Source organism: Papio anubis, chromosome 20 (genome assembly GCF_008728515.1).
Source record: "Papio anubis isolate 15944 chromosome 20, Panubis1.0, whole genome shotgun sequence".
Classification (NCBI taxonomy): Eukaryota; Metazoa; Chordata; class Mammalia; order Primates; family Cercopithecidae; genus Papio; species Papio anubis.
In genome coordinates, this window is record NC_044995.1 from 45,868,913 (window position 1) to 46,006,384 (window position 137,472).

The 137,472-nt window shown below is 51.3% G+C and overlaps 6 protein-coding genes, 3 long non-coding RNA genes and 1 pseudogene across 32 annotated transcripts in view; 6 read left to right on the forward strand and 4 right to left on the reverse strand.

The window, feature by feature from the left end:
- LONP1 (lon peptidase 1, mitochondrial) overlaps window positions 1-12,669 on the forward strand; it is a 23,189-nt gene extending 10,520 nt beyond the window's left edge. Inside the window, exons 6-18 of the mRNA XM_031660086.1 lie at window positions 104-233; window positions 785-868; window positions 1,931-2,151; window positions 3,643-3,781; window positions 5,377-5,555; window positions 7,795-7,882; window positions 8,206-8,328; window positions 8,406-8,522; window positions 9,721-9,861; window positions 10,051-10,216; window positions 10,824-11,041; window positions 11,122-11,286; window positions 12,285-12,669. Of these exons, the coding sequence (XP_031515946.1) occupies window positions 104-233; window positions 785-868; window positions 1,931-2,151; window positions 3,643-3,781; window positions 5,377-5,555; window positions 7,795-7,882; window positions 8,206-8,328; window positions 8,406-8,522; window positions 9,721-9,861; window positions 10,051-10,216; window positions 10,824-11,041; window positions 11,122-11,286; window positions 12,285-12,467 (1,954 nt within the window). The 3' untranslated portion in view covers window positions 12,468-12,669. The remainder of the gene's footprint in view (window positions 1-103; window positions 234-784; window positions 869-1,930; window positions 2,152-3,642; window positions 3,782-5,376; window positions 5,556-7,794; window positions 7,883-8,205; window positions 8,329-8,405; window positions 8,523-9,720; window positions 9,862-10,050; window positions 10,217-10,823; window positions 11,042-11,121; window positions 11,287-12,284) is intronic.
- A 151-nt stretch (window positions 12,670-12,820) lies between these two features.
- RPL36 (ribosomal protein L36) lies at window positions 12,821-14,075 on the reverse strand. The gene is made up of 4 exons (XM_003914727.4): window positions 13,958-14,075; window positions 13,675-13,769; window positions 13,035-13,169; window positions 12,821-12,956 (listed from the first exon to the last, which is right to left on the reverse strand). The coding sequence occupies exons 2-4, from the start codon at window positions 13,765-13,767 to the stop codon at window positions 12,867-12,869; spliced, it is 318 nt and encodes a 105-aa protein (XP_003914776.1). The 5' UTR covers window positions 13,768-13,769; window positions 13,958-14,075; the 3' UTR covers window positions 12,821-12,866.
- A 297-nt stretch (window positions 14,076-14,372) lies between these two features.
- Window positions 14,373-22,716, reverse strand: HSD11B1L (hydroxysteroid 11-beta dehydrogenase 1 like). 16 transcript variants are annotated; one of them, XM_003914725.3, is made up of 8 exons: window positions 22,472-22,716; window positions 19,395-19,481; window positions 19,181-19,311; window positions 17,749-17,860; window positions 17,285-17,376; window positions 16,922-17,015; window positions 16,629-16,794; window positions 15,764-16,537 (listed from the first exon to the last, which is right to left on the reverse strand). In XM_003914725.3, the coding sequence occupies exons 2-8, from the start codon at window positions 19,465-19,467 to the stop codon at window positions 16,342-16,344; spliced, it is 864 nt and encodes a 287-aa protein (XP_003914774.1). In that variant the 5' UTR covers window positions 19,468-19,481; window positions 22,472-22,716; the 3' UTR covers window positions 15,764-16,341. The 16 variants fall into 16 exon arrangements, with proteins under 16 accessions (XP_009191531.1, XP_009191530.1, XP_003914774.1 ...); XM_009193262.4 differs by having other exon boundaries at window positions 16,629-16,758; window positions 16,868-17,015; window positions 22,472-22,571; XM_009193256.4 differs by having other exon boundaries at window positions 16,629-16,758; window positions 16,868-17,054; window positions 22,472-22,559.
- A 130-nt stretch (window positions 22,717-22,846) lies between these two features.
- MICOS13 (mitochondrial contact site and cristae organizing system subunit 13) lies at window positions 22,847-26,273 on the forward strand. Of its 3 annotated transcripts, none has more exons than XM_003914726.5 (4): window positions 22,847-23,290; window positions 23,977-24,154; window positions 24,344-24,395; window positions 26,045-26,273. In XM_003914726.5, exons 1-4 carry the CDS (start codon window positions 23,262-23,264, stop codon window positions 26,140-26,142), a joined length of 357 nt encoding a protein of 118 aa, XP_003914775.1. In that variant the 5' UTR covers window positions 22,847-23,261; the 3' UTR covers window positions 26,143-26,273. The 3 variants fall into 3 exon arrangements, with proteins under 3 accessions (XP_003914775.1, XP_017807604.1, XP_009191537.1); XM_017952115.3 differs by lacking the exon at window positions 22,847-23,290 and adding an exon at window positions 23,359-23,605; XM_009193273.3 differs by lacking the exon at window positions 22,847-23,290 and adding an exon at window positions 23,635-23,877.
- A 9,898-nt stretch (window positions 26,274-36,171) lies between these two features.
- Window positions 36,172-82,426, reverse strand: SAFB (scaffold attachment factor B). Of its 5 annotated transcripts, none has more exons than XM_003914720.5 (21): window positions 82,072-82,426; window positions 78,980-79,064; window positions 64,247-64,311; window positions 63,959-64,165; window positions 60,487-60,549; window positions 57,920-57,947; window positions 56,465-56,975; window positions 55,990-56,039; window positions 54,909-55,003; window positions 52,739-52,888; window positions 52,578-52,660; window positions 52,106-52,245; window positions 51,852-51,940; window positions 47,108-47,214; window positions 43,238-43,525; window positions 40,547-40,684; window positions 40,265-40,307; window positions 37,524-37,642; window positions 37,211-37,308; window positions 36,771-36,837; window positions 36,172-36,495 (listed from the first exon to the last, which is right to left on the reverse strand). In XM_003914720.5, exons 1-21 carry the CDS (start codon window positions 82,258-82,260, stop codon window positions 36,366-36,368), a joined length of 2,745 nt encoding a protein of 914 aa, XP_003914769.1. In that variant the 5' UTR covers window positions 82,261-82,426; the 3' UTR covers window positions 36,172-36,365. The 5 variants fall into 5 exon arrangements, with proteins under 5 accessions (XP_003914769.1, XP_009191517.1, XP_009191518.1 ...); XM_009193253.4 differs by having other exon boundaries at window positions 37,211-37,314; XM_009193254.4 differs by having other exon boundaries at window positions 43,238-43,528.
- LOC116271704 lies at window positions 48,406-48,576 on the forward strand (annotated as a pseudogene).
- Window positions 56,975-57,568, forward strand: LOC110741880. Its single transcript, XR_002518862.2, has 2 exons — window positions 56,975-57,161; window positions 57,369-57,568. It is a non-coding gene; the product is annotated as an uncharacterized LOC110741880 (long non-coding RNA).
- A 36-nt stretch (window positions 82,427-82,462) lies between the features above and the next one.
- Window positions 82,463-119,798, forward strand: SAFB2 (scaffold attachment factor B2). Of its 3 annotated transcripts, XM_003914714.4 has the most exons (21): window positions 82,463-82,935; window positions 84,063-84,150; window positions 89,370-89,434; window positions 89,521-89,724; window positions 92,311-92,373; window positions 93,287-93,314; window positions 94,220-94,730; window positions 95,160-95,209; window positions 95,747-95,847; window positions 101,519-101,668; window positions 101,762-101,874; window positions 106,363-106,493; window positions 107,743-107,834; window positions 111,143-111,279; window positions 112,469-112,756; window positions 113,765-113,905; window positions 114,989-115,034; window positions 116,358-116,488; window positions 118,821-118,933; window positions 119,034-119,100; window positions 119,400-119,798. In XM_003914714.4, the coding sequence occupies exons 1-21, from the start codon at window positions 82,750-82,752 to the stop codon at window positions 119,554-119,556; spliced, it is 2,862 nt and encodes a 953-aa protein (XP_003914763.1). In that variant the 5' UTR covers window positions 82,463-82,749; the 3' UTR covers window positions 119,557-119,798. The 3 variants fall into 3 exon arrangements, 2 of the variants coding, with proteins under 2 accessions (XP_003914763.1, XP_031515947.1); XR_002518861.2 differs by lacking the exon at window positions 116,358-116,488; XM_031660087.1 differs by lacking the exon at window positions 89,370-89,434 and having other exon boundaries at window positions 82,694-82,935.
- On the reverse strand, window positions 91,145-92,210 carry LOC103879904. The gene is made up of 2 exons (XR_001897591.3): window positions 91,928-92,210; window positions 91,145-91,426 (listed from the first exon to the last, which is right to left on the reverse strand). It is a non-coding gene; the product is annotated as an uncharacterized LOC103879904 (long non-coding RNA).
- Window positions 119,799-136,438: 16,640 nt separating the features above from the next.
- Window positions 136,439-137,472, forward strand: part of LOC101019399 — a 10,776-nt gene continuing 9,742 nt past the window's right edge. The window contains exon 1 of the long non-coding RNA XR_004180415.1: window positions 136,439-137,096. This is a non-coding gene — a long non-coding RNA (uncharacterized LOC101019399). The remainder of the gene's footprint in view (window positions 137,097-137,472) is intronic.

Here is a 137,472-nt window from a genome sequence, read left to right on the forward strand (position 1 = left end):
GCTACAGGGGACAAGGACCCTGAGGACTGGGTCCCCGTCAGGGGGCTGCAGTGCAGCAGAGCGCAAGGCCGTGGACACCGAGGCGGCTCCCTTTGTCCCCCAGGGAGTCGGTGCTGCAGATGATGCAGGCTGGCCAGCGGGTGGTGGACAACCCCATCTACCTGAGCGACATGGGCGCTGCGCTCACCGGGGCCGAGTCCCACGAGCTGCAGGATGTCCTGGAAGAGACCAACGTGAGTACCCCACACTCCACAGCCCCCGACACCCGGCTGCACCCACCTCCACTGTGCTCCGCCCACGCCCAGCTGCCCTCACTCCTCCTCGGCTCCCCTGTGCCTGCCTGCCCTCGCCCCTCCACCGTGCGCCATCCACCCCTAGCCGTGTGTCCCTGGCTCTGTTTTTGAGATGATTTCCCGCTGTGTACCTTGATCCACATCCGTCCGCCTTTGAGCGGCAACATAGCCTTCAGCTGGGAGTTACTGTTGCGGGTTCAGTGGGATCCTCTGGGCCGCGTACCCGGGGCATCGCCAGTCTTTTGCTGTTGTGAGCGGCATTCCTGAGAGCGTCCCCATGCACGCAGCTGGAGGGCCTGCGGAGGTATCCATAGGATGCGTTTCCAGCACAGGATTTCTCAGGGCGGAGGGCACGCTCGCCTCTGTGCTGGGTGTGGCGTGGCCAGGCGCTCCTGGCAGCATCTCGCAGGGTGCGCCTTTTCCCCCACCTCGGCCCTACATGCACAGATACCGACTTCTGCTCATCCTTTCCGCCCTCCCTGTCTCGGCAGATTCCCAAGCGGCTGTACAAGGCCCTCTCCCTGCTGAAGAAGGAATTTGAACTGAGCAAGCTGCAGCAGCGTCTGGGGCGGGAGGTGAGCCCGAGCCTGAGGCGCAGCCACTCTTGGGGGCCTTCCCGTCAGGCCACGTGACATCAGTCAGGCTCTGGAGCACACGGAGGGACCAGTGGCATCGACCAGGGCAAGCCCAGAAGGCCTGTCTGGGTTTTGAGGGCTTCGTGCCATCATCTGCTCTGTCGTCCTGGGCTGTGGAACTCTCTGCATTGAACAGGAAAGCTTAAAGCTGTCCCAGTGTAATGAGCCCAGGGTGGAGCAGTCTCAGGACCGTCCCACATCAAGGGAAGAATTCCTCTGCCTTTGTAATCTTGAGGACAGTGTTGGAAATTGGGAAGCGGCCTGGGAAAAGTCTAGATGCTGTTTCTTAAGACCCAGCCATTGAGGCTCACTGTCCTGATACTCGGCAGATCACAGCCTGCCTGATGCTCAGTCACTTCACAGTTGTAGCATTTTCTGGAATTTTTTAAGACAGGGTCTCAGTCGGCCGCCTAGGCTGGAGTGCAGTGGCACAATCTCAGCTCACGACAGCCTCCACCTTCAGGGCTCAAGCGGTCCTCCCACCTCAGCTTCCCGAGTAGCTGGGATTACAGGCGTGTGACACCACACCGGCTAGTTTTTGTCTTTCAGTAGAGAAGGGTTTCACCATGTTGGCCAGGCTGGTCTTGAACTCCTGGCCTCAGGTGATCTGCCTGCTTTGGCCTCCCAAAGTGCTGAGATTACAGGCGTGAGCCACGGTGCCTGGCCCCGTCTCTATAAACAATTTTAAAATTAGAGCCAGGCGTGGTGGCAGGTGCCTGTGGTCCCAGCTACCCAGGAGTCTAAGGCAGGAGGATCGCTTGAGTCCAGCAAGGTGGAGGCTATGGTGAGCTATCATGGTGCCTTTGCACTCTAGCCTGGGCAACAGAGGAAGACCCTGTTTCAAAAAAAAAAAACAAAAGATGGAAGGAACCAAAGGCTTCCTGCCCTGGGTTTCGTTTCTTTTTTCTGAGTCCTGGGGGAGCAGAGGGTCTCCACTCGTGCGGGGACGCACACACCCACCTTCCCAGACCCAGGGCCTGATGGCAGCGCCTCACCCCACAGGTGGAGGAGAAGATCAAGCAGACCCACCGCAAGTACCTGCTGCAGGAGCAGCTGAAGATCATCAAGAAGGAGCTGGGCCTGGAGAAGGACGACAAGGACGCCATCGAGGAGAAGTTCCGGGAGCGCCTCAAGGAGCTCGTGGTCCCCAAGCATGTCATGGATGTTGTGGACGAGGAGCTGAGCAAGCTGGGCCTGCTGGACAACCACTCCTCGGAATTCAAGTGAGCGCCAGGCCTGCAGCCCAGCCCTCGGGCAACCCCTCCTCAGCCCCTGTCTTGGGCAGGCCAGGGGACCCAGCAGGAGAGCCCTGTGGCACCTTCTTGCTGTGGTAGGTGCTTGGTGGTGGGCTAGGAGGTACCCAGTGAGCATCAGTCCTGTTCCTGAGCAGGACACGTCATCACCATCTCCATTCTACGAGGAAATCGAGGCTCAGGGCTGTGGAATTAGTGGTCAAGGCCTATGAGCTGGTAGGTGGTGCCAGGGATTTGAACCCAGGGACACCTGGCTCTACACCAGGGCTGGTTTTTTTTTTTTTTTTTTTTTGAGATGGAGTCTCGCTCAGTTGTCCAGGCTGGAGTGCAGTGGTGCAATCTTGGCTCACTACAACTTCCGCTTCCCAGGTTCAAGCAATTCTGCTTCAATCCCTCAGGTAGCTGGGACTACAGCCATGCACCCCATGCTCCGCTCATTTTTTGTATTTTTAGGAGACATGTGGTTTCACCGTGTTGTTCAGGCTGGTCTTGAACTCCTGACCTCAAATAATCCACCTGCGTTGACCTCCCAAAGCGCTGGGATTACAGACATGAGCCACCGTGCCTGGCTTTTTTTTTTTTTTTTTTTTTTTTTAAGAGTCTTGCTCTGTCGTCCAGGCTGAAGTACAGTGGTGCAGTTTTGGTTCACTGCAACCTCCACCTCCCAGGTTGAAACGATTCTACTACCTCAACTTCCTGAGTAGCTGGGATTACAGGCATGCGCCACCACGCCCAGCTAATTTTTAGTATTCCTAGTAGAGATGGGGTTTTGCCGTGTTGGCCAGGTTGGTCTCAAAACTCCTGACCTCTAGTGATCGCCCACCTTGCCCTCCCAAAGTGCTGGGATTACAGGCATGAGCCACCTCATGCTATCTCAGCTCTCCTGACAAGAGTCAGCAGTGGACCTCCAGCAGTCCCCTCCTTCCTGCGCTAGGTGCCTTGGACAGGGCAGTTTGTAAATTTTTTTTTGTTTGAGATGGAGTCTTGCTCTGTCGCCCAGGCAGGAGTGCAGTGTCTCGTCTCACTGCAAGCTCCACCTCCTGGGTTCACGCCATTCTCCTGCCTCAGCCTCCGGAGCAGCTGGCACTACAGGCACCCACCACCACGCCCAGCTAATTTTTTGTAGTTTTAGTAGAGACAGCTTTTCACTGTGCTAGCCAGGATGGTCTCGATCTCCTGACCTTGTGATCCGCCTGGCTTGGCCTCCCAAAGTTCTGGGATTACAGGCGTGAGCCACTGTACCCGGCCCATAAACTGTTTCATAGAGACGGGGTCTCGCTGAGTTGCCCAGGCTGGTCTTGAACTCCTGGGCTCCAGCGATCCTCCCACCTGGGCCTCCCAAAGAGCTGGGATTACAAACATGAGCTGCTGTGCTTGGCCCCACACATGGTTTCAAGCCCCGGGCAACCACACGGCCAGCTCGTGAGCTCCGCTAAGCATCTCTCATCTTTCCCCTGGCAGTGTCACCCGCAACTACCTAGACTGGCTCACGTCCATCCCTTGGGGCAAGTACAGCAACGAGAACCTGGACCTGGTGCGGGCACAGGCAGTGCTGGAGGAAGACCACTACGGCATGGAGGACGTCAAGAAACGCATCCTGGTGAGCCCAGTGTCTGGCCTGCTGTGGATTTGCATGTGGGCAGTGGGCCCAGGGCCAGGACTCTGTGCTGTGGGTTGAGATTTCATAGGAGCCCCCTGGTGAATTCGTAGGCCTGGGGGTGCTGGTCGGGGGGATCCTGATGGAGGGAGCATCCTGCCCTGCCCCCGGGGGCTCGAGGATTTCCCAGATGGACTGAAGTCATGCCTGATAGGCCGAGCATGGTGGGGCTGCTTGTCCCAGCTACTCAGGAGGCTTAGGCAGGAGGATCACTTGAGCCCAGGAAGCTGAGGCTGTGGTGAGCTGTGATCGTACCACTGCACATCAGGTTGGGTGACAGAGGGAGACCCCCATCTCTACAAAAAATTTTAAAATTTGGGCCGGGTGTAGTGGCTCAAGCCTGTAATCCCAGCACTTTGGGAGGCTGAGGCAGGCAGATCACGAGGTCAGGAGATCGAGACCATCCTGGCGAACACAGTGAAACCCCGTCTCTACTAAAAATACAAAAAATTAGCCGGGCGCGGTGGCAGGTGCCTGTAGTCCCAGCTACTTGGGAGGCTGAGGCAGTAGAATGGCTTGAACCCGGGAGGCAGAGCTTGCAGTGAGCGGAGATTGCGCCACTGCACTCCAGCCTGGGTAACAGAGTGAGACTCCGTCTCAAAAAAAGAAAATTAGTCTGGTGTGGTGGTGTGCGTCTGTAGTCCCAGCTACTTGGGAGGCTGAAGTGGGAGGATTGCTTGAACCCAGGAGGTGGAGGCTTCAGTGAGCTGTGATGGCGCCACTACACTCCAGCCTGGGCAACAGAGCAAGACCTTGTCTGAAAATTAATTAATTTTAAATTAATTTTTAAAATACCACTCCTGAGACATTAGAAACCAGGCAGGCAAGTGGGAGTCAGAGGCTAAAAACAGGAGTCAGAGCCCGGGCGCAGTGGCTCACGCCTTTAATCCCAGCACTTTGGGAGGCCGAGGTGGGCCGAGGCTTACAAGGTCAGGAGTTCAAGACCAGCCTGACCAACATGGTGAAACCCCGCTTCTACTAAAAATACAAAAAAAGTAGCGGGGCATGGTAACTTGTGCCTGTAATCCCAGCTAGTAGAGAGACTGAGGCAGGAGAATTGCTTGAACGCCGGAGACAGAGGTTGCAGTGAGCTGAGATTGCACCAGTGTACTCCAGCCTGGGCCACAGAGCAAGACTCCAACTCAAAAAAAAAAAAAAAAAGGAGCCAGAGGCATTGGTGGAGGCGGAGAGTGGGCTGCCTCTCTGGGTCGGGCTGGAGAGAGTGGGGCATTGGTGGTGTTCGGGGTCCCGGGGAAGGGACCCGTTAGGAGGTGGGGAACTGCTGAACGGGCCTGGCACTGCCGGGCGGCCGCAGTCTCCTGGCATCTAGTTGTCCTGTTGGTGTTAATGGAGCTCTTGTCACGGGCTGCCCCTCCCTGTGGCCAGTGGCAGTATTGATCTGCTCAGCCTCCCGGACAATCCTGGTCCCTTTCCGAAGCCCTCAGGCGTCTGAAAGGCAGTGTGCAGGTGGCGAGAGTCATGCCCAGGCCCCCGGCTTACCCAGCCCACGCGCCCACTGAGCCTGCCTCTGTCCGTAGGAATTCATTGCCGTCAGCCAGCTCCGTGGCTCCACCCAGGGCAAGATCCTCTGCTTCTACGGCCCCCCTGGCGTGGGCAAGACCAGCATTGCCCGCTCCATCGCCCGCGCCCTGAACCGAGAGTACTTCCGCTTCAGCGTCGGGGGCATGACTGACGTGGCTGAGATCAAGGGCCACAGGTAGGCCTGGCTCCGGCAGCTCTCCCCACGGGCTCCCCTCAGCGGTGCTGCCGGGCTTCGTCTTCTCCAGTCACCGTTAACATTTGGTAGAGCAATCTGGGTCGTGGGCAGCCAGTTCCACTCATGCTAGAGTAACTGAAAAGTCTAGCCATGTGGCGGACCTCAGGCCTGGCTGATTCCAGGCGCTCAAACAGCGCTGGCAGGAATCTCCATGGCCTGACCCCTGGGAGAGAGACATCTCGGCCGGCCCTCAGTAGACGCCCTCAGTAGTTCCAGCTCAGGTCCTGCAGTGCCCCGGCCAGAGCTGCAGGGCCAGCATTTGCCATGCACACGCTGGTTTATGTGGGCTGTGGCTGATGCCCCAGGACTCAGGGTGAGGTCGGCCCCACCCCCCACCCTGAAGTCTGTGGGCTGGAGTCAGGAGAGACGGTCTCCGGTGAGGACCGGGCTGCGCACACCAGAGAAACCTCGGCGCCTCTGTGGGCTCACTCCTCCCAGCTGGCCTCAGGCCCAGAGCAAGGGCCATGGCCCTCAGCGTTCAGCGCCTTCCCACCTGGCCCTTCGGGTGGGCAGCCAGGCGCGGCTTCTGCGGCTTCCCTCCTCGCCAAGCTCTGTAGACCACGGTTGTTTGGAAACCGTAGCCCTAGTGAAAGCCGAGCATGAGGCATCTGCTAAGTCCACCACCTGTTTCCATTCTGCACGGCGTTCACTTGAGTCCGGGTTTGAAGTGAACATTTCTGGCTCCTCTAAAAACATGCCCAGCTCTGGAACCCCCAGGCTCAGGCCTTCTCAGCCTGCCCGCTGCAAGGGTGACAGCACGCTGGCCCGCGCCGTGTCCGGTCCGCAGGGCGCGGCCACTCTCACCAGCCTGGAGTTGGGAGGAGCTGGAGGAGGTGGGGCCAGTGCAGTTTTGGGGGTCCCAGATTGACCAGGGGGGTGGGGGTCTGAGTGGGAGGACAGGGGACCTGTTTTGCAGGCCCTTGGATGGGGTGGGGGTGTGAGCAGGAAGGAGCAGCTGGGTGAAGGTGGAGGGGCGGGTGTGGGGGCACCCACTCCTTCCTGGGCACGCGGTTTGAGGTGGTCCTGAAGCCTCTTGGGCCCTGGTTCAGGGATGGCTAGAGGTGCAGACAAGGCCCACTCACTGCCGGAGGAGAGACCCTGGCGGGGTCTGAACGAGCCTGAGCCGCCTCCGGCCTTGGGAGGGAGTCACCAGGGAGCCGGGCTGCAGGGAGGGCAGGCATCTGTGCTGACGTCTCTCGGGGTTCCTGAGACAAGGACAAGGACAGGAGACTGGCTGCGGGGAGATGGATCACTGTTGATAACAGCAGCAGAACCCTCCTGCCCACAGGACTCTGCATGACCTGCCCCACCCCTCCCTCTCCTCTCCTCTTTCTCCCCTCCTTCTACCCCCTTCTCTCTCCATCTCCTCCCTTCCCCTCTCCCCCTCCTCCCTCTCCCCCTCCTCCCTCTGCCTAAGCCTTACGGCCTCCTCGCTGTTCTTCCAACACACCAGGCGTGGTCCTGTCTCAGGGCCTTTGTACGGGCTGTGTCCTGGGCCTGGAAGACCCCCACGTGACTCCCTCCTCACCTGCATTGCTCGGGCCTCTCCCTAAGACGCTCCTTACACCCGCACACTTAAAGTGGCACACACAGCCCAGTGGCGTCTCAGTCCCTCTGTCCCTGCCCCCGTGTCTTCATCCCGGAGACAGAGCCTTCCTCACTGCCTCTCGTGGGGCCTGTGACTCTTCTGTCTGTCCGTGCCACGTGCCGGGCCCCTGTGCTGGGGCAGAGCTTGCAGGAAGCCCTCCTGAGAGCCAGTGCTGGCCATGACCGGTGTCACCCGAGCCTGAGGGCTGCGGCGTGCCTGGCGTCCCTCAGTGAGGAGTGGGGGCCTTCTGCTGCCAGCACCTGGCTGGCTTTCACCGTGGGTAGGAGGGGCCAGCTGAGTGACGGAACTGAGGGAGATCTAGCTTTGAATCGGTGACCCCAGAATCTGAGCTGGGGGGATGTCCCTGTGCTCCCCAGCTCCCATGAGCACAGGGCGAATCGGGGCAAGTGACCAGCATGCCTGCAAGTGCCACATATCCGGTGGCTACCAGCAGGTCCCCCTACCCCCCCATTGCGGCCACGTCTCCTGGGTGTCCAGGTGGCCTCTCCCCCATGGCCCTGGAGGGTGCACGGCATCGTCGTGGCCAAGCCAGGCTACCGAGTGGCCTCTGACCCTGCTGTGCGCCCGCAGGCGGACCTACGTGGGCGCCATGCCCGGGAAAATCATCCAGTGTCTGAAGAAGACCAAGACGGAGAATCCCCTGATCCTCATCGACGAGGTGCGTGCCGAGAGGCCCTGAGCCTTCCTAACCCAGAGTCCCAGGCAGCCCTGACCAGGCAAGGCTGTGTGCAAGACGAAGCCCAGAGCCCTCCAGGCCCCAGGATCCCTAGGTCAACTGAGGTGCCGTCGCCATGACGCTGGACCTGATGGCACGGACGGCTCCCTCCCACCCACAGCCGTGCCCAGCAGGCTGCCCATCCAAGGCAGGGTGTGGGTGCTGCTCTCACGCAGGGCGTCCCCAGCCCCGACTCCAGGGTCTCCCCACTGGGCGGGCTGGCCAGGGACATGGCGAGAGCCACCACCTGCTGTCTGCTGCCCCAGGTGGACAAGATCGGCCGGGGCTACCAGGGGGACCCCTCGTCGGCGCTGCTGGAGCTGCTGGACCCAGAGCAGAACGCCAACTTCCTGGACCACTACCTGGACGTGCCCGTGGACTTGTCCAAGGTGGGGGGCCCATCCGGGGCCTGGGCTCGGGGGGAGGGTGAGCGGCCAGTCCCCCAGCACCTTGCCGCCTCCCCCAGGTGCTGTTCATCTGCACGGCCAACGTCACGGACACCATCCCGGAGCCGCTCCGAGACCGCATGGAGATGATCAATGTGTCGGGCTACGTGGCCCAGGAGAAGCTGGCCATCGCAGAGGTAAGCCCGGGCCCTCCCCACCAGTCTTCGTCCCCGGAGCAGGGGGTGTCCCCCAGAGCCTGCAGAGGCCGTGCCGCTGGGAGTTCCCGGACCCGGGAGAGACAGGTGGGACCTGTAGCCCAGAGGAGCAGATGCGGCCGTGAGAGACACACCAGACGCTTGTGAGCAGCTGTGGGGTGGCACGAGTGGGCACGGGGTTTAGGGCCCGGGACTGTCCAAACCACCGCCCACCACCATCAGGCCACACGGCCGTCAGCTGTCAGTGCACACACGCTCCGTCTCCCGGGCGGGGCCTCCAGGCTGCCCCAGGGCCGGGCCCCCACTTGAGCCAGAGTGTAGGGAAGGTTTCTAGCAGCCCGGAAGCAGCGGGGCCTGTGGTCCCCCCAGAATGAGGCTTGAAGGAGGAGTGGTTTCAGTGAGGAGCATGCGGGGTCTGTTTCTGCGGGGGAGGTGGGGGTCCCGTATTCCTGATGTGTTTTCTCTCCGGAAAGTGCGTTTCTCCCCTAGGAGCGCTTTGACAGCCAGTGGTGGGCACTGGTCCCTGCCCCTGAGGCCTTCCCAGCATCCTCGTGTCCCCTGGGGGCTTCAATGCCCACTGCTGGGTCCAGCTCCCAGCCTGACTTCCCCAGGGGGCGGGCCTGTAGTTCCTTGGGACAGGACCAGGGGGGATGGGGACCCCTCAGGGCATCAGGAATGCCCCCCAGTATCAGTGGCAAATGTAGAGTGGCCTGCATGGCTCTGTCTGTCTCACAGATGCCCTCCCCGCATGCCGTTAGAGCTCAGAACTATGGCAAGAATTGTGGGGGGCTGTTGCTGACCCTGGAGCCCATGACCCAGTCCCCCTTCTCATGTGGTGAGGGGAACAGCCACGTAACCAGTCAGCTACCCTACAGGCCCTGGGTCTGTGTATGGGGTCAGCCCAGAGACAACCAGGAGGCCTTCCTGGAGGAAGTGGTATCTAAGATGCCATTGGGGAATAGAAAGTGGATCCAAGCAGAGGACGCAGCACAGGCAAAGGCCTCAGACCTCTGGGCATGGCGGGTGGCAGGGCCGTATGTCCAGGTCCTGGTTTCACCATCAGGGACCTCGTTTCCAGGCCAGGGTCTGGGGGCCATGGAAAAGGCACTGGCTCCCAGGTTCTGGACTGAGCTGGTGGGCAAGGTCCCTCCAGACCCAACCCTGACGGCCGCCCTTGCAGCGCTACCTGGTGCCCCAGGCCCGCGCCCTGTGTGGCCTGGATGAGAGCAAGGCCAAGCTGTCGTCGGACGTGCTGACGCTGCTCATCAAGCAGTACTGCCGCGAGAGCGGCGTCCGCAACCTGCAGAAGCAAGTGGAGAAGGTGAGCGGCCGCCCCGCCCTCCTGGCACCTGTTGCCCACCCCACCATCCCGCGCTCATCACCCCACCTTCCCGCGCTCATCACCCCACCATCCCGCGCTCATCACCCCACCATCCCGCGCTCATCACCCCACCATCCCGCGCTCATCACCCCACCACCCCATCCCCATCGTGCTGCCTTGACTGCCCAGGTGTTGCGGAAATCGGCCTACAAGATCGTCAGCGGCGAGGCCGAGTCCGTGGAGGTGACGCCCGAGAACCTCCAGGACTTCGTGGGGAAGCCCGTGTTCACTGTGGAGCGCATGTACGACGTGACGCCGCCCGGCGTGGTCATGGGGCTGGCCTGGACCGCCATGGGTGAGTAGTGGCGGGAGGAGATCCCAAGCCATTCCCTTTTCTACCCAAGAACAAGCAGGTCCCACCTTTCACACCTGTGCAGTTGGCCGCTGGGGGCGGTGTGGGCAGCCCAGGGCGTCTGGGGCTGACCGAGGGGAAGGCTGTGAGCACACGGTGGTGGCAGCACACCATGGGCCTTACGGATTTGGGTGACACTTTGATAGGCTTACAGGTGGGGACAAGGGGTCCCTCAGCATGAGCTCATCCAGACGGGCCTTGGGGCCACCACACAGAAAGGAGGCGAGAGGGCAAAGGGGGCGGTGCGGGAGGGGCTGGAGAGGGGCTTGTGTCTCTGGGCAGGGCAGCAGTAGCTGGGGTCCTTGTAGCCCTGGGGGTATCCTCTGTGGCTGGCAGCTGTTGGGGGCTGCCCTGGGGGGCGTAGAGGGCCAGGAACCTGCAGCGCAGCAAAGGTGGAGGCCGGGGTTGGCTCCTAATGGGACACAGCCCCTGCCCGGGGCACCAAGATGCTGAGCTGGGGCAGGAGTGGTCAGGGTGGCCCCGAGGGGTGGAGTGAGCGCCAGCCCGGGCTCTGAGGCCTCCCGTGTTCACAGCTCCACACCCATTCCAGGAGGCTCCACACTGTTTGTGGAGACATCCCTGAGGCGGCCACAGGACAAGGACGCCAAGGGTGACAAGGACGGCAGCCTGGAGGTGACAGGCCAGCTGGGGGAGGTGATGAAGGAGAGCGCCCGCATAGCCTACACCTTCGCCAGGGCCTTCCTCATGCAGCACGCCCCCGCCAACAACTACCTGGTGACCTCACACATCCATCTGCATGTGCCCGAGGTAACCGCGTCACCCGCTCCCGCCCCGCCTCTGGGCCGCTGGCCACCTACTCACCCGCTTTCCCCACACCCCCCCCACAGGGCGCCACCCCCAAGGACGGCCCGAGCGCAGGCTGCACCATCGTCACGGCGCTGCTGTCCCTGGCCATGGGCAGGCCCGTCCGGCAGAACCTGGCCATGACTGGCGAGGTCTCCCTCACGGGCAAGATCCTGCCTGTTGGCGGCATCAAGGAGAAGACCATTGCGGTGAGTGTCCTTGTGCCCGCCCCACAGCACTGGCAGGGCCCACACCACCACGGGACAGGCCCAGTTCCCACCACGCAGCCTCTGTGTGGGCCAGGAAAGAGGGAAGCCCTGGGCTTTGGACTCAGGTTTCTCTGGCTTGGAGCTGGCCTTAAGCTGACCGCCCCAGCTGCCTTCTCCACAGCGAGTCGTGTGGGTTCCATTCTAGCGCCTCCACTGGCTGCCCCAGTAGAGGGCCGGGGGCGTGGCTCCTGCTTCCTTTCCCAGGCAGCCCAAGCAAGCGGGAGGCTGGAGATGGGGACAAGGTTTAGGCATTGCTGGTGTAGGGAGTGTTTGGAGCTCCCGGCCCAGGGGCTGGCCTCTTCTTAGGGTGCTGAGCAGGTTGGAGTGCCACTGTCCCCGCTCTTCTCTCCTAGCCCTGCCTGTCCCCAGACTGGACCACACCTGCCGTGTGTGCAGGAAGCCTGGTGGAGTCAGCCAGGATATGCCACTATGAGGGAGGCGTGGTCAAGTGGCCATGACCACCTCGACCTGGACACCAGGCACAAACTCCCTAGATCAGTGGTGGGGCAAATTGGGAGGCTTACTGTGTCCCTGGAGGCAGTGTGCAGTGACAGTGCAAACTGCTGTCCTTTTAAGGGGCTGTGCCTGGCAGACCTGTGTAGCCTCCGGAGCTGGGGAGGGGTGCTGCAGGGCCTGGGGGCAGAGCAGGCCGGGCTCAGATGCTCACAGGCCCGTGTTCAGGCCCCAGACACTGTGCCTGACCCCTGGAGGTGAGGCCGTGGGGGTGTGGCTCATCCAGAGCCCTAAGACTGCTCCCATGGGTGGGGAGGCCCTGGCTCCTGCTCTCAGGCTGTCGGAGCCAAGGCCAATGGTTTGCCTTGAGCTTGTTTACCCCCCGGGATGGGGATCCGGCTTAGAAGCCCTTTCCTTCCTGGAGGACAGCACACCTGCTGTCCTCCCACAGGCCCAGGAGGGGCTGACCATGACTCTGCCCCCAGGCCAAGCGCGCAGGGGTGACGTGCATTGTCCTGCCAGCTGAGAACAAGAAGGACTTCTACGACCTGGCAGCCTTCATCACCGAGGGCCTGGAGGTGCACTTCGTGGAGCACTACCGGGAGATCTTCGACATCGCCTTCCCGGACGAGCAGGCAGAGGCAGAGGCGCTGGCTGTGGAGCGGTGACGGCTGCCCCGGGACTGTAGGAAGCGGATGTCAGGCCCTGTGTGGGCTGGAACTGAGCGCTGCGGGGATTGCACCCGGGCCTGGCAGCGGAGCCACCGATCGAGCAGCTCGGTCCAGTGACCCAGATCCCAGGGACCTCAATCGGCTTAATCAGTGTCTGGCACAGAAACTATCTATTTAATGATTAAAGTCATTTCCAGTACGGCGGCGGCCTCATCTGCCCCAGGAAGGGTGGGTGGGCCAGGGCTTTTGATTCGCGGCCAGGCAGCACCCACAGAGGGTGTGGCTCCGGGCGGGCCCCAGAGGGGACGGCGGACAACCCCCCCCCCCACGGACAGCAGCAGAGCCAGGGCTTCGGTCAAGCTGTTCTTTATTTCACGGAGAAGCCGGGGGAGGGGCTCAGTCTTTCTTGGCAGCAGCTTTCCTCATAGCGGCCAATACGTTGCTCAGCTCCTCCCGCTTCCTCTTGGCGCGGATGTGCGTCCCCACCTGCCAGGGACGAGGCCGCCGTCAGCCCGGCCCCAACTCCCATCCCATCCCGCCCCTCGGCCAGCAGCGCCCACCTACCCTTTTCTTGATAAACTTGAGGGCCCGTTTGTCCTTGGAGACCTTCAGTAACTCCATGGCACGCCGCTCGTACGGGGCAAAGCCACACACCTCCCGAATCATGTCCCGCACGAACTTGGTGTGTTTCGTCAGACGCTGGGGGGAAAGGGGCGGCCGTCAGGGTAGGGGGAACCCTGCATTCTACTTAAGCAGCTTCTCGCGCTGCCACGATTCCCCTGGCTACTTCCTCCCCTCTGTAGGGAGCTGTGAGAACCAAGGTATTAACCCCTAGCGCTTTTCACCGCGCCCGGAGCAGCTCCCATCCTCCCCAAGTCCCAGTCTCCGCAACACTCGCAGGACGCGCCTGGAGTCCAGGCTGAATAAAGGAGCCCGGTACACTGACACACCTGAAATCCCCCAACCTCACACACCGCAACCTCGGGCCAGCTCCATCAGCGAACTCCTACTCATACGTCAGAACCCCAAACCCGCTGCCCCGCGCCGCTCTCAAGGTGCTCCCTCTGCCCCAGCGTGGATTGCCGCCGCCCCCTTTAGTTCCGCACCCCAACGCGCATTCTTTCAGGTCGAGAGCCTTTGCCCAAGCCGTGCCCTCCACCCTCCAAGAAACCCCCGACAACTTCCGCGCGGCCCCCGCACTCACCCCGCGGCGGCGGCTGTGTCTGGGCTTGCTCACGTTCTTGGTCACCTTGTGGCCCTTGTTGAGGCCCACGGCCATAGGGTAGCGTAGAGCCATGGCTGCGGACAGCGGAGGGGAGAAGGGACGGAGGTGAGTACAGGCTCGGTTCCCGAGGCCCAGAGACCCGCGTCCCGGCTTCTTCAGCCTCGCTTGCCACAACCAACCATCCTCCAACCCGCACAGAGGACCCGGGAGTCTGGATGGCGGCAGATGGCGGCGGATCCCGGCAGTGCGGGAAAGCACTTACCTACTGCTCTCCAGTGGCGGCCCCGGCGGAAGGGCTGGCGGCGAGCGGAACTCTGGGATATCTACTCGGCTCAGGAGGCGCATGCCAGAGAGGCAAGAACGGCGCGCGCTCCCCCTGGCGGCTGGAGTCTTCCCCCCGCGGTCTCACTGAGCATGCGCGACCGAGCTCCCTGAGCATGCGCGTTTACTCCTGCGAGCCCGAGCGCTGGAGTCGGAACCAGTGGAGGTGACTGTGGCTGCCTTCCTCCCTCTGCTTGTGACATGAGTTGGAAAGCCAACTCCGCCGATTTCTGGCCGACCCTGCATCGACGACGTCATCCCCCAGAATTTCTTCAATTGTAGAACGAGAATAATAATAAACTGTTTGAACTGTTAAAACGCCCATTAGGCCGGGTGCGGTGGCTCACGCCTGTAATCTCAACACTTTGGGAGGCCAAGGCTTGTGGATCACGAGGTCAGGAGCTCGAGACCAGCCTAACACGGTGAAACCCCGTCTCTACGAAAAATACAAAAAATTAGTCAGGCCTGGTGGCAGGCGCCTGTAGTCCCAGCTACTCAGGAGGCTGAGGCAGCAGAATTGCTTGAACACCAGAGGCAGAGGTTGCAGTGAGCCGAGATCGCGCCACTGCAGTCCAGCCTCCCAGGTTCACGCCATTCTCCTGCCTCAGCCTCCCGAGTAGCTGGGAGTACAGGCGCCCGCCACCTCGCCCGGCTAATTTTTTTTGTATTTTAGTACAGACGGGGTTTCACTGTGTTAGCCAGGATGGTCTCGATCTCCTGAACTCATGATCCACCCGTCTCGGCCTCCCAAAGTGCTGGGATTACAGGCTTGAGCCACCGCGCCCGGCCTGGTTTCATTATCTATCAATTGGTCAAGCTCTGGACTCGGTCCGAATACAGCAACGTGTAATAGTGCCCCTTGGGGACATCTGATGTAATTTTCGGTGGTGCAGGGACGGGAAGTAAATAACTGAATCACGTGGCGGAAACACACAAGTTTCCAATTTTTCTCCTTTAATGCTACTAATATACGAGACGGAGTCTCGATTTAGGGCTGCTCTAATTGGGGTTAGCGCTTTCATGTTTTTTCCAGACAGGGTCTTGCTCTGTCACGCAGGCTAGAGAGTGCAGTGCTGTAATCATAACTTATTGCAGCCTTGACTTCCAGGGCTCAAGTGATCCTCCTGCCTTAGCCTCCTTAGCTGGGACCACAGGCACATGCCACCACGCCTGGCTAATTTTTTAATTAAAATATTTGCAGCTGGGTACAGTGGCTGACACCTGTAATTCCAGCACTTGAGGGGCCGAGACTGGGGGATCACCTAAGGCTAGGAGTTCGAGACCAGCCTGGCCAACATGGTAAAACCCCATCTCTACTAAAAAAAAAACAAAAAGGTGTGGTGACCTGCACCTATAATCCCAAGTATTCGGGAGCCTGAGGCACAAGAATCGCTTGAACCCCGGAGGTGGAGGTTGCAGTGAGCCTAGATCGTACCACTGCACTCCAGCCTGGGCGACAGAGTGAGACTCCGTCTCAAAAATAAATACATTAATTAAAAAGTAAAGACAGGGTTTCATCATGTTGGCCAGGCTGGTCTCAAACTCCTGACCTCAAGTGATCTGCCCACCTTGGCCTCCCAAAGTGCTGGGATTATAGGCGTGAGCCACGGCTCCTGGCCCTCTCAGCCTCCATTTCTCCACCTGTGAAATGGGATTGAGAGTCAAGGATCCTGATACATACACCCCACTCCCTCTGCCCACCAGCTGCTAGCAAATTGGAATTACCAAGGAATTTGAACAACATATATGCAAGAGAAGAAGAGTTTTTATTCACAAACAGGAGGCTGGGTCCAGCCCAGAACACACTCTTTCCCTTCTCCTCCCCCTCAGACCCTGCCACCAGCTAGACGAACAGTGTAGACGTCCCTGCAGGTGTGAAGAGTACCAGAGACCCCAGCTGGGGGAAGCTGGCAGGGGTTGGGGGAGATAATCCCAGATGCAATGAGTGGAAAAAATAAATCAGGGACTTAGAAACACAGACAGGAGATGGAGAGGGGTCCATGGGTGGCTCAAGGGTGGCGTGACCTCTCTGAGCCTCAGTTTCCTCATCTGCAAAATGGAAGCAGTCATGTCATCAATAAAGGCCAAACAGGTGAGGCCTTGCAGGTCCCGGACAAAGGCACCTAACAAGGGGCACCTGCACCTCCAAAGCTGTAACTGGTTCCAGGTGCCCGTCGTTTTTCTCGGTTTTGCTTTTCTGTCTTGATGACTTCATCTTGGGCTATGGCCACCCTCTCAGGGGTGTCTCTGTGAGTGTTCTGGCTCCAGGGACAGTTGGAGAGAGGAGCGTTCCCGTCTGGGACGTTAAGGGGCACCCCCCAGTGCTCAGGCTGCAGCAGCGGCGGTGACGTTGAGATCCTGGCGGATAAACCAGGCCCGCGGGCGCGGCAGCCAGCGCCGGAGCAAGCACAGCAGGTGGAAACGCCACGGGTAGAAGACGCCAGCTGCGCGCGTGGCACCGCCGCGGATCACGGCCAGGGCTGCCTTGGGCCCCGGGGCCGCCTTGACCCTCGTGACTCCCCTGGGGACGGGAGGGCGCGGTGGGGACTGCGGCTGGGGCTGGGCGGCCGCCCATGGGCCCCAGCCCAACCCCAGACTCGCCCGGGCCTCACCTGACTGCCTCAGCGGCGGAGGCGCGATCTCGGAGGCCCAGGACACACATGGTGATTGCCACGTTCACGTCCTGCACGTCCAGTTCCCGCCGCAGGGAGCCGAAGAAGCTGTCCAGCGCGAACTTGGCCGCTGAGTAGGGAGTGGAGAACGACGTGGGCACGCGGCCTGGGAGCGCGGACAGCAGCGGCTGAGTGGCTCCCCGTAGTCCGGGAAGCCTGCCCAGACCCTCCAGGCTCACCCGCATCGAGCTTCCCACTCCCCGTCCCGCAGAGCCGGGGCCGAGTGCACGCACCGAGCAGCGAGGACACCACCACCAGGGAGCCCTTGCTGTCCGTCAGGCTGGGCAGCGCCCGCGACGTCAGTTGCACGTAGCTCAGAAAGTTTACCTGCAGGTGGCACTCGCGAGTCACCGGCAGAGGCGGAGCCTAGGGGCAGGGCGGGGCCAGAACCGGGTCCGAGGCGGGGCCAGAAACCCGGAAGGCCGGCCCGGGGGCGGGGTCAAGGCCGGGGCGGGGCCTTGGGCTAGGAGGGGCGTGGCCGGGGCGGGAAAGGTGGAGAGCCGGCTCAGGAGTTGGCAGAGCCCCGGCCGCGAAGGAAGCGGACCATCGGTCCCTGAGATCGAGGGGCGGGCTGGGGCCACGGAGGAGCGGAGCACCTGCATGAGCCAGCGCGTCGCCTGGGGGGTGCGGGCTCGCGTGCCGGCCGGGACGCCGCCGATGTGGTTCAGCACGAGATAGTCCAGCCCTCCTGGCCCAGAAACGCCGGTCAGCCCCGAGGCCCCTCCCCAAGACAACGATCAAACCCCGCCCCCGATCTTAGCTCCACCCAGAGCGCTGATCCAGTGAACTCCGCCCCAGGTAACTCCCCCTACGATCAAAGACACCCAGCCCTGGCCTTACTCCCTGGATCTAGCAAGGTTTCGTCCCCATTCAGTGAGGTCCCGTTCAGAGCTCTTTCCCCAAGATGCAATGAGACTCTGCCCCGACCACGCCTCCAGTCCGCATACGTCTCCGCCCTGACACACCTGTTACTGTAGCCACACCCACAGCCCAATTCCGGTCCTGTCCCTAAGGCCTAGGCCAAGGTCCTGGACTCCAGGCTTCAGGCCCAGCCCCTCACCCAGCTTGTCCAGCGCAAACTGCACCACACTCTCGGGCGCCTCAGGGGAGGCCATGTCCGCAGCGATGTAGAAGACCTTGGGGGCGCCCAGCTTCCGGCAGTTCCCTACCACCTGGAGGGGGCCAGAGCTGCCCGTGGGCCTCTCCTCTACAGCAGCGCCCCCCCCCCCCCCGCACCTGCCAGCCATAGGGAGGCCCCCGCCTGGAACCCCCCCCGTCACTCTGAGCCTCGAGCCCCATTCGACACCATTCCCAAAAATGTACCACTGCTGGGGGCACAAAGTGGAGCCTGCGGGCCAGAATGCTGGCCAATTTGGTGGTTAGTCAATCACCAACATCTAAAACAGGACATTTCACCTACAATTTCCAGATTGCTAGCTTCTCTTGAAAAACTGAAAGGTTTGAGCCCAAGAGCTATACCCTTCCTTGAAGTAGCAATGGGCTGTTTGTTGCTAGGAAGTGGCCATCCTTCCCTTGGAGTTTGAGAACCCTGGCTATCAGCACAGGCATGGACACTCAATACTCTCATTTGCTGAGAAACACTGCACTTTCCAGTCACCGCCTCACTGCACTGGCACAACATCTTAACCCATGAGAAGGTGGGGTTTTTGTTTGTTTGTTTGAGACGGAGTCTCACTTTGTTGCCCAGGCTGGAGTGCAGTAGTGCAATCTCAGCTCACTGCAACCTCCACCTCCAGGGTTCAAGTGATTCTCCTGACTCAGCCTCCCACGTAGCTGGGACTACATGCTCGTGCCACCATGCCCTGCTAATTTTGTTTTTCTTTGTTTTGAGACAGAGTCTCTCTCTGTCACCCAGGCTGGAGTGCAGTGGTGTGATCTCAGCTCATTGCAACTTCCACCTCCTGGGTTCCAGCAATTCTCCTGCCTCAGCCACCTCAGTAGCTGGGATTACAGGTGCCTGCCACCATGCCGGTGGTTTTTTTTGTTTTGTTTTGTTTGTTTTTGTTTTTGTTTTTTGTTTTTTGTTTTTGTATTTTTAGTAGAGACGGGGTTTCACCATGTTGGCCAGGCTGGTTTTGAACTCCTGACCTCAAGTGATCTGCCCGCCTTGGCCTCCCAAAGTGCTAGGATTACAGGCGTGAGCCCACCGTGCCTGGCCTAATTTTTGTATTTTTAGTAGAGACGGGGTTTCACCATGTTGGCCAGGCTGGTCTTGAACTCTTGACCTCAGGTGATCCACTTGCCTCAGCCTCCCAAAGTGCTGGGACCACAGGCGTGAGCCACCGTGTCTGGCCAGAAAATGGTTTTATTGTCCCCGTTTTGCAAATGAGGAAACTGAGAGGCTCAGAGAGGTTAGGCGACTTGCCCAAGGTCACACAGGAAGCCTGGATCATTGCAGGGATTCAAACCTAGGCTCTCTTCCCTCCCGCCATGAGCACCCCCACCATTCATCTAGACATGGGGTGGCTCACCTTCTGCAGGAGGGCCTCAGTGTGGGCAGTGAGCACCAGGTGGGAGCCCAGACGCGCGTAGTGATAGGCCAGCTCCTCACCGACACCAGCGCTGGCCCCTGTCAGCAGTACTCGTGCTCCCTGGAGGCTGGCTGGCCATAGCCAGGGTGGTCACTCTGGGCGGAGGACAGGACGGCTGGCCCGGTTTCTCCCTCCCTCAACCCCAGGTGCTCACCTGGGTCGAAGTTGTCATCCCAATAATAGGCGAAGAACAGGGCCCCCAGCCCTGTGAGGAGAAGCACCTTCATGGTCCTCTGTGGGCCTGCAGAGGGACAGGGGACAGAGGTGGCCGGCACAGGCCTGGCCCACAGCCACCGCGTTTGGTGGGTGTTTGGTGATGCCACCGCCTTGGATCCACGCCCTCCTCTCCACAGCCACCACCTGTCCAGGCCACCACGGTGGCTCCACCGCACCTGCACCCTCTCCCTCCACCCTTCTCAGCCCTCTCCATCCACACACCTTGCCTCCCCTGGACTGAAAATCCTTCCTGTTCCAGTTAGAATAAAAACCAGACTCCTTGGTGGCCACAAGCGCCCTGCGCGGACCTGTCCTCCTTGCTCACTCTGCTCCACTAAAACAGACCCTTTGCTGTTCCTGGAAACCAGCTGGCCAGGCGCGGTGGCTCACGCCTGTAATCCCAGCACTTTGGGAGGCCCAGGCGGGTGGATCATGAGATCAGGAGATCGAGACCATCCTGGCTAATACAGTGAAACCCCATCTCTACTAAAAGTACAAAAAATTAGCCAGGCGTGGTGGTGGGCGCCTGTAGACCCAGCTACGCGGGAGGCTGAGGCAGGAGAATGGTGTGAACCCGGGAGATGGAGCTTGCAGTGAGTTGAGAAGATTGTGCCACTGCCCTCCAGCCTGGGCAACACAGCGAGACTCCGTCTCAAAAAAACAAACAAAAAAAGCCAGTCACCATCCTGCCTCAGGGCCTTCGCATAGGCTATTTCTACTGCCTAGAATGCTGTTCCCAGATATAATCAAATGGCTTGCTCTCTCACTTCTTTCAAGTCTCAGTGCAAAAGTGACCTCCTTGGGCTGGGTGTGGTGGCTCACGCCTGGAATCCCAGCACATTGGGAGGCTGAGGCAGGCAGATCACTTGAGGTCAGGAGTTTGAGACCAGCCTGGCCAACATGGTGAAACCCCACCTCTCCTAAAAATACAAAAATTAGCCAGGCGTGGTGGCAGGTGCCTGTAATCCCAGCTACTCAGGGGGCTGAGGCACACACATGCCTGTAATCCCAGATACTTGGGAGGCTGAGGCAGGAGAATTGCTTGAACCTGGGAGATGCAGGTTGCAGTGAACTGAGATTTGCCATTGCACTCCAGCCTGGGCAACAAGAGCAAAACTCCATACCAAAAAAAAAAAAAAAAGGCTGGGCGTGGCGGCTCACACCTGTAATCCCAGCACTTTGGGAGGCCAAGGCGGGCCAAGAGGTCAGGAGATCGAGACCACGGTGAAACCCCATCTCTACTAAAAAATACAAAAAATACTAGCCGGGGGAGGTGGCGGGCGCCTGTAGTCCCAGCTACTCGGGAGGCTGAGGCAGGAGAATGGCGTGAACCCGGGAGGCGGAGCTTGCAGTGAGCTGAGATCCGGCCACTGCACTCTAGCCTGGGCGACAGAGCGAGACTCCGTCTCAAAAAAAAGAAAAAGTCAGTGGGACAAGGGGAAGAGGACTTCCAGAACCATGAAGATGAGACAAACCAGACGGAGGGGATCACTGAGGAGTCCCGAAATGTCCCATCTGTAGGTCCAGCCCTAGGTTCTTTGCCTCTGCTGTCCTCTGGGTGTCTCCTCTTGACAACCTCCAGGCCCCTTAGAGCCAGCAGGACCCAATCTAGGCTCAGCATGTCACCCCACACCTGCTTCTCTTCCCGGCTCACCAACACAGTAATAGCCCCACTGTCCCCTGTCCCTAAATGGGAGACCCAGGCATTGTCCTCACCTCCTTCTATCCTTTCACCCCCATGAGCTCATGGTTTTCAGGTCTTATCCATTCTCCGTCTCCAATCTCTCCCCAGCTGTCCCTTCCTCTCTCTCTCCAGGGCTCCCAGATTGTTACCTCCCTCCTAGACCCTACTCCTGGCCTGACCACCCCCATTTTTCCTCTGGCCTCCCTTCCATCTCCCACTTGGTCTGCCCACCTCCCCACTGGCTTCCCCATGTCCACACTCACTCCCTCCCTGCCTCTCCTGTCCATGCAGCCAAAGGCATCTGTGTCAAAAGCAACATGGCCACGGCCCTGCCTGCTCCAAACCCTCTCAGGGGTCCCCACTGCAACTGGTGGAAACCAGGCTCCTCACTGCACCCCATGAGGCCCTGCAGGTGTAGCCCCTGACTACCTGTCTCTCCTCCTCTCCCACGGCCCCATCAATGAATCGTTCAGTTCTCAAAATAGTGAACTCCTCGCCTTCCCCAAACACACCAGGCATGCCCACAGCAAGAAACGAGCTTCCACCTTTTTCCCTGCCAGGGACAGCTCATGAAGCCCCTCTGCTCATCCCTCTTTCCACCCCCAGCTCCATACTGACTGCAGCAGCCCGGCAGGGGGAAGTGGGACCAGATGGACAGAGGGGTGGACAGATGGGTGGATGGATGGATGGATGGACAAATGCATGTATGGATGCACAGATGCAAGGATGGATGGGTGGGTGGATGACCAGATGAATAGACGGATGGGTGGATGGATGGATGATGGACGGACAGATGCATGGATGGATAGATAGATGAGTGGATGGATGGATGGATGAATGGATAAACGGGGGGGAACATATAAATGGATGGAAGGACGGATGTATGGACGGACAGATGCATGGATGTATTTATGGATGTATGGACGGATGGATGAGCGGATGGCCAAATAAATAGATGAATGGGTGGACAGATGGATGGGTGGAAGGATGGGGGAGCAGATGGATGAATGGATGGGTGGGTGGATGGGCGGACAGATGGATGAACGGATGGGTGGATGGATGGGGATTCAGATGGATGAGCGGAAGTGTGGATGGATAGATGGAAGGATGGATGGGTGGATGGACAGATGGATGGATGGAAGGATGGACGTATGGACAGAGGGATGGGCAGATGAATGGTTAAAGCAGCCCGGCCGAAATGCGGGAGAAATGGGGGGGAGCCAAATCTCTGCAGAACTTACCGGCCCCTTCTTGACCTCGGCGGTCCTTAGCTTCCCCTCTGAACAAAGCGGGCGTGTGACCCGCTGCGCACCCCTAAACCGTGCACTCACCCACTCAGGCCTCAGTTTCCCCCACTGTCCAGCAGGGCTGGGGTCCCAGCCTGGGAGCCACGCGAACGCCCCCACAGTCCTCTCTTCTCCGCAGCCTCCTGCCGGGTACCCGACCGCGCCCCCTCCCGTAGGGCCCGGGTCACGTGACTCGAAGCCCACCTTCTCCCGGGGAGGAGCCAGGCCGCGGGGACCCAGCGCCGGAGCGTCGCCGGGCAACAGTCCCCGCCTGGTCTCCACCTCCCAGCAGGGGCCCGGCACCGCCCCCTGGGCGGACGCCCCGCCTCCGAATCGATCACGTGAGGGGGCCGCCGCTCTCGAACAATCCCGCCCTCGCGTTGCCGTGACAACCGCCTTCTAGGCACACTCTTCCTAGGTCCGGGCCCTTGGTTCCCCGCGCGGGCGCGGGTGGATCTCTTGGGTTCCGACTTCTTCTCGAGTCACCTTCAGGCTTCAGCCAGGCACCTAACGCCTCTTTCCCCTCACGCTGCCAGGACCGGGCGGGGCCGAACTACATTTCCCAGGAGGCTCCGCGGGCAGGTACAACTAGCGGCGTGCTGACTACATTTCCCAGACAGCCTTGCGGCGGCCCGGGCCTTAAAGCGTCCATTTCCCAGCGGCCCCTCGCTGCGGGACCGCAGCCTTTCGTTGGAGTCTCAGAGCCGTAAGAGACTACGACTCCCAGAGGACCTTGCGTCGGGCAAGAAAGACTACACCTCCCAGAGGCCTCTGCGGGGCCGCGACAGGAAGCGGCGGGCGAGTCGAGTGTCCTTGCGCGTGGATCCGAGCGACCATGGTGGCCCGGGTGTGGTCGCTGATGAGGTGCGTGAGGGAGCCGGAGGGGACCCGAGTCCCCGAAAAAGTCCCTTTTTGTGGGCACCCCTGTCTCCAGTCTGGTCCCGATCTGCTCTTCGCTTTCCGTAGGGTCACCTCCCCTTCGTCCCCCGCCTATGGGCTAGATAGGGAAACTGAGGCTCCAGCGGGGTGAGGCTTCCCGAGGTCGCCAGTCTCCTCCCTCCTGCCTCCCAGCGAGCCCTTGGCGTTCCACTCGCGGTGTCAGCCTCCGCCTCCGAGCCTCAGTTGTCTTCTCTGTGAAGTGGGAATGCCGGTGAATCCTGCCGCTGGCGTGGATGGGAGGTGAATGCGTGCTCGGAGTGACAGCGGGCAGGAGGCGCCCAGGAACACTTGGTTTCTCCAGGGCTGGAAGGCTTCTAGAATGTCAAGGATCTTACGTCTTCACTGCCCTCGCTCACTGTGGGACCTTGAGTGACCCACTCTCCCCCTCCGGGTTTCAGTTTATCAGTTGAAGTGGCGTCCAGCCGCCCTGCCTTGCACATTGTAAATTGAGTGCTGTGTATAATGGGAGTCTGGGTCGACGGTGCTACACTACAGAGTGTCACCTGTGGACGGTGAGCCCCCAGGAGGGTCTCACTGTCTCCGTGGGCCTTTACCTCCTGAGCGTGGCGGTCAGTGTCCGCTGAGCTTGCTCCTCCCGTCCCTGCCCGCAGGTTCCTCATCAAGGGAAGTGTGGCTGGGGGCGCCGTCTACCTGGTGTACGACCAGGAGCTGCTGGGGCCCAGCGACAAGAGCCAGGCAGCCCTACAGAAGGCTGGAGAGGTGGTTCCCCCCGCCGTGTACCAGTTCAGCCAGTACGTGTGTCAGCAGACGGGCCTGCAGATACCCCAGGTACTCCGGGCTGGGAGCGAGGCCAGGGCTTGGCGGGTGGTGAGCTCTTGGGGGGTTCCTCCAGCCCTGCATGATATTGTTCTCCATATTTATGCTGGCCTGATTCTCAGGCCTGTCCTCCTCCCTCCGCTTCTGGGGATGGGCTGCTGAGCCTTTTCACCACTTCTTTCTGCTCATCTCTTTTCCCAGCTCCCAGCCCCTCCAAAGATTTACTTTCCCGTCCGTGACTCCTGGAATGCAGGTAAGGCAACCAGTTTCTTTACTTGGGAGGTTGCTGCAGACACCCCAGTCTAGCCCCTCTCCCCACTTCCTGGCCATTCCTTTCTGTCCATCCCCCTTCCTGCCCAACATGTGTCTCTTAGGGATCTAAAAGGGAAAGGAGGCCTAGCATGGTGGCTCACCCCTGTAATCCCAGCACTTTGGGAGGCCGAGGTGGGTGGATCATCTGAAGTCAGGAGTTCGAGACCATTCCGGCCAACATGGTGAAACCCCGTCTCTACTACAAATACAAAAATTAGATGGGTGTGGTGGCGCATGCCTGTAGTCCCAACTGCTCGCGAGGCTGAGGCAGGAGAATCGCTTGAACCCAGGAGGTGGAGATTGCAGTGAGCAGAGGTGCCGCCACTGCACTCCAGCCTCGGTGACAGAGCAAGACTCTGTCTCAAAAATAAATAAATAAATAAATACAAGGGAAAAGAGTGGAGATTCTAGCGAAGGGGATTGGGGGGAGCCTTTGAGGGCTGAGTTGTACAACGCCTGGTAGAATGAGAGGCAGGAGGCCTGGGCCCACGTCGGAGCTTGTCCTATGAGCTTGGACAAGGCAAGGCCCTGCCCCACCTCTGCCTCAGTTTCTGCTGGAAGTTGTTCTAAAAAAATTTTGCTTGCTGGGTGTGGTGGCTCATGGCTACCAGCACTTTTGGAATCCAAGGCAGAAGGATTGCTTGAAGCCAGGAGTTTGAGAACAGCCTGGGCAATATAATGAGACCCTCTCTCTACCAAAAAAAAAAAAAAGAAAAAAAAGTCTTTTTAAATTAGCTGGGCATGGTGGTGTGTGCCTGTAATCTCAGCTACTTGGGAGGTTTAGGCAGGAGGATGGCTTGAGCCCTGGAGTTCAAGGCTGCAGTGAGCTATGATCACACCACCGTACTCCAGCTTGGGCAACAGAGGGAAACCCTGTCTCTAAAAAACAAAACAAAGCCAGGTGCGGTGACTCACGCCTGTAGTCCTAGAACTTTGGGAGGCTGAGGCAGGCAGATCACAAGGTCAGAAGTTCAAGACCAGCCTGGCCAACATAGTGAAACCCCATCTCTACTAAAAATACAAAAATTAGGCTGGGTGCAGTGGCTCACGCCTGTAATCCCAGCACTTTGGGAGGCCGAGGCGGGCAGATCATCTGAAGTCAGGAGTTCAAGACCAGCCTGGGCAACATGGTGAAACCCCATCTCTACTAAAAATACAAAAATTAGCCAGGCTTGGTGGTGCGCGCCTGTAATCCCAGCTGCTACTTGGGAGGCTGAGGCAGCAGAATTGCTTGAACTCAGGAGGCGGAGGTTGCAGTAAGCCGAGGTTGCACCACTGCACTCCAGCCTGGGTGACAAGGTAAGACTCCATCTCCAAAAAAAAAAAAAAAAAATTAGCCCGGTATGGTGGTGCACTTGTAGTCCCAGCTACTTGGGAGGCTGAGGCAGGAGAATCACTTGAACCCGGGAGGTGAAGGTTGCAGTGAGCCAAGATCGCACTACTGCACTCCAGCCTGGGCGACAGAGTGAGACTCTGTCCCCTGTCCCCCTGCCCACCACCCAAAAAAAAAACCTCTTAGAGTTTCCCAGGGGTTGGAGGCTGGGTGAGGCTGGGAGGGGAACATCACCAGTGGCCGTCCCTTTCCCACAGGCATCATGACGGTGATGTCAGCTCTGTCGGTGGCCCCCTCCAAGGCCCGCGAGTACTCCAAGGAGGGCTGGGAGTATGTGAAGGCACGCACCAAGTAGCGAGTCAGCAGGGGCCGCCTGCCCGGGCCAGAATGGGCAGGGCTGCCACTGACCTGAAGACTCCAGACTGGGACCCCACTGCGAGGGCAGCTCCTGGCCTTGCTGGCCCAATAAAGGACTTCGGAAGTGTTCCCTGACCCGTGTGCTGGCCCCAAGGGGCACAGGGTCGGCCTGGTGGTGCCCAGAGCACCAAAGCCTGGGCTTCTGGCTCTTGATGGCTTGTCAGGGCTTGATCTTGACCACAGGCCATAGGTCTCCCCTTTGCCGTCTGCTCTGGTGCAGGGAGTTAGAGGTCACAGCGGTTGCTCTCGGTGCTCCCCAGGCCATGCTCTGGGGCCAGGAAAGTGCTTTGGCTAAGCCTGGGTTGTGGGGGGTCTTGGTTTTGGAGGGCTGAGACCACGGTAGGACAGTGGAAGAGCCAGAGTGGACAGAAGTGGGGTCTGCTTCCCTGCAGGACACAGGGCAGGAGCCCCCGGGGCCACTGGTTCCCGCCCTCCTCAGCTCCTATCCGCAGTCCTGTCCCGGCCCTTTGTTGGCTGGACTCCACCCTCATTCCACCCTCTCCTCGACAACCCTATAGGGATTCCTGGCCGTTGAAGGAAATCCAGGTGTTTGTTGCCATTCAGAGGGTCTCCCGGACATCCCCTCTCTCCTGGGACGCCTTCCCTGACACCCCTGCCACACGCTGGCCGAGCTACCTGGCAGCCTGCACAGGTCCCCCGCATCAGGCATGAGCCCTGGGAAGCTGGGCCTGTCGAGGGGCTCCCTGAGAGGCTCCCAGCATCCAGCCACAGAGGGCGGTCCACAGGGTTGGTGATGGCAAGAGGCCTGGGCCCAGAAACCAGTCTGGTGGCTCCAGGCAGATGGGGGTGTGGCGGTGGGGGGCTTGGGTGGGGCCGGAGGCCTCCATAGGATGCTGCCCTGAGGGCAGGGAGCAGACAGGTGATGCTCACTAAGGTGGAACAGGGTCCCCGTTCCCACAAGTTCAGGGGTTTATGTTGCTTGGTGTAGGGGACTGAGCTCAGGAGGGGACAGCTGTTACAGAGGAGAAGAGCAGAGACTAGAGGCCGGGGCATCTCCCCCGCTGTCCCACTCAGAGAGGAGAAGCCCCTGGCCTGAGCAGGGCATAGGGGTGTGGCTGGGATCAGCGGCCTAATCTGGTAGAAGGGGAGCCCACAGGGCCTACCCACCCCCTTCCCCTGAGGAGCATGGTCCCGGGGCAGGTCCGCCACATCCACTGTACCCCTGCCCTTACTGGGCCTTAGCAGTGGTCGGGGCAGGTCTAGGGTGAGGGAGGGATGAGCAGGGCAGGGGAGCATCCCTGACCCTCGGTGCTGCAGGAGGAAGCCGGTGCTCACCGTCCTGGCCAGCAGCACCCACGCACCCACCGCCTCCTGCCACCGTCCACCAAGCCCTTCCTGAAGCCCCAGGAAGGAGCAGGCTTCAGGCCCATTTTACAGATGAAGAAACTTGCACCGACAGTTCTGTCTGCCCAGCCTGTCTGGAGCGCAGGCTGTTCACAAACCCTCACTGGGGATGCAGAGTTTCCAGTCGCCTCGCACCCAGGCACGCAGCCCCAGCCTGTGAGGACAGGCGGGGTTTGCTGTCAGTGCTGTGATGCCGTGGCTGGGCCAGGGGGTGTCCGCCCACTCCAGGAGGCCTCTGCAGCCTCACACCTGTTACCAGCGCTGTTAGAGGGGAAGGACTGGACAATGCCAGTGAGCAGCTGCCTTCTGGGCCGCTCACCTCCATCCAGGCGGCTGGGTCCTGCAGCTCCACGAATGTGACTTAGTTCTTCCCTGGGGTCACTCATGGGCTTTATCCCATGAGTCCGTCCTCGCCCATCCACTGGCACCTGTGTGCAAGAATGTGTCTGGGGTCAGGGGAGTTGGGGGGCCATGGAAGCGGAGCTCCGGAGAGCAGAGGTCTGCAGGTGACTTTGGGAAAGTGGGAAGGGGCTGGGAAAACACCCGACCAAACCCACAGCCAAGACCACAGAGCAAGGCAAGGCTGGGGTGTGGCACATTGCCATTTGACAGCTGGGGTCACTTGATAGCTGGAAGCAGGATGGGCTAGGAACGGAGTCCAGGGAAAGCTAGCCTGTCGCGATGTGGGATGGGCAGAGCTAGAAGAGAGAGCGGGGGAGTCCATAGACGGAGTTCAGCTGGGGCTGGGGCATGGGGGACGCCGAGTGGCTGACATCAGTAACTGCCCTTCCTTTCACCTGTCACCACAGCTGCCCATGGTCCCGCTCCAGCCTTGAGTGCACCTTGCCCAGCCCTGGCCTGGAGTGAGTGCTAACTGGGCATCCCAAGGGGTGGTGGGTGCAGCAGAAGTGGAGGTGATCAGCTGGGTGCGGTGGCACATGCCTGTAGCCCCGGCTGAGGCAGGAGGATCACTGGGACATTGAGGCTACGGTGAGCCATGACTCTACCACCACACTCCAGCCTGGGTGAAATACTGAGACCCTACCTCTTAAAAAAAAAAAAAAAAGAAAAAAAAAAAAGCCAAGGTAACCAGGAACAACAAGAGTCCTGAGGGTCCCCAATCCTGGCTGGGGGGATGCTGGGCTCAGGGTCTCCGTGGCACCAGCCCAGAGCACGTTCAGCCCACTTTTGGCCCCATCCATCCGGTGCCATATGGGCCAGCAGCAACCTGGGTTCTTCCCTTGTGGGCTGAGGGCTGAGCAGCCAGTTTTAATTAAATCCGAAAGGACAAGGTGACAACCGAAGCAGCTGACAGCCACGCGTCTTCCCATCTCACGTGGTCCTGGAAATGAGTTTGCTGTCAGTAGAGATGCAGGATGTTTCTTCTCAGTCATTTTGCAAGCCAGGGACCTCCAGCCGGCAACACCTAGCCTGGGCCTCGCTTGGCCATGCTGGCATGCCCCAGTCGCCTGTGTTATAGCTTGTACCTGCATTCCGTGGTTCCCAAGCAATTGTACTGCGCCCGAGAAGAACGAGGATACGCTGGACATTGAAGGCTGAGGAGGGAGGAGAAGAATTTTACTGAGCGACTGAACAGCTTTCAGCGGAGAGAGGATGCGGGGTCTGGTTTTTTCCTCCTCGCGTAGCTGGGTCCAGGACATTTTATAGGCTCAGAATTGCGGGGGCGGGGGGAGGCCATAGGTAGTATTGGAAAGGGCAACATTCGATTGGTTAAAAGGCATTGTTCAGAAAGAATCAACCAGGAAAGGGGGGACAAACGGGAACAGAAGTTCTCACTCTGGGTGGTGGGTTTCCTCCAGGACCAGCAGTCTGATCTTTCAGCTTTCGGGCTGTTTTTGGCTTGAAGGTGGGGTTTCCCTGGGACCTGCCCCTTTCTGCCTAGACACTTGGCTGCCTCATGTCACTTTCAGTAGTGATCCCAGTGAACTTGGACTCGGGAGCTGCTCTATGCCTTGGTAGAATTCGGTTTTTGGAGCTGGAGGGAGAGGGAATGCAGTCCTGCGATGACACCCTTCACCCCGCAATCCTCAGAGCAGCTCAGTAGCCTCATTTTACAGGTCAGCAAATGGAAGCTCAGAAAGCTGCAGGAACTTATCTAGGAGGCAGGCGATGGCAGAGGCAACAGTGGAAGCCCCACGCTCCCACCCCTCTGCTGGCCTCTGGCAGCACTGAGGCCACGGGAGGGCTGGCGTCCTTCATCCCCAGGGGTGGTCTCTGGAAGAAGGAAGAGGCAGGCCAAGAGGAGGGGTGGTTTCCTTGAGGCTGAGGCTGGGAGAGAACTTCCAGGCCTTAACCCCCACACCACGTCTGCATTCCAGGGGCGCCAGGTCCCTACACACCCTGCCTCATCTCACCTTGCAGGAGAGTAAGACCCCTCTGCCCCTCATCCTGGCAGACTCCTCTCCTACACGCAGGGTCACCATGCCCCTGTCCTGAGGCAGAGTTCAGCACCTTTTCTTCTCCGTGGGCACCGCAGTTTGCTTTTGTGTGACTTAGCTCAACAGGATGCAAGCTCCCTGAGGGAAGGGACCATGTGTTAATAGTAGGCGTGGCCCCAAACCCCAGTGTAGAGCCTGGGGTATAGAAGATGATTAGTAAGCATGGGCTGGGCGGGTGGCCCACGCCTGCAATCCCAGCACTTTGGGAGGCCGAGATGAGTGGATCACCTGAGGTCAGGAGTTCAAGACCAGCCTGCCCAACATGGCAGAACCCCGTCTCTACTAAAAAAAAAATACAAAAATTAGCCGGGCGTGGTGGCACATGCCTGCAGTCCCAGCTACTCGGGAGGCTGAAGCAAGAGAATCACTTGAACCCGGGAGGCGGAGGTTGCAGTGAGCCGAGATTGCGCCACTGCACTCCAGCCTGGGTGACAGAGCGAGACTTCGTCTCAAAAATGAATAATATTAATAATTAAGAGGCCGGGCGCAGTGGCTCACACCTGTAATCCCAGCGCTTTGGAAGGCTGAAGTGGATGGATCACAAGGTCAGGAAATCAAGACCATCCTGGCTAACACGGTGAAACCCCGTCTCTACTATAAAAAAAAAAAATACGAAAAGTTAGCTGGGCATGGTGGCGGGTGCCTGTAGTCCCAGCTACTCGGAAGGCTGAGGCAGGAGAATGGTGTGAACCCAGGAGGCGGGGGTTACAGTGAGCCAAGATCAGGCCACTGCACTCCAGCCTGGGCAACAGAATGAGACTGTGTCTCAAAAATAAATAAATAAATAAATAAATAGAAGATGATTAGTAAGCATGAATGAATTAATGGATGAGTACAGTCAATGGCTTGATGGATTAATGAGTGGATGGGATGAGTGGTTGGATGGGTAGATGCATGCATGGGTGAATGGGTAGATGGATGATGGGGTAGATGGGTGGGTGGATGATGAATGGATGGGTTGGATTGGGTGGATAGGTGGATGAATGGATGGGTGGATGGATGACTGGGTGGGTGGACGAATGGATGGATAGATAGGTGGATGAATGGGATAGATGGATGGGGTGGGTGAGTGGATGGATGATGAATGGATGGGTGTGTGGATGGATGAATGGATGGATGGATCGATAGGTAGATAGATGGATGTATGGGTTAGATGGAGGATGGATGGGTGAATGGGTTGGTGGATGGATGTATGAGGACTCGTTAGTCTACTCCACTTACCCACAAAGCACTGCTCCATCTTGGTTCAGAGTCTTGCCAGTGAAGGCCTGCTGTTGGAGCCTGGCATTGTTGGACTGGCTGCCACTAGAGGCATGGCCAACTCTGAAGACGTTTCCGTGGCTGAGGTGCAGGCCGAAGTGGACACTCACGTGCGTCGCCGTGCTGAAACCAAGGGCAGGGTCTGTCCCTCTGGGACCTGGGCTTCAGCTGCTTCCTGGAGACATGTGTAAGGATGGGGACCATGATTTGGAAGGAAAAGGCTCCTCTTACTCTATAGAACAACCTCAAGAGACCACCAAGTAGCCCATGGCCAGAGACTTCACTCCCAGAGTGTCAAAAATACATGGCGCTGTCCCGTGGCCATTCCCCTCTTCCCCCAAAGCCTTCTGGCAGTTTCTCCCACAAGCTTGCTCCTGTTGGCCTCGGAGCCTTCACAGTGTGCTCCCCCATCCAGGAAATGTGCTCCCCCATCCAGGAAATGCCTCCATTCCTTCTGTGGCCAGGGTAACCTGTACCATCAAGCTGCACTTCCTTTTTTCTGAGATGGAGTCTTGCTCTTCTCCCCCAGGCTGGAGTGCAATGGCGCGATCTTGGCTCACTGCAACCTCCACCTCCTGGGTTCAAGCGATTCTCCTGCCTCAGCCTCCTGAGTATCTGGGATTACAGGCGTGCGTCACCAATCCCGGCTAATTTTTGTATTTTTAGTAGAGACGGGGTTTTACCATGTTGGCCAGGCTGGTCTCAACCTCCTGACCTCAAGTGATCTGCCTGCCTCAGCCTCCCAAAGTGCTGGGATTACAGGCATGAGCCACTGCACCTGGCCTTTTTTATTTTTTCAAGATGGAGTTTTGCTCTGTTGCCCAGGCTGGAGTGTAGTGGCACAATCTCGGCTCACTGCAACTTCCGCCTCCTGGGTTCAAGCGATTCTCCTGCCTCAGCCTCCTGAGTAGCTGGGATTACAGGTGCACACCACCGCACCTGGCTAATTTTTTCTATTTTTAGTAGAAGCGGGGTTTCACCATATTGGCCAGGGTGGTCTCGAACTCCTGACCTTGTGATCCGCCTGCCTCAGCCTCCTAAAGTGCTGGGATTACAGGCGTGAGCCACCGCACCTGGCCTAAGCTGCACTTCATAAGCTCACCATGTGCATGTGTGCCCACCTTGAGGGCAGGCACCGATTGGGTCTGTTGTGTGAACACATCTGGTCCGTGCCGGGGACCCTGCTTGAGAGGGGGGTCTCTGGAAATGGGAATTGAATGAATGGGTGGTTCGAAGCTTGGATCTTTTCCATTGCCAGGTTGTCCTCACTCGTCAGTTCACCCTGCTAGGCCTCAGTTTTTCTGTCTGCAAAATGGGGTTGTACAGCCTCCTAGGGTTACATTGAGGACAGTGGGGAAGGGCAGGTACAGCTCAGTGCCTGGCTGACAGCAGGGCCGAATCCCTGTCCTTCCCTGTGTAGCAGAAGGACGACAAAGGGTGCTGCCTGGGTTTAAGAAGTAGAGCGTCCCATGCAAATGACTCAAGACTGTGGCCAGGGAGAAGCACTCCGAGGCATCTCTCCTGCCTAGGAGACTGGGCTGCCTGCGTTGCCTCGTGCCTGGAATCCTAGCACTTTGGGAGGTCAAGGCGAGTGGATCGCTTGAGCCCAGGAATTCAAGACCAGCCTGAGCGTGATGAAACCCCATCTCTACAAAAGATACAAAAATTAGCCAGATGTGGTATCACCCATCTGTAGTCCCAGCCACTGGGCAGGCTGAGGTGGGAGGATCGCTTGAGCCCAGGAAATGGAGACTGCAGTGAGCTATGATTGCACCACTGCACTCCAACCGGGGTGACAGGAGACTGTCACACACACAAAAAGCTTGTAGCAATTTGTTACCTTGGCCCTAGAGAACTGGCATAACGGCCATGGATTCTGACTTTGTAGATCCATGTAGGTTACACAATTGGGGTTTACAATTATTGCTGTGGGCATTTGGTTCTTACAGGTAGTGTCCAATCTGTGCCCTCAGTTTTCTCTTCTGCTAACTGGGGCTAATAATGACACCTGGGAGGAAGGTATAAGGCCACGTAAAGCAGAGTTAAAAGGGAGTCTGGGCCAGGCGCGGTGGCTCACGCCTGTAATCCCAGCACTTTGGGAGGCCGAGGTGGGCGGATCACGAGGTCAGGAGATCGAGACCATCCTGGCTAACAGTGAAACCCCGTCTCTACTAAAAATACAAAAAAACTTAGCCGGGTGTGGTGGCGGGCACCTGTAGTCCCAGCTACTCGGGAAGCTGAAGCAGAATGACGTGAACCTGGGAGGCGGAGCTTGCAATGAGCCGAGATCGTGCCACTGAACTCCAGTCTGGGCGACAGAGCGAGACTCCATCTCAAAAAAAAAAAAAAAAAAAAGGAGTCTGTGGGGACATGCCCCAGATATTCACAGACCTCATCTCTCTCAGCTAGTGGAATCTGTTCTTTCTTTCTTTCTTTTTTTTTTTTTTTGAGACTAAGTCTTGCTCTGTTGCCCAGGCTGGAGTGTGGTGGTGCAATCTTGGCTCACTGCAAACTCCACCTCCTGGGTTCAAGTGATTATTCTGCCTCAGCCTCCTGAGTAGCTGGGACTAGAGGCGTGCACCACCACACCCAGCTAATTTTTGTGTTTTTAGTAGAGTCAGTGTTTCGCCATGTTGGCCAGGTTGGTCTCAAAATCCTGACCTCAGATGATCCACCCACCTCGGCCTCCCAAAGTGCTGGGATTACAGGCGCCACCGCACACGGTCTGTCATTTATTTAAAAAAATACCCCCTAAAACCCATCAAAGAAATGGGGTCTTGCTCTACTGTCCAGGCTGGACGTGAACTCTTGGCCTTAAACAATCTTCCTGCCTTGACCTTCCAAGTAGCTGGGATTGATTACTGGTATGCACAACTGCATATGGCTCAAAAAAATGGAACCGAGTGCGGTGGCTCACACCTGTAATCCCAGCACCTTGGGAGGCCGAGGTGGGCAGATCACCTGAGGTCAGGAGTTTGAGACCAGCCTGCTCAATGTGGTGAAAACCTGTCTCTACTAAAAACGCAAAACTTAGCCGGGTGTGGTGGCAGGCGCCTGTAGTCCCAGCTACTCAGGAGGCTGAGGTAGGAGAATTGCTTGAACCCAGGAGACAGAGGTTGCAGCGAGCCGAGATTGCACCACTGCACTCCAGCCTGGGAGACAGAGGGAGACTCCATCTCAAAAAACAAAAACAAAAACAAAAACAAAACAAAAAAAGTACAAACAATGTGAACTGCTTGTGTTAAAAAAAAAAAGGTATGAGGGGAAGGCTGAGAACATGGCTCCTGGGGGTTACGACTGGGTTCCTTCCTGGATGTCACTTTCCTTCTGAAAGGAAACATTCCGTCTTCGCCAGGGACAGGTCACAAGAAAGGCGAGCACGGGACCGAGTTCCGGCTGAGGAGCCTCAGGGGTGAGTTTGCCAAGAGGCCTGTGAGTGCAAGTCCCTGTTCCTGCCCTTCCTTGTCCTGCTGGATAGGCCCCGATGATACCCACACTGTGGGTGGATAGGATTGTTGGAGCTTTCAGCCATCCATCATCCATGAGCCCCAAAATCCTCAGAGACACAGAGCCTGAGGTGGGCTGCAGTGAATCCCGGGAACTGACTACCTGCAGACTTCCCGTTAAGGCAGGGAAGGGCCCCCCTTTATCATCTAAGCCACCACTGGTATTGGTCGGGCCACCTGTCCTTTACAGCTGAAGGGACCAAAGAGCGTCACCAGGGCTCCGCCGTCTTCCTGTCTGCTGGACGCTGCTTCCTCCTCACTTTCCACTAGTGAGGCTTATAAAATGTGGGAGGCACCCGCCTCACAGTTTGAGGTATGTCCCAAGTCTGGTCTGGCTTCCTGGATTAGGACAGGTGCTGGATCCCAGGTGCCGTGGCTCCAGCCTGCTATTGGTACGTGGAGGGTTGGCGTTGAGCTTGTCCCTTCCGGCCGACACGGAGGCCAGCCCTGGGCTGGTCAGAGCCCCCATCCTGGCACGAGGGGGCTGCGCCCATGCACAAGCACACCGCAGGCCTGAGATGCTGCTGAGGACCTTCAGCCTTCACTGCTTCCACCCTCGACTCTGCCGTGAAAACAGTTTGTCCTGAGTAAAAAGGTAATGCGGAAGCATCCACATGATGATGGTGACTGGGCTCTGGCAAGTCAGCGTGGAAAGTGGCAGCTGGAAATCTTCACAGGCTTGGTTTGAGTGTGATCCGTGGGGGAAGCATCTGCCAGTGTCCATCAACAGGGTGTGAGACCCCCACACCCTGACAGGGATGTCACCCAGCACCCAAGAGCAGAGCAGCCCCGTCTGTGCTAACATTAAAGGAGCGGACAGCTCGCTGACCTGAGAAGCCAGGCAAAACCTGCACCGCACAGGCCCATTACGCGAAAATCATCGTCTCACTGGAAAGCCTCTCCCACACCCGGATGCCTTCCTGGAGGTTTTCTATCACATGCGTTTCATACACATTTAGAAATAAACAGAGTTGGCCAGGCACGGTGGCTCATGCCTGTAATCCCACCACTTTGAGAGGTCGAGGCGGGCAGGTCACGAGGGTCAGGAGTTCAAGACCAGCCTGACCAATATGACAAAACCCCACTCTACTAAAAATACAAAAATTAGCCGGGCGTGGTGGCAGGTGCCTGTAGTCCCAGCTAGTCAGGAGGCCGAGGCAGGAGAATCACTTGAACCCGGGAGGCGGAGTTTGCAGTGAGCCGAGATTGTGCCGCTGCACTCCAGGCCTGGGTGGCAAAGCGAGACTCCATCTCAAAAAAAAAAAAAGAAAAAAATAATAAAAGGAACAGTCAATGTATATCAATACAACTAAAAGGCACTCAAGTATAATTTCGTTTCATTTAAAGAGGCGGAAATAAAGAAATGACACTTTAAAATAAAGGGTATGTGAACGGAAACACATTTATTACAAAAAAAAAAAAACAACCCCCAAAACGAAAAACAAAATTCACATTGTATTGAGCTACAATATGGCAGCAGATTAAAAAAAAAATATTTTTACACAGTTTAAGGTAACTCCTAACAGAACATAGCCTTGTTGCCACGTGACAGGACACAGGATTCCAAGTACTCAGTAGCGGCGAGTGAAGCGGGCGTCGCTGGGCCTGCTCCCTCGGCTCTGGCCTCCGAACCCGCCTTGCATGCCACCGTGTGGGATGGGGTGGCCCCGGGAGGCCCCGCCTGGGGCAAAGCTGCCGCGCCTAGGAACAAATTCACATTGGTTTGACTGTGAAATCATCCTGCTCCCCTGGCCCATCCCAGCCTGCACAGCTTCCCTGGACATTGCCTGCAGGCAAGGCCCCTTCCTGATGCCTTCCCCTCCTGAGTGGTGGCAGGCTCCACAGTACCCCATGCCTGGCCTCATGTCACACTTGGGGGAGGGGGCGTTAGCTGGAAGGACCGGTTGTTAAGCGTCCTCCAAGGTAGGCCAATATGCAAAGCAGGGGAAAGGGGAGCCGCCCCTGGCATGCCTTACCCTGACATCCCTCCTCGGTTCATCATGTGGCCAGGCCCCGAGTGACCGGACATGCTTCTCTCACCACCTAGAAGACAGACGTGCTTTCACACAGGGAACCTGCACACACAGCGTGGAACCCACGGCACATTTAGCCCACTGCACTCCCTTTGGTGAGGCCCCCAGGTACCCGGAACTAGCAGGTCCCAGAAGGACACCTCGGCACAGTAACCACAGACGTCCAGTGTCCTCCCAGCAGAGAGGACTCGGGAACGCCCACTGTCCAACTCCTGGGCCAGACCACCAGAGAGTAGGTGGTGTCTGAAGTGCTTTTCACTCCTCATTCCAGCACCGAGGGCAGAGCACCTCCTGTGCTCACCTGAGGAGTGAGAGAAGGCGTGGCCTCCATCTTTCCATCACTTCCCAGCATGCCCTGGTCCCAGCCCAGAGCTGCTCCTCACCTTGCCACCTCTTGTGATCCCTGTCCATCATGCCACCGTCAGCCGTGCCCTGCCATGCCCGGTCATCCTCTCTTCGGCCATGGTCCCCCCAGTCACGTCTGCCCCTTGAAAGAGAGACATCTCTGATTTGGATTGCCCCCATCTCTGGCTCTCGTGCTAATAAATGTGGTGGCTTCTGGAGGGTGAATCCCTGTGTTTTTCCCACCCTGTGCCCACATCCCAGAGACTTGGGGGCCCCTTGGTGGGACAGACCTATCCGGTCAGCTGACTCTGTGAGGCCAGGGACAGGTACTGTGGGGTGTGGGACACAAACCTGGGGGGAGGAGGCAGCCCCCGGCCCTCACTCATCCTCTTGTCGGAGCCATAGCCCCCCCAGCCATCGCGGGAGTCCCGGCCGTGGCGCTCTGGTCCTCCATGGCGTTCTGGGTAATGCTGGAAATCACAGGGCCAGGAGGAAAAAAACCTTCAGTGTCAGCCCCCAGACCCCAAGGCTTTTCAGGCAACACGCTAACGATGACAACGACAGTCACTCTGGACAGAAGTGCTGGCAGGCCATACTGGTTCACATGACATAGCTGCCTCCCTGAAATCTGCAGGCCAGAGGCCCTGTGCTCTAGGCTCATAGCCTGGTACACAAAAGGTACTAGTACCAAGGAATCTCCAAGGCAGGTACCCACAGCGCCACCAGAGCCGGAAGGGCCACCAGGGGTCACACTAAAGATGATGCTTGCGAGAGAGATTCCCTGGGTCCCACAGCTCAAATGGTTAGTGCCCAGAGCCAACAGTACTCTTATTAAGTGTCTTCTACTAAGGGAAGGTCAGGTTTATAAACCTTTAATGTGTGCATATTCCGGAAATAATTTTTACAAATTTCTTCCTTCCACAGTGAAGGAAGTATCAAACAGAGCCCCCTCATCCAACCAATTGCTAGGCAAGCAAGCATCCTTCCTCACAGTCAAGTTTCTCAGAAGTTTCTGCTGGGTGCCTGGTCTAGGACCTTACGTCTTGCTCTGCTCAGGACACAGGACACAGGACACTAAGAGATAAAATGGCTGGTCATCCACTTGGCCAGTCCCACTATTCCCTCCTCTGTGTCACTGTTTTTGTAAACCACATGGCTAACACAGACCTGGAGTTCTTGACCCTGCTATTTCAGGGAAGACTAAGAGAGGGCGAGTCACACTCTATGCCTACTTTTTTGCTGGCCAAGGTTAATATTTACACCCACAGCCTGTTTCTGTGGCTGGAAGCACTTTCCAGCCTGACTTTCACAAAAGCTAGTGAGGGAGTTTTGGCTCCACAGTCCTGTTCTTTCTCTTTCCACAAATACGTATGTGGCCTCTGGGGCTTCTGCCCCATGACCATATTGTAGGTGAAAGGAAACTAGAAAAGAGTCCTGGTAAGGAAACCTCCTTGATGCAGCCTGGTCATCGTACATGTCCAAGTTCACCTCCCCATTCAATGGAGAGAGAGCTGTGCCAGGGTGAAGGCAAAGATGGCAGCATGCTCCACCATATGCAAGATGTCCCACATTACCACTGCCTGCTTCCCTGGTCGATTCTTCCCAGCGTGTGCTCTGACACCTCCCCTCAACAAAGTAAAAAAAGGGCCTCCTGAAATAAGCTCTCCTTAGTATTTGAAAATTGAACCAACATTTTTCTGTCCAACCAACCCAGGTTAACAGTTCAACAAGGCCCATAAGTTCTGTGCTAGTTTTCTCTGTAGGGAGAGATCATCATTGGCCTTTGGGGTAACTGTGATGACTCATTTATGACTGTGTGAGGAGAAAGGATCAAACTGCCTTCCACTATTAGGAGAGCGTATCTGACACCTGCATGAAAGTAGCTGGTGGCCAGGCATGCTAGCTTACATGTGTAATCCTAGCACTTTGGGAGACCGAGGCAGGAGGATCACTTGAGCTCAGGAGTTCAAAACTGGCCTGGGCAACACAGTGAGATCCGTCTCTATTAAAAAAAAAAAAAAAAAGTAGCTGGCAATGATAAACACGTTTGTACCGACATGCGCCCACCTCATGTAAACTCCCCACCACCCCAACCTCTGTAGGAGGAATATTACCCTCATTTCACTGCTGGGGAGACAGGCTAGGCAGGAAGGGGTGACACCAAGGTGTGACCCCAGTTCTGTCTGATTGTGGAGCCTGGACATGGAACCACTGGTGTATGCTCCTCCACCAGAGAAAATCCACAGGACTAGTTCTAGGTTTTGCTGCATATAATTTGCCTCCAGGAGCAGGGAAAAAGGAACCCCATGAGGCTGATGGAATTCCTAAGGATCCCAAGACAGAACTGAGTACTTGGCTATGCTCAGCCACATTAAGGAACCAAGGGGGACAGAAATGGGAAGCTTATGCTGGAGTCCAAAAATGCTGGCAAGAGGAGAAAGGGCTCATGAATGGAGTCCTCAGAGAGGAGGCATCTTCCACACAGCAACGTACTGCCCCCCAGTTTATAGGGAAAGCCACTAGAGGTCCAAGGCTCTCCTGGAAAGTCTCAGTCTCAACGTAAGATGGAAAGAGAAAATGAAGCTTATTGTTCTAACGTGCTAGCCCCCCAAGGAGAACGAGCACAGATCAGAGACCTAGTTGTTTTCCAAGGCTAAGCGGGGCCCTGGGGTGATGAAGGATGTCCTTAGTTTCCAAAGAGGGCAGGCACTCGAGGACAGACACAGTAACCACAGCCTTCCCAGATGCACCTGTCTGAGTCAGCTGTGCGGCTCACTAGACACTTCCCAGCAGAGCCAGGTCACACCGCAAGGTTCCCTGGCACTTCTGCACGTGTGTGGTCAGTGTGGGACACAGAACCCCGGGGTCAAGGCTAATAACAGCTTCAGAGTAACTGTTCAGACTGACAGCCAAGACTAACCCCAAATAATCCCAAATTTTCATCCCACACACCTAGACTTTTCTAGTGCTATATTTTTCTCTTTCTTCATTTTGTCTCTCACTCAAGGAAAAGGCAGGAAGAAGGCACGCTGAAGGGAAAAGAACCCATTCTACGGGAAATTCCGTGGCTACCACTGTAGCTTTGGACTTACCTGTCCTTCTCGTTCTCCCATCATTGACCTTGAACCTTCTCTCCTGAAAAGGTAATTTAAATCAAACCGTAAGGGGAGGAACAAGCTTCTTCACAAAGAAAGGACCATCAGGCCCCCAGTGAAAAGCATCACTTCCCCAACTGGAGGCAGGAGAGCTGCGGGCCTGACTCAGCACACACCTGATGAATGGAGTGGGCTCTGAGAGCCCAGGAGTCCTTGTTCTCAGTCAGAGAATGAGCCAGGAAAAAGAAAACCTGCACGCCCAGCAGGGGCCCAACTGACCTGTCCACCGAGTGGTCGGGGTAGCGACCGCGGTCCCTGTGGTCAAAGTCGTGGAAGCGGTCCTGGCGGTTAAAGTCAGAATGGTAGCGCTCATCCAGGGCGGCCCGCTTGGCTTCTGGCCAATAGGCATCATCTCGCCTGTGAGGGGACAAGAGACAGAGATAGAGGGATCCTCTACCCCGTATGTATCTATCACCTTTGTGGGAGCTGGCCCCTATCACTTCACAGAGCCAGGATGACTTTCACCAAGATTGTTCTCTGCTATAGAAGGCAAGATCTGATTTGACCCCAGTGACTGCACAGCTGTTTTCTTTTGTCCCACACACCCACCTCCCCTGATCAAAGCGGCCTTGGTTTTCTAAAGGGGCAGCCATTAGTTAACTGCCATTTAGTTAAGCAGTCAGTCCTATGGTCTGCCTGCAGATGGCTTCTGGAGCCCTACACAGCCACCTCCGCTCAGGAAGCCACGTGAGCCTCCACCCTGAGGGGCTCTGTCAAGTGTACTTGCCATCTCTTGTGCCCCACCTCCTGTCCTGCCAGCAGCCCCGGCCATGTACTGCTGCAACACACAGATGACTATAATGAACTCTCATCAGAAGGCTTTCGTACCAAGGCATAATAGATCCGAGAAGAGTTTACAAGGCCCTTTACAGAAGTTGCACTGTGTATGATCTAGGCTCCTCTTCAACCCATGCAATAGAAAGAAACAACAAACAGCGATTTTTGCCAGGTTGCAGTGCACGTGTAAAGCCTGACACAACCACTGCTGGAATTATGCACCTGACTCCTGACAGCAGCTGTGCTCAGCATTTTGTGTTCCTATCTCCTCCTCAGTATGTTTGGGAAATTAAAATTAATCTTACTGCCGGGCATGGTGGCTCATGCCTGTAATCCCAGCACTTTGGGAGGCCAAGGCGGGTGGATCACCTGAGGTCAGGAGTTGGACAGCCTGGCCAATATGGTGAAACCTTGTCTCTACTAAAAATACAAAAAATTAGCCAGGTGTGGTGGCACATGCCTGTAATCCCAGCTACTTAGGAGGCTGAAGCAGGAGAACTGCTTGAACCCAGGAGGTGGAGGTTGCAGAGAGCCGAGATCGTGCCATTGCACTCCAGCCTGGGAAACGAGCAAAATTCTGTCTCAAAAGTTTTTTTTTTTAAATTCTTTATTTCCAGAATAAGCAAAAACAAATTACAATTGATTAAAAAAGCCGGGACAAGGCCAGGCACGGTGGCTTATGCCTGTAATCCCAGCACTTTGGGAGTCTGAGGTAGGTGGATCACCTGAGGTCAGGAGTTCGAGACCAGCCTGACCAACATGGTGAAACCCCATCTCTACTAAAAAAACAAAAATTAGCCGGGTGTGGTGGTAGGTGCCTGTAATCCCAACTACTTGGGAGGCTGAGGCAGGAGAATCGCTTGAACCCAGGAGATGGAGGTTGCAGTGAGCTGAGATCGTGCCATTGCACTCCAGCCTGGGTGACACAGCAAGACTCTGTCTAAAAAAAAAAGGCGGGCGGGCACGGTGGCTCAAGCCTGTAATCCCAGCACTTTGGGAGGCCGAGACGGGCGGATCATGAGGTCAGGAGATTGAGACCATCCTGGCTAACACGGTGAAACCCCGTCTCTACTAAAAAATACAAAAAACTAGCCGGGCGAGGTGGCGGGTGCCTGTAGTCCCAGCTACTCGGGAGGCTGAGGCAGGAGAATGGCGTAAACCCGGGAGGCGGAGCTTCCAGTGAGCTAAGATCCGGCCACTGCACTCCAGCCTGGGCAACAGAGCGAGACTCTGTCTCAAAAAAAAAAAAATTAAAAAAAAAAAATAAATAAAAAAATAAAAAAGCCAGGGAAGAGTCTTAAAGGAGATGCAATTGACAGCCCCTCCTCTGGGCACTTGTGACATGACGCTCCGCCTGCCCTAGCTTTCCTCCTCAGAAGGTCTGTGCCATCCTTGAACCCGATTAGTTAACCAGCACTACTTTATCCAGTCTCCTGTCTCTAATTTCTTTTTTCGAGACGGAGTCTCACCCTGTTGCCCAGGCTGGAGTGCAGTGGCGCGATCTTGGCTTACTGCAACCTATGCCTTCTGGGTACAAGCGACTTTCCTGACTCAATCTCCCAAATAGCTGGGATTACAGGCGCCTGTCACCACAACCAATTTTTTGTGTTTTAGTAGAGACGGGGTTCTGCCATGTTGGCCAGGCTGGTCTCGAACTCCTGAGCTCAGGCAATCCGCCCACCTTGGCCTCCCAAAATGTTACCATTACAGGCTTAGCGAGTGTGCCCGGCCTATGCTTCCTTTGAATGAAAGATCTCAAGCTGGACGGGTGCCGTGGCTCACACCTGTAATCCCAGCACTTTGGTAGGCTGAGGCGGGTGGATCACGAGGTCAGGAGATCGAGACTATCCTGGCTCACACAGTGAATCCCCGTCTCCATTGAAAATACAAAAAAATCAGCCAGGCATGGTGGCGGGCGCCTTTAGTCCCAGCTACTTGGGAGGCTGAGGCAGGAGACTGGCGTGAACACAGGTGGCGGAACTTGGAGTGAGTCGAGATTGAGCCACTGCACTCCAGCCTGGGCGACAAAGAGAGACTCCCATCTCAAAAAAAAAAAAGTCAAGTTAACTCAACTGTGAGGTCCCTAACACGATTCTGAACGCCACGTGTTAAGGGCAGCGCAGATCTGCTTACCGGTCCAGGTCGTAGGGCCGCCGCACCGCAGGCCGCCGCTCCTGCTCGTAGCGCAGTTCCTGCTGGCGCCGCAGCTCCTCGCGCTCACGGTGGATGCGCTCCTGCTCGCGCCTGCGCTCATGCTCCACGTGCATGCGCTCGCGCTCCAGCCGCTCTCGCTCCATGCGCTCACGCTCCAGCCGCTGGCGCTGGAAGGCCAGCCTCTCTCGGGCAATCTCCAGCCGCTCACGCTCCTCGCGCTCCCACTGCGCCTGCATGCGTTGTTCGCGTTCACTGCGCTCACGTACCCTGCTGCACAACAGTAGAGCTGCAGAAGGGGACCTAGACACCCCCAGCCAGGTCCCAGGGCTGACTTTAGGACGCTGGGTTGTGCAGACTCCAGGGCTGTGCCTCCACTACGTGGTCTGCAGAACCATACACTCCAGCGGGGAGAAGGCCTCTCCGGCCCACGGGAGGAGTCCAGGAAAATCCCAGGAATGAGGCCCAGGCTGTGTGTGTGTGTGATCAGGTAATAACGTGAACTGGGCCTCATTTATCCAACATTTCCTGGAGCTTGACAAGTGATTTCAGGAAACAGTCAGTCAAAAATAAGCAACAGGCCAGGCATGGTGGCTCACGCCTTAATGCCAGCACTTTGGGAAGCTGAGGCGGGTGGATCATGAGATCAAGAGATCGAGACCACCTTGGCCAACATGGTGAAACTCTGTCTCCACTAAAAATACAAAAATTAACTGAGTGTGGTGGCATGCACCTGTAGTCCCAGCTACTAGAGAGGCTGAGGCAGGAAGATCACTTGAGCCCATGAGGCAGAGGTTGCAGTGAGCCACTGCACTCCAGTCTGGCAACAGAGCAAGACTCTTTCTCAAAAAAAAAAAAAAAAAAAGCAACAGAGTATCAGAGTATATGCTTCATAGTGAGTGAGTGTGAACTGGAACCCTCACTCCCTAGACCACAGGATTAAATGAGTCCTTGTGAAGTGGGGCTGGCAGGCCCCCCAGGTGTGAGGACATTACCAGTTGTACCTTTTGGCAGGGATACAGATGACATTTTAGTGTGTTCCTCCAGTCTTTGTATATAAAACACAAAAGACAGGAGCCAGACGGTCTCTTTTTTTTTTTTTGGTAGAGACGGTTGCCCAGGCTGTTCTTGAACTCCTGAGCTCAAAATAATCCGCCCGCCTCCACCTCCCAAAGTGCTGGGATTACAGGTGTGAGCCACTGTGCCCAGGCTCAGATTTCCTACTTTTGATCCTTTACCTACACAGTTATTAGATATACAGCCTGGGCAATATAGTGAGACCCCGTCTCCACAAAAAATAGTATTAGCCAGGCGTGGTAGCTACTTGGAGGCAGAGGTGGGAGGATCAATCACTTGAAACCAGGAGGTAGAGGCTGCAATGAACTATGATTGTACCACTTAACTTCAGCCTGGGTGAAAGAGTGAGACCCTGTCTCAAAACAAAACAAAACAAAACAAAAGGGTGTGTGCAGGGAGCTACTAAAAAAAAAAAAAAAAAAGCACCTCGGTGCAGTATACCAACTACTGACAGAGCATTTTCATTGTATCAGAAGTTATCTAGAAGTGATTTAAAGTGTACAGGAGGATGTACATGGGTTATATGCAGAAATATCACACCGTTTTATATCAGAAACTTGATCCTCTGCAAATTTTGGTATCCGTAGGGGTCCTGAGGTCAATTATCTCTGGGACAACTGTGTTTCTGTCCCAGCAGAAATGTATAATCTTGCCTCATTGTGTTCTGGACCCAAATGACTGCAAGTTCCTCAGTTCACCCAGCATGTCTTGGATCCTCCCACGCCTGCCTCTGTGGATCTCAGCACTTTCTGGAGGACACCCTAGTATGAAAGGGCTGCGGTTTACCGGAACTTTTCAGTTGTGTCCAAATGCTCACAACCTGACGGGACACCCAAGCCCAACACTTCCTTGTTTATAGGTTCCTCTAGGGCAGACACGGACAGGGGTCAAGGGTCTGGAACACTCTAGCGTTTAGCATTGCAGGCTCCTGCGGGTGCCCCCCAGGCTGTCCGTGTTCATTACTCCCCCAGCAGAAATGCCATCTGCCAATGTCTGCATTCACAGGACTATGTGAGATTTTTTTTTTTTCTTTTTAAAGGAATTTTTCTTTTTAAAGGAATAAAAGGGTGATTACTTTATAGGCAGAGCAGTGCCCTCTCCCCCTCCTTTTAAACTAATGGTCCTTATTTTTTATTTGAGATGGACTTTTGCTCTTGTTGCCCAGGCTGGAGTGCAATGGCGGGATCTTGGCTCACTGCAACCTCCACCTCGTGGGTTCATGCGATTCTCCTGTCTCAGCCTAAGTATATGAGATTACAGACATGCACTACCACGCCCAGCGAATTTTGTATTTTTAGTAGAGATGGCATTTCACTATGTTGGTCAGGCTGGTCTTGAACTCCTGACCTCAGGTAATCTGCCAGTCTCGGCCTCCCAAAGGGCTGGGATTACCAGTGTGAGACACTGCGCCCAGGGGTCCTTACTTTTAAAACTAAAGTTAACGAAGTATTTCTTCATAGAAAAGATAAATTAGCTGTAATTCGCCAATAACATTTGTGTTTAGTTCTTTCTTATTTAAGAACAAGGCCCTGTCAGGCCTGGAGCAGTGGCTCACGCCTGTAATCCCAGCACTTTGGGAGGCCGAGGCAGGCAGATCACTTGAGGTCAGGAGTTCGAAACCAGCCTGGCCAACATGGCCAAACCCCACCTCTACTGAAAATACAAAAATTAGCTGAGGGTGGTGGCTTGTGCCTGTAGTCCCAGCTACTTGGGAGGCTGAGGCAGGAGAACTGCTTGAACAGGGAAGGTGGAGGCTGCGGTGAGCTGAGATCATGCCACTGCACTCCACCCTGGGTGACACAGAGACTCCATCTCAAAAAAAGGGAAGCCCTCTCAGTGCCCTTGCTGGATCTACCTCACTGTCTTCCCGCTTTCACATCTTCTGGAGCAAATTTGGTATTTTTTGTTGACATGCACTATTGATGCTGGAAGGCATTCCATCTCCCTGCCTTTACTACCTTCTACAATCTTTGGGAAGAGACTTATTTGAAAAGAGCCATAGGTAGGCTGGGCACAGTGGCTCACATCTATAATCCTGGCACTCTGGGAGGTCAAGGCGGGTGGATCACCTGAGGTCAGGACTTTCAGACCAGCCTGGCCAACATGGTGAAACCCTGTCTCTACTAAAAATACAAAAATTAGCCAGGCGTGCTGGCGCATGCCTGTAGTCCCAGCTACTCGGGAGGCTGAGGCAGGAGAATTGCTTGGAGGTGGAGGCTGCAGTGAGCTGAGGTCACGCCACTGTACTCCAGCCTGGGCGACACAGCAAGACTCTGTCTCCACAAAAAAAAAAAAAAAAAAAAAAGGGCTGGGCGCAGTGGCTCAAGCCTGTAATCCCAGCACCTTGGGAGGCCGAGACGGGCGGATCACCAGGTCAGGAGATTGAGACCATCCTGGCTAACATGGTGAAACCCCGTCTCTACTAAAAAATACAAAAAACTAGCCGGGCGACATGGCGGGCGCCTGTAGTCCCAGCTACTCGGGAGGCTGAGGCAGGAGAATGGCATAAAGCGGAGCTTGCAGTCAGCTGAGATCCGGCCACTGCACTCCAGCCTGGGTGGCAGAGCGAGACTCTGTCTCAAAAAAAAAAAAAAAAAAAAAGAAAAGAGCTGTAGGATGAAAGTTAAAACATAGCAAGTCTATGAACTGAAAGCTGAAGGAGCAAAAAGGCTGACAGCTCTATCCTACCCCAGGGAACTCTGCAAATGTCCTTCAGGACACAGTCATGACCACATTCTAGGAAAAACACCAAACCGTTTCTGGATCCCGACTCACCTATGGGACTCTGAGTCTCTCGACTTCCGAGGCTCCTTGACCTTATCAAAGGACACGACGGACCGCTTCTCTCTGCTGGCTGATTTGCGATCCTGGCTTTTGGAAGCCTAGTTCACCAAAGAACATTAAAAAGGTTAAAGCAGAGGCCGGGCACGGTGGCTCATGCCTATAATTCCAGCACTTTCAAAGTTCAAGGCAGGTGGATCATTTGAGATTGGGAATTTGAGACCAGCCTGGCTAACACGGTGAAATCTTGACTCTACTAAAAATATAAAAATTGCTGGGCACGGTGGCTCAAGCCTGTAATCCCAGCACTTTGGGAGGCCGAGACGGGCGGATCACGAGGTCAGGAGATCGAGACCATCCTGGCGAACACGGTGAAACCCCGTCTCTACTAAAAAATACAAAAAACTAGCTGGGCGAGGTGGCGGGCGCCTGTGGTCCCAGCTACTCGGGAGGCTGAGGCAGGAGAATGGCGTAAGCCCGGGAGGCGGAGCTTGCAGTGAGCCGAGATCTGGCCACTGCACTCCAGCCTGGGCGACAGAGCGAGACCCCGTCTCAAAAAAAAAAAAAAAAAAAATTGCTGGGCACAGTGGCTCATGCCTATAATCCCAGCACTTTGGGAGGCTAAGATGGGCGGATCACGAGGTCCAGAGATTGAGACCATCCTGGCTAACATGGTGAAACCCCATCTCTAATAAATAAAAATACCAAAAAATTAGCCGGGCGTAGTGGCGGGCGCCTGTAGTCCTAGCTACTCGGAAGGCTGAGGCAGGAGAATGGTGTGAACCCGGCAGGCAGAGCTAGGAGTAAGCTAAGATCACGCCACTGCACTCCAGCCTGGGCGACTGAGCAAGACTCTGTTTCAAAAAATAAATAAATAAATACATAAAAATAAAATAAAAAATAAAAATTAGCTGGGCATGGTGGCGCATGCTTGTAATCTCAGCTACTTTGGAGGCTGAGGTGGAAGGATCCCTTGAACCTGGGAGGCGGAGGTTGCGGTGAACCAAGGATGCGCCACTACACTCCAGTCTGGGTGACAGAGCAAGACTTCGACTAAAAAAAAAAAATTGCTGGCGCAGTGGCTCACATGAAGTCAGGAGTTTGAGACCAACCTGGTCAACGTGGTGAAATCCCGTCTCTACTAAAAATACAAAAATTAGCCAGGCATGGTGGCAGGTGTCTGTAGTCCCAGCTACTCAGGAGGATGAGACAGGAGAATCACTTAAAAACCCCCGGGGAGGATCGTTGAAGGACACCAGCTGTGGAATTTGTGGCTTTGGCAGACTGAAATCATGGCAGGTCCAGAAAGTGATACGCAATACCAGTTCACTGGTATTAAAATATATTTCAACTCTTACACTCTCACAGAGAATGAATTGTGTACTGGCCGCATATGGAAGCTTTGCTTTGTCTTATATTTCAAGTTAAGGTCCAAAAAAACTCCAGCTGTGAAAGCAACATAAATGGATTTTAAACTGTCTATGGTTCTTTTTTTTTTTGAGACGGAGTCTCGCTCTGTCACCCAAGCTGGAGTGCAGTGGCGCGATCCTGGCTCACTGCAAGCTCCGCCTCCTGGGTTCACGCCATTCTCCTGCCTCAGCCTCCCGAGTAGCTGGAACTACAGGCGCCCGCCACTGCGCCCGGCTTATTTTTTGTATTTTTAGTAGAGACGGGGTTTCACCATGGTCTCGATCTCCTGACCTTGTGATCCGCCCGCCTCGGCCTCCCAAAGTGCTGGGATTACAGGCGTGAGCCACCGCGCCCGGCCCCTGTCTATGGTTCTTAACCTCATCTATTAAGTTCCCATGCCTGGAGAAGCTAATGTCAACTCATCATGTGATAATTCAATTTGTACAATAAATTATGAACCTGGAAAAAACAACAACAACAACAAAAAAAACCCGGGGGGTGGAGGTTGCAGTGAGCCGAGATCGTGCCACCGTACTCCAGCCTGGGCCACAGAGCGAGACCGTCTTGGGAAAAAAAAAAAAAAAAAAACATAAAAAATAAATAATAAAATAAAAAAATGAAAAAAGTTCAAGCCAGGCGTGGTGGCTCAAGCCTGTAATCCCAGCACTTTGGGAGGCCGAGAAGGGCGGATCACGAGGTCAGGAAATCGAGACCATCCTGGCTAACACGGTAAAACCGTCTCTACTAAAAAATACAAAAAAAACTAGCCGGGTGAGGTGGCGGGCACCTGTAGTCCCAGCTACTCGGGAGGCTGAGGCAGGAGAATGGTGTGAACCCGGGAGGTGGAGCTTGCAGTGAGCGTGAGCTGAGATCCGGCCACTGCACTCCAGCCTGGGCGACAGAGCGAGACTCCGTCTCAAAAAAAAAAAAAGAAAAAAGTTCAAGTAGGTGTGACAGGGGAACAGGAAGAATCAGGTATATATATCCATGCCTAACCATGAGATATGGAAGTCCTACGTGATTAATAACTTTCAGTGAAAAGCAGATAATGAGCTGTTTAATCCAAAGAAGCCCTACATTTTGCTTATCATAATTAAAAGACACAGAATTTCATCAACATTCAATGCTAAAATGTGATCTAACAGTACATTTAATATAGAAAAAATGGAAATGAGTATTGCCCCCAAAAACTTCATATAAGATCAAAAAACCGGCCGGGCGCGGTGGCTCAAGCCTGTAATCCCAGCACTTTGGGAGGCCGAGACGGGCGGATCGCGAGGTCAGAAGATCGAGACCATCCTGCTAACACAGTGAAACCCTGTCTCTACTAAAAAATACAAAAAAAAAAAAACTAGCCGGGCGAGGTGGCGGGCGCCTGTAGTCCCAGCTACTCGGGAGGCTGTGGCAGGAGAATGGCGTACACCCAGGAGGCGGAGCTTGCAGTGAGCTGAGATCGCGCCACTGCACTCCAGCCTGGGCGACAGAGCGAGACTCCGTCTCAAAAAAAAAAAAAAAAAAAGATCAAAATACCACTTTTTTATGTCTTTTGCTTCAAAAATAAATTCCTTAATTTTGCTTTTTCCTTCATAATTAAACACATAATGAGTTCCCAAATGAAGCACTTCTGATACACTTGACAAGTACCTTATTTGTGCCGACTACATTTTTAAGATACCTACTCATTTTATCCCCAGAACCCACACTTTCCTTTCTCCATTTTCCAAAAGTGTTTTATAGAACAAGGATAAAAGGCTATGACATATTACAATACTGGCACACAGAGACTGAAAGCTCCCAAGTAATCCGCTCCATTCACCAAACTGAAATGGTTCCTCCTCCATGCAGCTGAGGGTTGACCCGGCAGGTCCAAGGTCCCTCCCCTTCCTTAAGGAGGGGCTGCTGGCAAGACTTGTCCTTGGCTGGCAACTGGGAAGTTGGCTCTCAGAGTGTCCCCAGTTGACAGTTAACCAGTAAGGGTGGCTTGGTGTGCACAGACCATGCAAATAATAGGTGTTTTTTTTTTTTGAGATGAGGTCTCACTCTCTCCCAAGTTAGGATGCAGTGGAATGAACGCGGCCTTGACCTCCCAGGTTTAAGTGGCATTCTCCCACCTCAGCCTTCTGAGTAGCTGGGACCACAGATGCATACCATCAAGCCTGCCTAATTTTTAAATTTCTTGTGAAGATGGGGTCTCACTAGGTTGCCAAAACTGGTCTCCAACTCCTGGGCTTAAGTGATCCTCCCAGCTCAGCCTACCAAACTGCTGGGATTACAGGCATGAGCCACCATGCCCAACTCACACTGCAGCCCAGCAAGAAGACAAGAGTACAGGAAGGGGTCAAGGAGGCTGGAGACGGGCCAGGTCACCATGGCATGCCCCACACTGCTGGGTGTAGGAATGCATCATGGGGAGGTGACGACACTTTCGGGGTAGACAGGGAACATGGAATGCCACACAGGGAAAAGCCAACTGCTCCCATATGTGAATTTTAAAGTTAGTTTTAGAAAATAAGTAACAGTTATTAGAGCAAAAGTAAGGATAAAGTAAGGATAAACGAAAATTTTCTGCATTTCTTAAAATAATTTGAGGCCAGGCGCAGTGGCTCATGCCTGTAATCCCAGCACTTTGGGAGGCCAAGGCGGATGGATCACCTGAGGTGAGGAGTTCGAGGCCAGCCTGGACAACATGTCGAAACTTTGTTTCTACTAAAAAAAAAAAAAAAAAAAAAAAAAAAGGCGTGCGCTTGTAATCTCAGCTACTCCGGAGGATGAGGCAGGAGAATCGCTTGAGCCCGGGAGGTGGAGGTTGGAGTGAGCCAAGATCGCACCACTGCACTCTAGTCTGGGCAACAGAGCAAGACTCTATCTCAAAAAAAATAGTTTGAGGCCGGGCGCGGTGGCTCACGCCTGTAATCCCTGCACTTTGGGAGGCCGAGGTGGGCGGATCACGAGGTCAGGAGATCGAGACCATCCTGGCTAACACGGTGAAACCCCGTCTCTACTAAAACACAAAAAATTAGCCGGGCGCGGTGGCGGGCGCCTGTAGTCCCAGCTACTTGGGAGGCTGAGGCAGGAGAATGGCGCGGACCCGGGAGGCGGAGCTTGCAGTGAGCCGAGATCGCGCCACTGCACTCCAGCCTGGGCGACAGAGTGAAGACTCCGCCTCAAAAAAAAAAAAAAAAAAAAAAAAAAAAAAAAGTTTGAGATCTCTACATTTTTGAAACAGCAGATAAAAGCTTTTTTCAGATGAAGCTTAGTAATTCCCTAAGATGCACACAAATACAAACTGAAAAGAACAAAACAGCTTAGTTAGAAAATTAATACTCACTCTCTCTTTGGACCCAGATGTTTTTACACTAATCACAGGCACCCCTTTGGATTTATCCATTACTACAGTCCGCTCGGTCCCTCGACTTCCTACGGAAAAGACAGGGAAAGTGTAAGTGGAAGACCATGAACACCCAGATGAGAAAAACCCTCCGCAACATGAATCCAGTTTGGGTTGCCAGCTAATGACAGCAGAATAACAAACCCCACCAGGCACAGAAACAAGACAGAATCCTGGGCTCATCAGCTGCCCACCTGACTTTGTGGCTCGAGATCGCTCTGAGGGGCCAGGTTTCTGATCATCTTGGTCCTTACTCTTTTCTCCACTTCCGTCTTCACCCTTCTTAGCATCATCTTTTCTGTCACATTTATCGTCCCTCTTAAGGTTTGCAGATCTATAAAAAACAGACGTGTTAGCTGGGCGTGGTGGCTCATGTCTGTATTCCCAGCACTTTGTGGGGATGAGGCGGGAGGATCACATGAGACCAGGAGTTCCAGACCAGCCTGGCCAACATGGCAAAACCCCGTCTCTACTAAAACTGCAAAAATTAGATGGGCGTGGCTATAATCCCATCAAATCAGGAGGCTGAGGCACGAGAATCCGTTGAGCCAGGGAGGCGGAGGTTCAGTAAGCGGAGATCTTCCCACTGCACACCAGCCTGGGCGACAGAGCGAGATTCTGTGTAAAACACCCTGCCCCTTTAATGTAGCCAGGGAGGAGAGGTACCTGTCACTGTTGCTCGACTTCTCCTTTTTCCCGTCACTGTCTCTTTTGTCAGAGGTTTTCTTTCCCACAGGTTCATTTTTGGCCTGAAAACGACAACCAAGTGCAAGTATTACCTCGTTTCCTAATGTGGGCTATATCCTGGGAAGAAAACGGCCACTCACTTTCTCCACGGAGATCATCTTTCCGTGGAGCTCCGTCTTGTGCAGGTGGTTAATGCATTTTGTGGCCTCTTCTGCTGTAGACATCGTGACAAAACCGTAACAACGAGCTCCAGGACTCCGGGCATTTGTCACAACCTTGGCGCCCACCACCTCAAAGGAAAGCAGGCAAATACGACTCAGACACGAGGCCCACTGAGCGGGGCATGGGGATATGAACAGCCCACAGAGAAGTCTGCTCATTGGGAGTCCAAGAAGTGTTAGACTGGGGACGACAATGCTACTAATGCTTCTGTTTCGCTGTTGTTCCTCCAAGGACCTCTGGCCAGTTCTAATCGCTCGTCTAGTTCCTCAAGGGGACCAGGAGGGCAGTGTAGGGGAACAGACGAAAGGGAAATGAAACAGGGTTCTGCCAGTGTTCCTTTAATATGGTCTAAAACTTGTGAAGAAATGTTCCAAATATACAGTCACGCGACATAGGTGGTAAATTATGAAGTGATGTAATGTGGGCAAAAGGAAAAAAAAAAAACAAAAAAACCCTTCGGCACAGACTGATGCAAGGAAAGGTTTGTGTGTGAGCCATGCTCTGGAACTCAGATCCGCCCTACCACTGACTGTAACAAAACTCAGTGACGTGTTTCAGATCCTGTAGACGCATCCTTTCCAGTGTACTTGGTTCCTCAACCACAGCAGGCGGCAGTTACGGTCGCCCTTTGACGGCAGAAGACACCATGGCTCATGAAAGCCCCGCAGGAGCCAGTGGCCATGGCTGGTAATCACGCTCATCATGCCACATGGAATCCTAGTCCCAGGGAACATTCTCAGAGGGGCCTGGTCCTTGACTTAACCCACATCAGGCCTGCTGCGCTCAAGACACTGTAGTCTCCAGGGCGACACCTCCCCACTGAGCATACCCACCCGCTGGGGCCGCCATGGAGTCAGGAAAGGGGGTCTAGCAGAGGAGACTTGCCGCAGGTGTTGCCAGCCACACACCTTGTATCACTGAGGCCCAGAAAGCCCTTAGTTATGTCTGTAATAATGACATATTTAGTGTTTTTTTTTTTTGAGATGGAGTCTTGCTCTGTCCCAGGCTAGAGTGCAGTGGTGCGATCTTGAGTCACCGCAACCTCCACCTCCAGGGTTCAAGCTATTATCCTGCCTCAGCATCCTGAGTAGCTGGGATTACAGGCATGCGCCACCACACCCGGCTAATTTTTGTATTTTTAGTAGAGATGGGTTTCAGCATACTGGCCAGGCTGGTCTCGAACTCCTGACTTTGTGATCCACCCACCCCGGCCTCCCAAAGTGCTGGAATTACAGGTGTGAGCCACCGCGCCCAGTCTGTTTTATCCTCTTTTAAGTTCTTCGAAGCCAGTATCAGGGAAAACACTTGCTTTTCTGTATTGCAATGTGTTGAACCCTCACTGTGTAACATAAAGGATTGGACTCCTTCCTTTGGCTGTCCCCGAAACTGACTCTGAGAGAGACAAGGAGCCCTGGATGCATGAGGCTGTTTGGGAGGCGGGTCTGGGAAGCATCAGGGAGGAGGGGAGTGAGAAAGCACAGGGAGGAGGGCCAGGCGGCTGCGCTGGGCACTGTGGGTAGGGGGCTGGTGCCATCAGCCCCACCTTCATGGGCTCAGGAAAGGCAGGTGCTATAGACAAGAGGCAGCTAGAATTGCCCCCAGTGGTGAACTGAGGCAGCAACTTTGAGAGCCCCCAGCTGCTGAGGTGAGGTTCAGTCAATGGACACAACACACCCATGCTCAGGACCCCCATCATCAGACTCCAGGGTCCCTGTTCTGAGTTCCAGCATCATGAACTCTGTTCTAAGAACACTGCTGCCTCCCAGACATGCTGACCAGCACCCCTGCCGGCCAACCCTGGCAGCCCACGTGAGTGCGACGTCCTGAGAACACAGAAATGGATCCACAAGTCATTACAGGGAAGGGGACAAGCTTGGAGAGAAGGGGGGAAATACAGCAGTGATCTGGGCTTTGGAAGCTTCCACATCACTTTCACCTCTATCCATGGAGGGGAGACCCTCCCCAACCATCAGCAAGTATAAGCTCCTAGTATCTCTCAAAGAACTCACTGAGGGGAGAGGACCTGCATGTAAAGGCCACCCAACGCTGGTTTCAAAGTATCTTCTCCAGAAAAACTCTGGTACTTACCTTCCCATATTTGCTGAAAAGATTCTTCAAATCTGTAGCTCTGGTTGTAGAAGAGAGTCCACTAACCCAGAAATTTCTACCACAACTGCTGCGACCTATTTCAAAAGAAAGTTATAGTAAAAACCCAAATACCCACAAGATCTTGAGTCTTAGAGACAACCTTTCCAAACCAGACATGGTTTCCACTTTTCCTGAGGCAGTGGCAGCACTAAAAGTCACATGGGGCCGTGGGCCTGACCACTGTCCTCACCAAGACCCTCTAGTGCAACACCAGGCCCAGCAGCACTGCCACAGGGCCTATCACAATACTGAGTGGGGCTGTCGGGACCACCTGAGGTTTCCTAAGAAAGTTAGCAATTGCGGGCCGGGCGTGGTGGCTCACGCCTGTAATCCCAGCACTTTGAGAGACCAAGGTGGCGGAATCACGAGGTCAAGAGTTCGAGACCAGCCTGGCCAACATGGTGAAACCCCGTGTCTACTAAAAATACAAAAAATTATCTGGGTGTGGTGGCAAGCGCCAATAATCCCAGCTACTTGGGAGGCTGAGGTGGGAGAATCTCTTGAACCCAGGAGTCAGAGGTTGCAGTGAGCCCAGATCATGCCACTGCACTCCAGCCTGGGCAACAGAACGAGACTCTGTCTCAACAACAACAACAACAACAACAACAACAAAGTGAGCAATCGCTTAATTACAGAAAGTGCAGTGTGCAGTGGCCGTGTAGCAAAACAGCCACACTTGGTGTCAACAATGCACTGTTTCTCTTTCCACCTATAGCTTTGTATCTATCCCATGTTTTCACTCCTGTAGAACACTGATTAAGAAAAAATTTGGCAGGGTAAAATTATTTCTCAGTTAATGAATTAAACGAAGGTTACAGGATGAATGTGCTCCCAACACAAGGATCTGCACCAAATCAGCCTAACTCTTAGGACCTGGTATGCTTCCTACAACCCAGGACCTATAGAGGTAACAGCAGAGGAGGAGAAAGACTGCACAAAAGTCTCAGGAACCACAATCAAATACCCGCCACTGCCCAGGCCATACATGCTCCAAGGGACTGGTGTCGCTGAGGTGACCTACCCTTTTCCTCTTTGGAAAGCCTTTTTGTATCCGAGTCATCTTCGGGAGAACTAGAGACAAAGGACAATGTCACTCCGCAAGGAAGCAGCATGGAGGAAACAAACTCAAAACCATAAAATTCGTGCTGAGGTTGCATACCTACCCGAAATTTAGCTCTGAAAAAATGATACCCCGACAAACTTGTATTGCAAATCTGACCTAACCATAAGATTTCAGACCCACAGGAGTTAATTAATTCTGCTGGGCTAAAGGTAATTAGGAAGAATTAAAGAACACAACCATGACAGGTTGAGAAAAGAAAAAAGATTATGTAATCAGTGTAAAATACACAAAGAGAAACAAAACATTCTTTAGAAGCAAAACTACAATTTCGTCAGTCTGGCTGGCCAATTGCAGAAAAAAATAGCTTATGTGTGTCATTAAATGACCAATGAAAAGGAGATAGCGTCTGGTCTAAAACTGAGAAAAAACAAACCTCATTTTCTGATCAGCGCCCTCACTGGTTGAGGACTCTTTAGGAGCCGGAGGGACTTCATTACAAGCTTCAAAATCAAACTTCCTCCCGTCTTCTTTGCTATCTCTGGCTTCTGGGCTTGCGGCTTCCGTGGCTGCTTCCGCGAGCTCCTCGCTAGAGGCCTCCGCGAGCTCGGAGGCCGCACTACTCTGCTCAACTGCCGGCTCTAGCCCTACAGGCTCACAGTCCGTCCTCTCGCCATCGCCTGGCTGCTCCGCGGGCTCCCTTTTCACTACCGCTAACAGGCTGTCTGCCTTGCTCGACTGAGCGTGTGCTGTTGACTCGCTGGCCAAATCTAAATCACCCTCTTCCGGATGGGCGCTGTCAAATAGGTCCTCTTCCTCCGCAAGCTTTCTGTCTGGCCCCACGCTACTTGTGTCCTGTGCAAATGGCTGCTCCAGCTCGGAACTTTCTTCTTTTACTGGCTCAGATTTACAAGTTTCCCCCAAAATGTCGAGTATTTTCTCATTTTCTACGGATTTAACAGGAATAGAATGGCACAAGGTTTAATTACCAGGGAAATAAAGCAATCACAAATGTGGAACTGGCACGGCTGCCACACTAACACGAAGAGAACTGCTAGCTACACAGAGATTGGAAAACCCGCGGGTACACAAAGTTATACTGGTTACACTACCTGCGCTGTGACCGCCTCTAGGTAAGCCTCTACGCTACACGGAAGAGAAAAGCATCCCAGAGATTTAACCCCCAAAACCTTCTGGCTGATTCTTGACAGTCTTCATTCTGTCGTCGTTTAGATATGACTCTTCCAAATTTAGCTTCCAAAGTCCAAGTTGCTTAACTGAATGTATCACCATTCACTGAACAGCTCAATTTCCAAATTTCTTTGAATTTCTTTTAACAGAACAGTCCAACATGAAAACCAGAATCTCTTCCATCCGTGCTCTGAGATATTTGCAGTCCAGAAAGTGAACAGTGTTTGGAATTCTCATGAAGACACTCCTTCCTCTTCTGGAATCCAGTTATGTCTCAAATTTATGTTTTAAAATGTATCTCCCTACCACTGCCTGAGCTGCCTCAATTAAAAACCACAAAATTAAGCTACTGCCCAATATCACAAGATCTGTTTTGTGGGTGCAGAGGTATTAGCTCTCAAGAGAGGCATCCGGAACTCTTTCTATGTATGCTTCAATGCTGTTGACATTCAAAAAAGCATGAGATACTTTCATCTCACCAATACATTTTGTAAAATGAGAAGTGAGCCACTTTCACAGATCTGGTGATATGGCTGGGTTTCCAATCTCTATGATCCTGGTAGGTTTTGGATTGTAAACCTTTAGAACAATGTATACTATAGGAAGGCAACTTTTAAAAAATCAAAGAATTCAAATTAGAGAAGGTGGAAAACTAGAATGGTTCCAAACCCCCGCTGGTAAGTTTTTCATTTAACAGTACCTGGCTCCAGGGATGGCTCTTCAATTTCCTGCAAGAAAAAACATAAATAAGACTGTGCCAGATGAATGACACCTACAGTTTATTCAAATGAAAACCCAGAATAACTAAAGAGGGAATTTAAAAATACACGGAGGAAAACTCACAAATGCAAGAGGTGGAGAACCTGCTTGTTCTAGGAATGGCTCCACTTCACTCAGCCCACCCTCCGTTCATTCTCCAGGGGCCTGGCACTGGTCTCACTTTGTGGTGAGGCACTCATCACAAGTGTGCCTGACCCTCTAGATTGAACTCTCAAATTCAAGGAGTAATGTTTTCATTTTTCTACTGTTAGCATCTAGAGGAATGCATGGCACATTAACAGTCACTTTTTCACTCAATGAAGCTATGATAACTTTCTGATATTCAAAAGACTGAGAGAATATGGGCCTAGATGGTATGACGCCTGCTCTTACTTGGCATGGTGGTGCCAGCGTGAACACCTCTGTAAATACACTTCCTCCTTCATCTCCTCTTCCAATCAATGTCCCCACCAGGCCAGCTCTAGAAGTCATTCAGACTCTTCCCAGGAAGCGCTGCCCACTCAGGCTGGTGCTATCCTTGCCTATTGTGGCATCTGGCTGTACTACCCCCATTCCATCTCTCTGCATCTTGTGTCCACAGTAAGCACATGTCCCTCTGTGGCCTTCAGCCTTCAGCCAATGAATCCCTATGCCACCTCCCTCCCTGACAGGTCCAGTCCTCCCCTGCCCCATCCAGCCAAGTCATCCACATCCCTCAGTATCCAGCTCAGTGGCATCTCCTTTCAGGAAGGCTTTCCCTATTTCCCTCTAACCCAACTCCAGCTATGCCCACTAAGCAAAGGAGTTTTTCCCACATGATGTGATCCCCCAGCCTTTATGTTTCCTGTGCACACAAGGTACACTCCTCTGGAATTCCAGTTAACACTGATGAGCACTGATTAGGTTCCAGGCACAAATATAAGCACCTTACATACACACAGACTCGTCATTGGTCACAGGAGGTCGGTCCTAATGGTAGCACTCTTCTTTTTACAGAGTAATAGACTGTGACCAGACAGACTAACTTGCCCAAGGACACACAACAGGTGGGAAGCAGAGACAGACTCTGAGCAAAGGCCATATGAGTGTGAGTCTGCACTGTTAACCATCAGGCCAGGCCCTACGAGCATGGGGAGCATCCTTCGTTCTCATTCATCTGCGTAATGCTGGTAGTTAATGCCACATCTGACACATCACAGGGGCTTCACATATACCCAATAAATAGATGTGACTGAATTAGAACTTCCCCTGGGAACTGCCCTGCCATTCCAGGATGCTCTGTGAAACTGTACACTTTCCTCATGGTTTCACGTATTTTTAATCAGTATTTTCCCCACGTACCCTACCCCACGCTGGGAATTCAGACCATACGACTGAAGCAAATGATCAATGTTGGCAGAATAATTCTCTCTCATTTTCTCTAAAGAGAAGCAAATACATTCCTATTTGTTTAGGAGAGCTGTAGGTTTCCCATTTTAATATAGGAGACTGTGACCAAGAAAGACCCACGGGAAAAAGTGACAAGATCTGGCTCCTCCTCTCCTTTCTGAGTCGGGAATGGCTGTGTCAATTCGCAGGTGGAGAGACAGCAGCTCTGAAAGCGAACTGGGTTTCACCACGTTTTCTTGAGATTTGCGCCCTCCTCAAGGCTGGAGCTCTGGCTTTCCAATATCTCCCTTGCCCTTGCTTGGCAGAAGCAAATGGAGATCTTTTCCAAAAGGTGATTTCTAATTACAATAGCATAGATGACATTTAAAAAGAAGAGGCAGGGGAAAAAAAAGGCCAGGCAAAACCTAGCTCAATCTTCATTTCTCCACAAAAAGTTCTCCTAAGAATTAGACAGCTACCTAAGTGTGTTCTAACAACTTATATCTATGTAGGCTGGGGAAAAAAAGAAACTCAAGACCCACAAATATAAAAATCATACCTAGAAATTCTCAACTCATCTGTTCTAAGATTTAATATTTACATAGATGCTATTGAAACAGGTAGGATGATACAGTCATTAAAAGAAATCTGGGCAATTTCAGAAAAAAAAAAACTTCCCAAAGACAAGACCAGAACCCCTGAGACCCCACCTTCCCCAGCAGGGCTCTGTCAACCCTCAATCCCCATCTGGGCCCTATTCATCTTTCCCAGGCAGCCATTCCCTCTTGCTGTCTCATCAGATTGTCTTTCTGCAGGGGATGCCACCCAGAGTAGATGAGACAGGCTGCCTTTCACCTCCAGCAATGAAATTAACAAGAATGCCACAAAACACGTCTTTTATCACTGCTGGTAAGCCACAGCGCTTGGAGGCCACTCGTCGAAGCCTAGAGTTAAGTCCCTGGCAATGTGTACATTATATTTGGAGGAAAGCAGAAAGCAAACATCCGCTAACAATCCTGACAAAGGAAACAACCTTTGTGGTGATGATTAGCCGGAATTGGCATATGGTGTCTGAAATGGTTTCCAGAAATTGTGGTCTGACTTTTCATTCTAAAATTACTGAGACATACAACAGTTTACCTGTAATATAGTGAAGTCAGATGATGAAGTATCTAAATTGTTTATAGTTTCTTTGTCCTCTATCTGTAAAATAAATGGAGAAAATACAGTTCATCACACCAGCAATAACGTAACATAATGGTACATCTGTACAATGAAAAGTGAACAGCTATGAAAATAATTTACAACAAAATTTTAAACCCAGGGCAGAAATCAAAACACCATTATAGTATAATTGTAGCTAAAGAAATGTTGTATGTAAATGTCCACCTGCACATAGACTATGAAATCTACTAATACTAATGGTATCTGTGTAGGTTTTAAAGATGCAAACCAAAGAAAAAAGTCTAAATCAAGCAGAAAAGAGATGAAAATGAGTGCATACTCTCTCTACGTGGATCTGAGCACAGGGTGAGGGCTGTTCTTCCAGGAGCAATGGCTAGAGTCCTGCTGAAGTGGAGCCTTCAGCCACTGCTGCTCCCCCAACCTGGATGCTGATGATGTGGGGCCTGCTGCCCCTGGGGTAGGTACCTCCCTCAGTGGAACAGTATCTCTCAGCATGAGGGTGGGGATAGGAGCTCGGGACTGGCAATGTCCTATGCCCTACTTGCAGGGGAAGAATAGCTTTTACTCTAAGAAGCAGGCTCTGCCCAATAAGGCAAAGGATTCCCCAAACAAAGAAAGGGGGTTCAGGTAATTTGTGACTGAAACCAATTTTGGCCATCTGCTCTAAAGCCATGAAGTTTGAGATATACTTAGGGGGAGACTTTTTCAGATATTTTATAATCAGCATGTTCTTTTTATCACTTTTACTTCACTAGGAAAGACATACACATGATCAAAAGATGCAAAAGGTACAAAAGCCCATTCACTGAAAACCACTCTCCACTACTCTTTTCTTCCTGCCATGCAGCTGTCATCACATATGCTACACATGTGTTTAAGCGCCAAAGACCATCTCCCCTCTGACATCTGCACGAGGGCCAGCACATCATTCTGAACCCTCCCCAAGCGTCACTTCTCTTTTGGAGATCTTTGAGTTCACACAGATGTGCTTAGTTCATTTTGATGGTTACACAGCAGTAAGAACTCTATTTGTGGTGGTACATTTCATAATTAACTATATGGTGCTTTTTAGACGCTGGGCATTGCACTAGGCCAGGGAAACAGTTTGTTGGAGCTGCATCGTAAATTCTTCAGGAACTACAGAACAGATGAGTCAAGACTCTCTGACACTAAAGCACAAAAGCAGCCATAGACAACAGTATCAATAGGTGTGGTTGTGTTCTCAGAAAACTTCATTTACACGATGAGACCCTGTCTTGAAAAAAAGCAAAACAAAAACAAAACCCAAAACAAAAACAAAACAAAACAAAAAAACCCCAAGTGACAGCCAACTTGACGACTTCTGCTTTAAGTGTATGATAAACATCCATCCATTGAATCCTCTGAAAACCTCTTGCAAGGGAGGAGCAGAGGTTAAGGAGTTTGTCCAGGGACACACAGAAATTGATCCATCTCCAAAAATCTATCTCATCTGAACTTTTTTTTTTTTTAAACAGTCTCACTCTGCCACCCAGGCTGGAATACAGTGGCATAATCCTGGCTCACTTCAACCTCCGCCTCCCTGGTTCAAATGATTCTCCTGCCTCAGCCTCCTGAGTAGCTGGGATTACAGGCGTGAGCCACCGTGCCCAGCCAAGCCACTGCACCTGGCCTCAACTCTTAAAACTATACTGCTTCCAGGCATTTAGGATGTTTCCAGCTTTTGTTACAAAATGTATTATTTTCTACTTAGGAGGGAAAAAAACAGCCTTAAGATGCAGCCATTTAGGAAGGGCGAGTAACTCCTGCTGCTGTGCAAGTGTTTCTGCTACTCCTTTTTAGAAGCTGGTGAATGGGACTCACCAAAAATTGCACACCCTACTTGTATCAGAATAACTGTCAGCCACTTCTCAGACTCAAATCCTCCATTTAAATATGACAATCTGCTACCTCTAAGGATACTTGGAATCAGTTCCAAGAGGAAATGTAAAAGCATTCTGAGGAAATGCAAAAGTGGACTGACTGGCATACAACAAGGCTTCCGTCCCCCAAGACTGCTTCAGAAGTGCTCACTGTGGAAGACCTGAGGACCAGGACAAGAACAGGGCCCCCCACCAGTCAACACATAAAGGGCTCCACAGAGACACTCCACGGCTTCTCATATGCATCACCTTTTCTATCTGAAAAATATTAATCATCAGGTAAATGAAATTAGTATCAATAATGGCACCAAGACAATGTCATACATGAGTTAAGTACATGGCCTCTGGAATTAGCCTGATCTTAGTTCTTATTCTGTTACGAGCTGTGTGTCATCTGGAGATTTTTTAGTCCTTGCCTTCCCAATTTCCTCAACTGAAAATGGGGACAACAGTACCTCATGTTGCTATTAGAAGAATTAAAAGGCACAAGCTGGGCTTGGTGGCTCACGCCTATAATCTCAGCACTTTGGGAGTCTGAGGCAGGCGGATCACCTGAGGTCAAGAGTTCAAGACCAGCCTGGCCAACATGGAGAAAACAGTCTCTACTAAAAACACAAGAAAATTAGTTGGGCTTGGTGGTGGGCGCCTATAATCCCAGCTACTCACTCGGGAGGTGAATCACTTGAACCCAGGGAGCAGAAGTTGCAGTGAGCGGAGATCGCGCCACTGTACTCCACCCTGGGCAACAAGAGCAAAACTCTGTCAAAAAAAAAGAAAGAAAGAAAGAGAAAAAGAGAAAAAGAGAGAGAGAGAGAAAGAGAGAAGGAAAGAGCATAATGCCAATGCCTGGCAGGTAGTATTCAGGAAATATTACCCACTATAATCTTACTATCCATCTGATATGTTTTTAACAGGAAAAAAGCTTAGGTTTAAAAACAATATCAAGGTTAATATTAGAGGTTAACTCTTAAGATAGGTATCAATTGGTGGTGGTTGTTCTTTTTTTTTTTTTTTAAAAGCAAGAAATAGGCTTCTGTCAGACTCTGCCACCCAGGCTGGAGTTCAACTGCGCAATCATAGCTTAGTACAGCCTTGAACCCCTGGGCTGCTCCTTCTGCCTCAGTTTTCTGAGTCACTGAATTACAGGAATGCATCAAGGCACCCAGCTCAACAACTGCTTCTTAACAGGAAAACACCAACTTCTAACCTCTTCCTATTTCAGTGTTTTCAAGGTACCTAGGCCATTACACCACAGACCAAGTCCTGCAACAGGAAGGGTAGGAATGGTTATCCTCAAAACGTCTCATACTGTATGCCGCAAATGGATGGCAAGTACGTGTGTATGTTGTAAGACATTACTCTTCAACAAAACAAATTGGTTCAGAATCATCTGAACCAACTGACCCTTATTCTACTGAACTGGCATTACAGAACAACTTACTTCCCAATATGAAATGGATCATCTCTTTTTAATTGTGGAACTGATACATTCAGGGTACATTCTAGAGACACTGCCGGTTACCTACAGCATGTTCCTGAAGCTGCTCCGGAAGCTCTTTCATTTCCCCCTCGACTAGCTCTCTACTATCCGACAGGGACTCCTGGAGGTTATCAGCATCATCGTCTTCGACACAATCTGCAACGCTTCCATTATCAATCTCTGCTTCATCCAATACACTGATATCCATGATGTCGATGTCCTGCAAGTTCTCCAGACTGGTCTCAACATCCTCCTGTGACACAACCAGACCGAACCATCATGTGACTGCCACTGGTCCATCTACCACGCTACTCACTCGCAAGGCTGCACATACCTGTCCATCCCCAGAGTTTTCCTCCAGCCCGTTATCTTCCACACCCTCTTCTTCTGGTTTGCGCCCTGAAGACAGAATCATTTACAGCATGAGATCAAATGATACGCACTTTACAGAAGTAACAATGCCCTGAGCACTACACAAGCGGTCACTTTATAAACATCTGAGACACTTTGCTACTTAGGGATACTTCCTAATCCAGGAATGAGGCCATTCTGGACAAGACAGCCCTGCCCCACCCCCAAGCAGAAGAGGTTCTGTTCTTGTCTGAGCTGTGGAAGTGCAGAAAACAGGTTCCTAGTAAGGTTGAACAGGATCAGACCTGTCCTCAGCTCTGCCCTTCTTCCCATCTCAAGTGTCCCTGTTTGAGGGAAAAAGCATTTGTTGCAAGTGTGCTGCCTTTTAGTTAAGGAACATGTTTTCCCACAGAAACTGCGCATGCCCGAGTATGCACATCTTTAATACTTAAAAAGAAAAAAGAAAGGCCAGGTGCGGTGGCTCATGCTGCTAATCCCAGGACTTTGGGAGGCCATGGCGGGCAGATCACCTGAGGTCAGGAGTTCGAGACAAGTCTGGAAAACATGGTGAAACCCCACCTCTACTAAAAATACAAAAAATTAGCTGGGCGTGGTGGCAAGCGCCTGTAATCACAGCTACTTGGGAGGCGGAGGTTGCACTGAGCCGAGACTGTCCCATCGCACTCCAGCCTGGGGAACAAGAGCGAAACGCCGTCTTTTTTTTTTTTTTTTTTTTTTTTATTTTTTTTTTTTTTTTTGTTTCCCTTGCTGGAGTGCAGTGGCCGGATCTCAGCTCACTGCAAGCTCTACCTCCCGGGTTCACGCCATTCTCCTGCCTCAGCCTCCCGAGTAGCTGGGACTACAGGCGCCTGCCACCTCGCCCGGCTAAGTTTTTGTATTTTTAGTAGAGACGGGGTTTCACTGTGTTAGCCAGGATGGTCTCGATCTCCTGACCTCGTGATCCGCCCGTCTCGGCCTCCCAAAGTGCTGGGATTACAGGCTTGAGACACCGCGCCCGGCCAAAAACTCCGTCTTAAAAAAAAAGAGAGAAAAACAAAAAACCCACATACTATCAAGATACTCCAGAGGGGCTGGGAGCAGCGGCTCATGTCTGTAATTCCACCACTTTGGGAGGCTGAGACAGGTGGATCACTTGAGGTCAGGAGTTTGAGACCAGCCTGGCCGACATGACGAAACTCTATCTCAACTAAAAATATAAAAAACTAGCTGGTTGTGGTGGCAGATGCCAGTAATCACAGCTACTCGGGAGGCGGAGGCAGGAGAATCACTTGAACTCTGGAAATGTAGGCTGCAGTGAGCCGATATCGCGCCACTGCACTCTGGCCTGGGTGACAGAGGAAGACTCTGTCTCAAACCAAACAAAACAAAAAGAAAAGAAAAAAAAATTGCAGAGGAAAGTTTTTTAAACTTATACATTTCCATCAACAGTGAATTAAAAAGTGCCAATCTCGTGCGCCTGTAGTCCCAGCTACTCGGGAGGCTGAGGCAGGAGAACTGCTTGAACCCCGGAGGCGGAGGCTGCGGTAAGCCGAGATCACGCCATTGCACGCCAGCCTGGGCAACAGGGCGAGACTCTGTCTCAAAAGAAAAAAAAAAAAGAAATGCCAATCTTTCTTGAATCTGTTAAAAATTTGCTGTTTTTCTTCATCTTTGCCAATATGCTAGGTAAGAAAAGGAATACTGTTTTGACACAAATTTATCTCCTGACTACTCAAACTGCTTTGAGTCATTTGCTTTTTGTTGTTGATTACCTGTACTTTTCTAAAAATTTCTGATTTACACCCCCCAACCCCACTATTTAAAAACTTCAGCTCTGGCCAGGCATGGTGACTCACGCCTGTAATCCCAGCACTTTGGGAGGCCGAGGTGGGCAGATCACGAGGTCAGGAGTTCAAGACCAGTCTGACCAACATGGTGAAACCCCGTCTTTACAAAAAAATACAAAAATTAGCCAGGCCTGGTGGTGCACGCCTGTAATCCCAGCCACTCGGGAGGCTGAGGTAATCCCTTGAACTGGGAGGTGGAGGTTGCAGTGAGCTGAGATCACACCAATGCACTCCAGCAGGAATAAGAGTGAGGCTCCCTCTTAAAAAAAACTTCGGCTCTATCCCCCCATCATTTGAAGTTTATATATCATATGTACAAAACATATTTTCCCAGTTCTTTACCAGTCTTTCAATTTTGTTTACAGGTTTTGAGTACACTTCACTGTTTTTTGTTTTTTTTTTTTTTGGGGGGGGGATGGAGTCTAGCTCTGTCATCCAGGCTGGAGTGCGGTGGTGTGATTTCAGCTCACTGCAACCTCTGCCTCCTGGGTTCAAGCAATTCTCCCGCCTCAGCCTCCTGAGTAGCTGGGATTACAGGCACTTGCCACCAGACCCAGTTAATTTTTGTATTTTTAGTAGAGAAGGGGTTTCGCCATGTTGGCCAGGCTGGTCTCAAACTCCTGACCTCAGGTGATCCACCTGCCTCAGTCTTCCAAAGCGCTGGGATTACCCTCGTGAGCCACTGCACCTGGCCCATTTCACTCTTATGTGGCCAAAGTTTTTAAAATGTAAATGGTTTGGCTGGGCGCGGTGGCTCACGCCTGTAATCCCAGCATTTTGGGAGGCTGAGGCGGGTGGATCACCAGGGCAAGAGATAGAGACCATCCTGGCTAACATGGTGAAACTCCGTCTCTACTAAAATTCCAAAAAAAAAAAAAAAGCCGGACATGGTGGTGGGCACCTGTAGTCCTACTAGGGAGGCTGAGGCAGAAGAATGGCGTGAACCTGGGAGGCGGAGCTTGCGGTGAGCCGAGATTGCACCACTGCACTCCAGCCTGGGCGACAGAGCAAGACTCCGTCTAAAATGGGGGGAAAAAAATAGTAAATGGTTTATACCTTCATGCTTGGATGTCCTCTTCCACACTGAAGGCTAAATAATATACCTGTATTTAGTTCTTTTGAGGTTTTAAACATTTATTCTCTCAGTTTCATGTTGAGTGAGACTATTCTCCCAATAGTTGTCCCATTTGGAAACTGATTTCCCAGCACCACTGACTAAATAGTACTTGACCCCGACACCAATTTGAAATGTTGGCTTCCTCAATATTATATTTGTATTTATGTCTGGGATTACTTGTTTCCATTCTCTTCCACTGATGTTATTCTTGTTCTAGTTTTAGATATGTGGCATTACCATGTTTTTCTAAACAGAAGATACTTGCCGGGCGTGGTGGCTCATGTCTATAATCCCACCACTCTGGGAGGCCGAGGTGGGTGGATCACCTGAGGTCAAGAGAAGAGTTTGAGATCATCCTGGCCAACATGGCAAAACCCCGTCTCTACTAAAAATACAAAAAATTAGCCGGGCGTGGTGGCAGACACCTCTAATCCCAGCTTGAGCTGAGGCGGAGAATCGCTTGAACCTGGGAGGTGGAGATTGCAATGAGGTGAGAACACACTATTGCACTCCAGCCTGGGCGACAGAGCAAGACAGACTGTCTTTAAAAAAAAAAAAGGAATAAAGAAAAAAGAAAAAGAAAAGACTAAGATTAACTATAAGAAAAAGAAACTAAAGACGATTGGAAGGTATGGCTTAACTCCAGGTTTTTCTTCAAGAGTTTAGTAATTTTAGGCCGGGTGTGGTGGCTCACACCTATAATCTCAGCACTTTCGGAGGTCGAGGTGGGCGCGTCACCTGAGGTTAGGAGTTTGAGACCAGCCTGGCCAACATGGTGAAACCCCATCTCTACCAAAAATACAAAAATTAGAAGGACATGGAGGCAGGTGCCTGTAATCCCAGCTACTCGGGGGGTTGAGGCAGGAGAATCACTTGAACCCAAGAGGTGGAGGTTGCAGTGAGATGAGATTGTACCACTGCATTCTGGTGTGGGTGACAGAGAGAGACTCCATCTCAAAATAAATACAATAAAAAGAGTTTAGTAATTTTAAAAAAATGTGGAAAACATCAAAAGGCTGCATACTTTCTTAGGTTCCTATTTCTCCTGTCAGCCAACAATACTAAAAACAGGGAAGTCATTTCCCGCAACTGTCCTTGTGCAACCTCCCAATTTTTCTTACTAATCGATGACTTATAACATTTGCAACAGTTCACAAGGGCAGGCATGCTGGCACCTTCATCCAAACAGCAGTATTAATATGGTCATTTGCTTTTTCATACAAATGATAAAATGAGTAGAGAACAGAAAAATGTAAACGATGATACTAGAAATAACAGAACTGAAGCAAAAATGGAAGTCCTTAGGCATGGCAAAAATGAAATTTCTGGTGTCAAGAATAGGCGAGCTCAAATTAAACTCTTTGACTATCTTCCATGTGAAGAACAAAATCACAGGGATGAGATCCATGAAATAGACTCTGGAAGACCACATCTCAAAGGCAAGGCATAACGTAGCATCGTTTCGTGTTTTAGAGCTACTGCCAGCATAGCTTCCTAGCATCCTTATGGAAGGCAGTGCTCAGCTTTTTGAAGAACGTAGGAGAAAAGTCGATCAGCCACACAGCCCTGGGAAAACTACTTCCTGCCAGGCTTCCTTCCCAACGTGAAGAATAGTCTCTTTTCACTTTATTTTCTTTCTTTCTTGTTTTTTTGAGACAGGGTCTGACTCCATCACCAAGGCTGGAGTGCAGTGGTGTGTCTTGGTTCACTGCAGCCGCTGCCTGGCTACTTGGGAGACTGAGACAGGAAAATCATTTGAACCCAGGAGGCGGAGGTTGCGGTGAGCTGAGATTGTGCCACTGCACTCCAGCCTGGGTGACAGAGTCAGACCCTGTCTCAAAGGGGGAAAAAAAAAAAAGTGGACAAGACAATAATTTGTTTATACTAGAAACTATTCTTGTAACTGGATAAGTATGTAACATACTGAGGGGAGAAAAAAAGAAAAGTCAAAGACAAAAATCCCAACCCTAATTATTTGTATTGTAATTGAGGCTTAAAATATTCTAATTCCATTCATATTTGTAGAATTACTTTATTTACAAAGATAGGGGACTATCAAACTAATAACAGAATTCAATACATGATGTTTTGGTCAGCTGGCTGGGAAATCCATCCCCATTTTATACCATTATTTCTTTGGCAAAACATGCCTCAAGGTATAAAAAAGTTGGAACTCAACCCAGTGGTCTCTGTAAATATGTTGGGAAGAGATACCAGAGCACTACCACAGAATGATTATATTTGATAAAGTTGATACAATTCTATGATACATACTTTGGTTTCTGTCCAATTCTATTCCAGGTACTAGGAAAAATGTACGTTAACTCATCAGACACTTGCTGCCCTTCATAAGGTGTTTCTCTCTTCCTCAGGGGGGTACTAGATTTTCATCAAACAGAATCAGGGTTTTCTACTTCTATGACCACTTTTCTCCCAAGCAGTATGTACAGGTACACTGCAGCCAAATCCTTCTTAGGAGAAGACTCCCCCAAAGTAAAAAGTGACTGGAAACATCTGGAGAACACGCAATCTTCAAAATGTTTAATCTTCAAAGTATAAAGCACATCCCTGACTGGAATGTTTATTAATCATCACTACTTGAGGAAAGACACTATCCTCCAGAGAAGAAAAACAACATGTCTAAAAAAGTGAATGCAAATAGGAAAAGTATAACTCTCTAGCAAAATCTAAAGAGCCATTGAGCCCCTCCAATCCTTCTACCTCAGCTCTTCACCCTAGTTTGTAGTCTCAGCTATAGGCATGACCGTCGTGGCCTCTATCGCCTGCTTGTAGCTCCCTGCCTGGGATTCCGTCTCTTCCGTTCTGTTAAGCTTCTGCCTCAGAGACTGTCTTACCTCATCGCTGACTCTGCTGCCCTGGACTTCTGCTGAGATGCTCCCACAGTACCCAGGGCCACATGTGGGTGGTTCATTACTTTTTGATTTGATTACACAAACACACTTCCCTAATTATGCAAATATACCCATTAAACTTTACTGCAGTAACAGAAGATTCATCCTCCTAAGTACAGGAAGTATAAAGCTATTCATACCTTCCCCTTTCCCCACTCTCCTCGTAAGAGGCTCCATGCTATGGCAATTCCCCATGTTAGCTGCCTTCTCAAAAAGGCTGTAGCAATTTATTGTCTCCAACACCTACACCTTCCCCAATACCCTTGCCAATGTGGGAGAACAGGAACTGTGTAAAAGAAAATTTTTTTGAGACAGAGTTTTCGCTCTTGTTGCCCAGGCTAGAGTGCAGTGGTGTAATCTCGGCTCACCGGAACCTCCGCCTCCCGGGTTCAAGCGATTCTCCTGCCTCAGCCTCCCAAGTAGCTGGGAGTACAGGCACACGCCACCATGCCCGGCTAATTATATATTTTTTTGTAGAGATAAGGTTTCTCCATGTTGGCCAGGTTGGTCTCACTTTACCTCAAGTGACCCGCCCACCTCAGCTTCCCAAAGTGCTGGGATTACAGGTGTGAGCCACCGCACCTGGCGGAACTGTGTACATTTTTACCAGTTTGATAGGCAAAAATCTTACATCATTACAAAATTCACTTTTCTCCAATTACCAGCAATGGAATCTTTTGGTCTCTAGGCCACGTCTACTTTTTCATTTATCTGTGAATTGCTTGTGTATAGTCTCTGTTCCTTGTTGACTGAGTTGCCTGTTTTCCTTACTGATTTGTCAGAATATTCAATGCTTTCTGGATTATTAGTCTCTTCTTTATTCTGTGCTATAATATTTTTTTCCCAGACTGTTGCATACCTTATGGATATCTTTTCTTGACAGAGGCTTAAAACTTTTATGTAGCGAAATTTCTCTTCCTTTGTTGTTTCTCAGTTTTATTCTTACTTCAGGTCTTCCTTATTACTATATTATAAAAAGTACTAAACTAGCTGGAATTTCTATCTTACACAAGAAAAGATAAGATTAGAGCTTTCCCCCACCACCAAATGAACAAACCCTCAAACTTTCTATTGTTCGCAATATCCTATCATCAGAATTGAGGAAATCCCTGTATTTTCCCCCCAGACTTTTAGTTTCTCTTGTGCATTTTCTTTTTAGACTATTATAGAACACATAACATTTTCTTTTTTTTTTTGAGACGGAGTCTTTGCTCTGTAGCCCGGGCTGGAGTGCAGTGGCCGGATCTCAGCTCACTGCAAGCTCCGCCTCCCGGGTTTGTGCCATTCTCCTGCCTCAGCCTCCCGAGTAGCTGGGACTACAGGCGCCCGCCACCTCGCCCGGCTAGTTTTTTGTATTTTTAGTAGAGACGGGGTTTCACCGTGTTAGCCAGGATGGTCTCGATCTCCTGACCTCGTGATCTCCCCGTCTCGGCCTCCCAAAGTGCTGGGATTACAGGCTTGAGCCACCGCGCCCGGCCAACATTTTCTTTTAGGTTACTCTGGAGAAAACTGACAATTTTCTGATAAAAAGTAATCACATCTAGGAAAATTTTCTCAAATTAGTCATTTCGCAGGACTTGAAAATTTCCTGTTAGTTGTATTTACTATTTAAGAATGTTATGTACATTTCAATGTCAATCTGGCAACATGCTTAATTCTTTGATTCACTGATGATATAACTGTCACCTCAAAAATCCTGGAGAATCAAGTGATTAATTGTAATCAGCTAGCAAGTTTGGCAAACTGTTCACGAGGGCTTTGTCACCTTTCTTAAGTTGTCTTTGGCTTGCTTCGGATTGATTTAATGGTACTTAATTTCATGAGGTACAGTCAGCCTGGTAGATCTCACAAACCAAGCACTGGCCCAGGAGCTGACATCCTAGCAGCAAAAGTACATCCAAGTTCCACGACCCTGATTTCTAATAGCGCTCCTCAAAAGGGCCCAGGGCACTTGGAAGAAATGGCTGATCCCGGGGATAGGGCAGCAAAAGCGTAAGATGAGACTCAAGTACCCTCCCATTCCAGAAGGTAAAAAACTGTTCAAAGAATGACACAGACATGTGGAAATGACAGGGAAGCCTGCCAGACAGGGCTTCCAACGGAATGTTTTGCACATTGTAGTAAATAAACATAAAGGCTTTCAACCTATGGAATAAAATAAGTTCACACAGATAAATGAGGGAGAAGGGCAAGCTATTCCTTATGGCAGTAAACCAAGTAATAAAAAAACAATAACAAAATTAAAAAATCACCATTTGGCAACCACCAGAATAAATGAATGGAGAGGAATTGGCGGTTGCTGAAACTAATGGAGGATTAGCAGGATATTTACACAGTCTCAAAGTATCTTCCCCACAAATATAACTATGAAAAGGAAGACAGTAACTTTCCAGTGGAGAAACCTGGCCAATAGCATTTAAAGTCAGTTAACATGGCCAGTAATGGCTCAAACTAACAGCATGTGCCTCTGGATAGCACACTCTGATGACAATATAGGCTGGGCGTGGTGGCTCATGTCTGTAATCCCAACTCTTTGGTAGGCCAAGGTGGGAGGACCGCTTGAGCACAGAAATTCAGGGTTGCAGTGACCTACGACTGCACAACTGCACTCCGGCCTGGGCAACAGGGCAAGATCTGGTTTCAAAACAAAACAAAACAAAAAACAGGAATACAACATGTCTGGTGTATTTCTGACAAGCGTATAACTTGATCCTCATTATGGGGCGGGGAGAACCCAAAACAATTCAAATAGAAAAACAAGCTACAAAATAAGTGTAAGTGTTCAAGATTAAAAGCTACAAAATAAGTGTAAGTGTTCAAGATTAAAGAAAACTAAGGAAACATGATGACTTAATGCAATGCATGACTGGACATTTTTTGTCTGAGTTACAGAGAACACTATCAGAACAAACTACTGAATCTAAATGAGGACTAAGACGAGATGGCAGTATTATGGCAGTATTGTATCAATGCTAATTCCTTGATCTGGACATCTACAGTTAGGTAATATCCTTGGCTTTACCGCAGTATGTAGGGCAAAGGGGCATATGCGCCTTGCAACTTGCCAAGCGGCATAGTAAAAATATACATACAAGGAGAGAAAAGGATAAGGCAAATGTAGTCAGATGGCAACATTTGGGGACTCTGGGTAAAGGGTTTTTGGGAATTCCTTGCATTATTCTTGCAACTTAATTAAGTGTGAAATTGCCAGAATGAACAAAAACGAAACAAAACAAGCCAGCAGCACAGGACTGGGTAATACTTAACCAAGCAAACAGGCCAACTTTGCATCTCCAGTTACAAAACATTCTCAAACACCATAAGACATCCTATTAATTTGTACTTTGTGATAATGTCACTACAAATAAATTCAGTTTCCTGGTAATTATTTTATTTTTTTGAGACAGGGTCTTGCCCTGTTACCAAGGTTGGAGAGCAATCACAGCCCAATCATGGTTCACTGCAACCTCAAATTCCTGGACTCAAGCGATCCTCCAACCTTAGTCTCATGAGTAGCTGGGACTACAGGTGCACGCCATCACACCTGACTAATTTTTCTAATTTTCTGTAGAGATGGGGTCTCACTATGTCACCCAGGTTGCTCTCCAACTCCTGGGCTCAAGTGATCCTTCTGCTTCGGCGTCCCAAACTGTTGGGCTTATAGACGAGAGCCATCTCGCACAGCCCCTAATAATTATTTCAAGAGTCTGCTAAACACATCAGTTGTGGAGGAGTACTGAGATTACTTGAGATACGCGTTCTGTAATTTTAAAGCATTTTGAATTCATACATTACAGCGGTCACTCTATTTTCAGTTAAAATCTTGATAAAACCTACCGATAGGTTTATCATAGTTGAAAGTAGTTGAAAATAATTAAGAAAACTTATAGACCTGCCTTATTAGATATCAAAATGTACTGTAAATTTCTAGAATAAAACTGATTACAAGAAGCAAAACAAAACAACAAATGAGACACAAAAGAGCTAGTATTGCTAGTATTTTACATGAAGTTCTAGAACGGATAAAACTAATAGTGAAAGTAATCACAACAGCGACTTTTATTTTTGCAGGGGAGGGGAGATGCACTGGGAGGGGCAGAAGTGATCTTTCTGATGACAAATGTTTCTTTTCTTTTTTCTTTGAGACAGAGTCTTGCACTGTTGCCCAGGCTGGAGTAAACTGGCATAATCTCAACTTACTGCAACATCGGCCTCCCAGGCTCAAGCGATTCTCCTGCCTCAGTCTCCCAGTAACTGGGATTACAGGCACCCGCCACCATGCCCAGCTAATTTTTGTATTTTTAGTAGAAACGGGATTTCACCATGTTGGCCAGACTGGTCTTGAACTCCTGAGCTCAGGTGATCTGCCCACCTCAGCCTCCCAAAGAGCTGGGATTACAGGTGTAAGCCACTGCACCCAGGCTAAATGTTTCATATTTTGATCCCTACTACCTCACACCACATGCAAAATACATTCTAAATGAATTAAACCTCCAAATGTAAAATGTAAAAATAAAACCATAAATCTTATTCTTTCTATATATAACATAGTATAATATATATATATATATTTTAGACGGAGTTTCATTCGTTGCCCAGGCTGGAGTGCAACAGCGTGATCGTGACTCACTGCAACCTCTGCCTCCTGGGTTCAGGTGATTGTCCTGCCTCAGCCTCCCAAGTAGCTAGGATTACAGGTGCCGGCCACCACACCCAGACAATTTTTTTATTTTTAGTAGAGATGGGGTTTCACCATGTTGACCAGGCTGGTGCTGAACTCCTGACCTCAGGTGACCCACCCGCCTTGGCCTCCCAAAGTGCTGGGATTACAGGCATGAGCCACCGCACCTGGCCTTAGAGTCCTATTTTTTATAATTTAAAAGCAAAGAAGTCCTTTTAAAGCACAACATAAAATCTAGAAGTCTAGTGATCAAAATACCACAAGTCGAATCAAATGACAGATTAAAACAATAGGAACATTTTATATAGAGTCCTTTTAACTCATTAAGACAAACAACCCAGCACAGAAATCGGCAAAGGGCATGAAAAGGCCATTCAGACAACACAAATGTCCAATTATCAGAAGCAGAAGCAGTATAATCTGTGAAGAAATGCAAATGAAAGTCTCACCTGCAGAAAAATGCAGATAAATACAATGAAATACTTTTCTTCTATTTAACAGGCAAACAAGGTAAGTTTGATGTTGAGTTGAGTGAAATAGGCACTCTCACCCACTGTTGGGACAGTTTTTTGGTTTTTTTTTTTTTTTTTTTGAGACAGCCTCACTCTGTTGCCCAGGCTGGAGCACAGTGGCACTATCTCGGCTCAATGCAACCTCAGCCTCCCAGGTTCAAGCTATCCTCTTGCCTTAGCCACCTGAGTAGCTGGGATTATAGGCGCCCACCACCACACCTGGCGAATTTCTGTATTTTTAGTAGAGACGGGGTTTCACCATGTTGGCCAGGCTGATCTTTTGATCCGCCCACCTCAGCCTCCCAAAGTGCTGGGATTACAGGCGTGAGCCACTGAGCTTGGCTGGGACAGCTATTTGTAAACTAGCTATGTGAAAATAAAAGGCCATACCCTTGGACTCTAGAATTTTCCTTTCACTGAGTTATCAAAAATTATATTACTTTGACCACACAAAGGTATTTATCTCTGGTTTGTGCAAACACTGAACACTGGAAGTACCAAGTGCTAATTGGAAACAAAGATCTCCAAACGTCTAGTAATAAAAAACTGATGGGCTAAATTGCCTTATATTTACTCATACAGAAGATTATTAGCCTGTTACAGCAGGCTATTATGAGATTTTGTACAGCAAGATCAGGGGTTTTTTAATGAGAAAAATATATGCATACAGGTGTGTGTATATACCCTTATCTTTACTTTTTTCCTTTCTCACTCTGTGCCCAAGCTGGAGCGTAGAAGCACACTCACAACTCACTGCAGCCTTGACCTCTTGGGCTTAAGCAATCCTCCCACCTTGGCCTCCCTAGCAGCTAGGACTACAGGTGTGTGCCACCATGCCCGGCTCACTGACTTTTAATTGTTTTTCTAGACACAGGGTCTTGCTCTGTAACCCAGACCTAAGTTTACTTTTAAACATTATACATACACACAAAGTCTGGAGAAGTATGCCTAACTTTTAGTAGTGGGCTGTTCCCTGACTGTGAAGAAACTTCTGCTTTTTACTCCCATGCATGTATTTTAAAACCTGGCAGGCACAGTGGCTCACACCTGAAATCTAAACGCTTTAGGGGACTGAGGTGAAAGCACTGCTTGAGCCCAGGAGTTAAAGGCTGCAGTGAACCATGACTGCGCCACTACACTCCATCTGAGGGACAGAGTGAGAACCCATCTCAAAAACAAAACAAAAAGAGCAACAAAAGCCTGTAGTACAAGTACTTGCGTTTATCAGAAGAAAAAGGAAAACAAAAGAGATCCACAGGCTCTATTTTTTCCTATTACGATTTCTTTCCCCATTGATTTTCTAGGACTCTTTCCCTTGGCAAAGTTTACTTGAGTAAAGGCAAAAACATGCAATATTATCATGAGCCACAGAAGTGACTTCGTTCTGCTGTTCTCCAGCGCTTACCCCAAACGCTGTGGCTGACACTGGGGCCCGCCTCTCAGATATTTAAACTCAATACTTCACCACCAAGTATTAGTTATGATCCCATTTAGTTTTGGGCCCTAAGAACCAGGCCTTCAATTACAGGTTGGGCATCCCTATCTGAAACTCTGAAATCTTCTGAGCACTGACGTATCGCCACAAATAGCAAATTCCACACCTGATGTGCGGTGGGTTGCAGTCAAAACGTTAGCGAAAGCTTTGTTTCATGCACAAAATTATAAAAAATATGGTATAAAATTATCTTCCAGTATAGAAGAAACAAATTTTTTGTTTAGATTTGGGTCCCAATCCCAAAATTATCTCATTATGCGTATGAAAATACTGCACAAAATCCAAAAAACGAAACCCTTCTGGTCACAAGCATTTCAGATAGGGAAAACTCTACATGAACCAAGAGAACATTCGGTCCACAAGCCCAACTTCAGCTGATTCTTTTTTTTGTGGGGATGAAGTCTTGCTGTCCCCCAGGCTGGAGTGCACTGGCATGATCTGGGCTCACTGCAACCTCCGCCTCCCGGGTTCAAGCAATTCTCCTGCCTCAGCCTCCCGAGTAGCTGGGGTAAATTACAGGTGCCCGCCACCATGCCCAGCTAATTTTTATATTTTTAGTAGAGACGAGGTTTCATCATGTTGGCCAGGCTGGTCTCGAACTCCTGATCTCAGGTGATCAGCCCGCCTCAGCCTCCCAAAGTGCTGGGATTACAGGCGTGAGCCATGGCGCCCTACCTTGGCTGATTCTTAAGCCATTAGTTGAGTGTTACCAAGTTAAACCATTGGAGGGGAAAGAAACATAAACAAGATACAGCCCTAGTCCTCAACAATCTGGTCTTGACAGAAAGCAAGATGACATAAATATTAAACCAAGGTATAAGGAACTATGCCACGGGAAGACAGAGAACCCAAGGAGACGAGCTGCTATTGGTGGGATGGATCAGTTGTCTTTTGAGGAACTAGGTCTCTAAGGCAGACAGATGGGGAAGGGTGGGCAGAGCGATGTCACAGAGAACCAGGAGAGTAAATCATTTGTTTGGGGCCTGACACACAAAGCACAGGGTGTGGGGGATGGGCGAGAGAGATCTGGGTAAGATGGTGAGAGTCATGTCACGTGAAATGTAACTTTTACTGTATAAGCAGTTTTTAAAAGAAATGTTAAAGTGACAGTTCTGTTTGAGCCAAGTGATATTTAAAAGGAATGTTATTTTCTACAAGTCCAAGTAATAGAAGGCTCGGGCAGTCCTAAATACTTCGTGGACTCCAGGTTGGAGTTCAGTGGTGCCATAACAGCTCAGTGCAGCCTTGAACTCCTGGGTTCAAATGATCCTCCCGCCTCAGCCTCCCAAGTAGCTAGGAAAACAGGCGTGTCTCGATGCCTACTTTTTTTTGGCGGTGGATAGAGGCAGGCCAGGCTAGTCTCAAACTCCTAGATTGAAACTATTCTCCTGCCTTGGGTTCCCAAAGTGTTGGGATTACAGGTGTGAGCCACTGTGCCCAGCATTTTTTTTTTTTTTTTTTTTTAAAGAGACTGGGTCTTGCTCTGTCACTCAGGCTGGAGTGCAGTGGTGCAATCATAGGTCACTGCAGGCTTGAGCTCCTGGGCTCAAGTGATCCCCCTCCTGAAACTCCCAAGTACCTGGGACCACAGGTGCATGCCATCATGCCTGGTTAATTTCTTTTTGGTGGAGATGGGGGTCTCCCTGTGTTGCCCAAGTTGATCTCAACCTCCTGGGGGTCAGGTAATCCTCCCGGCTCAGCCTCCCAAGCAGCTGGGACCACAGATGCATGCCACCACACCTGGCCTTTTAAAAGTTTTTTTGTAGAGTTGGGTTTTGCTATGTTGCCCAGGCTGGTCTTGAACTCCCAGGCTCATGTGATCCTCCGACCACAGCCCCGAGTCGCCTGGGATTACAGGCACACGCCACTGTGACTGACTCCTGAAAGACTCCTTACTTAAGGACTGCTGACAATCTACAGAGGAAAATGAATAAAGGGCAAATACTCCTTCCATCCTGTTGTAATTCCCAGATACCAAGGAAACAAAACACAGTAGAGAGATCTTTAAAGAAAATGCAAAGCTTCGCTGAAGGCTCCCAGTTCAGAGTGGTTCACAAGGCCAATGCACAGACAAGTACATGAGGCACATTAGCAATGAATTTGTTTTGAAGAAAGCACTTAACATGAAACTTGCTTATGAAATCCCCCATACCTTTGCTGGACCTCTTCGATGTTTTCTTGTTTCCGTCGGAGGTAATTTCAATTTCGTCAGGATTACCACCTTCATCTTCAATTGCCTAAAAAGAAGGGAAAAGTAAAGTTGATCCAAAAAGCCAGCACACACACTGCTTTCAGAGAGCCTTCAGGTGACAAGGAAACTGTATTTTTAAGATCAAAAAGCTGCTGCCGCCCTCACCGCCCAGGGCCTGTGGCCCATCCACTCATCTGTTATCTTGCTCTACACTGGAGACCGACTGACGCCACCAGTTCTTAGCTGGGTGGTCCCAGGCGGGTTTACTTAGGTGCTCAGTTTTTGCTTCTTCCTCCGGAACATGCGGCTAATAATAATATAGTACTTACCCTGGAAGACTGTTGTGAGGATTCTATTAGCCATGAAAAGGAAGCACTCAACAAACAGTAGGCTTATCTGGTTCATCTTCTTCCTAAGCCCAGAAGAACTCAAAAAGGGAAAGGCACACTCTCCAATTTCTTCTGACTTTACTCACAAAATACTCTTTAACCCTCCAGAGACTCCCTCCACGCCGTGCCTGTACTCAGTACTGTGTGGATGGAATACTAACACTCACTGGTTGGGATCCTACTGTGTGTTACACACGAGATCAGTCACGACATGCATGACCTTATCCGATCCCCGTCAGGTACATTCACGACTGACTCCAATACCTCATTCTCAACCACTACGTGATTGTGCCTCATCAGATATTAACAATTTCTTGGCACGCCCAGCCTCCCACCCCAGGACGCTGTCATTCACTTCAACAATGCCCATCCTCAGCACAGTGCCTGGCATCAACTAAGCCATCAGTACAGAACACGTCAATCATGATGACATTGCTAGAAACTTAGCTTCAGGTTAAGTTTTACTGATAACTTTTCCAGTCTTTACTCTCCTGTCCCATGAGCACAAGTTTTGTTCACATAATTTCATGTACTGTTTTATTTGCAGAGGTTTGGAACCCTCGAAGTTTCCCAGGTGGGTAAGTCTGAATTGAGATAGGGCCTGGGGATTCCACAACTCATCTTTACCAGCAGCAACAAAAATCTCTCCTCTCAGAAGCCAGAAAAGGGACTGAAGTTCTTTCCTGGGATTAAGGAAAAGTACAATCACCAAGTCCCTCATCCTTTTCCCGGGGACAGGCAATTCTGAAACACCACTAGGAAAAGAGAAGCAATGCCCTAGGCAGGTGTTTCGTTTCCCCCTTTTGCTCTTTTGCCCTTCCTGGAAAAATAAACCAAGAAAGGGACAACAACAGGATGACAGAAACGGGAAGAGAACGAGATCAGAAAACTCCAGACTGGCTTGGGTGAGTAGCAGACAGGGATATGGGCTGGCAGTATTCGTGTTTTGGGACCACATCTTGAAGAAAATGAAAAGGAGAAGGAAGAAGGAACAAATCTGTGCTCTCAGAGATGACAGTGAGTGATGGGAAGTCTCAGTCACCAGCTTGACAGGAAGGTTCAGTGCCATCACAGCAGCTTTTCAGGCCTATGGACCGTCCGGGGAGAAAAAAAGGATAAAGCCTCTTAATTTGGCTTAGCTGATGGGAGGCCGCCAATCTCCACTGTCTGCGTTTTCTCTGGGTAAATATGTAGATCAATGAACTTCCTGCCTTGTCTGAGTAAAGAGAGAATCCACAGTGAAAAGAAACCCAAGTTTGAGCTTTTAAAAGGCCCATGTGACTCTGGCCAAGACAACTATCCACTCGAGCCCAGGGTTTCTCATCAGGAAAAAAAAAAAAAAAAAAAAAAAAAAAAAAAAAAAAATCCCTACTTCTCATCACCAATTAATAATAAAGCCCTGCGATCTCCGTAGTTCCGGAGCCAGGATGGTGGAATGTCGTCACCAGCCCCACTGCCTGCAGGGCCTGGGAGGGTGGGCGGCCAGGCGGAGCGACTACAGGGGCGAGAGGTCCCAGAGGAGCCAGGTGGAAGAAATGCAGAGAAAGAAGCCGCCAGGAATAAGGAAACCGCAGGCGGCTAACCTTTACTTGACTCTCTGCTTTTCCAAGGGATCCCTTTGAATCCCCCAAGGTAGGCGTTAGAGCCCCCGATCTGCAAATGAGGACTCGTGGTGGCACAGAGAGGAGAAGGGAATCGTGATGGCAACCACACACCGAAGTGTTTACATGCGCCAGGCAGCACGCCAAGCCTGCTCCACGCAACCTTATTTAATCCCCAAACCAAAGCCCTATTGCTTTTTTTCTTCTTACAGAGAGAGAGAAAAAAATAAATAAATAAAATAAAAAGGACTCAGAAGGGGTTCAAGGTCTTCTATGCCCAAGATCAGGCCACGGAGAGCTGGCAGGGTTCCCAAGTCCAGAGAGACTGATGGACCAGGGGAAGCCCAGGCTCTGCCCGCCTCCCGGGCAGTTCTGAGGCTGGTTTTAAAGTCCACCCCGGGTCTCCCCTCATTTCACATTTCGGGTCGCTATCGTCAATCCCACTTTTCCTTCCTGCCCTGTTACTTCACCGGGCGAGTACCGGCAAAACGGGAAAACGGGGTTGTGGCCGTTTTTCCTATTTTTCGCTTTGAGTATGTCCTACGGGTGTCTCCTTTGAAAATCTGCCCCGATTCAGGCTGGTCGGTCCCCCGTGGCTCACAAAATCTCTTCCCTGGGGAAACCAAGCAGCAGGCCCAGGAATCCCACGGCCTGGGTTCAAATCCCGACGCCGCCCGTCCTCGGCCGTGTGACCTTGGCCGAGTCCCTTCCCCTCGCCTAGGAAGTGAACGTTTCAGGGTCTCCCCTCCAGGTACGGAGGCGGGGACGAGACGAGGGGAGAACCCTCCTCTCGGGGGACGATGTCACCCGTCACCGCTTCTCCTGCACGCGCGCCGTTTTTCTGGTTCTCCCGGCCCCAATGCGGCGTTACTATTTGAACCCAGGCCCAGCCGGCCAAGGAACTCTCGCCGGGGCCTGGGAAGAGCCGGGGGACGCGAGAACACCAGGTCCGGGGAGGCCGCGAACGGGGCCGGGGGCGGACGCCAGGGCCCGCGAGCCACCGTCGCGGCCAAGAGGATCCCAAACCCACCCTGTGCCCCCCCCCTCGGGGCCCCAAATCCACCTTCTTCAGCCGCTCCATCAAAACGCTCTTGTTGCCGCTCGAGTCCACATTCCGTTTCCTCAGCTCCGCCCGCAGATCGATCACTCGCAGGTCGCTGAGGCGCCGCGTTCCGGTCTCTGACGAGGCGGAGCTCAGAGCCGCCGCGCCCGCCGCTCCAGAATCTCCTAGGCCTGACAGAGTCTCCGCCATTCCAGGGACCCTGGCTCCGCCGCCCACTTTCCACAGAACCGGGCCGGTTTTATCAGGCTCCTAGCACAAAATGGCGCCGCCTGCGAGGGAACCGCTCCAGTCGCCCCGGCGCGCCTCGCTTCTGCGCAGGCGCACCAAGCGCAAGCTGGACTATCCCGGTTGCAACTGCACATGCGCAGTGAGAACAACGCGGGGATGTGCGCAGTCGCGTTGCGTCTCTCCAGCCTCCCGCCGGGAACTGCCGGGACGCATGCGAGCTGCAGATTCGGCGCCTGCGCGTGGTGCCGGTGAACGCGCGGTTGGTCGACGCGCGAGCGTCTTTGCTGCTAAGTGCGCTCGTGAGGCGGTGCGCGTGCGCGTGCGCGGCCGCAAAGCGGGGCGGGAGGAAACGAGTGCGTTTTCCTCTTAGGCGGCGCCATTTTGTGTTCAGAGCCGCTCCAGCTGCCGGCGGTGTGCGGCTGAGTCGGTGGTGGAGACGGGAACGTGACGATGGCGGAGACTCTGCCCGGGTCGGGCGACTCGGGCCCTGGCACAGCTGCTCTCGGCCCGGGCGTTGCGGAGACTGGGACGAGGCGACTCAGCGAGCTGCGGGTGATCGATCTGCGGGCGGAGCTGAAGAAGCGGAACCTAGACACGGGCGGCAACAAGAGCGTCCTGATGGAGCGGCTCAAGAAGGTGAGGCGGCGCGGGGCTCGGGGGTGGCGCAGGAGGCTTGGGCACGCCCCCGCCAGTGCCTGTCACCGCGGCTCCCGGACCCGGGGCGCCCCGGGCCCGACCCGCGTCTTGGCCGACCCCGACTCGAGGTGTCGGGCACCCAGGGGGCCGGCTGTGTGACCTTGGCCCGTTACCGCCCCTCTCTGTGCCTTCCTTCCTATTCTCTTTCCACCTTTTCTCTTTAGGCGCGCTCAGCGTCCGGTCTTCTCGGCTACCAGGGTGGCCCCGGGACCCCTCCTGGGGCTCCCTTTCGAGCCTTGGCTCTGTGACCTTGGGCAGGTGCTTTTCTCTCTGTGCCTCAGTTTCCTTCTCCGGAGAATGGGTGTCTGGCGGACTCCTGAGCTTTTACAGGAAAGGGGGAGGTGCTTGTTCTTGCCCCAGGGCCTTAGCATTTACGAAGCTGTCCACCCGTGTCCCCCAGATCTCGTAGCCGGCCCCTTGTCATTTCGGGTGTGCCTGAGACATCACCTTCCTGAGCGCCCTCCCTAATGCGCCGCCCCACCTCCTTGCCAGCTCATTCTGCGTTTATGTCGTACCTCGCTGAATGCAGGGGCTAAATGCAAGATATTAAGTGATTGGGGATTGTCTGTCTCCGCAACTGGAAGAAACTCCTTCAGCATAGGGAGGGAGCTTGTGGGTGCCCAGTCCTGGACCTGGCAGGTGGCAGGCACTGAGGGACCTGTTGAATCTCCCCAGGGTGGCTGCTGTTCCTCCTCACCAGCGGTGGCCAGCCCTTCACCGAGGCCGGGCCAAGTGCAGCCTCTCTGTTCTGATTTGTCCCATCACATAACTTTAAAGTCGAAGGTTGGGCAGTGTCGAGTTGAGTTGCCGTTTTGGAACTGGTCCTTGACCCCAGTTCTGGAGCTCCTGCTCGCAGCCTCCCTCTCCTTTGTCATTTGGACCCAGAGAGATCCAAGCTGTGCGGGATTCCTCCTCCGCCTTTTGGGCTTGCGGCCCAGATAGCTGACCCGGAGTTGCTCTCTACAAGGACGCGTTTGCCTTTGTTTCATGGGAGGTTGTTACTTGTAAGGAACAGTGTGTGCCCTGCAGCTCTTAATCATGTTGTAAAACTCATTTGTCCCTAATAGGCGGTTAAAGAAGAGGGGCAAGATCCTGATGAAATTGGCATCGAGTTAGAAGCCAGCAGCAAGAAGTCAGCCAAGAGATGTGTTAAAGGTATTTACTTGTACATATGATGCTTGGGGCTTGAGTGTTTAGAGAATTTAGAGAAATGGTGTGTAGTGCTCTTCCCGCCCTCTAGGCTGGGAGAACTTCTCTGGTCCTTGGTGTCTCCCACTAAGAGTTAGCTTTGCTCATCACCACCTAACAAGTAGCTGTGTTAAGGGCACAGGGAGGAGGAAAGAGATGTACGGGTGCCAAGTGCAGTTAAAATATACGAAAAACGTTTCAGCTTCTGCCATTGGGATTAAAAGTCAACTAGAGAAAGACAAGCTCTTAAAGCTACTTCTACGGGTCTGAGGAACCAAATGTTCCTTCCTGGTTCAAAAAAGAGGTCTTAACGGAAGGAAAAGGACACCAACCCGAGACTGAATAAACTCAGCTTTGCTAGGGTCCAGAATAGATTGTTAGGGTATTTGCACTCAGCCTATTTTTTTTACTATTACGGTTTTTGAATGTGAAGATTTAATTCACAGGACCGTTAAATTTATCAGGTTAAGGTGTGCAATTCAGTGCTTCCTAGTGCATACACAAGGCTCTGCGTCCACCACCACCGTATTCTTCTGGATTTTCACCGCCCCAAAAGGAAACCTGGTCCTCATTAGAAGTTAGTTGCCTTACTTTTCTCCCTCCAGCCCCTGGCAACTACTAATCCATGTTCTGTCGGCATAGATTTGCCTATTGTGGATATTTCATGTAAATGTAATTGTACAACATGCGGCCATTTGTATCAGCTTTCTCTTAACGTAATGATTAAAGTTCATCTGTGTTGCAACATGTATTGATACTTCATTCCTGTTTATGGCTGATACCAGTTATTTTTGGAAGCATTGAATTCCATAAAAATTTGAAGCTTTGAATATCCCAATTGGTATTGTCCTCATTGTTACGTTTTATGGTGATAAGGATAATGTAATTTATCCTTATTATATTATTATATTATAATAATATAATAATTATAATAATTATAATTAAATTATAATAATATAATAATATAATTTAGGTTTTCTGTGCAGGGGGCCTGTTTTCTTGGAAAAGTGCTAAATTCAGGCAGTGGAGGATTGGTGCTTAGAAAATAGAAATTGTGCATTTTTAACAATTTCGTTGTTTTTTTTTTTTTTTTTTTTTTTTTTTTGAGACGGAGTCTCGCTGTGCTCCCAGGCTGGAGTGCAGTGGCGTGATCTCAGCTCACTGCAAGCTCCGCCTCCCGGGTTCACGCCATTCTCCCGCCTCAGCCTCCTGAGTAGCTGAGACTACAGGCGCCTGCCACCACGCCCGGCTAGTTTTTTGTATTTTTAGTAGAGACGGGGTTTCACCATGTTAGCCAGGATAGTCTCGATCTCCTGACCTCGTGATCCACCCGCCTCGGCTTCCCAAAGTGCTGGGATTACAGGCTTGAGCCACCGCGCCCAGCCAATTTCGTTGTTTTTTTAACAGCTTTTTGTTAATGTGTTTCATAACACATTAACTGTTTAAAACGTGTGCGTTTGGTTTGAAAGGTTAAATCTTTTAGTTAGGTTGCATAAGAGCTTGAAGTTAAAGTTTACTTTTGAAACATGGATGTGTTTTTATTGTTCTTCTGACTGTCAGTATTTCAGCTAGAAGGCCTGACTGCCTGTGCAGATTCAGAATGTGAGAGACTGGTCTACAGCAGGAAATACAGTTTATCTCTTCTGCTTAGGTGTTAACTTATGCATGATCTGAAATTTTTTTTTTTAATGGTTGGGAAAATTGCTTAACAATAAAGTTTAAAAGTTTTTTTATGTAGGTGCTCATTTTAAAACTGTAAAGTTCAAGACTTACTCAAACTATCCTTGGCTTTTAGCAGGAATTTAACAGGGAATTTTTTTTTTTTTTTTTTTTTTTTTTTTTTGGCGATGGAGTTTCGCTCTTGTTGCCCAGGCTGGAGTGCAGTGGTGCCGTCTGGGTTCACTGCAACCTCTGCCTCCCGGGTTCAAGCAATTCTCCTGCCTCAGGCTCCCGAGTAGCTGGGATTACAGGCGCCCGCTGCCATGCCTGGCTAATTTTTTGTATTTTTAGTAGAAACGTGGTTTCACCATGTTGGCCAGGCTGGTCTCGAACTCCTGACCTCAGGTGATCCACCCGCCTGGGCCTCCCAAAGTGCTTGGATTACAGGCATGAGCCACCGTGCCTGGCCTAGCAGGGATCATTTCTAATGATCTTTGCATCATTAGAAAAACTAAACTTTAGCTGAGTGCTTTGAAGACCTGCCTGAATGCCTAGATTAAAGCTTAGGTCGATTCAAAACTACTTGGAGTTAGTGTTTTGACAGGAAAGCTTGGATGATAAAGTTCGTCTGTTGCTTTAAAAATGATATATGTAGCCTCAGCTCTAGTGAGGATTAGAAGGGCTTCTGATAGCTTCCCATTCCTTTTTCAGAGAAGTACCAAGCCCAGAGAGAGCCCAGGTCTTCAGGTGGAGCTCATCCCCTGCGGGCCTCATCTTCCATCCTGAGCTGCTGATGTTCTCTAGAGGTGTCAGGGCACCTGGCTAATGGATAAAGCGCAAGTGCCTTAGGATTTTGTGGTTGCAGTTGGGGCCTGTTATTACATACAGCTGTTAGATCAGGAGACACTCAATTACTTTTCTTTTCGAGCACTATGCAGCAGCGTTCAGTTGAGTCCAAAGTTGGACTCATTCTGGGAACTCACCAGTAACTGCTTTGTTGCAAGAATTGAAGCAGCCAAACTTGTTGAGAGAAAGTGTCCTCATTATAAATCAGAGTAAGAGTCTTCACCAAAATTAGGAGTCCTAGGCAACATTGTAGGTGGGTTTGGAAAAAATAAAACTTGGATTAAAAATTTAAGTTTTAGATGCCATGTGGGATTAAAGTTGGATTTTCTTACATCTGTGTCCCTGACAGTGGCAGCTTTTCGTTGGCCAATGCCAGGTGCTGGGGATTGGGGCGTCGCCTGTCTACGCCACATTAGCTTTTCGGTGATGCTCCTTGGTCAGCATTTCTCCTATTTCCGTCCTATGTGGGCACTGCAGGCTACTATTTAGGGCCTAGAAATTGGGTGCAATTACCAAACAGTTTTAGACAACGTATTTCAAAAGGAAATGCTGTGTTTAGATGTCATGGGAAGTGGGACAGCTGAGTTTCAGAGTGCCAGCTTTGGAGCCCAACCAAATTCTCGTGTGTCAAACGCAGATCATAAAACCTGCTAGCGTTGTTAGGCGTCTTAAGTGATAGACTGGAAATAGCTCACGTTGCGAGACATGCAATTAAACTGCATTTCTTGAGTGATTATTGATAACAGTGGTGAGTGAGACTCTTAAGTTGTAGACCCTGCAGGTTTTTTATGTTTAATTTTCTTTTTTGAACAATTTTTGGAAGTAATACTTTTAGATAATTTGGAAAATGTAAAAAGTATGCATGTGAAAATAAAATTATCTCTAATCTTACCCCTGAGTATTTTAACTATTGTTGGTGATTATCTTAGCCTTATCCACCCGGATTTTATAAACATATCCTCGCATATATGCTCGCATGGATACAAATAGACACCGGCTTTTAAGAAACGTGTATCTTTTTTTGTTTGATTTTTCTTTATGGGTGTGTGTGTGAGAGAGACACAGTCTTACTCTGTTGCCCAGAGTGGAGGGCAGTGGCATGATCGTGGCAGCCTCAAGCTCCCAGGCCCAGAGCACTCACCCACCTCACCCTCGCCAGTAGTTGGGAGTACAGGTGCATAACACCATGCCTGACTAATTTTTGTATTTTTGATGGAGATGAGGTCTCACTGTGTTGCCCGAACTTGTCTCTTAATTCCTGGGCTCAAGCGATTCACCTTCATTAGCCTCCCAACGTGCTGGGATTACAGGCGTGAACCACCGTGCCCACACTGTGGGCATTTTTTCTGTTTCATTAAATATTCTTTAAAAGCATACATTCTTTAAACATTGTGAGACATTGGATGGTGTCCCACAGGGTTTCTCAGTATTGGCACTATTGACAATTTGGGCCGAATAATTCTCTGTGGTTGGGGAGTATCCTTTGCATTGTAGGGTCGTGACCAGTGTCACTAGCTGCTGATGCTAATGGCATTCTCCCAAGTCATGACAACCAACAGTGTCTCCAGACATTGCCAGCCATTCCCCCCGGTTGTGAACCACATCTGAATGAAAATGTGCTGTAATTTGTTTCCCTTTTGGGTGTTTAACAGGTACAATAGGACAGATATCTATGTTTCGAACTCCTTGTCAGATACCCTAAGACTCAAATTCCTGGCATAAAGGGTATGCACATTAGTAAGGTTTTTGATACATATGGAGCCTCAAGTTTATTCTCAGGGTTTCCTCTCTTGATCCCCTCCAGCCTCCTTTTGCAATACCTAGCAGAATTCTATCAAATAGTTATTTTGTGGTCACAAAACCCAGGATGATTCTCAACTTTATGGCAGCCTTTGCCTTTTGCCTTGGGGGGAAAAAGTTTTTGAGCTGAAAAATGACAAAGACCTACTTGAAATGGGTAGAATATAGGGAGAGCCAGCAAATCACTAACTCAATATTTTATGTTGCAGTTCTTTGGTTACTAGATGGTATTGTATTTTTTTGTCGCTGTTGGTTCAAAATGCCTGTTTTTATCCTTTGTTCATTTTTTTGTGATTTTTTTCTTAGGTTTGGAGTGTTTTTGAAATATTTGGAAACTTTTAGATATTTTGTGGTAAATCAGACTACTCTGATAATCTAACAGGAATCCTAATTTTCATCTCCCTGTTGATGTATTACTTAGAACACCAATTGAGGCCGGGCGGCGTGGCTTATGCCTGTAATCCCAGCACTTTGGGAGACCGAGGCGGGTGGATCACGAGGTCAGGAGTTCGAGACCAGCCTGGCCAATATGGCGAAACCCCATCTCTACTAAAAATAGAAAAATTAGCTGGGTATGGTGTGTACGCCTGTAGTCCCAGCTGCTGGGGAGGCTGAAGCAGGAGAATCGCTTGAACCCGGGAGGCGGAGGTTGCAGTGAGCTGAGATCATGCCACTTGCACTCCAGCCTGGGCGACACAGTGAGACTCCATCTCAAAAAAAAAAAAAGAAAACAAATTGAGACAAAATTACGTGTGACAGGAGAGGGGAGACTTAGTTTCTCTTGTAATGTGTTCTGTTCTAAGATTGGAATCTATTCTGCGTAAACTAATTATGAGGTAGAACTTGAGTGTTATCTGATTGAACAATTATTCTGTAATTAGGACTGAAGATGGAGGAGGAAGGCACAGAAGATAACGGCCTGGAAGATGATTCCAGAGACGGGCAGGTAAGTGATGTCAGGGTAGAGACGACAAGCAGCAGCTCCCTGTCCTGGTCCAGGTGGTCGTTAACGACTCTTTTTCCTCTTTACAGGAGGACATGGAAGCAAGTCTGGAGAACCTGCAGAATATGGGCATGATGGACATGAGTGTGCTAGACGAAACTGAAGTGGAGAATAGCAGTGCTCCAGATTTTGGGGAGGATGGCGCGGACAGTCTTCTCGATTCCTTTTGTGATAGTAAAGAATACGTGGCTGCACAGCTGAGACAGCTTCCGGCTCAGCTCCCAGAGCATGCTGTAGGTAACTTGGAGACACAGCGGGTTGTGCCCGTAGCCCCGAGGCACCTGGCGCTTGCGTGCTGCTCATGTGAGGGAGAACGCAGCTAAACCACCGTGAACACATAGTTCAATGTCTAAACCCTGCTGTTAAACCATGTCCATTTAAACGCTGTGTAGGTCAGGGATTAACTAATAGATAGCTTTTCTGTAGTACTGGGGAGTGTTTTTATAATTGGCTGGGAGACACTTTGAAAGCATGTGGTAAGTCATAAAATAGAAAGCTCTGACATAAAAGATTTTCGTTTTTTGAGATGGGGTCTCATTGTTACCCAGGCCGGTCTTGAACTCTTGGGCTCCAGTGATCCTCCCAACTAGCTGGGCTTATTGGCACAGGCCACAGTGCCCAGTAAGTTTTTTCCCTGTAAAAAATAGTTTTAAGAAACAAAGACAGTTTATTTATTTAGAGACAGGGTCTTGCTCGCTTGTGCAGACTGGAGTGCAGTGTTGTGATCATAACTCACGGCAGCCTCAGCCTCCCAGGTTCAAGCAATCCTGCAGAGCTGAGACTACGCTGAACCACCATGCCCAGCTAATTAAAAAAAAATTTTTTTTTTTTAGAGATCATTAGGTTACCCACATTGATCTTGAACCCCTGAGCTCAAGCAGTCCTTCCGCCTCAGCCTCCCAGAGTGCTGGCATTACAGAGTGCCGCACCCAGCTCAGAAATGGTTTCTAATCTCATCATGGAGATATTCCTCATAATGTTGTGTTTTTTTGGTTTTTGCTTGTTTGTTTGTTTTTGAGAGGCGTCTCACTCTGTCACCCAGGCTGGAGTGCAGTGGCAAGATCACAGCTCACTGCAACCTCTGCCTCCCGGGTTCAAGCAATTCTCCTGTCTCAGCCTCCTGAGTAGCTGGGACCACAGGCACGCACCACCACGCCCAGCTAATTTTTTTGTATTTTCAGTAGAGATGGAGTTTCACCATGTTGGCCATGATGGTCTCCATCTCCTGATCTTGTGATCTGCCTGCCCTGGCCTCCCAAAGTGCTGGGATTACACACTTGAGCCACTGCGCCCAGCCACCGGGCTAATTTTTTATATTTTTTGGTACAGACAGGATTTCATAATGTTGGCCGGGCTGGTCTTAAACTTCTGACCTCAAGTGATCCGCCTGCCTTGGCCTCCCAAAGTTCTGGGATTATAGATGTGATTCACCACGCCTGGCCTGTTAATGTTTTAAGCAAGGTTAAGCAGTTACATTAAAAGATGTAAAGTACAGTGAAGACAAGTACCAACCATGCTCCCCAAAGGGACTGACTGAGCATCCTTGTATGTAAAGGAGGACCTTTGCTTAGGGCTTTCCCAGCTTTTCACTTCTAGTGTTTTGGCATAGAGCTCTCTGGTGGGGCTATTCAAATACCACAAGCCATCACTGTCTTCGAGCTGATCTTCATTTTAATCTGACGTCACGTGCCCAGTAGGTGGTTTTACTTCCTTAAGGCATTGCAGCTTTTAGCTTGGGGGTGGAAATGCCTCCGTAGGACTGAACCTTAAACCTTATGGTCAAAAGTTATTGCCTCCAAATTTATCCTCCTTTGATCTAGGGCAGCACTGAGGAACTGATTAGCTGCCTTTCTCAGCCTGGTGCTGCTGTGTGTTTATTATTTTCAGAGTGTGTACTTCTCAGTTAATGGAGGCATCCAGGTCATGGGTTCAAATCTAGAAAAGGAAAAAAGAAAATATTTGGGAGTGATCTTTTTGTAGTTCACTTAAAAAGAGCTTCAAATTTAGTAAAACTTGGTGATAACAAGTTTTTCTTTTGTTTGGCATGTAGTAAAGAGAGAAAATGACCAAGTTAAATGTTTGTTTTTAATAAAGTAGGCTAGGAGGGCCAGGCGTGGTGGTTCACGCCTGTAATCCCAGCACTCCAGTAGGCTGAGGCGGGTGAATCACCTGAGGTCGGGAGTTCAAGATTAACCTGGACATGGTGAAACCTTGTCTCTACTAAAAAATACAAAAAATTAGCCGGGCATGGTGGCACATGCCTGTAATCCCAGCTACTCGGAAGGCTGAGGCAGGAGAATCACTTGAACCCAAGAGGCGGAGGTTGCAGTGAGCCAATCGCCGCCATTGCTTCAGCCTGGGCAACAAGAGCGAAACTCCGTCTCAAACGAATGAATGAATAAAGTAGGCTAGGAGAAAGTGCCCGGTGAGTGTTACCTTAAGAGTGTTGCTGCCAGGTGAAATTGGAGGAGCACAGTTTATCATTTTTGAGTTCTGCTTTAGAAATCCTGTGGTTGGAGGGTTATGTGTTAATCACCAGTACTTAGAAACTGCCTGGGAAATTGATTCGTTCATTCACCCAGTACAGACAGGGCAGCACACCCCCCTGCAGGCCACTGCCAGAGATGCTGGTGGAGCAGAGGCGTGGAGTGTGTGTTCTGGCGGAGAGGCAAGCGCTGAACTGAATGACCCAACAGTAGACTTTTAGATGGCAAAAGGTGCTGTGAGGGAAACAGACACACAGGTTGCCTAAGCGAGGTGTTGGCCTTGGTTTTCACAGCTCCAGCTTCCACAAAGTCATCTTCCATTTTGTTTTTCAGGTGGATGGGGAAGGATTCAAGAACACTTCGGAAACTTCATCGTTGAACTTCAAAGTAACTCCGGTAAGTTACCATCTGGTTCTGCATCACTGGGAATGTTAAACAAGTGGTTGATGTTCCACAGTGAAAGAGCAGTGTGTATGTATAAGGAAATGATATTGTGCTGGATACTGGGGTTAAGAGGTTAGCAGAACAGAAGTAGTTTCAGGGCTGGCCATCTAGCAGGGGCAGTGGGATCAAACCAAGTATGTAACCAGAAGGGAGAAAGAAGTGTGATGAGGGAGCAGTTGTGGTGGTTGGACTTCAGAAGTGCCTGGAACTCTTCCCAGAGGAAGTTATGTCTGAATTGAGGTCTGACGGATAGGTTGAAGAGGGAAAGAAGAATTTGGAGCAGAAAGTGTGGGGGGTGGCTCTGATGCAGAAGAGAGAGGGGAGCACACAGGGTTGGGGAGAAGCCAGAGGGTGTTGCAGAGCAGCTGGGCCCACCTCGCTGAGTCTGGGCTACCAGAAGGATTGGACCTATTGTCCTAAGTGAGCCAGATGTTGGAAGAGGTTTTCAGCAGAGTAGAGAGATCATTTTGTTTTAACAGGTTTCAGTTACAAATAAGTTTATGTTGGGAAAAGTATTTTTTTCCTAAATCCACTGTGACCTCTCCTCTGACAAAGGGGGTCTTTGCCAGCTGCAGCAGCCACTAGGTCAGCTTGGTCGTGGGGTGAGTGGCACGTCTGTGCGGGGCCCAGACTCGGGAGAATCAGACAGACTGTTATCACTAGGGACCTGCTGTTACCAGAGGAACTGGCAAAATAAACTGGTTTTCACCAAGTTATTGTAGCATGGAATACATTTTTTGGAGAGGAGAAAGTTTTGTGGAAACAGGCATTTATTCACAGATGATTGAAAGCTGTATTTGTTGGTGAAATGTATCTGCCCCGTGTTTAAAGTGACTTGTGGATTTGCTTTTTCTTTTTTAAATAGGACATTGAAGAATCTCTTTTGGAGCCAGGTACTGATAAGAGAAACACGACAGTTATGGTTTGAAAGTTTTCACGCTATTATTTTAAAGCTGTCTATATTTTAAGTTGTGTTATGATCTTGTAAATTGCTCTAATGGTGGACAATCCAGATCATACAAGGATCAGAGATTGGAAACCCATTCGTATCACCAGATCTGTAGAAGAGCCATTCTGGCTTCTTGAGGTCAAATACATTTGGTGCAATGTAGTGATTATTTTCATCTCTAACCACGTAGAGTGGCATTTAATTCCCCCTGTCCCCATGATTCCTCCATGTGTTTCTACACATGAAACAGATCTTGTGATATTTTGCTGCAGTCGTTTTGATTAACGCAGTTAAGGCAGGAAAAAGCTGTTGTCAGGGCACTTACCACCTGAGAAATGACTGGATTCCAGAAGAGGAAACAGTTTCTTCGTGAAAATTTTCAACATATTATTCCCCTTCCGGACTGCGTTTATCTCCCACCGTCAGAAGAGATTCTGGTTTTCATATTGGATTGTTCTGTTAAAAGAAATTCAAAGAAATTTGGAAATTGAGCTGTCGTTGAATGGTGATTGCATTCGGTTCAGCACCTTGGACATTGGAAAATCAGTCAGAAGACCCAGACTTGAACAAAAACTCGAAGAAGACTGTTGAGAAGCAGCCGCGTGGTTGTAGGTTTTTAAATCTGTGGGGGCCTTTTCTCTTCCGTGTAGCGTAGAGGCTTACCTAGAGGCGGTCACAGGGCAGGTAGTGTAACCAGTATAACTTTGTGTACCCGCGGGTTTTCCAATCTCTGTGTAGCTAGCAGTTCTCTTCGTGTTAGTGTGGCAGCCGTGCCAGTTCCACATTTGTGATTGCTTTATTTCCCTGGTAATTAAACCTTGTGCCATTCTATTCCTGTTAAATCCGTAGAAAATGAGAAAATACTCGACATTTTGGGGGAAACTTGTAAATCTGAGCCAGTAAAAGAAGAAAGTTCCGAGCTGGAGCAGCCATTTGCACAGGACACAAGTAGCGTGGGGCCAGACAGAAAGCTTGCGGAGGAAGAGGACCTATTTGACAGCGCCCATCCGGAAGAGGGTGATTTAGATTTGGCCAGCGAGTCAACAGCACACGCTCAGTCGAGCAAGGCAGACAGCCTGTTAGCGGTAGTGAAAAGGGAGCCCGCGGAGCAGCCAGGCGATGGCGAGAGGACGGACTGTGAGCCTGTAGGGCTAGAGCCGGCAGTTGAGCAGAGTAGTGCGGCCTCCGAGCTCGCGGAGGCCTCTAGCGAGGAGCTCGCGGAAGCAGCCACGGAAGCCGCAAGCCCAGAAGCCAGAGATAGCAAAGAAGACGGGAGGAAGTTTGATTTTGAAGCTTGTAATGAAGTCCCTCCGGCTCCTAAAGAGTCCTCAACCAGTGAGGGCGCTGATCAGAAAATGAGGTTTGTTTTTTCTCAGTTTTAGACCAGACGCTATCTCCTTTTCATTGGTCATTTAATGACACACATAAGCTGTTTTTTTCTGCAATTGGCCAGCCAGACTGACGAAATTGTAGTTTTGCTTCTAAAGAATGTTTTGTTTCTCTGTGTGTTTTTAATGGGTGATTCAATTCCTTTTCTTTTTCTCAACCTATCATGGTTGTGTTCTTAAATTGTTAATCGTTATCTTCAGCTAAATCGAATTGACTTTTACAAATCTGACATTGTATTTTTGGGGTCAGATTTTCCAATATAAGCTTGCAGAGGTGTCTGTTAAAATTTTATTTCAGACTAATTTTCTGGTAGGTATTCAGTTTTAGCACATAATCATATTTTTAGTTTTGTTCTCTTTCGTTTTTTTCCTGTATGAGTAACATTAACTTTTGTCTCTAGCTCTTTTAAGGAAGAAAAAGATATAAAGCCAATCATTAAAGATGAAAAAGGTATGATTTAACTTATGCGGTAGGGAGCCATGTTTGGATCCCTTATTTTGGGAGGAGGGGCGTGCAGATATCCACACTTTGGATCCAGTCATTTGTTTTATTATGGGTTACTGGAATCAACCACCTAATAGTTTCTTGAGAGACTAGTTTTAGAAGTTCGCAAGCATCTGCATTTTATATTTCTGTTGTGGTTGTCATTTATGGGATAGTGAAAAGCACAAGAAAGGAATAATTCTGCTCATTGAAGACTGTTTCAAGGACTTTAGAGACTGCTGTCTTGGATGAGATCTGATCATCAAAAGACATTTCAGTGCATAACTGACATGGGCATGATTATTCCTTGAGTAAGGAAACTCAGTTTTTGCTGTCCAGATTTTCTGCCTTCTGTGTGTTGGCATGTGTGTGTGCATTAAATTCTTGAGTCAACAGTTGGGATTGGGCGTCGTTAGGGCTTTTAAAGAGGGCTGCGATCTTAAGAATGGTTGTGCTTCCTGTTAGGCCTTGGGTTGATGCCTAAGAATCTCCCTCTCGTGCCAGGTCGAGTTGGCAGCAGTTCTGGTCGGAACCTGTGGGTCAGCGGGCTGTCCTCCACAACACGAGCTACGGATCTCAAGAACCTTTTCAGCAAGTATGGGAAGGTATGCCTTCCCTTGCCTCATACCATCCACTGTGATGATCAGAGTTAAAAAGGAAACTCTGCCGGGTGCAGTGGTTCACATCTATAATCCCAGCAGTTTGGGAGGCTGAGGCAGGAGGATTGCTTGAGTCCAGGAGTTCAAGACCAGCCAGGGAACATAGCAAGACCTTGTGTTTACTAAAAAATGACAACAATGGCTGGGCGTGGTGGCTCAAGCCTGTAATCCCAGGACTTTGGGAGGCCAAGACGGGCAGATCACAAGGTCAGGAGATCGAGACCATCTTGGCTAACATGGTGAAACCCCGTCTCTACTAAAAAATACAAAAAAATTAGCCGGGTGAGGCGGCGGGCGCCTGTAGTCCCAGCTACTCAGGGAGTCCCAGCTACTTCAGGGAGGCTGAGGCAGGAGAATGGCATAAACCCAGGAGGCGGAGCTTGCAGTGAGCTGAGATCCGGCCACTGCACCCCAGCCTGCGCGACAGAATGAGACTCCGTCTGAAGAAAAAAAAAAAGGACAGCAACAAAGCTCGCCCAGTCTTGTGCAGTGCACCTTATTTCCTGACTCACAGTAACTAGGGTGCCGAGCAGGGCACGTGGTTGGTCATATCACAGCAGTGCTCAGAACAGCGGTATAAACAGCTTCCATCTCAATGTTCTTGGGGTTCTTTCTAACTGGTCTCAAAGAGACTTATGGTCTTTCGTCCTAAGCAAAACTTAAAGCTGACATGATCAGTTTTTTTCCCTTAAGAATAAATTGGGAGGCTGAGACGGGCAGATCACCTAAGGTCAGGAGATGAAGACCAACCTGGCCAACATGGCTAACCCCTGTCTCTACTAACAATACAAAAAATTAGCCAGCCGTGGTGGTGTGTGCCTGTAGTCCCAGCTACTTGGGAAGCTGAGGCAGGAGAATCACTTGAACCCAGGAGCCAGAGGTTGCAGTGAGCCAAGATTGTGCCACTGCACTCCTACCTGGGTAACAGAGTGAGACTGTCTCAAAAAAAAAAAGAATGACATGAATAATTGACTTTCATATAATTTAGCATTTTAAGTATATAGTCTGACATGATTGTGGTTCAAAAATCACTAAGATACTGCTTATGGGGGCAGGAGAAAAATAGTACAATTCAGCAGCTTTCCAAAGGAAGTTGAGGAGGACAATTTAAAATGATTCCACTGTTTGGAATGAATTAATGTAAGAGTCTTCTTTTCTTTTTTTTTTTTTTGAGACCGTGTCTTGCTCTGTTGCCCAGGCTAAAGTGCGGTGGTGTGATCTTGGCTCACTGCGACCACCGCCTCCCAGGTTCAAGTGATTCTCATGCCTCAGCTTCCTGAGTAGCTGGGATTACAGGCACCCACCACCATGCCTGGCTAATTTTTGTATTTTCAGTAGAGATGAGGTTTCACCATGTTGACCAGGCTGGTCTCCAACTCCTGACCTATGTGATCTGCCTGCTCGGCCTCCCAAAGTGCTGGGATTACAGACGTGAGCCACTGCACTTAACCAAGAGTCTTCTGATAAGCAGTTGGCACTCCCCTGGTCTCCTGGGTGCCTCTGGGGAGTGGCTTCCAAAGGAGAAGACTCACCATTTAGTGTCTGGATGGTGCCCTGATTCCAGGCAGAGCGGGGCCTGTCCGACACAGCCTTCTGGCTACAGAAGCTGTTCCTTTGTCTAGGTCTGTGTCACCCGATCAGGTGTTGGTTAATGTTTCATTGCTTAAGAAGCAGACAGGACCCAGAGAAAGCATTTAGTTCAGTTTTTATCTTAACAGTCTGTGTGTTCAACAAGGGCTTAGGAAATTCTTATAACCATAAATAATCTGTTTCTTCAGTTACTTTTTTGACTTCACTCAGACACTGATGATTAAGCAGAAGTAAACATACATGGTCACTGTCATCACAGATTTTTTAGTCTGATGGGAAAAAGACCGTTTAAGAAATAAACACATATGTGTTGTGATGAGCCTATTAAGGAAGGTTAGAGTACGCTATCAGTATGTGGGGGAGACCATGTTTAGATTCGGGAGACAGCTTCAGCAGACCTCGCTGAAAAAGTGACGTTCAGCCGAGACGTGAGTGATAGAGTTGGCCTTGCCTGTGGGTCTCAGCTCTGGACAAAAACAGGAGGACGTAGGAAGGCCAGAGGGGCAGGACACCACTCGGCTACTTGACTGAAGCATGCAGAGGCTGCTGTGACAAGCTCCAGGGCGGATGGCACTGCCCAGGGATGGGGACGTACAAGCTTAGTATGGTGCCTCCTCTCATTTGGGTTTTGTCTGTCAGAAGAAATGTCCTTGTAAGGATGATTAATTTGATGGTAAGGTAGAATGACGTCATCATTGGCTTCAGCTGTGATATGGGAAGTGGCGTCTGTGTTTCTGTGAGGAGAGTCTTTTGTCCCTTTGGCCCTGACACATTCAGGCAGAGTCTCGACTCCTCCATTTGTGTGGTCTAAACCACAGGACGTCAGAGTCTGATGGGAACCTCGAGCGTGTGGGTTCCACCTTGTCATTTCATAGTTGGGGCCATGAGGTCCAGAGACGGGGAATGCCTTACTCAGGTTGACCCACTGAGTCAGAGATGGGTCAGAGAGCAGGACTCCTGTGTTTTGGGGAAACGTTCACTCTGTGCGCCAGTGCTGGTGGGGCTGGCGTTGAATCTGCTATCTTGCTGTTTTCTGTTCATGATGTTTGTTCATTTATCTCTTTTTCCCATTTATCTGCCGCCTTGTGGGTCGAGTCCTTTGATGACTGATGGCTTATTTACTCTCTTTGTCATTGTGGTTTACTGGCTGCTTGTAGGATTACAGTACACATCTTCCCTTACAGTCTGTCTGCAAGTGGTGTTCTGTTGGGTTCAGTGTAATGCGAGAACTATCCGCGGGAATATACTTGCATTTCCCCTCCTGTCGATCTTTGTGATGTTATTGTCATACAGTTTACTTCTCTTGAAGAAGTCACCCAATATTTTGTTGGCTTTGACTTGCTGTGGTTTGGCTTTTTTGCTTTGAACAGTTTTTTTTTGTTTGTTTGTTTGAGACAGAGTCTCGCTCTGTCGCCCAGGCTGGAGGGCAGTGGCGCGATCTTGGCTCACTGCAACCTCTGCCTCCCGGGTTCACGCCATTCTCCTGCCTCAACCTCCCAAGTAGCTGGGACTACAGGTGCCCGCCACCATGCCCGGCTAATTTTTTGTATTTTTAGTAGAGACAGGGTTTCACCGTGTTAGCCAAGATGGTCTTGATCTCCTGACGTCGTGATCCGCCTGCCTCGGCCTCCCAGAGTGCTAGGATTACAGGCGTGAGCCACCACGCCCAGCCGAACAGTTATCTTTTAAAGAGACCCAGAAATGACTGGAAAAAATCATGTTCACCTCGCCAGGTGCTCTTCCTTGCTTTTTGTTGTACATCCCGTCGGAGATCATCTTCTTCCCTCCTGAAGGAACTGAAAGTTTCTTGTAGTGTGGGGTTGCTGGTGATGTGTTCTTGTTTCTTTTGCATGTCAGAAAAAGTCTTTACTTTGTCTTCATTTTGAAATAAATTTTCACTGGGTATAGAATTCTAGGTTAACTTGGCCGGGCGCGGTGGCTCAAGCCTGTAATCCCAGCACTTTGGGAGGCCAAGACGGGTGGATCACAAGGTCAGGAGATCGAGACCATCCTGGCTAACACGGTGAAACCCTGTCTCTACTAAAAAATACAAAAAAAAAAAAAAACCTAGCCGGGCGAGGTGGCGGGCGCCTGTAGTCCCAGCTATCGGGGGGGCTGAGGCAGGAGAATGGCATGAACCCGGGAGGCAGAGCTTGCAGTGAGCTGAGATCCGGCCACTGCACTCCAGCCTGGGCGACAGAGCGAGACTCCGTCTCAGGGAAAAAAAAAAAAAAAAGAATTCTAGGTTAACTTAATCCTTGTTCCTTTAGTTTCCAATTTGTCTCTTTTCCTCTGGCTGCTTTTAAGTTTCTTCTGTTTTTTGTTTTGTTTTGTTTTCCCATAGAGACAGGATCTCACTGTGTCGCTCAGGTTGGAGTACAGTGGTGCTCACTGCAGCCTCAACCTCCCAGGCTCAAGCAGTCCTCTCACCTCAGCCTCCTGAGTAGCTGAGACCACAGGCACCACACCACTACACCCAGCTAATTTTTAAAATTTTTGGTAGAGATGTAGTTTCTCCGTGTTGCCCAGGCTGGTGTTGAACAGCTGGCCTCAAGTGATCTACCCGCCTTGGCCTCAGAAAGTGCTGGGATTACAGGCATGAGCCACTGTGCCCAGCCGTCCCGGTAATTTTTTATGGGATGTTGTGAATTGTATTTTGTTGGGTGCTAGTTATACTTGTATCTCTACAAATACCCTTGAGCTTTTTTCTGGTGCACAGCTGAGGTACTTGACACACTTTGGTCCTTGTGGGGCTGTTATGCTAAGTCAGGGTCAAAGTAGCCTTCAGTTTGGGCTGATTTGGTCTCACTACTGGGCAATGCCCTCTGAGTAGTGGGTCTGATGCCCGTGAATTACCAGCCTTTCCACCCTGGCTATTGGGAAGAGCAAACCATTTGTGGCCCTGAGTGCCCCCCAGTGATTGTTCCCTCTGTTCCTTATGAGTGGTGCTGTCCCAGCCTCTGGTTTCCTTGCACACACATGTACTGGGCGGGAGGAGCCCTCTGTGGGTCTCTTCAGCTTGCTCTGTGTGGCTGTGTCCTCTCTGATCCTCAGTTCTGTGGTTTCTCTCTGTCTTGGTCTCAGAATCTCAGTGCTATTTTACCCATCCCCCATTGCCTGGGAACTCCAGGCAGTGAGCAGGGGCAGTCAGGAAGCTCTCAGGGATCGCTGTCTCGGGCAGCCTGATGTCCAGGATCTGAAAACCGTCATGGCCTACGTTTCATCACGTTTGTCAGTTGTTTCAGGCAGGAAGACAATGCTTAGTTCTCCCGTCTCGGCCAGAAGTGGAAGTCCTTTCCCCATGGGAACATTCCCGACAGTCCGGGTCTGAGTCAGAGCTGTTCTCAGGCCCAGCTGGAGTGGATGGGTGCGTTGCTTAGTAGCCCCACAGCTGTTCGTGGGCACAGTGGAAATAGAGAAAACGATGTGGATGGGTAGGACTTCTGGTTATTAGTTATGAGTAATGAAGTTTAATGGTTTTATAACCTTGCATGTTTGTGTGTTTTCATTGTGATGACTGATCTTGTATTAAAAGCAATTGTATTTAGTGGCTGGGTACGGTGGCTCACGCCTGTAATCCCAGCACTTTGGGAGGCCGACTGGGGTAGATCACTTGAGGTCAGAAGTTGGAGACCAGCCTGGCCAACATGGGGAAACTTCCATCTCTACTAAAAACACAAAAATTAGCTGGGCGTGGTGGCCAGTGCCTGTAATCCCAGCTACTTGGGAGGCTGAGGCAGGAGAATTGCTTGAACCCAGGAGACAGAGCTTGCAGTGAGTTGAGATCAGGACACTACACTCCAGCCTGGGTGACAGAGTGAGACTATGTCTCAAAAAAAAAAAAAAAAAAGCAATTGTATTTGGATAGGTCAGGATTAATTGGAACCAATTCAGTAACTAATAGTGGAAAAGTACTAATATGGGGAGAGGTGACAAATAGTGAAAATGATTCTGATTGTCAGGTAATAACTTTAGCAAGTTGTGTGGTCATTTGTAAGAGACAGTAAGAGTGCCCTTTTTCATGAAGGTTGTTGGGGCCAAAGTGGTAACAAACGCCCGCAGCCCGGGAGCTCGATGCTATGGATTCGTCACCATGTCAACATCCGACGAGGCGACCAAGTGCATCAGCCATCTCCACAGGACTGAGCTGCATGGACGAATGATTTCCGTAGAGAAGGTGAGGCAGTTCTCGTCTATGATAACTCGCAAATGGAGTTTGCAAGTGAGAAGGCCTGGGCCACACATCATTTCTGTCTGTATTATATTTTAGGCCAAAAACGAGCCTGCTGGGAAAAAGCTTTCCGACAGAAAAGAGTGCGAAGTGAAGAAGGAAAAATTATCGAGTGTCGACAGACATCATTCTGTGGAGATCAAAATTGAAAAGTAAAGTGAATTTTCAAACCTCCTCTTGGAATCCGTGGGAGGAGGGCAAGGGCAGCCACCGTGGGCCTTGAAAAACACACTCTGTCCCCACCTCTACCCACGCAGCCTTTCCAGCTTCCTGCTGGAGTCTCAGCTGATTTTTGTGTTCTGCTGCCACTTAAATATTCAGCTTTATTTATTTATTTTTTGGAGACAGGGACTCACTCTGTCACCTAGGATGGAGTGCAGTGGCACTGCAGCTCCACCTTCCAGGCTTAAGTGAGTCTCCTACTCCAGCCTCCCAAGTAACCGGGACTACTGCAGGCATACACCACCCAGCCAGGCTACTTTTAGCATTTTTTGTAGAGACGTGGTTTCGCCACGTTACCAAGGCTGGTCTCAAATTCTTGAGCTCACGTGATCTGCCCGCCTTGGCCTCTCAAAGTGCTGAGATTACAGGTGTGAGCCACCACGCACTGCCAATCTTCAGCTTTCTGTTTAAAGCTATTTAACAAAGTAGTCCATGTCTTTAAAAAGTGGATGCAGATGATCCTCAGCATGTATTTGTGTCCTGACAAGTGATTAGCCTTTTGAAAAATCAGTATACACAAAATGGAAGAATACTATTTTGTATGTCCTTTTCCATATTCTGGTCCCTTGTACAGCCTCTCAGACCTTGGAATCATTTCCTCATCCATGTTGATTTTCATGTAGTTCTCACTTACTAATCACAGCAACTGTCATAAACCCAGTTTTTCAAAGATAAAGCATCATCCAAAGGAATGTAGCCTGGTCTAGTGTTGCAGTGAATGACTTTGAGCAAGTAGTTGGTTGGTGCTGTGTCTGACAGATGGCAAGTATTGCTGTGTTTACTTCAAAATTAAAAATATCCCAAGGCACCCTGTGAGTTCACGGTGGCACCCTGGGGTATGTTGGCCTAGTGGTTGGGAACCATGGGTCTGAGGTTCTATTTTTATAAAGGGGTGATTTATATCGAATCAAAATGGAGGTAGGGACAGCTCTTTCAAGGCAGGTGTGGCTTATTTATATATATATATATATTTTTTTTTTTTTTTTTTTTTTTTTTTTGAGGCGGGTCTGGCTCTGTCGCCAGGCTGGAGTGCAGTGGCGGGATCTCAGCTCACTGGAGCTCGCCTCCCGGGTTCACGCCATTCTCGGCCTCAGCCTCCCGAGTAGCTGGAGTTCTGAAGCCCGCCACCTCGCCCGGCTAGTTTTGTATTTCTTAATAGAGCCGGGGTTTCTGCCCGTGTGTTATGGGATGGTCTCGATCTCTGACCTGTGATCCTTCGGCCTCCCAAAGTGCTGGGATTACAGACTTGAGCCACCGAGCCCGGCCGGCTTATTTATATTTTTAACACAATTGTAGGCTTTTGAGAAGGTAGATTTTGGTGGTGTATCTGATCAGGGCAATGTCTCAGAAGGCTGAGTGTCTGCCTTAAGTTTACATTGTCAATGCAGTTTAGAGGGTAAACATGTCTGTGGATATAGTTGAACTGGGTTTTTGAAGATGTAATTACCAATTTACATCATGGCCAAATTGGAATTATTATATTTAATTGGAATTATTATTTTTAAAAAGCATTTTACTTTTTGAGATGGGTCACCCAGGCTGGAGTGCAGTGACGCAATCATGGCTCACTACAGCCTCGACCTCCCAAGCCCAAGTGATCCTCCCACCTCAGCCTCTCTAGTAGCTGGGGCTACAGGCATGGACTACCACTCCCTGGTAATATTTAAATTTTTGATAGAGACAGGGTCTTGCTCTTTTGCTCAGGTTGATTTCCACCCTGGCCTCAAGCAATTCTCCCACCTTGGTCCTGCAAAAGACTAGGATTATAGGCGTGAGCTGCTGCACCTGGCCCCAAGTTGCAATAAGTAGGCCCCTGAGTAATGGGTGTCAGATGAACCTTCATGAACTTGGAGGGGGGCGGGGGGTTGGTGAGCACTCTAATTTAATCAGCAACTTCAAAAAGACACATCCCATCAGCATTGCTGAGAAAAAAAAAGTCTGTATTGGTGGAAGATGGGGAACTGTTGTTGCAGGTTTGCGGTATTCTTGGTATCTTGTGTTTCATTCATTGCTTTTCTGTATTTGTGGGAAAGGTGGTAATAATTAGCTAACAGTATGGCATGGTCCTGTGGCCAGCATTGGGAATGCAGCAGTTTTCTCGGTCCTTGCAGTAGCCCTGGGAGGCACGTGCTCTATGTAGGAGAGGATACAGGCCTAGAGAGGGGAACACGTCCTGCCTGAGTTTGCTGGGAAACGGCAAGGCTGGGATTCAACCTATGAAGGTTGCTCGGAGCCCCATGGCTCTTAACTGGGTGATGAACTTAAGACCTTTAAGACCAAACTTCCTGCAGGTTGTTTGCCTAGGAGGTTGAGCATTTTAAAATTTGTTTTGACCTTATTTTTTCCTTCAAATTGACACCTTCATTAGCCTTTCCTTCTGTTTGAAGGATTTCTAGATTGGTGATCGGTCTTGTGAAATAGAGAAGCTTTCCAAAGAAGGGAAGAAGAGGGGCTCGCCTTTGCCGTCTTGGATGAGTGCTGGTTTTTATACAGTTGTTATCCAGAAAGCACATGTAAATGTCAGGTGTAATCCCAGCACCCAGGGATGATGCTTTTTGTCAGATATCCTTCCAGTCTTTTCTCTAGCACATATATTGATCTACTAGAAGGAAAGCAGATGAATAAACACAGAATCTTGTGCGGCAGGTGAAAGGAGCCAACCCCCCACCCCCGCCCCGTCCCGTCCTGCCCCGTCGCAAGCTCATGAAGGCTCATCTGACACCCATTACTCAGGGGCCTACTTATTGCAACTTGGGGACAGATGCAGCAGCTCACGCCTATAATCCTAGTCTTTTGCAGGACCAAGGTGGGAGAATTGCTTGAGGCCAGGGTGGAAACTAACCTGAGCAAAAGAGCAAGACCCTGTCTCTATCAAAAATTTAAAAATTACTTGGAAGTGGTAGCCCACGCCTGTATCCAGCCACCTCCTTTTTATTCCCCCTGAGTTCTGTCTCAGGATCTAAAGACCCTTCTTTTTTTTTTTTTTCCTTTTTCTGTTTTTTGAAATGGAGTCTCTCTCTGTTGCCAGGCTGAAGTGCAGTGGTGCAATCGCGGCTCACTGCAACCTTCGCCTCCTGGGTTCTAGCAGTTCTCCTGCCTTGGCCTCCCGAGTAGCTGGGATTACAGGCATGCGCCACCACACCCGGCTAAATGTTTTTGTGTTTTTAGTAGGGATGGGGTTTCACCATGTTGGCCAGGCTGGTCTCAAACTCCTGACCTTGTGATCCATCTGCCTCGGTCTCCCGAAGTGCTGGGATTACAGGCATGAGCCACCATGACCAGCCTAAAGACCCTTCTTTAAAGCATACCATGAGGTAACAAAAGTAAGCTGTAGAGCAGTATATGAAGTATGACCTCGTTCATGTCACGCCTAAGACACTCTATAAAACGTCACCGTAGATCACCGCAGTCAGGCAGACCCAGTGATTGACAGTAAGGCCGCCCTCGTGGTCGTCATAGGGATGAGGGAGAGGAGATAAGATGATTTACAATAGTCAGTTTTTCTCAAAATGAGTATTATTTTTTTAAAAAAAGACAACTCCATGATGTGGAGGTTGAGAAGGGCAAGGGAGATGGGGCAATTAGAGGCTTCCCTGGCATGGCTGGAGCTCTGCCAGGAACCCTGCCTGGGTCGGTGGGGGAGAGGCCAACAGGTGCTTGCTGGAGGGCCCTGCAGAGGCCTGACTTTCCTGCCTGGACCCTGGCACATTGTTGGTGTTGAGTCAGTGTGCAGTTTAATTGCCTGAGACGAATGGCATTAGGGAACGCGGCAGCTGAGTTTGAGTGGCGAAGATGATTTATTTCACTGCTTAGAAGAAAGTTGCTTTTGGTTGAAATGGCACTTAACACCTTCCCGTATTCACTGGCACATAACACATCATTTAACTCCCTAAAAGTATGTAGTAGTTACTAACCGAGGGGTGTTGGCCTCACGGGTAAATGGCCTGCCACTCTGTGCAGTGGGGGCTTGACGTCCTGCCACTGGGCCTCTATCCTATTGAGGCTATATTGGGAAGAAATGCTTTTCCCTATAAAGCTTATAAACAATGTTCCACACATACATGATGAAACATTAAAGTAAACTTTTTAGAAGTGTTCTCATGTAGTTGGCATGTTTCTCGTCTCCACCTGCACGCCACTCTTGCATGCCAGCCTGTCTGGCATTTTGGAAATGCATCCCCAGGAATTTCATTGTGCATATCCCTCAGTTGAGCAAGTAATAGAAGTGGGAATACGGCCTGTATCTAAAGAGGAGTATTGTTGTTGTTATGGTTTTCAAATAATTTTTTCCCACCTGATTGCCGCCGGGGTGATTTTGTTTTGCGTGGACATCTGAGTATGTGTGAGTGAGGCTCTGGGTGAGCCGTTCCTGTTACAGAGTCTTGTGAACTCAATTTGATAATCATGTTTTTAAATAGAACCGTAATTAAGAAGGAGGAGAAGATTGAGAAGAAGGAGGAAAAAAAGCCTGAAGACATTAAAAAGGAAGAAAAAGACCAGGATGAGCTGAAACCCGGACCTACAAGTCGGTCTAGAGTCACCAAATCAGGTGATGAGAGTCTTTTAAGTGCTAGGGGAAGGGTAAGGCCCAAGGCCTGGCACGGGTGGTGAGTAGGTGGGGTTCCGAGGGAAGATGAGGACAGCAAGCTCTGGTGACATGGCTGTTTGGCTGTTCATATGTCACCGTTGAAGAAACAAGTCTGTTGATGAAATGGCTTAAAGGAGTTTCCATACAACATCAGGAATCCAGAAGTGCTTGGGACTCAGGGCTTGACGTGTATTGCTGAACTCAGCTGCCTGAGTTCTGGCTTTCTCAGGGCCTTTGGCTTATTGTAGTGTGGGATTCGCAAGAGTGAGTTGTCCAAGTTTCTTGTAACTAACCTGATGCTATTTTGCAGGTGTGCAGTCAAGTTTTTCCCACATTATGTTAAAGCTGGAGGTAGTAAAAATACAGAGAAAACTGAAACCTCCAAGCATCTGTTGAAGTGGTTGTATTTGGACGATGCCACTTCTGTTGTCATTTTGTAAAAGTTCATTGTGCTGTACACCTTTGAATCTCTATAAGACTCAGAATGTTTTGTGGCAAAAAAAAATAAGCCAACTCCACCTCCCCCATCAAGGAAGAAAAAAAACAGAAACAAAACCCAGCCATCTGGAGCATTGAAATTTGGTACAGCACATTACAAGCTGGATCTTCAGCTCTCGGGCTAATTTACCCTGAGTCTCATGAGGAACGTGTTTTTAAAATGTTCCTCAAGTATTATAAATCTCCCCAAATAAGTCATTGTTCCAGTGCTTAGAGCCTGGTGGTTCTGTTGTCAGGAGAGAGAATTGGTTGGGAAACCTTTATTGCTGGAAATGAATGGAGGGAAGCCCACCCGTCTGGCAAGGCACTCCCTCAGAGCTGCAGTGTGATTCTGAGCACAGACTGGATACTGCAGAGCTTCACAGAACGTCAGGGAGTAGTGACAGCATAGATCAGCTCCAGAGCTGTGTGGGTTTAGTGTGGAGGGTCACAGAGGGCTCTGCGGGACGGCTGTGCCTATGTGCGTGCTGCAGGTTTAAGCTGTAGGTTGGGAACAGGTCCCTCCAGTTGTACAAAGACCCGTGAGGGTGCCCCCGTTGTGCTGTGCCCGCGTTACTGTGTCGCTCACAATAGATGAGAAATAGAGGCTCCCAAGGCTGGTGTCAGTCACTTGACTCACGCCTTGTGTGTCCAGAGTCCATCAGAGCGCTGTTTACTACGGGAAGTTGGGGCGTCCACAGGTTTTCATAGTTTGCTGTGTTTTGTCCTGAAGGAAGCAGAGGAATGGAGCGGACGGTTGTGATGGATAAATCGAAAGGAGAGCCTGTCATTAGCGTGAAAACCACCAGCAGGTCCAAAGAGAGAGTGAGTATTGCCTCCGCCATCTCAGGGCCAGCTGTTTCTCACGATGGCTCCACGACCCGTTTGATTCGCATTATGAAAACAATGCTGTTTCGCCTTTAAAATCTTAAAAGAGTTCTTTGAAGTTTGTAGGAGGCATGATAATTGTGTAGATTGTAGATACAGACACACACGTGAATCCCGGCGCTTTCTGCAGAGCAGTGCTCCTCCGTGTTTGCTTCCCTCCATGTGCTGGCCCCGTACTGGCTCCTGACTGGGATGTGCCGCCTTCCGACAGAGCATCGATTCACACAGCAGCTCCACCATAGGCTAGGATGGGCCAGTCCCAGGCTTTTCAAGCTGGGAGGCAGGTCCTTCTCTTTGGTTGACTTAATAGCAGGTTACTTTCTTTCATTGATTTTCTAGTTTCTATTAAATTAACCAAAAAGGTAGAGACCAGCCTAGGACAGAGTGTTGGTCATGTTACCAGATCAAGAGCTGCCTCTTGAGTTGTGCTCACAACTAGACGAAATAGCATCTCATTTGCGTTTTTCACTCTGGAAAACAATAAAAACCTCTGCTTCCCAGCTGCAGGTTCTAGCTAAGATGTTCGTGAGGTGACTGTGCTTTTTTAATGAACGCAGAGTTCACCGTATTCAGCCAGGACCACTTTGTGTGGTTAAGACTTAAGTTTTTTTTTGTTTTTTTTTTTGAGACGGTGTCTTGCTGTGTCGCTCAGGCTGGAGTGCAGTGACGTGATCTCGCTCATTGCAGCCACTGCCTTCTGGGTTCAAGCGACTCTCCTGCCTCAGCCTCTTGAGTAGCTGAGATTACAGGCACGCACCACCACACCAGGCTAATTTTTGTACTTTTAGTAGAGACGGGATTTTGCCACATTGACCAGGCTGGTCTCCAACTCCTGACCTCAAGTGATCCACCAGCCTCAGCCTTCCAAAGTGCTGGGATTACATGGGTGAGCCACCGCGCCCAACCAAGACTTAGTTTTTAAAATGAACATTTGGATTTTATAAAGTATCAATTCCTAATGTCATTTTTCACATGAAAATCATAAGATACAGAGAAATCTAGAGTAGAACATTGAAAAAGACCCATAATCTTACCCCCATGTCACTGTGATGTTGAAAAATAAATAGTGACCACATGTGCATGATTAAAACATCTGGTCAGCTCGGGGAGATGCAGCACGGGCATACTAAAGCCTCCGTGTGTCCGGCTGGGCTCCTCGGCTTCCTCTGCACACAAGTTCCCTGTGCGTGCCGTGGGACCACAGACAGAGGATGTGCTGGAGCTTGCATTTTTTGTGTAATATGCCATGGAGGTCTCTACATACAGACATGTAGGTTTGGCCTTTTTCCTTTTTGCTTTTTTTTCTTTTTGCTTTTACATTTTTTTTTAAATTTTATGGATAATAATTATCTATTAAAAAATAAAGGGTGGGGTGTCTCACTTTGTTGCTTAGCCTGGCTTCAAGTGATTCTCTCGCCTTGACCTTCCAAACTTGCTGGATTACAGGTGTGAGCCACTAGCCCCAGCTTCTTTTAACTTTTAAATTTTGAAATGAAGTGCTATTCAGAAAGGTTGTGAAGGGGACTCCTGCGTGTGTTGCACCTGCCAGGTCACTAGTAAGTGGCTAAGCTGGCCTGAGAACCCAGGAGTGCTGGCACTGTTGCCTGCTGTGCTGCCCACTGTGCGGTGGTACGTGGGCACCTGTCCCCTTCTTACTCCACTGCAGTGTGTGTAAGACATCTGCTCGTCTCATAGGCAAAGCGTGCCATCAAAGTGCTGGGTGATGTCTCCCTGTGTGTGTATGCCCCTTCCTCCCCAGCCTGCATTTTATTAATAATTGGTGTAATGTCTCCGCCTTGACCTTTACCTGTCTTTCTGTTGGCTTGGTTTGTCTTTCATTGCTTGCTCTTTCTCTCCTATGGGAACTAATTAGGAAAATAAGCTGAGTAGCTTTTTAACAATGTCATTTCCCAAGCCCCTGCCCCAGAGATTCTGTGTGGATCAGCAGGAGGCCTCAGGTTCTGTGGTGTTTAAAAGCTTCCTGGGAGGGTCTGGTGTGTAGCTAGTTTGGGTGAGGCCTTGGAGAACCTTGAAATGGGAGTCAGTCATTACAGCTCTGAGCTTTATGCCACAGATAGAAAATTATGAATGTAGGCTGGGTGCGGGTGGCTGACGCCTGTAATCCTGGCACTTTGGGAGGATGAGGCAGGCGGATCACTTGAACTCAGGAGTTTGAGACCAGCCTGGACAACAGGACGAAACCCTGTCTCTACAAAAATAGAAAAATTAGGCATGGTGGTGTGCACCTGTGGTCTCAGCTACTCAGGAGGCTGAGGTGGGAGGATCACTTGAGCCTGCAGTGAGCCGTTGCACTCCAGCCTGGGCAACAGAACCAGACTGGGTCTCAAAAAAACCAAAAACCTACACAAAATAAATTACAGACATTGGCTATTAGTGTTCTGTACCTTATTAGGAGCACCATTTTGCATTAAAGCATTTTGGCATATTCTATTTATTTATTTATTTATTTATTCATTTGAGACGGAGTCCTGCTCTGTTTCCCAGGCTGGAGTACAGTGGTGCGATCTCAGCTCACTGGCACCTCCGCCTCCCAGGTTCAAGTGATTCTTTTGCCTCGGCCTCCTGAGTAGCTGGGATTACAGGCATGCGCCACCACGCCTGGCTGACTTTTGTTTTTTTACTTGAGATGGGGTTTCACCATGTTGGTCAGGCTGGTCTTGAACTCCTGATGTCGTGATCTGCCCACCTCGGCCTCCTGAAGTGCTGGGATTACAGGCGTGAGCCACTGCGCCTGGCCTGGCATATTCTATTTAGAGCTGTCTGCCTGAGTCCTGAGCCAGCAGTTGAGATGTGAAACATGCAGTCTGCCCTCCAGCTGTCCAAACAGCCGGCCTGACTGCTGTCCCCCTCTGAACTAATGGCCACAGTGGCCCTGTGCGGATGTGCCCCATGGCTCTCAGAGGCCTAGGTTTGCTTTGGATTATGTGAGTCCTTGGCTGTGCTATGCTAGAAAAACTGTGCCTGTAGGTTTTTTGAGGCATGGGCCAACCTCTTCTCTTCCATGAATGCCCCTTGACATTTGAAAGCAGGATTCTGGATTAGGCAGTAAAACGCAAACTTGGAGGGAAGCAGCCTATGCCTGGGCCTCTGGTCTGGAGACCACAGCCTTCCATCTACACCATGTGGGGCCAAAGAATCTTAGTCTCATCCACACGTGCATAATCTCCATTGTGTGTTTGTTGCAATCATTTTCCTGACATTAATAAACCAGTTTTGGTAAACAGAGCTCCAAGAGTCAGGATCGCAAGTCAGAAAGCAAAGAAAAGAGAGACATCTTGTCGTTTGATAAAATCAAAGAACAAAGGGAGAGAGAGCGCCAGAGGCAGCGGGAACGGGAGATCCGAGAAACGGAGAGGCGGCGGTGAGTGGAGCTGGGTGGGGTGGTGGGCTGGTGGTTTCCTCTGGGGGTGGCTGTCCTTCTCCCAGCTGTACTTGGAGTGAGGAGTCTGTGTGCCCGAGAGCCAGTGCCTGGGCTGGCGGGTGTTGTGCTTCGCCTGGGTCCTTGAGGCGCAGGGGCCAGCACCTGTTCACACATGAGCTGCCAGACATGCCAGGTGGCATGAAAGTCATCAAAGGGCCAGGTGCAGTGGCTCACACCTGTATCCGAGCACTTTGGGATGCCAGGGCCAGAGGATCACTTGAAGCCAGGAGTTCGAGACCATCCTAGGCAATGTAGCGAGACCCCCACCTCTACAAAATATTTAAAAATTAGCTGGGCATGGTAGCGTGCACTTGTAGTCCCAGCTACTCAGGAGGTTGAGGTGGGGGGATCGCCTGAGCCCAGAAGCTCAAAGCTGCAGTGAGCCGTGATCACAACACTGCACTCCAGACTGGGTGACAGAGTGAGACCCTGTCTTGAAATGAAGTCAGGGAGGCCCTTTACAGTATATGGGGTTTGGCTATGTTGCCAGGCTGATCTTGAACTCCTGGGCTCAAGCAATCCTCCTGCGTCAACCTCCCTAAGTGCTGGATTACAGGCTGAGCCTTCTGCTGGCTCAAAGTCTATTTTTGCCCCTCCTCTGGTGTTGGACCTTGGCTGGTGCGCAAAACCCAGCCGTGTGTGGCTTGGATGGGATGGGATGGTCCCTGGGTGCTGAAGTCTCGGTCTTCCCTATTGAAACCTCTCACACAAGGTCAGAAACTGCAAGCCGAGTCCAGTTGTCATTTTGCCACGGCTCCATTCTGGGCTGTGGTCTCGAAGGTTTGTCCCTCTCTGCCTTGACATTCGGCGTTTTCATGTCGGGATACCCGGCGTTCTCTTGTCACTTTTCCTCAAATATTGCTAAGTAAAGCAAAAGCTGTGCTCATAGCATTTGGAAAATGTTCTTGAGCGAACCTAGAAATGTTGCCAGCTGTGCTGCCTTTGCTTTTCTTGAGGTGACTTTCTTAAGTAAGGTAACCCTCTGCACGCGCAGCTTTAGGGAAGCCCGGTGAGCTTTTGGATCCAATTTTTTTTTTTGCTTCCAATTCACACCCAGTTTTGGGCACCGGGCTTTTTCTCCGTGGAGGCTCACACAGGGGGTTCAGGGCAGCCTCGCCTGTCCCCGCAGGGAGCGCGAGCAGCGGGAGCGGGAGCAGCGCCTCGAGGCCTTCCATGAGCGGAAGGAGAAGGCCCGGCTGCAGCGGGAACGCCTGCAGCTCGAGTGCCAGCGCCAGCGGCTGGAGCGGGAGCGCATGGAGCGGGAGCGGCTAGAGCGGGAACGCATGCGCGTGGAGCGTGAGCGCAGGAAGGAGCAGGAGCGCATCCACCGCGAGCGCGAGGAGCTGCGGCGCCAGCAGGAGCAGCTGCGCTACGAGCAGGAGCGGCGGCCGGGGCGGAGGCCCTACGACCTGGATCGGTGAGTCCTGCCCAGAGCGCGGGCAGGACGGAGGCCAGCGTGGCAGCGGTGTTCACCCTTCCAACAGAACAGCGGCTTCCCTTCCGTCCCGGGAGGGGGGCGGGAGGGGGAGAATGAAATTTGATATGGAGCATGCGCCCTGGGGACTCCCTGTAGCTCTCACTGGCTGCTGCAGGTTTATTAGTTCACTGTCACCGCTCGAGGCTGTGTAGCATCTCCCCCAACTTGAGTTATTCTGGGAAACTTGATGGCTGCCACTTGCTGAAGGGTTTGTGATGCTTTTCCTCTCCACTTCCCCGTGGAGCATAACTGTTCTCTGTCTTATGAGACAACCAAATGCCCATTAGGCCCAAGTTGGCCACCGCTGTCTCTGCCAATCTCGTGTCCTTGTAGACAGAGAGACAGAGCAGGCGCTGTGGAAAAGGAAATTGCCTTTGGTTTAGAAAGTAGGTTTATTGGTCTCTAGCTACCTGGAACAGCTTAATTGACAGTCACCTGTCACCCCACTCTCCATGAGCCTAGTTTTCTGGTAAAAATCAAGAAGATAATTGGATGCCATCCGGAGCTGTGTGTAGTTCACTATCACCTCATCTAATTCTCTTTGCTTTTGCAAGAAACTCAGAGGGAGATTCGGGCTCCCGTGGAAGGCAGGGAAAGTAAAAGTGTGGCAACTCGAATGCTATTCCAGAAGAATCAAATATTTCATTTCACTTGCATTTGTGCTCATGAGTGGGGATCAGGGTATTAACAGTCTCATGAGACAATGAGCTCACAGCAGTGCTCCTTTCGGGACTGTTGGATGAGAATACAAGTGTACCTCTCGGCTGTTAATGGGGGATTTAATTTATCAAATCAAAGCAATGATGATCGAGTGTTTAGAGATAAGCCCTGCAGGGCATTTTAAACGATACTGGGTCTGGGGAGAGAGCTCCCCTCCCCACCTCCACCTCCTTCCTTTTTCTCCTCCTTTCATAAATGGAATTTGCATTCTTTTAAAATAAAAACCAGACGAGATGATGCCTATTGGCCAGAAGGAAAGCGTGTGGCGATGGAGGACAGATACCGCGCGGACTTTCCCCGGCCGGACCACCGCTTCCACGATTTCGATCATCGAGACCGGGGCCAGTACCAGGACCACGCCATCGACAGGTCAGCGGTCCCGTCCCCTCCTTTAGCCACAGTCATTGTGGGCACTGGCGCATCCAGCTGACCTCATTCTCAGCCCAGTGCAGGGGTTCCTGTGTGCTCTGAAGCCTCGTTTACTTCTGAGATGCACAATGGGTGACTCTGACCTTGCCCAGAACTTGAGCGAGTTGCTGGAATTGGCGGCCGTTTACAGAATCCCCAGCTTGCCTCATGGGAAGGCATCTCAGAGCTTGTTCCAGCATGGCCAGGAGGGACCTGGGTGGAGGCCCCCCGACACCGAGCTCTCTTGTGAGGCAGCGATGTTTGTCAGCACAACCTTGTTCTGGGTTTCATAGCTTCCTGGGAGGTCTCTCCATAGCTGCTCCCCCTCTCCGTTGGCGCCGCTAAGGAGAGGCGTGACCTGAGGCATGCTGGGGCTTTGGGGCTTTCGTGCCTGGACAACCAGCAGAGCTTCCTGTGCCCGAGAGCTACCAGAGAATTGATGGAGGACATGCAAAATTTCTCATGAGGCCTGTTTTGCATTTCGAGGGTCTGGGTGGGCTTTTTAGCCTTTTGAAATGAGGAGTACATCTAGTTTATTAAGAAGACAGCACTTGGTTTTCCAGTTTAAAAGTCCTGTCTTTGGGCTCCCCTCAGCTGCACATCTCTGACCCATTTCCCCGTTCATTGGCTCCTTTAGAAGGAGTGTCAGAGTGGGCAGAATGGGAAAGGGAGGCTGAGAGGCCACACTCTTCATTCTGCTGGATTTTGGGGTGGAGTTGGTGTGAATTTTGGCAAGTCCCACGCGTTGGGTCAGACCAAAGATTAGGGATCATTGGAGGCCTCTGTCCCTGTTCCCCTGACTGAGAGCTCTCCGAGGAATCTTAGTTCAGTGAGATCTGTATTCCCTTCTCTTTAGGATCCAACTTTGTTCCTGCCCCCAGAGAAAAGCCTTTCGATTTGAGCTAGCTTTTTGCTTTTTTCCAGGCCAGTTACACTTTTTATGTGATGGGATGGAATAAGTATCCCAGTCGTGAAACTTACCTGACCTACAGAAATGTGTAGTAGTGCCTGGCGCTGTTTGAACAGGATCTTTTCCTTTTGCAGGAGGGAGGGTTCGAGGCCAATGATGGGAGACCACCGGGATGGCCAGGTGAGTAGAGCCCCGATGCCAAGCCCTAGGGCCACTGTGCTGCTGTGCGGGCATAACTCACCATTTCTCATCAGGCGGCCGCTTTATCCCAGAGAGGTGGCAATTTAGCATGTGTGGCGGGTATGGATGTGTGGGTTCTGGCCAGCGACTAGATGCGCAAATATTTAACGGGACGTGGTGGCTCATGCCTGTAATCCCAGCACTGTGGGAGGCTGAGGTGGGTGGATCACCTGAGATCAGGAGTTCGAGACCAGCCTGGCCAACATGGTGAAACCCCTGTGTCTACTAAAAATAAAAAAAATTAGCCGGGCATGGTGGCAAGTGTCTGTAATCCCTGCTGCTCAGGAGCCTGAGGCTGGAGAATTGCTTGAACCCAGGAGGCGGAGCTTGCAGTGAGCTGAGATCGCACCATTGCACTCCAGCCTGGGCAACAAGAGCAAGACTGTCTAAAAAAAAAAAATTGTGCAAATATTTGATTGTTTTTTAATGTGCAAGTTTCTGTCATTTTCAAATATGTCGGGCTTGTTCTTCATTTTATCCAGTAGAAACCTCAAGTGTCTCTTCATTGTCCACTTGCTCAGGGAGCCTTTGGGTCTTGGTGCCTGTAGTGTGCCCCTAAGAACCCAAATGGTGATTGTCATTTAGCCCACATGTGCCAGGGTCGGGGGCATGGGGAGCCTGGGATTCTCCATGTTTCAAGTCCATGCTGGGTGGGCACTGGGGGCTGAAGACCACAAGAGTGGTCCCTAAATCTCTGTGGTGCCATGCGGGTGCCCCGTGCGTGGTGGCAGGGTGTGAGTTCTGAGAAGGCAGCAGCCTGGTGGAGAGGTGGGAGTTGGGTGGCAGAGTAATGGCCTATGGCGACAGGCAGCACCTGCCTGCTTCGTGACTGCTGGCTCCTCTGTGCAGAGTTGGTTGGCCAGGGAGGCAGGAAGTGTGGCCCCGCCAGAGCACAGGGGTGCTGACCCGCCCGAGGGCACTCCTGTGATCAGAAAGGAGGCAGTGCCCAGCTCCTCAGGGAAGACAGGGCTCGGTGACATCTTAGTGGACCTTGAGCAGAGCTGTTGCGGGCAGTAACACCAGGGCTCCCCACGCTCCTGGGGCAGCTCACGGCAGTGATGCAGCTGTAGGGGTGCGAGGAGGGGAGCCAGGGAGCAGAGGGTCAGCGAAGCAGGGCCCACCAGGGCTGAGGCCTCGCCCTGCCGTCTTCTCTTGGCTCTGGCCCACCTGCTGCCCTGGGGCCTTCGGTAGACAGTCCTCCTGGAAGGTGGGCCTATGTGGGTGACGTGGTCAGTGTCACCTTGTCCCTCTCCTGCCTTCCAGCACTATGGAGATGACCGCCATGGCCACGGAGGACCCCCAGAGCGCCACGGCCGGGACTCCCGTGATGGCTGGGGGGGCTACGGCTCCGACAAGAGGCTGAGTGAAGGCCGGGGTCTGCCCCCTCCCCCCAGGTTAGTGAGTGAGCCCCAGTCGGGTGGGGAGCATCTGTCCTAGCCTGGGAAGAGGTTGGTGCCTGGCCGGGCATGTCCCCAAGGTTTGATTTCAGCTAGGGCAGCTTTAGGATGGACTACCACGGGTCCTGCCATTTGAAACTCCTAACTCAGAAAGTCCAGGTTCTCAAGAAGAAAGCACAGAACAGGCTCTCAGGGATGGAGCTGTCCAGATCGCCCAGAATGGCCCATCCCCATTCCCGAGCTGGGGAGCGCCTGCAGTTGTAAATGTCTCAATCACAGGGGCTGCGTTCCCACTGGGAGAGACAGCGCAGAAGCTGTCAGTCCTGCCCTGTCCGTGGTAGAGCGGCCTTGCCCTTGCTGCCACGTTGCCTCTTTACATGTGTCTTCCTCGAGTTTTCTCTCTGACCCCTAGTTGGTCTGGGGTGGGGCTTCTCAACTCTGCCCTGCCTATTAGAATCGCTTATGGGGACCTTCCCCCCAGGACTCAGGGCTGAGGACACTAGGCCAGGTCCTCCATAGGTGTTCAAAGCCACCTTCACCAGCACTGCAGCTGTGGGGGCTGTCCTGAGTCTCGTCAGCATTACTGGGGTACAGGGCTTGTCTGGGAGGACTCTGGGTGCCTCTCTGGTTTCTTTGGCCAGCTGCGGTCACCCCTGCCTGTTTGCCCTATTGCTGCCTGGACTGGCCGTGAGGAGGCTGGTGGCCGGACCACTTTGCAGTTGCCGCCCTGCTTTTCTCTGTGAGATGAGTGTCCTGTCTGTCTCCAGCCCCGGCCCAGGGCTGCCTTGGCCCCTGCCCACTGCCGCAGTGTGGGTTTTGGTCCCCTGTGCTCCCCTGTCCATCCCTCCCTCTACACTGAGAGGCTCTTCCACCTCTGCCAGGGACTTTGACTCGGAGCCGTGCCAAGTGTCCCACCTGAAGCTTCTCCTGCATCTCTGGGCAGCACAGACGGTGGCAGTGCTCTGATCAGTTGGTGTAAAGTGTTCTGGGTGACCTCATTAGCATTCCTGTCCTGTCACTTAGTGGGTTTTGTGGTAAATAACTTGGGAATGTAAATGGGAAACTCAGAACCAAAGACATGGTGAGCAGTGGCTGGGCACGCTCGGGTCACCAAGGGCAGGTGCCACACGCGTGCTTTCCACTCCCTCCAGGGCGGTATTGCGCTTGCCTGGCAGGTGTGTGTTGGGGGCTCCGATGACCCCTCTCGGGCCTGTGGGCTCACTTGGCCTGACTGTCACTGCAGCCGGCAACCCACAGCAGGCAGACACTCATGCAGATTGGGTCTGGCTGCTTTCCTGCACGGCCACTTAGGACTCAGGACACGGGACTCAGATTTTCATCTCCCAGAGTTTCTGTCTGAAACTTTTAAAAAAATAGCTTTCTTGAAGTATAATTCACAGGACACGTACTTCCCGTTTCACGTGTGCAGTCATTGGAGGTTTGCATGTGCGTGGATCTGTGCAGCCATCCCCAAGGCCGATTCCGAAGCATTTTCATCATGTCAGAAGAAACCCTGCTCCTCTTAGCAGCTGCACCCCCTTCTCCCCTGCCCTCGATAGCCACGGGTTCCTTTCTGGCTCTGGATTTGCTGTCTTGAGTCATTTCTTGGCCTGCGCGGTGTGCCTGCTGGGCCTGGCTTCTCCCTAAGTCTCATGTATTGAGGGCTCATCTCCACATGCTGCCTGGGCCAGCGCTTCCGTCCTAGTTAAGGCTGAACACTCCATTGTCCGGACACACCACATGGCGTTATCTGCTAATCAGTCCATGGTCCGGACACACCACATGGCGTTATCTGCTAATCAGTTCATGGGCGCTGGGGCCCATCTCCCTTTGGCTGTTAGGAATGCTGCTGCCAGGAACATTCACGCCCAGATGTCTTTGGTCACGTTTTCATTTCTGTCAGGTGGGACTGGGTTTGCTGGGTCGTGGTAATTCTGCCCTTAACTTTTTGAAGAACCACCAAACTGTTTTCCACAGTGGCCACACCATTTTACATTTCCACCAGCAGTGGACGAGGGTTCTTCCCTTTCCTCGCACCCTCCATGGTGCGTGTTACTGTGTGATTCTAGCATCCCAGCCCGGGGGAGGTAGTGTCTCGCTGTGCCTTGGATTGGCATTTCCAGGTGGCGTTGAGCCCCTTCTCACGTGTTTACTGGCACGTCAGTTTTTGGGGAAATGTCACTTCCCATGATTTGCCCACTCGTCTGCAGCCCTTGCTGTATGGCATGATCCGCCACGCGGCTGAGGTCAGGGTGGATGCGCCTGCTCCCAGCGCGATCCTGGAGGCTCATCAGACGGCTGCATGTCTGCTTTTTTTTTTTTGGCAAAGGGGTGGCCGTGACTGGGGAGAGCACAACCAGCGGCTGGAGGAGCACCAGGCGCGTGCCTGGCAGGGTACCATGGACGCAGGCGCGGCCAGCCGGGAGCACGCCAGGTGGCAAGGTATGGGGCTGGCTCTGGGGACGAGGGTGGCTGTGGCCCCCACACGTGTCCAGGGGCTTCCCCAGGGATGGAGTGTTTGCAGACCCTTCTTCTCTTCTAGGTGGCGAGAGGGGCCTGTCTGGGCCCTCGGGGCCGGGGCACATGGCAAGCCGCGGTGGAGTGGCGGGGTAAGGCGTGTTGTCCGAGGAGGACAGTGGTTTGCTCCTGCTCCTCACTTCCTCTCCCGTTTTTGCATGTTTGATCAGCTGGCTGGGTTGGATGTTTTGAAAACAAAGCAAAAAGCAGCTCTTTGCAATTTATTCAAATAACGCTCTTCAGTTACCTGGAATACAATGTGTGATGATGATTTTTCTCACGTGGAAAAAAAACCCAAGCGCTCTAAAGGCTGCGGGACCGTTACTGAACCCATGTTATGATGAAAACGCTGAGCACTTCAAGGGGAAAAAATGTCTGACTTTGTTCCTAGGCGAGGCGGCTTTGCACAAGGTGGACATTCCCAGGGCCACGTGGTGCCAGGTGGTGGACTGGAAGGTGGCGGAGTGGCCAGCCAGGACCGGGGCAGCAGAGTCCCGCACCCACACCCCCATCCCCCCCCGTATCCCCACTTCACCCGCCGCTACTAAGTCCCACTCACTGCGAGTTTTCAGGTGGGCAGATGCACTGTTGAATCTGGTAGCCAGGGTTCCCTTGAACTTGGGGGATCTTTTTAAAAGCAAAGCAAATCCTGCCACCGTGTTGTAGCTCAATACAATGTGAACTCACTTTTTTTTTTTTTAAATAAATGTGTTCTTGTTCTGCCGTTTTTAAATCAAGGTTTCTGTTAACGAGGCATTCCATTTTCCATTAATAAAGTTTACCATTCGCAGTCTTGCGTGCGTGTGCACGTGCGTGAGTCCTCGTGGCCACAGAGCTCGGGATGGGACCGACCCTTTGCACAGTGGTGTGACCGCATGTTGACTGTTGGCTCTACCAGGCACTGCCAAAGTCTTTTGCCTGCATCATCCTACTGCATTCTCATAACCGCCCCAGGAAGTGGGGCGTCCAGGTCCCCATCATTGGATGATGAAACTGAGGATGGGGAGTCAGCCCGTGGGAACTAGGAATTCTTCAGGGGGTGCTGTGCACCGTGGGGCCCTCAGACCAATCCCTTTACACCAAGCCTGTCTCTGCGTGGGTAGTGGTGAAGGCGTGCCAGGCCCTGGGGAGCCCTCCCCCTGCCACCTCAGTATGGGGCTGTGTCCCATGCTGGTGTGTGGTGGGCTCTTTCGGGAAGGCTGCGTGTGTGGTGGGCCCGCCCTCCACTGGCTGCCAAGTGTGTCCACTCAGTGTCTGCTGCCAGCAGCTGGACAGGAGTGGGACGGTGCTGACTCGGCAATGGGCCCAGGTGGTAGAGCTAGTCCCTCTGTTCTTCTGGAAATGTCTATTTGTCTGCAAAAGTGCATTTGAGTGTGACACTTATTTGCTTCCTTAAAGACTGTGCCGGACGAGGCACCTCACTCGCCAGGGTAGCCCGCAGGCTGCCAGCCCATGCGCGCAGCCCTCCGTGCCAGGTCCCTGCAGGGGCCGACCACTGTGAGCGCAGCTGTCCTCTTCAGAATGGGTACACGAGCGGAGCTGATGCTGGCCAAGGGCGGGGGCTGCAGGCGTCTTGGGGCAGAGGATGGTGCATGGGGTCTGCCTGGTGCCCTCTTGGCAGGAGGGGCAACCCAGCCCGGTGTGGTGGTGTGGTGAGAGTTAACTGGGAGGGCCCCCTACTAGGGACCTCTTTCCCTCCCCTCTGTATCTAGGACAGCCACCCACAGGCCCCTCCTCCAACTGCCGGTTCTGCTGGAGTTCCCCATTCCCCCACTGGGAAGCTAAGTTTTAAAAAAGCCATCTGAAAATCCAGCCCAGCTTGCTGCAGACACCGGAGCATGAAAGGCAGGTTGGCCCTGGCTCTCGGCGTCTTGTCTAGGCCTGAGCCTCCGTGAACGCATTCGGGAGCCTCCCCAACGGCGGCTTCTGGAGTCGTTTTCCAGTGACAGGTGGACTGGGCGCAACGCCACCTCCTTGTTGCACACGGGGGCCTTCGTGGCTTGCCTGTCTACCCCACAAGCCAGAGTCTAGAAATCGGGGTTGAGAGCTTCCCTGTTGGGCAATAAAAGGTAGGCTCAGCCTGCATTGAGGAGGCAGCCTGGGATTGGGAGCAGGCCCTGTTTTGAGATCTCGTCACGGAGCACCTTCCTGGAGATGGGTGTGGCCTCGTGAACTACAAAGCAGCAGCTCAACAACTGCCAGGCCGCCCCATGGGAGTTGGAAAGGGAGCCAATCCCACTGGACATCCTGCGGGGGCAGAAGAGCCCTGCCCTTTTCCTGCGAGCCAGGCCTGGAACCAGCTCTGTTCCACGCAGAAACGAAACACTTGAGTTACCGGGCCTGCTGTCACAAAGCACCATAAACTGGCTGAGGAAGCTCATTGGCTCTCAGTTCTTGAGGCCGGGAGTCTGAGATCTGGGTGTAGGCAGGGCTGCGTCCTTCCCAGGCTCTGTGGCAGAATCCCTCCTGAGCCTCCTAGCTTCTGACCGCTGCCGAGTGCCTCCGGCCGTTCCTTGGCTTGTAAACACATCGCCCAGTCTCGGCCTCCGTCTTCATGGGGCCTTCTTCCTGTGAGCGTGTTTGCGTCCTGGCTTCTGGTTTCCCCTTTCTTTCTTTCTTTTTTTTCTTTGGAGACACAGTCTCACTCTGTCACCCAGGCTGGAGTGCAGTGGCGAGGATCTGGGCTCACTGCAACCTCTGCTTCCCAGGTTCAAACGATTCTCGTGCCTCAGCCTCCCGAGTAGCTGAGATTACAGGTGCCCGCCACCACGGCCAGCTAATTTTTGTATGTTTAGTAGAGACGGGGTTTCACCCTGTTGGCTAGGCTGGTCTCAAACTCCTGACCTCAAGTGATCCACCCGTCTCAGCCTCCCAAACTGCTGGGATTACAGGTGCGAGCTACTGCACCTGGCCTGTTTCTTTCATAATTGAGTGTAGGTACGTTAACTCTTATTTCAAGAGAGAAAAGGTGGGTGGAACAAAATATGTGTTATGAAAAGGAGATGCTCTGATGGATATATCCTCCCTTTGGGCAGTTGTGTGTGAATCGCGCTGCTGCGAGCATTTATGGATGTGTATGTGTTTGAACACCTGTTTTCCATTCTCCTGTGCATGTACCTAGGACTGGGATTGCTGGGTCCTGTGCTGACATGTAACTCCTGTGTTTTACTTCTGGAAGTATAGCCAGGCTTCTCCACGGTGGTAGTACCATTATACATTCCTACCAGCACTGCACAAAGATTCCAATTCCCTTTATTGCCAGACAGGGCCTCACTGTGTGTCCCAGGCTGGAGGGCCGTGGTGCGATCATAGCTCACTGCAGCCCTGAACTCTGGAACTCAAGCCATCCTCCCACCTTGGCCTCCCAAGTTGCCGGGTCTACAGGCGTGAGTCACCGTGCCTGGCCTTGTATACCATTTGGTGGTGAATTTTGTTATATTTCCCATTATTTAAAAGACATTTTTAAAGGGGAGGGGGAGCGGTGGGGCATCACAGTAATGAGAGCCACTGGGGCAGAAACAGGGAGCTTCTTGAGAGCGAGTTTAGGAGCCAACTGCCTGGCACCCAGCCTTCTCACTACCTGCCTGCCCACGGGCAGGTCATAATTACTCTCTGCTTTGGCTGCTTTAACTGGAAGAAGGGAGTAATCATTGTAGTTGCCATATGGGATATTTACAAAGATTAGTTAATCCACCTAAAAAGCCTGGCATACAGTAAATGCTTAATACATGTTGGCAGGCCCTGGGGAGCCCTATAGGAATAAAGCCTCGGGTACTCACGTTTCACAGGGGCCCTGGCAAAATGCAATGCCAGAGGTCTGGAGGGGGTCCCGGTGAGGAAATGACCAGCTCCAGCCATACAGAAAGAAAACGGCAGGATCAGAATGAAGACCTTATGGCCTGGCGCGGTGGCTCACGCCTGTAATCCCAGCACTTTTGGAGGCTGAGACAGGTGGGTCACCTGTAGTCAGGAGGTCGAGACCAGCCCGGCCAACATGGGGAAACCCATGTCTCTACTAAAAATACAAATATTAGCCAGACGTGGTGGCAGGCGCCTGTAATCCCAGCTACTCGGGAGGCCGAGGCAGGAGAATTTCTTGAACCCTGGTGGGCAGAGGTTGCAGTGAGCTGAGATCGCATCACTTCACTCTAGCCTGGGTGAAACAGCGAAACTCCATCTCAAAAAAAAAAAAAAAAAAAAAAAGAAAAAAAAATAGAATTAAGATCTTACGAAATGTCTCCACAGCTACAAAAATGTGTCAACTTCACCAATTGCTAAATTTTGTATTCATAAAGATTTCATTACATTTCAAAACAGCTCCTAGGTTAGATTTTCTCATTCCCAAGGAACTCCCAAGCCTCCACGATGATTGCCAATCTTAAATTGCATGCATGACTCCTAGTCGCATAATTTCAAAGGCAAAGTCAGAACAGGGCCTTTTGATTCCGAAAGAAAAAAATAAAAAACCAACAGCCATGAAGTCGACGTTTAGTGGGGATGCCATGCCTTTTAAAAAACAAGTTTGCCGGATTGAGGGGCGGGGGCTTCCTTGAGTCCCAGTGACCCACGGGAGAGGTGAGGCTGTGCCTCCCTGGTCATACGATGGTGACAAATCAGTGTTCACATTCTGCTGTTACTGCTGGGTGGGTTCCAACCTCAGCCCTTCAGCCACATCTTTGGCCAGCTGGGTGGACTAGGGGAGCTTTTCTCTCTCTCTCTTTTTTTTTTTTTTTTGAGATGGAGGCTGAAAAGGTCCCTTTGTCTTGGAGACCAGTGCGTTCACAGGTCCCAGGGGTTAGGACATGGGCATTCTTGTCCGTCACCCTGAGGTACAACAGAATCCACTTTGGGAAGCACCGGATGTGCTTACCAGTCAAGCAGATTAGACATCTCTAGTCCCCAGGGCCAGCCACTGATTTACACAAAGGACACACACGGGCGTCACACAACATCACCAACCCAGACATACCCCGGTGCAGCTTCTCGGGAAACCGGAGTCAATCCCTGGGAAAGTCAAGCGTGGAAGAAGGTTCTGAGTCCAAGGGAGGCTGAGACCCGCCCAGAGGCAGCGAGCCATGGATCTGAGGCTCCAGCCCAGGGTCCCTGCTCCTCAGCCTCCCTGGATGGCCGGGCGCCCCATGCCGAGGTCACACGGTGGTGAAGAGATAGGTGCTTGGGGCAAAAGTGAGCAAGCTGCACACGTGACTGTCCATAATTTTGCACATGCACTTGACCTTTAGAGTTGACCCCAAGGATAACTCTGCAGTGTCCTGCAGTGCTTCCAGAGACAATACTGGGCCAGAAACTGACCCCAAATTATTCTCCGGAGTGCCGAGAGCCACTTCTCCACACTCCTCAAATCCTCATGAGATGCAGCCGCTCTGTGTTTGCCTCCATCTTCAAATATTGACACAGCAGCTGCCGGGTTCAGTGGCGCATAAGGCACTGAGGACCTGAGACACTGCCCTCATGGGAGAGCTTCCTGGGCGGTCTGTGAGCCAGGGCCTGGTGGCTCACACCTATAATCCACAGCACTTTGGGAGGCTGAGGCGGGAGGATCACTGGAGCTCAGGAGTTTGAAAGCAGTGTGGGTAACGTAGCAAGACCCCATCTGTACAAAAAAAATAAAATTAGCTGGGCTGCTGGTGTACGCCTGTCGTCCCAGCTACCCACGAGGCTGAGGTGGGAGGATCAGTTGGGCTCAGGAGGCAGAGGCTGTAGTGAGCTGTAATCACGCCACTGCACTCCAGCCTGGGCGACAGGCTGTCTCAAGAAAGAACACTGTGGTACTGGCTGTGACTGAAGAGACCAGCCACACATGGCCAGCCCCCTTCACATTCCATCCCCTGCAAGAGGTCTGCTCTGACCACTGGATCAGCAGTGCCCATCACCCTCTGCTTTGTCCTTGTCACACCTGCCTGTGCTCGTGGCTCTGACCACTCACTACAGCATTGTTTATTGTCGGCACTCTCTACCACATAGGCATCACTGGGGCAGGCATCTACATCTCCCCAGTGCACAGCCTTTTAAAACGGAGGTTTTGGCCAGGCGTGGTGGCTCACGCCTGTGATCCCAGCACTTTGGGAGGAGGAGGCTGGTGGATCACCTGAGCTCAGGAGTTTGAGACCAGCCTGGCCAACATGGCGAAACCCCGTCTGTACTAAAAATACAAAAATTAGCCGGGCATAATCCCAGTTACTGAGGAGACTGAGACAGGAGAATCGCTTGAACCTGGGAGACGGAGGTTGCAGCGAGTTGGTTGCACCACTACACTCCAGCCTGGGAGATAGAGTGAGACTCCATCTCAAAAAAAAAAAAAAAAAAAAAGTGCTTTATGCAATATCTGGCATACAGTAGGTGCCTAGCAAGTGGTTGCAGTTCTTTGAATTTTTTAGCAATAGACAGGTCTAAATCAGGGCTTCCCAACTCCTTGCCCGACAGAAATCCCTTCCCTCTGCCCTCTAAGAAGTTAAGTGTGACCCACAGACTTAGGGAAGGGGAATCTTTTGGGCTCAATTTCCGTCACAGCTGTAATCTATAATGTTGCATTACAGTTTTTAAAACAAGAGGCCCCACTTTGGCCTCTCAAATGCTGCACGCTGTGGAGTTAAGTGCTGGAAACCACTGATGGTGTCTCTTGGCTTCTTCCAGTCTTACAATCATAGCCGCCTCGTGCCAACCAGCTGTGAAACTGCCGGGGTGCCCTGTGTACCCAGCCACAGAAAATGCACATCAGACCTCGCAGAGAGCTCGTAAAAGGCACTGAAGCTTCCCCTGCGTGGATGCTGCTGGCCACAGCAGACCAAATATTTACAGACTCAGCTGAAATGAAACCCAGCAGGGTAGATCTCACAAGTGGTCCGGGAAAGGTCCCCTCGCTCCATTGCTGGGGAAACAGTGCCCAGAGCGGGAAGGAAACCCACTTGGCCAAGGCCCCCTGCCAAGCAAGTTAAGATGAAATCCAGGCTGAAGAGCTGGGCTCTGAGTCCTTTGTTTTCTTGCTCATTTAACTTAGCAAACACTTCTTGGGTACATACTGCGAGCAGGGCTCCATGGCAGGATTGCAGCCATGACTGAGACAAGCCTGCAGGTTCCTGCTGTCTCGGGGTGGAATGAGACTGGCTTCCTGGAAGAGGGGACCGGGCAGGCCTAAGCCATGAGTGAAGGAGCCCCGGAAGTGTTTTCCAGAAGAAGGAACAGGATTTGCAGAAGCCCCCAGGAAGGAAAGGCATGCCTCCCACCCTTTTTTTGTTTTTTTGGAGTGATGAGGTCTTGCTGTGTTGCCCAGGCTGGAATACAACGGCGCGATCATAGCTCACTGCAACCTTGAGCTACTGGAAGTAATCCTCATGCCCCAGCCTCCTGAGTAGCTGGGACTCCAGGCATGAGCCACTGCACCTGGCCTAGCACCTTTGAGCAATGGAGCAGGCAGGAACATGGGGACCTGGGGCCGCAGTGGCTGATTGGGGATGGGACCACCAGCCTGTAGGGTTTTCAGCCCTTGATAAGAAGAGAACCAGCCCTCCTGGAAGGGTTCGAGGGTAACACTCAAATGTCTCTTTTCAGGCCCTTCCTTGCTTGAGTTCCAAATCCTCACTGTCCCCGTGCCCCCAGTCTCCCCATGCCATGAGCACCTTCACCTCCAGGAAGCTAGCACCAGCCAGCCCTGGGGAAGCAGGGGTGAGCCACCCTGGACTCAAGGCCCTGGCTCTGTTAGGACAAAGACACAGTATGGCGGCCAGAAGCCACCTCCAGTTTGGGGATCCTTGCTCCAAAGACCAGAACATAGGAGCAAGCAGGCTGGCAGAACTGGTGGGCACAGCTGGGCACAGTGCCTCAAGCCTGTGATCCCAGCACTTTGGGAGGCCGAGGCGGGCGGATCACTTGAGACCAGCCTGGTCAACATGGTGAAACCCTGTCTCTACTAAAAATACAAAAATTAGCCAGGTGTGGTGGCGCATGCCTGTAATCCCAGCTACTTGGGAAGTTGAGGCAGGAGAATCACTTGAATCCGGGAGGTGGAGGTTGCAGTGAGCTGAGATCGCCCCACTGCACTACAGCCTGGGTGACAGAGCGAAACTCTGTATAAAAAATAAATATATCTTTGGGAGATCGAGGCGGGCGGATCATGAGGTCAGGAGATCGAGATCATACTGGCTAATACGGTGAAACCCCTTCTCTACTAAAAATACAAAAAATTAGCCGGGTGAGGTGGCACATGCCTGTAATCCCAGTTACTCGGGAGGCTGAGGCAGGAGAATCTCTTGAACCTGGGAGGTTGCAGTGAGCCGAGATTGCACCACTGCACTCCAGCCTGGGCGACCGAGTGAGACTCGGTTGGGTATCACACCCCCACCTACTCAGCCCCTGGCCGAGTCATAGCAGGTGGACACTCATGGGGACCAAGATGCCGTCGAGGGACGGGGCCCAAGAGATGCGGCTATAAGTGGGGGGTGCCGGGTCACTGGAGATGCCTGACTTGCTTATTGAAGAAGCCTCAGGCTCTGGAGGTGGGGGAAGCCGTGAGCGGGGAGAGAAGGGGAAAAAAGGATGGAGAAAGACACTGGGACACAGAAAAAGAGAGATACAGGGAGAAGAGAGACAGAGGCTGAGACACAGAATGAAACACACACACACACAGGGACGCATTAGACACAAAAGGAGAAACAGATGGACCCAGGACCTGTGGAGTTGTGGATCTGCCCTTGGGGCAGCCGGGCCCTCCACTCCATGTGTCCACTAGGTGGCGCCCAAGAGCCACGCTCTGCAGCGCAGCCGACCCGGCTGGGCCCCTCCTGCTGCGGGAGCCCCGATCTCTCTGCCCGCCTTGTGTTTCCCCCACTGGGCCCAACACCACCTTCGTGGGCGGCCCTGGGGGCGCAGGTGGAGGCTGGAATGAGGGCTTCCTCGAGGATCGTGGGTCTCCAGAGCCTCCCAACCCGACCCCCGGTAGGCGAAGGCCCTGTTAGTGTGTGTGTCTGTGCTTCTCTTAGAGTGAGTTTGTATTGGCCTCAGGAGTGGACGTGCCTGCTTCTGTCTTGGGGTGTGGATCTGGTGAATCTCCGTGTGTGGGGCTTAGGGCTGTGTGTCTCTCTGTGTGCATCTGCGTTTGTCACGGGGCGTGTGTCCCTGTGTGTATCTGTGTTTGCTCTGGGGGGCATGTGTCTCTGTGCGTGTGACTGCGTGTCTCATTTTTCTCTTGCTACATATCACGGCTGTATTTGCCTTGGGTGCGTCTGTGGCTCTGTGTGACTGACTTCTCCTCGTGCTGTGTACATTTTGGTGTATCTGGGCTGGCCAGTGACTTGTGTGCCTCATTATCTCCATGCCCCTTGGAAAGCTACTTCTCCCGCCCCTGCTCACCTTTCCTGGCGGCTCTGTATTGTTTTGGTTCTTGAATTCACCAAAGAATTCAAGAACCGAAACATTTATGAAGTGCTTCCTGGGGCCCCCTGGAGAGACAGGAGCGACTGTTCATGGAGCTGTGTGTCTATGGGTCTGACCATAGATTTAGATCCTGCTCAAACTAAGCATCTACTATGTACCAGGCCTTGGATGGGGTACTGTTTTCATGCTATACGTTCAGTTTCCTCATCTGTAAAATGGGCCTGATATTTGACCGGGCGCAGTGGCTCACACCTTTAATCCCAGCACTTTGGGAGGCTGAGGCGGGCAGATCACGAGGTCAGGAGATCCAGACCATCCTGGCTAACACGGTGAAACCCCGTCTCTACTACAAATACAAAAAAATTAGCCGGGCGTGGTGGCGGGCACCTGTAGTCCCAGCTGCTCGGGAGACTGAGGCGGGAGAATGGCGTGAACCCGGGAGGCGGAGCTTGCGGTGAGCCGAGATCGTACCACTGCACTCCAGCCTGGGTGACAAAGTGAGACTCCGTCTCAAAAAAAAAAAAAAAAAACTACAAAACAAAAAGAAATTGTAAAAAACAAATGGGTCTGATATTAGCAATGCTATGAGGTGAGTTGAGGTTTGTAAAACCTAGAACGCTGCCTGGCGCATTCTTTTTTTTTTTTTTTTTTTTTTTTGGGAGGGAGTCTCGCTCTGTCGCCCAGGCTGGAGTGCAGTGGCCGGATCTCAGCTCACTGCAAGCTCCGCCTCCCGGGTTCACGCCATTCTCCTGCCTCAGCCTCCTGAGTAGCTGGGACTACAGGCGCCGCCACCTCGCCCGGCTAGTTTTTTGTATTTTTTAGTAGAGACAGGGTTTCACCGTGTTAGCCAGGATGGTCTCCATCTCCTGATCTCGTGATCCGCCCATCTCGGCCTCCCAAAGTGCTGGGATTACAGGCTTGAGCCACCGCGCCCGGCCTGCCTGGCGCATTCTAAAGCCTCAGTGTGAGAAATTATCAGTCCAGGAGTTCGAGACCAGTCTGGGCAACATGGCAAAACGCTGTCTCTACAAAACAACACAAAACCAAACCAAAACAAAAATAATTAGCCACGCGGGATGGTGTGCACCTGTAGTCCCAGCTACTTGGGAGGCTGGGGTGGGAGGATCATTTGATCCCAGAAGGCAGAGGTTGCAGTGAGCTGAGATCATGCCACTGCACTCCAGCCTGGGTGACAAAGAGCCAGACCTTCCCTCAAGGAAAAAAAAAAAAAAAAAAGGAAAGAAAAATCATCTAATTTAATTCTAATAACTACAGGCACAACTATTAACCTATGGGTCAGTGGGGAACCCTGAGAATTCTTCACTCACTGCTAAGAACTTGAGGGTTGTCAAAAAGGCCTAAATAGATTGGATGCTCAGACGTCTGTCTGCATAAAAACTTTCCTTTTAGCTTAGCTCAGTGGTTCTCAAACTTCAGAAAACTGAGTAGATGGGATCATGCTGGGTATAAAAATCAGGGACATGAGTTGTTTCAGACATCAGGAACTCAGCGGTGAACAGAACAGACAAAATAGCCGTTGGGGAGTTTCTGTTCTGATGGGGAAAGATAAATGAGGTTGTCACTCCACAAATGTGAGTCATTATGGTTATTTTCCATCAAAGGCTTTCAATATACTTGGCCGTTTCGCCTTCCAGAAAGATGGTACTAACTTATCCCAGCAATGTATGCAAGTTCTCACTGCCTTGTACCTTCACAAAAACTATTATTGGATCTTTTTGTCAAATATTAGAGCAGCAAAATACTTTTTCACGAGTCTTTTACAATTTCCCACCTATGTCTTTTGTGTGTCCAAAGTGCATCCACGTTCTTTGCATGTGTTGCTTTATTTTTATTGATTTCTAACCACTCTTTATATATGAAGAACGCTACTTTGTTTAAATATGTTGGTGGTAAATAGCCTTTGTTTCTAATAGAATGAGGCTAGAAAAACACAACTTGCCAACAGGGACCACCATAAACCTTCATTTGCCCAACAAACATCCTGGCAGTGTATCAATCCTTCCTTCCTTCCTTCCTTCTTTCCTTCCCTCCTTCCCTCCTTCCTTCCTTCCTTCCTTCCTTCTTTCCTTCCCTCCTTCCTTCCTTCCCTCCCTCCCTCCCTCCCTGACTCCCTCCCTCCTTCCTTCCTTTGCTCCTTCCCTCCCTTTCCTCCCTCCCTCCCTCACTCTCTCCCTTCCTCCCTTCCTTCCTTTAGATGGGGTTCCGCTCTTGCCCAGGCTGGAGTGCAGCGGCACAACCTTGGCTCACTGCAACCTCCGCCTCCTGGGTTCAAGTGATTCTCCTGCCTTAGCCTCTGGAGTAGCTGAGATTACAGGCACCCGCCACCACAACGGGGATTGCAGGTGTGTGCCTGTAGTCCCAGCTACTCAGGAGGCTGAGGTGGGAGGATCGCTGGAGCCTGGGAGGCTGAGGCTGCAGTGAGCTGTGATCATGCCACTGTACTCCAGCCTGGGTGACAGAGCAAGACCCTGTCTCATAAAATAAAATAAGATAAAATAAAACAATAACATAGGCCAGAATGCCTGTTCATCAGAGGCTGGGCAGCAGGGAGAAGTGTGGGTGGGGGGCCTGCATATTCCACCAATCCTGTAGACGAATAGGGAAGGAGGGTGGGTGCCGGGCCCACTTGCCCCCATCTGTAACATATCCACTGCCCTTAGCATTGCCACATTCTGGAATTATAGATACTTTGACTCTTGTAATGTACAAGAGGTTTTCTTTTTTTTTGTGAGAGAGTCTTGCTCTGTTGCCCAGCCCAGGCTGGAGTGCAGTGGTGCAATCATAGCTCACTGCAGCCTCCAACTCCTGGTCTCAGGTGATCCACTTGCCTCGGTCTCCAGAATAGCTGGGACTACAGGGGCGCACACCACCATGCTCAGCTAATTTTAGAATTCTGGTCGGGCATGGTGGCTCATGCCTGTAATCCCAGCACTTTGGGAGACTGAGGCAGGCGGATCACTTGAGGTCAGGAGTTCGAGACCAGCCTGGCTAACATGGTGAAACCCCGTGTCTACTAAAAATATAAAAATAGCCTGGCGTGTTGGCGCATGCCTGTAATCTCAGCTACTCAGGACGCAGGAGAATCGCTTGAACCTGGGAGGTGGAGGTTGCAGTGAGCTGAGTTCATGCCACACACTCCAGCCTAGGTGAAAAAGTGAGATTCCGTCTAAAAAAAAAAAAAAAAAAAAAAAAAAAATTTTTTTTGTGGTAGAGTCAGAGCCTCGCTATGTGGCTTAGGCTAGTCTTGAAATCCTGGCCTCAAGCAATCCTCCTGCCTGGGCCTTCCAAAGTGCTGAGATTACAGGTAAGAGCCACCGTGCCCCGCCTCTGGCCCATTTTTAAAAGCCTATTCCTCTTGCTTCCTGCTGAACTTTCTTAAAACTTACTACTGCATCTTTTTCTCCCTTAAGACAGCCGGAGGGGATGTCTGGTGATTACCGCTCAGAGCCCCCACCCACCCACTAGAGAGCTCTGAGGAGGACGAAACACCAGCTGTTCTAAGATCCGAGGAATCTATGTGTTCAGTGATCCCACGATTCTGAGCCTCCCAGACTGCAGAGCTCAGGGATTCTCTGAGCTTGTCAGTGTCTGCCTGGGTCTTCCATAATTGCCCACCACAGATAATACGGTGTCTCGAGGCAGAAACCATGATCCCTCTAATCCACAGACCCAGGCAGAGGGCCGGTTGCCTGCAGCCACCAAGCTTTTCCTAACAGCTTAATGAGAAAGTCAGAATTAACTGGAAGTGGCACCTAGCACTTTGAGGGCTCAGCGTGGCCTCCCCATGTTGAAGCCAAGTGTCCCCGGGCCTCCCTTTGACCTTCTTGGACACCAGCAATTAGGATGGGCGAGGCCTGGAATTCAGTCTGAACAGGGAGGTGGCCGGGGGCCATGGTGACCTAGTTCTTCAGGTTGAGCCAGCCCTCCCACCTTCCCCAGAGAGTGACCAGCCCAGCCTGGGTTCTCATTCTGCCACTACTCCTCTCCGGGCCTCAGTTTCCCTCCTTTGTTCAAGGAGGTCAGGGATCGTGCCAGCCTCCTACTTTGCTGTGTTACATGTAAATTTCTTGCCACATGTATTATGTTCTCATCTCTCTTTGTGCACACGGATACCTTCCCAGAAAGGACACTGCTGGCTTATACCTTTTTCAAACAGCTATTGTCAGAGAGCTTACAGCATTTCACACTCTGAACCCCAACAGCATGAGGCTGCACTTTTCCCCAAACCCTGAAAACACAGCGAATGCTCAGACTTTTTCATCTTTACCAGCCGGAGAGATGAAAAGAAGAAAAAGGTATTTCATGGTAGTTTTATTTTATATTTAGGTTACCATGAGCGAGAATGAACTCCTTTGCCTATGCCCAGAAGACGTTTGTGTCTCCTTTTCAGAAAACCGTTCTTGTGCGGTGGCTTAGGATGTAATCCCAGCACTTTGGGAGGCTGAGGCGGGAGGATTGCTTGAATCCCGGGAGTTCAAGACCAGCCTGGGCAACATGGCGAAACCCTGTCTCTACTAAAAATACAGAACATTAGCCGGGAGGGGTGGTACACAGTTGCAGTGAGCCAAGATTGCGCCACTGCCTTCCAGTGTGGGAAACAGCAAGACCCTAGCTCGAAAACAAAACAAAACAAAAACAACGAAAAAAACCATTCATGTCTCACCTTTTTTTTGACTGACTTGTTAATCCATATTGATTTCTAGATGCTTTTTACATATTAAGGATATCAGGCTCTTGTCTATCATGTTTTGGAAGCTGTTCTCCCTTAATGTTGCCTGTTGATCTTCTAGTATTTTTTATTTGTTTGTTTTTTCTTTTTTTTCTTCGAGCCACTGCGCCCAGCCTTTCTCTTTCTTTTCTTTTCTCTCTCTTTCTTTTCTCTTCTTTTTCTCGCTCTGTCCCTCTTTCTTTCTTTTTTTTTTTTTTTGAGACGGAATCTTGCTCTGTCACCCAGGCTGGAGTGCAGTGGCGCGATCTCGGCTCACTGCAAGCTCCGCCTCCTGGTTCACGCCATTCTCCTGTCTCAGCCTCCCAAGTAGCTGGGACTACAGGAACCCCCCACCACACCCGGCTGATTTTTTGTATTTTTAGTAGAGACGGGGTTTCACCATGTTAGCCAGGATGGTCTGGATCTCCTGACCTCGTGATCCACCTGCCTCGGTCTCCCAAAGTGCTGGGATTACAGGCGTGAGCCACCGCGCCTGGCTGTTTTGTTTTTCTAAAGACAGGCTCTCACTCTGTCGCCCAGGCTGGAGTGCAGTGGCGTAATCTTGGCTCACTGCAACATCCACCTCCTGGGTTGAAGTCATTCTCCTGCCTCAGCCTCTCAAGTAGCTGGAATTACAGGCACCCACCACCACACCTGGCTAACTTTTGTATTTTTAGTAGAGACAGGGTTTCACCATGTTGTCCAGGGTGACCTTGATCTCCTGACCTCAGGTGATCCACCCACCTTGGCCTCCCAAAGTGCTGAGATTACGGGAGTGAGCCACTGTGCCCAGTTTTCAATTGACTTGTTAATCCTTATTGATTTCCAAATGCTCTTTACATATTAAGGAAATAAGTCTTTGGTCTGTCATGTTTCGGAAAACTTTCCTCCTTGATGTTGACTGTTGATCTTCTAGTATTTTTTTTAATGTGCATATGTGTGTAGGAATTTTATATTTGTAGTCAGTTACTAATCTTTTAATTAAAGGTTTCTGGGTTTAATATGCTTTAACACAGTAAGATTATTTTTATTTTTATATTTTTTTGAGACGGAGTCTCACTCTATCACCCAGGTTGGAGTGCAATGGCGTGGTCTCAGCTCACTGCAACCTTCGCCTCCTGGGTTCAAGTGATTCTCCCACCTCAGCCTCCTGAGTCCTGGGATTATAGGCAGGCACCACCACACCTGGCTAATTTTAGTATTTTTAGTAGAGACCAGGTTTCACCATATTGGCCAGGCTGGTCTCGAACTCCTGACCTTGTGATCTGCCCACCTCGGCCTCCCAAAGTGCTGGGATTACAGGTGTGAGCCACTGTGCCCAGCCCAGATTATTTTTATTTTTAACTTCTATGTTTTCTCCTAATAGTTGTATATTTTCTTTCGCTGGGGGCAAGGGTTGAAGGGGCTATCTGGAATTTAATTTGGTTTGAGTTTTCTTTAAAATTTCCATCTGAAGGAAAAAAAAAAAAAAAAAAGAAAAGGCTGGACATGGTGGCTCACGCCTGTAATCCCAGCACTTTGGGAGGCCGAGGCAGGCAGATCACTTGAGGTCAGGAGTTCGAGACCAGCCTGGCCAACATGGTGAAACCCTGTCTCTACTAAAAATATAAAAATTAGCTGGGCATGGTAGCGCACGCCTGTAATTGCAGCTACTCAGGAGGCTGAGGCAGGAGAATCGCTTGAACCCGGGAGGCGGAGGCTGCAGTGAGCCGAGATATTGCCACTGCACTCCAGCCTGAGTGACAGTGTGAGACTCCATCTTAAAAATAAAAAAATAATAATAATAATTAGAAACTGCCATCTGAACTCTTACGGTTGTATAAGAGTGATGTTTGTGGGCCAGGCGTGGTGGCTCACGCCTGTAATCCCAGCACTTTGGGAGGCCGAGGTGGGTGGATCACCTGAGGTCGGGAGTTCAAGACCAGCCTGACCAACGTGGAGAAACCCCGTCTCTACTAAAAATAAAAAAAATTAGCCAGGCTTGGTGGCACACACCTGTAATCCCAGCTACTGAGAAAGGCTGAGGCAGGAGAATCGCTTGAACCTGGGAGGTGGAGGTTGCGGTGAGCTGAGATCGTGCCATTGTACTCCACCCTGGGCAACAAGAGCGAAACTCCATCTCAAAAAAAAAAAAAAAAAAAAGTGATGTTTGTGTGATGAATGGATTACAACAAAACTGCTCATGCTAGGTGGCCTGGGTTCGAATCCCAGCTCTGCCACTTTTCTCTCTGTTTCCTCTGGGAAATCTCTTTTCTATGCCTCAGTTTTCTGACTTGTAAAATGGGAAGTCATAGTGTCATGGGAAAAATAAGAGATGCTTCCCCTACCCCAATAAAGTACCTAGAAGACTGTCACTCAGCAGGTGCTCTTTTATTTTCCTTTTTCTTTACTTTCTTGTTTTTTGAGACGGAGTTTCCCTCTTGTTGCCCAGGCTGGAGTGCAATGGCCTATCTCGGCTCACCACAATGTCCGCCTCCTGGGTTCGAGCGATTCTCCTGCCTCAGCCTCCTGAGTAGCTGGGATTACAGGCACCCACCACCATGTCTGGCTAATTTTTTTGTACTTTTTGTAGAGACGGGGTTTCTCTGTGTTAGGCAGATCTCAAACTCCCAACCTCAGGTGATCCGCCCACCTTGGCCTCCCAAAGTGTTGGGATTACAGGCGTCAGCCACTGCGCCTGGCCTCTTCTTTCTTTCATTCTTTCTTTCCTCTTCTTTTTTTCTCTCTCTCCCTCTTTCTTTCTTTCTTTTTTTTTTTTTTTTTTCTTTTTTGAGGTGGAGTCTTGCTCTGTCACCCAGGCTGGAGTGCAGTGGTGCAATCTCGGCTCAATGCAATCTTTGCCTGTCAGGTTCAAGCGATTCTTCTGCCTCAGTCTCCTGAGTAGCTGAGATTACAGGCACGTGCCGCCACGCCTGGCTAATTTTTGTACTTATAGTAGAGACAGGGTTTCACCTTATTGGCCAGGTTGGTCTCGAACTCCTGACCTCAGGTGATCCGCCTGCCTCAGTCTCCCAAAGTGCTGGGATTCCAGGCATGAGCCACCGCACCCGGCCTAAAAGTAAATTTATTATGTTTTTAAATGTAGGCTGAGCATGGTGGCCGACGGTTATAATCCCACCGCTTTGGGAGGCCAAGGCGGAGAATCGCTTGTCGTCAGGAGTTCAAAACCAGCCTGGGCAACACCGCCAGGCCCCGTCTCTACAAAAAGTACAAAAATGAGCTGGGCGTGGTGGCAGGGCCTGTAGTCCCAGCTACTCGAGAGGCTGAGGCGGGAGGATCGCTTGAGCCCGGGAGGTCGAGGCTGCAAGGAACCATGATTGTGCCACTATGCTCCAGCCTGGGCGACCAAGTGAGATTCTGTCCTTAAAAAGATCAAATAAAGTGGCCTCCCAGCCTCCCTCCCTGGCGCCTCCACCATGTAACCCCCTGGACATCCGCGTGTCTCCTTGGCTGGGATGACCTCGCTGATGGCTCTGTCGTGGGTGGCCACCTCGGATCCCCGGGCGCACTCTGGGGCCAGCAATGGGGAGCGGACCCGCCTGAGGGGACCGTGGCACCCGCCCCGCCCCGCCGGGCCTGCCCACTGCGTGCCGGGCGTGTCCGGGCGGGCGGAGCGCGGGCGCGGCGGGGGCGGGCGGCCAGGCCGGTCGGGCGGGTGCGCGGGGCGCGCGGGGCCCGGGGCCAGAGCTGGAGCCGGAGCCGGACGGGCGCCATGGAGGGGCTGCGGCGGGGGCTGTCGCGCTGGAAGCGCTACCACATCAAGGTGCACCTGGCGGACGAGGCGCTGCTGCTGCCGCTGACCGTGCGGCCGCGGGACACACTCAGCGACCTGCGCGCCCAGCTGGTGGGCCAGGGCGTGAGCTCCTGGAAGCGCGCCTTCTACTACAACGCGCGGCGGCTGGACGACCACCAGACGGTGCGCGACGCGCGCCTGCAGGACGGCTCGGTGCTGCTGCTCGTCAGCGACCCCAGGTGGCCGCGGGGCTCGGGGTGGTGCGGGGGGCGGCGGCCAGGGACCCCCGGAGAGCGGCGGGGGAGGCAGGCGCCCAGGGCGGCCTTCCGGGCCCGCACTGCTTTCCCACCTCGCGCTGCCCGCTCGGCCTCTCTCCTGACCCGGCCTTACTGGCGTCGGTCTTTTGCTTCCCGGCTGTCTGTCTGTGTCTGTGTCTGTCTCTCTGCCTGTTTCTGTCTCTGCTGTTTTTCTCCCTCTCTCTCTCGTCTCTGTCACTCTCATTTTTGTCACTCTCTCGTCTCTGTCTCTCATCTCTGTCTCTTGTTTCTCTTTTGTCTCTGTCTCTCTCATCTCTCTCCCTCTTCTGTCTCTTGTCTCTGACTCTCTCTTGTGTCT

Bases quoted from the DNA above. Each gene is read 5' to 3' on its own strand.
- RPL36 (XM_003914727.4), bottom strand. From the start codon at position 13,767: ATGGCTCTACGCTACCCTATGGCCGTGGGCCTCAACAAGGGCCACAAG. The intron at 13,170-13,674 runs GTGAGTGCGGGG...CTTTCCCCCCAG, and splicing joins GACACAGCCGCCGCCGCGGG to CGTCTGACGAAACACACCAA. The intron at 12,957-13,034 runs GTAGGTGGGCGC...CGTCCCTGGCAG, and splicing joins TCAAGTTTATCAAGAAAAGG to GTGGGGACGCACATCCGCGC.
- HSD11B1L (XM_009193256.4), bottom strand. From the start codon at position 19,467: ATGAAGGTGCTTCTCCTCACAGGGCTGGGGGCCCTGTTCTTCGCCTAT. The intron at 19,312-19,394 runs GTGAGCACCTGG...GGCTATGGCCAG, and splicing joins GGATGACAACTTCGACCCAG to CCAGCCTCCAGGGAGCACGA. The intron at 17,055-17,284 runs GTGCTCCGCTCC...CCCTGCCCCTAG, and splicing joins CGACGCGCTGGCTCATGCAG to GCTCCGCCTCTGCCGGTGAC.
- MICOS13 (XM_009193273.3), top strand. From the start codon at position 23,828: ATGGGAGTCTGGGTCGACGGTGCTACACTACAGAGTGTCACCTGTGGA. The intron at 23,878-23,976 runs GTGAGCCCCCAG...CCCTGCCCGCAG, and splicing joins CAGAGTGTCACCTGTGGACG to GTTCCTCATCAAGGGAAGTG. The intron at 24,396-26,044 runs GTAAGGCAACCA...CCTTTCCCACAG, and splicing joins CCGTGACTCCTGGAATGCAG to GCATCATGACGGTGATGTCA.
- SAFB (XM_009193252.4), bottom strand. From the start codon at position 82,260: ATGGCGGAGACTCTGTCAGGCCTAGGAGATTCTGGAGCGGCGGGCGCG. The intron at 57,948-60,486 runs GTAAACTGTTGT...TTTTTCTTGCAG, and splicing joins CTGACTTCACTATATTACAG to GAAATTGAAGAGCCATCCCT. The intron at 56,976-57,919 runs GTACTGTTAAAT...TTAAATCCGTAG, and splicing joins AGAGCCATCCCTGGAGCCAG to AAAATGAGAAAATACTCGAC.
- SAFB2 (XM_003914714.4), top strand. From the start codon at position 82,750: ATGGCGGAGACTCTGCCCGGGTCGGGCGACTCGGGCCCTGGCACAGCT. The intron at 95,848-101,518 runs GTATGCCTTCCC...TTTTTCATGAAG, and splicing joins TTTTCAGCAAGTATGGGAAG to GTTGTTGGGGCCAAAGTGGT. The intron at 101,669-101,761 runs GTGAGGCAGTTC...ATTATATTTTAG, and splicing joins GAATGATTTCCGTAGAGAAG to GCCAAAAACGAGCCTGCTGG.